This window comes from Amblyomma mixtum, chromosome 7 (assembly GCF_055824585.1).
Source record: "Amblyomma mixtum isolate Tamu chromosome 7, ASM5582458v1, whole genome shotgun sequence".
NCBI lineage: Eukaryota > Metazoa > Arthropoda > Arachnida > Ixodida > Ixodidae > Amblyomma > Amblyomma mixtum.
In genome coordinates, this window is record NC_143018.1 from 137,948,545 (window position 1) to 138,092,723 (window position 144,179).

General features: G+C 45.9%; 1 protein-coding gene across 1 annotated transcript; it reads right to left on the bottom strand.

The window, feature by feature from the left end:
* Window positions 1-241: 241 nt before the first annotated feature.
* LOC149337687 (peroxidase-like) lies at window positions 242-64,976 on the bottom strand. Its single transcript, XM_089554491.1, has 13 exons — window positions 64,956-64,976; window positions 58,238-58,409; window positions 55,780-55,974; window positions 52,858-52,998; window positions 47,203-47,304; window positions 46,907-47,017; window positions 45,918-46,053; window positions 44,666-44,875; window positions 42,778-42,912; window positions 31,285-31,503; window positions 4,833-5,002; window positions 3,570-3,681; window positions 242-380 (listed from the first exon to the last, which is right to left on the bottom strand). The coding sequence occupies exons 1-13, from the start codon at window positions 64,974-64,976 to the stop codon at window positions 275-277; spliced, it is 1,830 nt and encodes a 609-aa protein (XP_089410617.1). The 3' UTR covers window positions 242-274.
* Window positions 64,977-144,179: the final 79,203 nt, after the last annotated feature.

Consider the following 144,179-nt stretch of genomic DNA (forward strand, 5'->3'; position numbering starts at 1 on the left):
AATTAAAATTTCTTGCCTTCGCTGTCGTGTTTGCATGTCATCATGAGGCATTTTTCTGGCCTTTTGCTGTGCCTCCTGAGTGAATTTTTGTGCAATTGTTTCAAATAAAAAACTGAGAAAATGAGTTCATGAAATCGGAAAAAAAGGAAGTTCTTTATTCCGTTATATGCATTCATCCTTATTAAGGTAAATCTTTATTTCTGGGAATCTGTCCAGCTTTCATAATTCAAAATGGCGCGCCTGCTGTTGTGGCGATAGATTCGCGCCGAACGCATCACGGGTAGCGTGCTTTTTGATCATTTCGATTGCCGTCGCTTGCACCTTCTCTCCATTTGCTGAGGTCGATATCTGGCAGGTCATCGCAGGTTACACCATCCGTCCTGTAAGAAATGGCAAGAGGAGAGGCTGTTGTACATAACGAAGTAAATGCACTTATGAAAGCAATTTTGTAGCTGAGACCCTCTGCAACTGTATTTAAGTCTTTTGCACATCACTGAACATTTGTAATGACGTGACATGCGCTGTGTACCGTGAGCGTTAAGGGCTCAGTAGTTTAGGAAAATACTGATGTGCAAGTTTGTGTGCACTGAAGGCTATTGCGGTATTCATTTTCAAAACGAAAATTTCAAAAGTGCTTATTGTTTCACTGACGGGCAGCAGTACGTCCGGAGATCGAATCAGGCCGCATATGGCGTCTGGAGTCCATGCCTTGATGTCTTTAACACATCGCATAGAACATGCAGGGCGTCTTTGCGAGTTTACGACTAATTGGCTGTAGCAATGAGCGCCGTTCATTCTGGCTACAAGCCTCGAAAGAGGCTTGTAGCCAGAATGCACAGCTCTGGCTACCCTCTGCACCCTCTGCACAGCTTAGGGTAACCTTACGAGCACGTACACTACCAAAGCCAATTAGCGGCAAAACGGGCGTCGTTTCAAATGCCAAGACTGCGAAAACGACAGAGACTAGCGAAGATAATTTTGAAAAAAAGAAAAACGGTTGTATATCTAAATGCGGAAGTTTATTAGGCAGTTCAGAGTGGCGTAATGGTTCAGAAAAATATTCAGTGAAGGCCAAGATAAACTAAAACTTTTTTTGACGTCTACTAGTGGAGGAACCTGTTCAAAGAAAATGGGCGCAGAGAAAGAAAGGGAGAAAACCTTTTGAACCTTTTGCGTTTCTGGTGCGAAAAAAGAGAGAGGGAGAGGGAAGGCTATACTTAACACCGTGGTCATTCTGCTTGGCGACCGCGCTTTTAGAGGAGGAGAAGGGACATGTAAACAGAAAATTGGGGCAAATAATAATTGAAGAAAACAATAAGGCGCGTTCACGATGAGAAATCACAACTTTTAGGCCAACGCGGCGTCTTTAGCAAGCGGAGCAGTGTCTGCAAGAATTGAGGACTGAGGATTCATGCGACTATGGTACGATTATTTTGCTCTTTGTCTACGTGTGAACATGAAGGTGGTCTCGTACACAGCAGAAATTTTGCGTTTTACGACAGAATTAATGCTGCAAATGGAGGCTACTCATGGCAACGAACAACACATGACGCAAAGCCACACATACACACAAGGCACCCGGTGTGTATGTGTGGTTTTTTGTCCAGTATTCTTAGCACCCATGAGTAGCACACTAAGGACATTGCAACTAAACACAAGACAAGTACGAAGTAAACGTTGTATCGCCACACACCACAGCCATAGCTGTTCGCATGGAGGCAGTGATGTTCGTTAATAGCACTAAGGAATGGGTAAGTTTTTTTCTAAAGCAGCGCCGAGCACCAAAAGAGAGAGCACCGTTTCTTCATGTTGCGACAGAAAGCTCAAATACGCTTAATCAAATTCCTGGCTTAGGTGAGTTGGTTCACGCATAGCGAAAAGGACGGGTCAAGGAAAGAGGAACAAGGTCGTGAAACGCGCAGCGCCCGTTCCGTCTTCGTGCGTGTCCTCTTCGTTGTCGCGGTTTTATTCACGCTGTTTTCAGAAAATCTTGCTGTGGAAAGACAAAGCCCTATTCGAGAGCGCAGAAAACAAGCGAGAACTAAAAAAAATTATTCGAAGGAAGTGCGAGAGGAATTTTCTTTCACTCGCCAAAATTTTTCAATTTTCTCTGCATTCCAATTCTGATTGCATTGTCTTCCACATACCAATCTCTTTTATTTCCGATTCTATAGAGATTCTGGCTCTATTCGGTTTCTGACTATACTACAATCGTATTTCTATTTTCAGTCACTTTTTATGCGTCACCACTTCATTTATTCTTTTTTGCTGAGTTAAGCTTAGTCTGCCATCTCCGTCCTCTCCTCTATAGGTGAATAAACAGCTTTAACTCTCCATCTGCAGCTGCCTGCATCATCTCCACCTCCATCTGCACCTGCAGTTGGCAGGTGGAGAGTGGAGGATTACCTTGAACATTACCTGCCATGGTTGTCAGGCGGCTGCCACACACAGGCGCCGCCGCCGCCTACACAATACACTTTTCGCTTTCATGGTAGTTCTAATTCTTTCGCATGAAAAAGTGGCTAATGATATGACTACGGCGACGATAAGAAATGTGCGCAATTTGAATTTCCGTTTACTAGTACCTACCGCACTGCAATAGTAAACACAAGATGCACTGACGCGTAGTCCCTCCCACATTTTAGAACAGACTACAAATTACAATCCTTGGCTCATAATCTTCCCGTTTTTCTCAACAAATATAAAGACAGTGTTGGTTTTAGTCCTAATCAATTGATAACCTACTTCGTGCAAATATAATCTATCCATATATGTGTTCTGACATTAAATATTATACTTTTATTTACAAACTTTGTGCCTTGTTGAGCTTTTTCCATTCATTTTATTATTGATCAACTTTTTTGTTTCGTTTTCATCTCGTGCTACACTGACATATGCATTGTATAACAATTTTTAATGAACTTCTGGAATTTGATGTTTGCTCCTGCTATGTTGTGCACTGCTTTCCTGGGCCTTCTTCAAGCTGTTTGTACAGCTTTTAGCCCAGGCGGCCATCCACTTTTTGGAAAATGAATTTGATTTGATTTGATTTGTTTCAACCACCTCTTCGATCTAGTAATTGAGGTCACTTTCGCGAAGCTTTTTCTCTGCAGCAACGGGCCGCATGCACGGGTCCCGCGCACGCGCCGGCCGTCGACACGATGACCCTAACTGCCTTTTTTCAAACCAACGCACACAGTCATGAACAGAAAGAGGTAATAGTATTTTAAAAGCAACAAACGTGTTTATGGAAAATATATTAGGGCAGAATTTTGTGTCGAGCACTGTAGGTTGTCCAATGACAAATATCAACGAGAAAAGAGCTCCGCCTCGACAACACAAGCATCTATAAGGGCAAAAGTCGGCACACAGTTTTATCGGCCACACAGGCTGTTAAGTTGCTTTGGTTTAACTGTGATTTTGCCTGTACTTCACAAGACATACCGTGCACATATCAAATGATGCGCGGACGGAACGTGTGGTTGATTCAGACAAAATTAAGAACACGCAAGATAGTGTTGCATTAGCGCACCTTGATTCCCTGAAAATAAAATACGCACATTGCTTACCTGTTTGTAAGGAGCAGAAAGGCATTGCGATTGAAGGTAACGCCGTCCAGCCCCGCGACGTTGTGGCACAGAATGGCGGCCAGAGTAGTCATCCTGATGGTTTCCAGTTGCTCTGCAGGAGCACAGCGCAACAAGTCAAACCTTGCACAACTGTTTCCTGAGCACGCGCAGCTTGTTTACAAGGGCTATTAAAACAGTAGTACGTTTCTTAATTCTTCTTTTAGACAAAGTGGTTTAAAGTCGAGTTGTCATATTTTGCTTGTATATGCAATGTTATCAACGTCAATATCAAACCCGAGCGCCAAAAAGTACGTCCCAAAGAAAAGGACCCTTACACTATTATCAAAGACACTAAAAACTAGACAAAGAGAATTCTTTGGTTGTGACGTCAACAACATGTGCGGGAGATTGGTTACAGCGAAATGAATTCGAAGTACTTGGTCATTATGACAGTGACGAAACGACACTAATGCAAAACGGCCCAGCTGCCACTTGAATTGAATTTGGAGTGCGAAATGTATGATCCAAAAAAGTAGATATTTATTTTTCATGTGCTGAAAATATGAAGCAGCCGAAAAGCTTTGTAGACAACTTAAATCCTCAGCCTTCGGAACCGCGAACTCGAAGCGTGGACGCCAGTAACAATACGCGAAGTTAAAGAGAGAAATAAAAGTTCTTCTGGAGCAAGCATTAGAAAATGGTTCCCATTAGAAATCACTGCCCATGGGTTCATGAGGATTTCTGTCCATTCCTAATGAGGGTTACTGAGGGCTCGGGCAAAGGCCGTTGTGAAATTACCATAATGTTATACAACAGGCAATAATACGGGCCTAGTATGACGCTTATTTCGCACTGTGAGACAAATGACTTTTCCAACTTCGAAACCACATTTCTTAGAAATAAATGCATATTTCGCTGCCGGCCAAGTGCCAACAAAGCCATGAAATGCCGAACTATCGGATTTTGTTTAAAAAAAAAATAGTAATAGAGCTCTCCTCACTGTCCCTTTAAGACAGCCTGACCCACGTTCTAGCGTTCCCCCTCGTTACGCGAACGAAAGATTTCTTTAGCCCCCATCGACAGCTTTTTGCTCGTGCGCGAGGTGTGTGCATAAGCGTGCTAGTCATTTTCTTTTTCTGAAGGACATGATATAGGAGCAAACCACAATATTAGTCGCGTCTAGAGAGAAATTACCCCTTTAAATTCAGTGCGCCTTAAACTCGGCATAACTCTGTGAGGTACACAGCATTGTTGAAAACTTGCCTTCGAGGAAAGAGCCCGGCTGGTTTGCGTTCTCATAGTAGAACCTGTCGCCTTGTTTCAGCAAGCGAAACTGCTTTGCCACACCGCAGGCAAACGTGGCACCCAGTTGCGCTCCTTCTAAGCGCGTCTCGGAGAGTCCACCGGAGAAGAGGTCTATGTCCTGCACATTCCTGCAACAAAGCGCACCAACAGTGATCCCAATCTAAAAGTTAGGTTGGGGGCTTAACATTTATGAAGTCGAACAGAAAGCCGTTAGACTTCACAAGAAATCTTTTTCGGGAATGTTTTAGTTCGTGCTTTGGGTCCAAGTAAAAATATGAGAAACCAAGCAGCACAAAACCAAACGCTGGCAAGCGAAGGGAAAGTGATTCGCGCAGGAACATCATCATCATCATCAGCCTGATTATCCCCACTGCCGGGGAAAGGCCGCTCCCATGTCTCTCCACCTCCTGCTACGCTTGCCTTCTCTTAGAATCCATTCCGTTACTCTTAAGGACCAGCGGTTTTTTTTTTGCCTTTGCATTACTTGCCCTGCCCAAGCCCACTTCTTCTTCTCGATTTCAACTAGGATATCATTAACCCGCATTTGTTCTCTCACCCACTCCGCTCGCTTCCGGTCGCTTAACGTTACACGCATCATTTCTCTTTCCATAGCTCGCTGTGTTGTCCTTAACTTAAACTGAACTCTCTTTGTTAGTCTCCAAAACGTTACTGCCCCATAGGTGAGGACCGGTAAGATACACCTGTTGTATACTTTTCTCTTGAGGGATATTGGTAAACTGCCATTCATGATCTGAGAGAACCTGAAGCACAAAAATTTCATAAAAAATTTATCGGTGCAAGAAGGAAGGAAGGGCGTTAAGCGTTTACAAAAGGAAAAAAAGTGTTCAATAATTAGGGAGATCAATCTTCTACGACCCTGAGAAATAAAGCATGGTCGATCAAAACTGGCCTCGATTGCAGGCGCGTACGGCGCTACCACTGAACACTGAACGCGCGTTTTGGTCTATTTTGTATTTTGGAGCGAAACCAGGGACATTCCATTAAGAAAGTGAGTTGTTTTAGTTGTAAAAGAGAGGTTAAAAGAAAGTGCATATATTAGCCTCCAAATTATCTTTGCATATCGTTGTTGAACGCTGGTGACTCCGTTTGCTTCTTATGTGCGGAGACGTTGAGCATATAATTACGGTCCCAGGCAAAAGCGTGACTGAACAAAGTTGTAGAAGAATTGAGAGATGGAAGCAAATAAGAAGTGCCACGACTGAACACTTCTTGAGAAGAACACAAAAATGTCAAAACTAGATGAGTTTCTGGAATTACGCCAACCCAAGAAACAGGATGCGAAAACCTGAGAAGCAAATAAAACATTTGCAAAATGCCTTGGCTACGCAAGGCGAGAAAATTGTCGAGTACTAAGGTGGCGCGCTTTAGAGCAACGGCGTGATGTTTTCTATAAAGTGGTTGGTTGGTTCATGGGGTTTAACGTCGCAAAGCGACTAAGGCTATGAGAGACGCCGTAGTGGAGGGCTCCGGAAATTTCGACCACCTGGGGTTCTTTAACGTGCACTGACATCGCACAGTACACGGGCCTCTAGAATTTCTCCTCCAAAGAAATTCTAGCCGCCGCGGCCGGGATCGAACCCGCGTCTTTTGGGTCAGCAGCCCAGCACCATAACCGCTGAGCCACCGCGGCGGCTTTGTATAAAGTAAAGCAAACACGAAAAAAGACCTGCTTTGAGATAGAAGGTCGCAGGAAAGTATCTCGAGAAAAAATCGGTGTTTGAGCTCTTTCAAACACATCTATAGAATTGGTAAACCTCACGGGGATCGGCCTCGGCCAGTAAATTCTCTTCTTCTTTCCCACAGCGAAGAACGTTAAATTTCTCAAAATTCTTCTAAACTCGAAGAATCTGGGGCAACGGTGTGTCATCAGTGCTCATACGTCAAGCTGCAGGAATAAATATTCTTTCAATCCATTGAAGTCGATGGTCGCAATGGTAGAAAAGCCAGGCTCATCCGGCATAAGTTTCGGATAAACGATGAACTTTATGCCTGGAACGATGCAAATAACTGCAGAACGAAAAGACGAAAAAATCCGCGATTCCTTGACATTGAAGGGCCTTCTGGGCAGAAAGTAGCTAGCGTTATTTCATAAATGAAGGACATGTGTAAAAAAACTCCTTGCGCATTTTCTTTCTTTCGGCCTAGTGTGCTTGTTGGTGTTTGTGTGCGTGTTGGTGTTTATCCAACTTTTAACATTTGCTCCTGTAGGAATCACTTAACAAGGTCAGCAAAGTTGCGATTACAGTTAAAGAACAAATATCGTTTAGAGCACTGCCTCCTATCAAAAGTGGTCACAAAAACTATGTTTGTGAATCTGATTTTATGGTAATTCTATTATCATAGGTGTCTACAAGCGCCAGGAGTCCACCATAACATTTTGTTGGAACTGTACAATCAGAGAGGGAAATATCGAAGGCACAGCATGATAATGACGGGAAATTTAAACAGTCCAAATATCGATAAGGGATCATTGATTGCAGACAGATATGAAGTACAGAGTACGATATATTATTGCTTCATAATCTAAACAGGTGACATCACTGCCCACACGTGCAAAAAAATCGAGAGCTTCGGTGTTAAATTCATGCTTTCGTTCGAATGACTCAAAAATATGTTACTGTAGCCTAAATAGAATATATGACCAAAATTAGGACTTGCCCAGATAGCTTTTGTAAAATAGTTTCCAGCTCTACCTTTTGGCGCAGCTCCGAGAAGGTTGCTTCTAGATTCGAACATGAAAGCATTTGGCTTTAGTCGATATAGAAGTTTTGCTTTTAATGAAAAGAGTCGCAACAATACAATGTTGGTGATGTTGCCACACTCTGTGTCAGGTTTAGATCTCTCTGCTACTACAGCTTGTACGACTTGGCTCCGGATAGAAAAAAGAAGCTGGATAAGACACACCCTTGAACAACTGGAGGAATATTCCACGTTAAGCGCAAACAAAAGCTACGCCAGAGATAAAAAAAAAGTGCTGACACTTCTCTTTAATAACAGCCGCAAAGTTGCGTTAATCAAGAGAGCGTGTTTTTTCTGAGCAGTAGCTGATGTTTTAGGTACGTTTGGTCGGAATAGCATGGGTCTCACCTTCACACACGAACTGCTTAGCAGTAATAACAAATTACAGTTTTTAGATCTCACCCTAATCTTTCACCCTTCACACGTTTTCTGGTAGTACTGTCGACGCGCAGAGAAAGATTTGCTGCCTTTCCATTCGAACCATTCTAAGACTGTTCAGAGGGCTATCGCTTCCCAGTGCTTAGCTTCCGCACTAAAGAAGTCTTGCCACCATCCCATGCACGCATGCTTCGCTTCTCAGGTGTCCAGGCTGCAGAAAGTAGGCTGCCCGGCTTCTCTGGTTCTCTCCGTGGAGCAGTCCTTGCTGAAAAAGCTGAAGGGCAGCAAGGAAAACAACCGACCTCAAGATAAAAAGCAGGCAAGGCCGGAAGTTGTCCCTTACGTCCACCACACTTCTCATAACCTCAAGAAGGTGGCCAATAAGTATGGCGTCGATGTGGTATTTCCAGCGCCGGGAAAACTCGCCGGAATGTGTTCACGCATTGGAAGAAAAAAAGGTTGAGGCTTAACTTGGTTAAGCCTGGAGAATGCGAAGCATCATCGTGTCGCGTAATTTGGAGGCGCACAACCACAGCGACGGCGCGAGGTGGGCCCCCGTTTCTCTACTGTCGTGACGTCATCGTGTCACGTGGTGTGACGTCATGTATCACGTGATTTGGAGGCGCATAACCACGGTGAAAGGCTGAAGTGGTAGCTAAAGTAGTATGCTTCGGATAAAAAGTAGAAGAGTGCACCATCAGACACCGAATGCCACATGTTGGCTGCAAGAAAGCAGTAGTCTACGAGTTCCCGCTTACATGCGGCAAGGTGTACGTTGGACAAACCGGACGTTGTCTTAATGAGCGCCTGCTTGAACACAAGAATTCATTAAACAAGAGAGAACATCTTCCAGACCACTGCCAAGCCTGCTCGAAAGAGAAGCGTGTAGCCTGCAAGCCTCGACTATCTGATTGCAAAGTGATATTGAAAAGCCGAGATAGGACAGAACGTGAGCTTGTGGAAGCCTTCTATATGAAGAAGCGAGGTGATAGTTGCATTAGTGACACGCCAATTGTTCTTCGCCACAGTGAAATGCTGTTTCTCTCTGTGTATCTGTGAGGGGTGATTGTCGGCGATCAAGACCATGGATAAGAGCAAAGGCTATTTAAACGTTCTCCCTGAATAAATCCTGTTCAAAATGCAGCGCTCGCCCTGTCCCCTTTCTCGTCCGTGTCCCCGTTTTGCGCTCTCATGTCTTTCACGAATACGCACCAACAAGCCCAGCTTCAAGTACTTCAAATCTGGAAATTGTCTGGGCCGCCTGCCTACTGTCTTCCACTAGGATTTTGATAGGCGCTTGTTACCGCCCGCCAGATTCTAGTCATTCCTTCGTTAATGAATTGCGTATCAGTATTGCTAAAACAATAGAGTTTTGTCCTGCTCATAGCATCTGTCTCATCGGAGCTTTTAATTATCCTTTAATAAACTGGGGCTCGACTATCATCATCTTGTCATTTTTGCACAGAATTTTGTAACGTGACGCTTGATTTAATCCTGTTCGAGGTTGTAAACAAGCATACACGCGACACGAACATACTAGATCTGTTACTGACTACAGCACCGGAAACGATAGGAGCAGTAACTCATTTAGAGGGATTCAGCGATCGTCATTTACTTCAGCTAAGTATTGACATCCCAGTTCAGTTTACGGGCTATGTGACAAAAAAGATTCACGATTATAATAAGGCTAATTTGACAACTATCAACACAGAACTGGAAACCTTCTTTTATCACACATTTCTACCTTCAATTAACAACCGATGCATTGAACAAAACTGCATACTTTTTAGAGATAAGATTTCATATTTGATCAGCCGGTATGTCCCTGTGATCAAAATAACTAAAGATAAATCTAAACCCTGGTTTACTAGAAGGCTTAAACAACTAAGGAACAAGAAAAAGCGGCTATACCGGACTGCTAAGCGTGCCTGTACCATGTCAGCTTGGAATAAGCACATTGACACACTAAGAATCTATTGATCCGCCATATCTGCTGAAAAGGACAAGTATTCTTCACATGATCTTCTAGCCTTTTCGGAAACTAACCCCAAAAAGTTTTGGAAACAAGTATGCCCTGACCGTGATCATAGTTCCATCTCTCTATAAAGTAACAACACCCCCATCCCCGACAACGAGTGCCCCTCAATATTTAACGCCTTCTTTTCATCTGTGTTCTCTTCTGACGATCATTCATGCCTTCCGGAAGTTCCCGATCTTAATTACCGCTACATGACACCTATTCAAATAACTGAAGAAGGCATCAAGTGTCTCATAAATTCTCTGAAGGTATTTACTTCGGCTGGTGTTGATGGCATTAATTCTAAAATTTAAAAAAATACAGTTCCAGTGGCAAGCAAAATTTCATTTTATATTTTTCAGCAATCATTAACTACAGGAATACTACCCTCAGACTGGAAGATAGCTAAAATAGTGCCAATTTTTAAATCTGGAAACAAAAACACAGTGAAAATTACCGTCCTATATCTCTCACGTGCATCTGCTGCAAAATGCTGTAACATATAATTTCATCGCATGTTTTCACTCATCATGAGCAGAATAACTTTTTTACGCTAATCAACAATGGTTTAGAAAGGGTCACTTCTTCGAAACACAGTTATTAGAACTAACTAATGATTTGCATTTTAATATGGACGATAACCTTCAAACTGATTGTATATTCCTTGATTTTGCCAAAACGTTCGACCACGGAGCTCACTGCCGCATGATTTCGAAATTATCATCACTCCGTCTAGACTCGCTAACTTCAACATGGCTTCGTAACTTCCTCTCGCATCGCCAACAGTTTGTATTTGTGGATAATCCTTCCTCTAACCTTTACGCGTTCAGCTCTGGTATGCCGCAGGGCAGTGTGCTTGGTCCCTTATTATTTCTTATTTATATTGATGCGGGTAGACGACGACGACAAAGAGCGATGGCACGAGTGCGCAGAGTAGAAGACGACAACGAAGTTCGGACTGTGTTCTCGGTGGTGCCGCTCGCAGCTGTTCTTGTCTATTTGTAAATATCTGTAAATATATTCTTTCCCGCAACATATTTGGTGGAGGTGCGGATTTCCCCTACGTCTACCGACGACGGAGCTCCGCAGCGGCCGCCAGTTGCCTTCACTCATCATGACCCAAGACGCCGCCCAGCAAACGTCAGCCCCGGCCATGACATCACTCGTTCTTTCTCCCCCTCGTGACCCTGGGACATTTTCTGGTACCGACAACACTGACATCGACGACTGGATCAACATGTACTAGCGAGTGAGTACCTACAACCGCTGGGATCCGACCCTTATGCTCGCAAATGTAATATTCTATCTAAAAGACACCGCCCGGGTCTGGTATGAGACGCACGAAGACCATCTGTCCAGCTGGGACGTGTGCAAAGAGAAACTCCGCGAATTGTTTGGACGGCCGCTCGGCCGAACGCTTGCCGCTAAGAAGGACCTCGCCTCCCGAGCTCAAACATCTACGGAGTCCTATGGGTCCTACATTCAAGATGTGCTGGCCCTCTGTCACAAAGTCGACGCCAACATGCCCGAGTCTGACAAAGTCGGCCACGTGTTGAAGGGAATCGCCGACGATGCCTTCAACTTGCTCGTATACAAGAACTGCACTACAGTCGACGGAATTATTAAGGAATGTCGACGCTTCGAGGAAGCCAAAAGCAGGCGTATTAGCCAGCCGTACACACGCCTCCCTAACACGGCTGCGACTTCTTCATGTGAAGACCTGCGACACCGGGAAACTCCAGCGCCCTCAGAAAATGTGACCCGCATCATCCGACGCGAGCTCGAAGCTATGTCCCCTGCCCCCCAGCATCTACATGATGGCGACACCCGCTTACCTACCATCTCTCTGGTACAAGCTGTCGTCCGCCACGAGCTTGCCAACCTTGGTTTCCAGCCCGTCAGCCCTGTACGGTCTTCACCACCACCCGAAATCACTGCGATTGCTCCTGGACGACCTTCGTACTTCACTCCACGTCGCCGAAACCCTAACGACTGGCGGACAACCGACGACAGGCCCATTTGTTTCCATTGCCACCGCATTGGCCACATCTCCCGCCACTGTCGAAATTATTGGTCCCGTCGCAGCACATACCGTCCTCTCAGCTCCCACCGCGACGACGAACAGCCCAGCCACTACACGCCCCATCCAGCCCAGCACAGTGCTACAGTCGACGGCCAGATTCCCCGCTCCAGCCGCTCCCCGTCCCCCCTGCGTCGCCAGTCTCGTTCGCCCCAACGCCGTCGCTCCTCTCCTGGCCCCTACGGACGCTCGCAAGCGGACAACTAGACGCTGCAGTGTCTGGAGGTGATGCTGCAGTACAGCCCCAGTCCCAAAATCCTCGATTAGCCCTTCGCGCACACCATAATTTGCTCGCCATTCATGTCGATGGAGTACCTGTGAGAGCCCTGATCGATACAGGCGCGCACGTATCCGTCATGAGTTCAGCCCTACGACGCCGCCTCCGAAAAGTACTGACCCCTGCACCCAAAGCGGTTCTCCGCGTTGCCGACGGCGGAACTGCTCATGTTGTTGGACTATGCACAGCCCGTGTGACCATATCCGGCCGCCATACGTCTGTTCTGTTCTCTGTTCTGGACCAGTGCCCTCATGAAGTCATTCTTGGCCTCGACTTCCTGTCTGAGCATTCAGCCCTCATTGACTGCGCTACTAATGTCGTTCAGCTTGACCTTCCTCTTTCTGCTGAGTCGCCGTCCCCAGTTATACGCCGTCTTTGTGCTGTCGACTTTGTCCGTCTACCGCCTCAAGCCGCAACTTACATTTCTTTCTCATCTGTTCCTCCTGTACCTGATGGTCACTACGTAGTCACTCCGGAACTTGACGTCGCCCTGACGCGCAGCATTGCGCTTCCACACATTGTATTTACAATGTCGGCCAACCGAGCGTGCCTTCCCGTCCTGAACTTCGGTTCATCCATCCAACCGCTCCCGCAAGGTATCTCACTCGCCACGCTGTGCCCTGCTGCCGAATGTGTGATATCAGTGGTGGACAGCTGCTTGCCTTCCACTCAGCAATGCCGGTTGCCTGCGGCCCCATCAACAGCGAACCCAACGGACGACTACGCCGACATGATCGCTTCTGACCTACCGCCGATGCAAGCTCGCGATCTTAGGTGCCTCTTATCATCTTTCCGCGACATATTTGACTTTGATAGCCGTGTTTTGGCTCGGACCTCTGTGGTGACGCATCACATAAACACCGGTGATTCCGCTCCTCTCCGCAGACGTCCGTACCGAGTGTCCAGCGCCGAACGCACCGTCATAAATCAAGAGGTGGACAAGATGCTCGCAAAAGACATCATCGAGCCCTCGTCAAGTCCTTGGGCTTCACCAGTCGTCCTGGTGAAAAAGAAGGATGGCAGCTGGCGCTTCTGCGTTGATTATCGGCACCTAAACCGCATCACAAAAAAAGACGTATATCCACTCCCAAGGATCGATGATGCCTTAGATTGCCTCCACGGCGCCAAATATTTCTCTTCAATTGATCTTCGATCGGGGTACTGGCAAATTGCCGTTGATGAAAAGGACCGCGAGAAGACCGCCTTCGTGACGCCTGATGGCTTATACCAGTTTAAAGTCATGCCGTTCGGCCTCTGTAACGCCCCGGCTACCTTCGAACGAATGATGGACTCCCTTCTTCGTGGCTTTAAATGGTCCACCTGCCTCTGTTACCTAGACGATGTTGTGGTTTTCTCGCCTACTTTTGCCACGCACCTCGAGCGCCTCTCTAATATTCTGACAGTGTTTCTTAACGCCGGACTTCAGCTGAACTCATCGAAATGCAAGTTCGGTCGTCGCCAACTCACTATTCTCGGACACCTCGTTGACGCTTCTGGTGTACGCCCAGATCCCATCAAAATTCAAGCTGTGAAGGACTTTCCTCTTCCAAGGTCGTCGAAAGATGTACGCAGCTTTCTCGGCTTGTGCTCATATTTTCGCCGTTTTATCAAAGATTTCGCCGGCATCGCTCGTCCCCTCACCGATCTTCTGAAGAACGACACCACCTTTACCTGGGGCCCTGCTCAAGAGAACTCATTTTCATCTCTCGTCCATTTGCTGACCACTCCGCCCATCTTAGCACATTTTGACCCGTCATCTCCCACAGAGGTTCGCACCGACGCCTCCGGATATGGCATCGGCGCCGTCCTAGCCCAACGTCAACAGGGTCAAGATCGAGTCATCGCTTATGCCAGCCGCCTACTTTCAGCCGCAGAGCAAAATTACACCATTACTGAGCGCGAGTGTCTTGCCCTTGTCTGGGCAGTAGCTAAATTCAGACCCTACCTGTTCGGCCGTTCATTCGCTGTTGTCACTGATCACCACGCTCTATGTTGGTTGTCTTCACTAAAAGATCCCACCGGTCGCCTTGGTCGCTGGGCATTGCGCCTCCAAGAATACTCATACTCCGTCGTGTACAAGTCAGGGCGCCATCACCAGGACGCTGACTGCTTATCCCGATACCCTGTGGAACCACCTGACCTAGAGGACGCTGAGACCCTGCCCTGCCTCTTAGCTATCTCCGATCTTCCTGATATTGCCAACGAACAGCGTCACGACTCATCTTTACGACCTATCTTTGATGGCATCCGTTCTGCAAACCGATCTCCGTCTCTGAACCTTTATGTGCTCCAGAACGGCATTTTGTATCGCCGAAACCTACGCTCCGATGGCCCTCCGCTCCTGCTCGTGATACCCCAACGTCTACGCTCTTCTGTCCTTGCAGAACTGCACGATCTGCCGACAGCCGGTCACCTTGGCGTGTCCCGCACGTACGCTCGGGTGCGGCATCGCTTCTTTTGGCCTGGTCTCTATCGTTCCGTCAAGCGTTACGTGGCCGCTTGCGACCTGTGTCAACGTCGGAAAAGGCCCTCCACTCTGCCTGCCGGTCTTCTGCAACCCATCGACATACCTCCTGAACCTTTTCACCGTGTTGGCCTCGACCTTCTTGGCCCTTTTCCGACGTCCCTCTCCGGCAACAAGTGGATCGCTGTCGCAACTGATTATACGACTCGGTACGCCATCACGCGTGCTTTGCCGTCCAGCTGCGCTACCGATGTTGCCGATTTTCTTCTGCAAGACGTCATCCTTCACCACGGCGCCCCTCGTCAACTGCTCACCGACCGCGGTCGTTATTTTCTATCCAGAGTAGTTCACGACATTCTTCGTTCGTGTGACACGCAGCACCAGCTCGCGACAGCTTACCACCCACAAACCAATGGGCTTACGGAAAGGTTCAACCGCACGCTCACCGACATGCTAGCCATGTACGTATCGCCAGACCACCGAGATCGGGACGCAGCCTTGCCTTATGTGACATTTGCATATAACTCTTCCCTTCATGACAGAACAGGCTATTCTCCTTTCTACCTTTTGTTTGGTAGGCATCCCACCTTGCCTTTGGACACACTCATGCCGCCTTCTTCTGCCCCCACCACTGCTTACGCTCGGGACGCCATCTCCTAGGCCACGCTGGCGAGCCAAATAGCACGTAGTAGGCTCCAAGCCTCTCAAGTTTCCCAGAAGTCAGCCTACGACCGCCGTCACCAGGCCGTCGAATATACCCCAGGATCACTCGTCCTTCTCTGGACACCCTCTCGTAGCGTCGGTCTATCCGAGAAGCTCCTTTCGCACTACCGTGGCCCTTACCGTGTGTTGCGCCGTGTTTCCGACGTGAACTATGAAATTGCTCCCCTTGAAACCTCGCCCTCGTCATCTGGCGCCACCACTGACATCGTCCACGTCTGTCGCCTTAAACCTTACCACGACGCTCATACGTCGCCGCCCTAACGCCGAGACGGCGTTTCAGCAGCCGGGGGGTCCTGATGCGGGTAGACGACGACGACAAAGAGCGATGGCACGAGTGCGCAGAGTAGAAGACGACAACGAAGTTCGGACTGTGTTCTCGGTGGTGCCGCTCGCAGCTGTTCTTGTCTATTTGTAAATATCTGTAAATATATTCTTTCCCGCAACAATATCAATGATTTAACTAATAATATAACTTCCAGTATGCGAATTTTCGCGTATGATTGCATTATATACCGCCCTACTGGATCTACTAATGACAACCTGGCGCTCCAGTCAGACCATCTTACTGTTAAGGACTGGTGGAACTCATGGTTAATGACTCTTAATGTATCAAAGTGCAAAGTCATTTCTTTCACCCGTAAAAATAACAAGTCTAGCTATACATACCGTATTCAAAATGATCTACTCTCTCACGTATCACATTACAAATACCTTGGCGTTAACCTTTCTTCAGATCTTTCATGGTCATACCATATCTCATCCATATGTGCCGTCGCCTCAAAGTCATTAGGATACCTACGCCGTAATCTCCGAAATTCACCATCTAATATTCGAAAACTAGCATACCTCACTTCTGTTCGTCCACAACTTGAATTTGCTTCTCCCATTTGGTCTTCCTATCATAAGAACATGAGCATCGCGTTAGAATCTATCCAGAACAGGGCAGCACGATTCATTTCACGAAACTATAACTACCGTTCAAGCGTCACTCAGATTAAAACAAATCTTTCTCTACAATCATCAAGCACGCGCCGTGACATCGTTCTCCTAACACTATTTCACAAATATGCGCACTTCAATAGAACTAGTTCATTTCAACTCGATGTCTCATCCCGCACGTCAAAAAATTATATAATCTGTTCAGTTTCGCAAGAATATATGGTGACACATTCGCTCGCAATTGATCTGCACTACCATGAGCCATCAGATTATGGAATGGTCTGCCAGACAGCATCACTTCCGCGTCTAATCCACAATCTTTCGATTCTCAACTCATCACATATTTCACTGAAACCGTCATTTAGCACGCCTACGTTCCAGTCCTTTCTTTATTTTTTTCTGATTTTTTTGTTCTTTGCTTTGCTGCTCTCGCGCCATTCGAATGTTTTATTACTTATGTTTGCCTGCCATGTTTCCGTGTTTGCCTTAATCGCGCTATTTTACTCATTGTTCCCACGTTCGGTGAGCACATTATCCTTTATTGTAGTGCTTTATTTTGTGCCTCGTATTCTTTTTTTCTCTTTTCCTGTTGTTTCCACTTCTTTTCTTCTTCTCTACTAATTTGTTGATATATTGTTTATGATGACTTTTCTTTCCCTTTTGTTTTCTTTGGTTATTGATGCACTGTATAGATTTATTTCTTTTTTATCATGATCGTACGTTTCCTTTCGTTTCCTTTGATTATTAATGCACTGTATTATATTTTTTTTGCCCCCCTTACACAATGCCCACTTGGCCTGTAAGGTATTTCAAGTAATGATAATAATAATAATAATAATAATAATAATAATAATAATAATATATTTTGCGGCTCAACAGCAATAGACCTGAGCGATACGAGCAAGTTGCGTCGTTTTCTTTAAAGAAATATATTCGAAGCGATTGTGTCCGGCTTTTAATGAGAAAGGCAGATAACACTAGACATCTTGGGTGCGCTTCGTTTAGACTGAACAGTGAATAGCGATATAGATTTCATGTTAAATTCACAGCTGCCGGTTGCAGCACTGTTTTCATTTTTAATTTTAGAATTTTATATTATCTGTCGCAGCTGTGCCGCACGACCACTTAGTACCTCAGTGCTAGCCTGACCATGCCTGACTGCGTTGTAGTGCTGCAGTCGCAATCCAGGGAATTATATTTTTTACTAATGAGTAAGATGACCGCGATATTTAGATAGAACTGCGCACTGCGGAAAGGCCAGTATACTTACGCGTGGTCGAAGGTGATTCTAAAGAAAATATCAGGAATATTTCACATGCATCTCCAATATGAGACATTTGTCCCCCTGCTTCTGCTCTGATTCTATAATAAGAAAGCGTTTTCGCGTGTGTTATTACATGAGTAATGAGCACGTAATACCCGCAGGAAGTGCTCACGTCTCGTGAAAAACTGAAAACGGCCCTAAAATATCACCGACTCCTTCCTCACAGCCTTACGCAAGTCAGAATGCAGGCATGAAGCTTCATGTAGCAGCACGTGGGTGGAACCGACCGCGACATTTCCCATAATTTAAACTCCTTCACCATAATTTGATGGTAGCTAAAGGCGCTTCTGCATGTAGCGCCTCGCTTAGATTATGAAAACTGACGCCATGCGAGCTTACTCCGATCTACAGCGACAAGAATCCAAACGTGCCCAAAAAAGCGTCGCCAACTGCTTCTCTGACCGGATTCTACACGCTCCTGTTGGACCATTCTTCTTTTCTTGGCTACGCGTAATCCGGTGTCCTGTGCTCGATCCACCTGTCCCAGCATATTGCAGTGATCCGAGGAAGCCACCCGTCCTGAGAAACCTGAACAGGTGTAGCTAAGAGGCGTACGGCGATGCAAACAACACTGCTAGCTACGCATAAATAATGCCCTGCGCCGGGGCGCTCACCGGAATGAGCACAACTCCCAGGGTGCATCTCGGCGGCAGGGGCATAGCGTATCTGCTCGTGAAATCGGTCTATTTATTTATTAAGTTTTAGCAGAAATGCAAGGCATGCTGCAGGTGCAGAGGCTAACGGCTACATTGCCTGAAGAGGCCTCTGTCCCTTGCAGTCGAACGCTGTGCGCGTACAGAAATCAAAAGAAGAAATACAGGTGGAAGCATACCTATGTATTGTTTAAAATGCAACAGGAGACTGAAATATAACTCGAACCAAATATAATTTTGTAACGTACAAGTGTTTAAGTACAAAATATGAAAATTATGAACGAAGTATTACCATGTACACATAGGGATTGTGTTATATTCATTTACTATAGGATCTGAACAAAAGCGTTATCTTACATGCAAAACTGAAAAGAAAATACGCATGTGCACAGTAAATTCTAAACACAGAGGCAGGTAAACTGTCAATGAAGCATCGAAGTAACATGAAGGCTAACTAGTAGCATAAGAGCAAATATACATAAGAAGTTCAAAAGGGTTGAAAATTGGGTGAGTTGGTCCAATTTTCACCAACTCGACCCAATTTTCAACCCTTTTGAACTGTATTTCGTACCAACTCGCCCCATTTCCAACCGCTTTGAACTTTATTTCTTGTAGAACTGATTTAACGCGTTTTCTTGTAGAAGTAATTTAACGCGTGTTCTTGCCTGTAACCTTTGTAACCGTGTTAGACTGTGCATGTAACCATTGGTTTTGTCTATATATTTTTTGTGCTTTTAATAAATTTTGTCAGTTGTTAGTGAGCACTTGTGTTGTTGTCACTCTGTCTGTGTCCCTGTCCCTGTGGTGCCACACCAGTATGAATACATAAGAAGAAGTGCTGAATTCTTATAATGCATACTTATTTCAAGTTTGACTCTTCTAATAGGGTTTTTAATGGCGTTTGCGGATGTCAGAAAACTGATTTTTTCTTTTCTTTTGTTCAATATAAGGTTTACTTCGTACACACTGGATTGTTTGCTATAATTTGTTATTATCTGCGACATGCTCCGTTCTTTCTAATTTTATAATAAGGTCATGGCCTGATTCATGAACGTAAAGTTTTTCCAACGTATAATATATGAATTAACTTAAAGTGTTACAGCTTGTCTGCTTATAGCAAGTGACATTTTAAAACACAAAGGAGTGGTTGACAGATGTATATTACCATGGTAATTGTCAAAGCATCTGAGGACTTCTTTTTTGATAGAATTAAATGTTCTTATACTTCACAAGTCTAGTTATACCCGACACCAATATACCTTAGCACAACCTAAAATAAAAGAGTGATCGGTGTTTTTTTCCTTTAACCAAAGTGGGGCTAAATATTTTTTTTATTCAGGGCACCTACAGTACGCACCAACTCTGCATTTAGATGATTAATATGCTCAGCCCAACTTAAGCCCACTTGTAACCCATATTCGAAGAAATGTTTCCTCTTTTACTTTATTTAGGCATTGTTCTTCAAACTTTACTTTTAATTACTACTGAGTAGCTAATTCGACGGAATATAACATATGCAGTTTTCTTAGCACCCGCCGCAGTGGCTCAGTGGTTAAGGCGCTCGTGTACCAAGCCGCAGTATCTGGGTTCAAACTCGACCGCGGCGGCTGCGTTTCGATGAAGGTTAAACGCAAGAGGCACCCGTGTGCTGTACGATGTCAGCGCACGTTAAAGATCCCCAGGTGGTCCAAATTATTCCGGAGACCTCCACTACGGCACCAGCGTCTTTCTTCTTTCATTCCCACCTTCCCCCCTTCCCTTACAGCGCGGTTCAGGTGTCCGCCGAGATATGTGAGGCAGATACAGCGCCATTTTCCTTTCCTCAGAAACCAATTTAGCAATTTTTTTAGCGTTTACTCGCATTCTGTTTTCTCTTAATCATTTAGAGAGTGAATGCGTGTAGTTGCTAAGATTTGTTTCCAGTGTAGCTAACACATCATTAACTGTACCATTAACGACAAAAAGGAGATTTGTCGTGCTTTATTACTTCCAAAACATGTTCTCTAAACCTAATCTGACGTTCGACTGCCATCCTCGGGCCAGACTTCATCGGAGTGTAATTGTTTGCAGAGAAGAAATCGTAGAACTACTACTACGGTTAGACCGGAAGGCATCCCCCGGTCCGTATAATACTCCTAATATCTTTCTCAGTATGTACGCTTAAGTACTAGTGAAGTTTTTCACAAATTCTGTTTAAAAAGTCTCCCCATTGGGGTATTGTACTAGAAGAATAAAGAATTGCACAGGTTTTCATTTTTACAACGGGCAGCGAAGGGAAGTTAGTAATCAGCGTCCGATATTACCATCTTCTACGCGGCGAAACTGGTGGAAGTTGTAGTGGCGATGTACGTCAACAAATTGTTACAATAATCAGGAATAGCAATTAACAAACAACACGGTTCCGACATGGGCTCTCAACTATAACGCATCTGGCGGCCACTGCTTAAGAAGTTGCGAAAATGCTTGATGGATATGGTCATATTCATATGATTTTTTGAGAACACCACTAAGTTTTTGCAAAGGGCTGTCATAACAAATTAATAACAAAATTGAGAATGATGGGCGTTCCGGTTCAGATAATTGACTGAGCTGCATCCTGCTTATCTGAAGAGAAACAGTTCCTCGGTATCGGTGGACCCAACTCACGCTCCTTGGAGGTTTATACAGGTGTTCCTCCGGGAACGGTTCTGGGCCCAGTACTGTTTAATATTTATATATATGTCCTCATACAAGCTCTCGAACCTGCTGTGTGTGTTAAAATATTTACTGGTAATTCTTTTATTTTTAACTTTATCAAATCAGTCACTTGTCAGCTAGTTGCGAACGCAGACTTGCAAGTTCTAGCTAAAAGGTGTGAAAGATAGAAAATGGTTACTTACCATCAAAAAAACAAGTAATTATATCTTGCGTTTAAAAACAGTACTAAAGTAATTTAGAAATAAGCTAATACAACTATCTAGGTGCTATATTGAATGAAATACATTGATATCGTGTGCAGCTCGATCCCTGTAGAAAGCTCGGATTTATCAATTTTCGGATGCGTAATTGTCCTAGATTATTAGAACTGAATACATATATATCCATTCAAAACTACAGCGTAGAGTATACCTACATTCACATGATACTCATACCCAAGAGACAAGTTATAGTGGGATATTGAAAGGAAAAACCTAGCCCGTTCCACTAATGTACGCGGAAGACGCAACAGAAGATAAGATAGAGTCTGCGCCTAGACTCCCATTCCGCCATGTTGCAGCTTGCAGACTTGGAACCACTGCGGAAAGAAGAACGTCCGCTTCAACTTCTTCCATTCATTGTTTATCGCCCTGATTTGGTACCCGACCCGAAACTACATCACCAAATATTCTACGCGAGCTTCACGCCATAAGCATAGTTTATCGGTGAAATCGGTTTTTGCAAGCATTAATGATTATAAGTTTCAATTTTTTCAAGCAACAATTTCCGAATGGAAGGCTTTTGCACCTTTATTTTCACCTTCCTCATTTTTTTGCTCTTATACGTATTTGCAGTGGAGGCATTGCATTTTGGTTTACATCAGTTTAGAATGTTTTGTTAAAGTATGTAGTTATAGTATTCTTCGGTATAGATTCTTAAAAATGAATTAAATTTTATGGACTGCTGAAAAACAATTCACATGGCCTGAGTGCGCAGCATTACTTAAATATAATCTAAGTTCAATGAGCCAGCTTTTTTTACAGCAGCACAACGCAATAAGGCTCATATTTTATTGTACTTGTGGAAAAAGTTTAGAGCTTTAATATCTTAAAGAGACTTCTCCAATAAAAGTTTCAATACAAATAGCACGCACTCCCCTTGGCACCTACCATGTCTGAATCAATTCATGTTAGCAAAGCTTACTTGCTATTTAGATCTCCCTAGGCCGTGTTTTAAACTTATCTTGCTTATTTGTAACATCCTGAAATGTGGTGTACGACATCTGTCCAAAGTACTCGCACCAAGAAATAGGAGTTAAAATTTTTTAAAGCTCGATAAGTTTGCCATAAGGCGGCAGGAAGTGCTCTTTGTTTAGAATTGCCTGAATGCTGACATCATTTTTCGCAAAACTAGCGCTGAAAACTGATGACGAATATAACCCCAGGGCACATAAGTATGGGACGTAGCATTAACTAACAGGGCCTACAAGTGACAAAAAAGAGTATTGTTCACTTATATGTTAACACAGTTAACAACGAATGCATCAACTGAATCGCGTAAGCTTTCTGCGACAAAAGAGAGGTATTTCGCGCACCGTTCAGTCTGTCCTCGCGCCGAGGATGCCCTTAGGCACTGTCACCAAGCAGAAGCAGGAGCAACACAAATAAAAAAATTGACATGCCTCTAGACACAAACATTAAACCCCCTCTCTTCTCTCGACAAAAGAACTCGCAGCAAATGCCAAGAAAAGGAAGTGTTACCGAAACTAGAACGATGTCGGCCACGGTGTCGTAAAAGGTGTTCCTGTGTAAAATGCAAAAAATTAAGATTCCAAGGAATTTCTTCCGCGCGCAACGTTGGGCTAATTTTTGTTAGTTACTGCGTATCATACGCAATAGTGCTAAAGTATGGAGTGCGATAAAATATTCTAAAATTTCGTTCTAATGCAAAAAAAATTATTCGGCACGTACAGGCCCCAAAGAATGCAAAATTGATCGAGAAAACTGAGGTGGCAGCAAAAGAACACCAAACTTATTAGCTCCTCGAAAGTAAACGCAAGAGAGGTTTATTCACACTTCTGAAGGAGAGTCGTCGCGCTTTCTAATGGAAATGAGCCTCCGCTTGTACTGAGCTTGCCCAGATAACAGCTTTGGATTATGCTGTTCGTGGCACAGTTGGCTTGTTGGCGTTTAATTTCTTGCTGGAAGAACATACCGCAAGCTAAGATTGCTCCACCTGATGTGCATTCGATTTTTTTTAACATGTACGATGTTTCTTCAAATTATGCAATTCTACCTAGTTATGAATTTCTTTTTAATATTTAGAATTGTATCCAGGTATGTAACTCTCCCCGCTGTTTCAGACTAAAATTGTGTATTTGTTGGAGGGTTTGTGTGAGTGTATGTAATTTTTATACCCATGACAATCCTATGGCTACAGGTCCAGACAGTGTTTGACACGTCTTTTTGTAATTTTTAGAATAAAAAATTAACGACGATTACGTTACTTCCTAATGCGAAATTTGAGCGCAGCAAATAAGCTGTTTCACCTTTTCGATAGATTGAGGCAAAGAAATAGAGCAACACATGTATGCGCTATCACAGAATTTTTTTTTTATTTTTCACACGTATTCCTTTAACAAAGACTCCACTAACAGTTCTTGACAGTCATGAAGGAAGCTTTGTGGTCGGAGAAATAGACTGATATATGTTCGACTTGGTACACCAATGCTTGATTCTCAAAGACGAGATCTATACAAGTGCCTCGCGAGGTTGTCACAGCCGTGGGACGCGTTACGAGCGAGAGGAACGGGATGTTCTCCCGCATAAGTGTTAGGAAATTGCTGTTTGTCTTTATGTCAACATTAAAGTCCCCCACTACTAACATCGGTGTGGATCGATGGACGGTTAATGCGAGTTGCAGGAAGTGCACGACGTCTTTCGTGAGTGCGGTAGGGGCGAAGTAGGCAGCTACTACCAGCAAGCCGTTGGGCAACTTTGCGGCGCACAGTTCGCCAACTTCATGTGACGTGCCAAATATTTCGACTGGTATTGCAGAGAGACCTGTGCGCAAGTAGATAGCGACTCCCGCCGCTCTGTTGTGGTCTCTGCGAGCACCACAGCAGTATAGGAAATCTATGATTTCGAGAGACTCTTCGGGATCCATCCAGGTTTCAGCAAAGCAAAGTACAGAGGAATGGCGCAGAATGTGATCGTGGTGTACGTCCTTGGCATGTGCGGCAAGGGAGCGTACGTTAAGAATGTGGTTGTGAATGATGAATCAAGTGCTGCCAGCGAATGACGCGTCCATTGGCTGTCTGCGTGTGTTACTGATGTGTGGTTAACATGTTAAGCTTCGCCTTTAAGAGTGGAACGCGACAGCGTCTTGCAACGCTGCCAGGGAGTCCACAGAACGCCATCGCCAAATTCGGCTGTACGCCTTGCTGGACGGTAAATTTATTTTTTGAGGAAAGGAAATGTATCTCTCTCGCATATCTGGGTGGACACCTGCACCTCGCCGTAAGGGAAAGGGGGAAGATGGGAGTGAACGAAGACGCCGTATTATCTAGACGCGCCTTTGTTCATTCCAAACCATTCAGCTGGCATTACGGAGTGGCTAGCGTGCTCGTATCGCACTCCGGAGACCCTGGTTCGATTCGCCAACTCGACCAATTTCGTTCTCGGTTTTATTGATTTATGCGGTCTAACTAGAAAGGTTAATTAGGCTATTTCATATTTATATTATTGTATTTCTATCCATCGTGTTCTGTCATTAACCTGTCAATTGTTGGAACTGTCTAGGATGTTCGACACAACGTGTATGAAACGAGCAACGTCTTACTGAGTGGGGAAGTGCGTGGTGGTGGAGGGAACGCGGCTTCGTACTTACCTGTTTTTTTTCAGCAGCGTCTCCTTCCGCGGACGCTGTTGTCGCTGCGGCGCGCGTCTTTGTTTTCTTTTCTTCTGACCTCTTCATTCTCCTCTATATTAATTAGGCTAATTGATTAATTAATAATTAACTAAACTCAGTCCAACTTAGTTGCAGCATCACTATACGATCCCTTTGATTGGTTGCATGGTTACTAGCCAAAGTACAATTGGCCCCATTTGAAATTCGTGCACTGTGACGTCACGAGCATTTCGACCAATTGAAAAGCGTGACATTGGGGGCGGAGCTGGTTACGAGGCCGACGCCGACGCCGACGACGACGCGAAACCCAGGAACGGACGTCAAAGAGCGCGCTCTAAAAAAAGCATCTGAACGTCGAGTGGTTCTGAAGGTTGCTTGGCTTGCCATTAGGAGTTTTCAGTTGCTTACGAATTTCTAGCGTTTTCCGGGTAGAACAAGCTGGATAATAATTGAAGTGCGTCACTTTCCTGGGCCATTTTCACGGTCCGCGGAAACAGTCCGGCAATTTCACCGCACTGTTAAAAGTCATATTTATAAATGCTATTTACATAAGTGGGACGACCCCGACCTTGGTGCGTCAGCGCCAACATACCGAGCGTCTTCCGCGGACGTGCTTTGTTGTTTCTGGTGTGTACTTGGATTAGTTGTAGACTGCAATTAAGGTCGAAGACAAAGACCTTATTACTGAAGACCCGACTAACGTCACCACTTTCTTTGAAACGTTGTGCAAAAAATCGCCAAAGTTGTTCGAAAAATGCCAGAACGATGTTCTGTATAGAAAAGCAAGGAAAATGTCAAAACTATGCTAAATAGCGCTATTTGAAAGCTCTCGTCCCCGTCCACATTGCGTCACTGCATACTTGGCTGCAGGGTGTCGAACCGGTATTTTTTCGGGTTCGGTTCGGGTTCGGGTTCACGCCTTTCGGGTTCAGTTCCGGGTTCGGCTCCAGAGGGCCATTCCGTTCCGGTTCGAACCGGTTCGGACCGTCTCGAACCGGTTCAAACGGGTTCAAACGGGTTCGAACAAAAAAAAATTAGAAAACAGTTGGGTTTCAGTGATATGCGTTTTCTTTTTTCTTGCACATCGCTATACAAAATAAAAAATGCAAAGATTTGTTTACGAGAACACAAAACTGGGCTAGTTGTTAACGCTTGCTTAGGCAGCGCAGTAAACAGGACAAACGGAAGTCTCGAGACGACACAGACGCTGACTAACAACTGTTTATATTACATTCTCGGAAAAGTATATGAAGGCGCAGGACACAGTGAACAATCCAAAAAACAGAAGAACAAAGATTAAAACTAAAAAACATACTACGCATGCACATCGCAGTCGAGTCATGACATCTTTTTCAATGAGATTCGAAGACCATATTCCATAGTAGACGGTACTCCCCTATCTCCTGGACCTTTTAGCGGCCTTAGTATTTTTCGCTGTTGTAAGAAGAATCCACTTGCAACGAACACCAGATATAACGAATAGAACCTGCGGGACCGTCAGGTTCGCTATAAGTGGGCTTGACTTAGTTTTAATCGGCCACAAAAACCTTTTTCACCCTTGAGACATGGACCTTACATGTTAGGACGTACAGTCTTTGTCAAAAGTTTGGAGCCCAGGGGGTTTTCTTTTGAGCCACACTGTGTTGTTCTTAATGAATCTCTAGCGCTCCAAATTTCCTGGGCATGAGAAGATTTCTAGTACTGCCTCCTGCAATAGGTTGGACTTTCATGAATGCTCCTGGAGTCCCAATATAAATCTTAGAAGTGAACCCCCTGGGCTCTAAACTTTTGACAAAGACTGTACCTTTGCGCCAAAGGGGCGTTTGTGCCGTGGTCAGTGCATTTCTACCTGTGCGAGCAACGAGAAACAATTTCAGCAGTAAAATGATATCTTTGTCATGATGCTGTATTCTTTTGGGACATACTTAAGCAGTCTCTTAAAAAACCCATTGGGATCATATATTTCATTATAACACTTATGTCTGTGATGAAAAACTCTGGAATTCCGTGCGAACTCTTCGTGTTCATAGGACGCAGAACCGCCGCGTTCCACGAGGTCACTGTTCAGACAACAGTGCACATTAACGCAGGAGGAATATGGTGCGTAAGTTCAACCTCCTGACTGGTTCCCCTTTCATGGCGTGTGCACCGTCTGGAATTTTCACGTGCTGGCGGAGGCAGGGAGTTATGGTGTCATGAGGTCTTATGCCGAGATCGCTGAATTCGAAGCGGTCAAGTAAGGCATGAGTAGGATCAGAGAGGTTCCAAATATTCCATGCAACAACTATAAAAAGAAGCCTACAAGATAGCCGAATAGCCTAAAGCACATGTAAACAGAGTTTTCTGTTGCGCCGCCATTAGTACGAATCTCGCTCGGAGTCAGAGGTAAAAGAGTATGCTTTCCAAAAAATAACCGCGCTTCGTGCGTGCAGCCTCCGTCCTTGATGCACACTCCGGTGGGCGCACATCAGGGCATTCACTGGTAAAAATGCACCTTCAAAAACTTTCACCCATCTCACCCCCCCATCACCCACCTGTACCGGATATAGCCGAGGCAGATTGTTGTGAATGCTCAACGTATTCAATTGCCCAAGCGTTCTAAGAAAAAAAAACACTAACAATCATTAGCCTGCCGCGTCAGACACTAAGAACGGAAAATATGACTGCGAAAAGTAGATATAAGTCGCCAGACAAAGAATACAAGATCGAGCAGTGCGAGGACAGCGGATGGAGCCGCGCGCTGGCGACTGACAGCAATTCTTAGGAGCAGAATGGTTTGGTTTGGTTTATTGGGGTTTAACGTCCCAAAGCAACTGAGGCTATGAGGGACACCGTAGTGAAGGGCTCCGGAAATTTCGACAACCTGGGGTTCTTTAACGTGCACTGACATCGCACAGCACACGGGCCTCTAGAATTTCGCTTCCATCGAAATTCGGCCGCCGCGGCGGGGATCGAACCCGCGTCTTTCGGGTCAGCAGCCGATCGCCGTAACCGCTGAGCCACCGCCGCGGGGTAGGAGGAGAACGATTTCAGCGAATCGGCATAACGAAATCACTTCATCGAAGTTACATTGCATCGCAGTAGCATCTTTTTGGGCGTAATGACTATCGCATGCCAGCGAGCACATGTATTTCCGCATTGCCCTTTTGTGTAATCGGTATTTAATTGTTTCGTTATTAATACATCTACACCGTTGAGAACCCGCCTTTCGTTGCATATTTCCGTCGCGCGCAAACAAGAATATGCGGATTCTAAAAAAAAATAGAACCTGCACCAATTTTTACATCCTTCTTTTGGTAATACTAGTAGGAATATCTCAGGATTAAATGTCGAGTAGACATGGGGCTATATGACAGACGGTGTAGTGGAGGGCTCCAGATTAACGGAGACCAGCCGGGGATTTTCGACGCGCAACAGAGCACGCTGTTTTTTGTATTTTTCGAATCAGCAGCCGAGCTCCAAAGCCATTGAGCCATTTTTTTTTTATTGCCCGACAGGCCCATCGTGAGGGGTTTTATTTACAACTTGCTGTCTAAAACAAAGAGCGCCCACAAAAGTAAATATTGCACTACCCACTGCGGTTGCTCAGTGGTTAGGGCGCTCGGTTACTTATTCGGTGTATCCGGGTTCGAACTCGGCCCCGGAGGCCACGTTTCGATGGAGGCGAAACGCAAAAGGCGCCGTTTGCGGCGCGATGTCAGTGCACGTTAGAGGGCAGCTGCGCCACTTTTTGAGACTTTCGCGATAGTCGAGGATTCAAATCTATATAGGCTCTAGGTAAAGCATGCTAAGTTTCTTGCACTACCATTTAAAATAGTGACGTAACCTACGATTATATTTTACACTTCTCCTCAAAGCAAAAAGGAGTGCGGGGAAGTTCAGTGTGATGTCACGGAAGGTATGATTTCAAATTACTGCTGCCGTCAGCCACGCCCTGCCGTGCCTCGTTGGACGGTTCCAAACAACGTTCGGCGGGCTTTGACTTCGGTTCTGTTGGGTTTTTTCCTTCAAAGCAGGCGTTTATGCGTTGGAAATGTACGGATACTTTCGATGACGTCATCATGCGTCCCCTACTTAGCGTTGTGCGCTGCGGATAAACTTGAAGGCCGTCACAATTTTAATTGGTGGTTTCGTCACCGTTTCAAATGCTAGGCCAACAGGACTTCGCATACTTTACCTGGAAGTTTCACACATTCGACCCTTTTAAGCTCGTCGTTTTCTAAAACCTATGCAGTTGCCCTTTAAGGATCCCCTGCTGCTAGAAATTATTCCGGAGCCCATCCTTACGGCGCCTGTTTCTATTTTTTCTTTCCCTCCCACCTTCCTCCCTTTCTTACGGCGCGGTTCAGGTGTCGATGAACAAGTGAGACATACTGCACCATTTCCTTTCCTCAGAAACCACCATCACAACATTGTTGGGTCCTCGCGCTCATATTTCGTCTATTTGGGACGCAAAGAAAAGGAAGACATTCTCAATCGGTACTAAAATGACTATAGACACCCAGTTTTATTGCGTGTTTTCTCCTTTCAAATGATGCCATAGATATTAGAATACATGGATCACCGTGTGGTATTCGCTTATTGCCACTAAATAATTTAGAAAATAATTTTTTCTCCCATGCTGTTTCGGCTTCATCAGCCGAGTGATAGCTTTGACGTGAGTTCAACATTAGGTCACGTGAGGCACGGGAAAACTAATACAACCGCTGATACGTTGTTTCGACTCACTGCAGCACTTATATCAGCCAACTTCAAGACCTATAATTACTACGAACGAGGTATCAGCAGTTATATTGCCGTTTTATAGCACCTCACGCGACCTAATTTCCACTACACGTCACAGCCATCGTTATGTTTGTGAAACCGAAACAGGGTCAAGAAGAAATTCAAACATAAATTATTTATTATGTGTTGGTGAATACTGCACACCTACGTCTAACGCATTGTTTGAAAAAAGAAACCACGCAAGCAAAAGTTTGGTGTCTAAGTACTTTACTAAGTTAGAACAGTCTAACATTTTGATGAAAGATTTGCGCAAATATGTTAAAGGGAGGAGTTATAACTCAAGACTTCACATAAACCTGACGTACAAGTGTTTAGAATTGGCGGCAGTACATTACAGAAGAGTCAATTAGGCTTCTTCCCAGGCAACAGACCTCCTGTAAGTTTGCTGTCGCATATACTGGGTACCATTTTCGCACTTCCCAGCGCAGACAGCTACGGGTGGGTAAATCTATGCGATGGATCATCTCATTTTGTCGGAAAACAACACGTATGCCGGGATGCAAAAAAAGTGGGGCTGAACCGGGTCCCGAACCGGTTCGGAACGGTTCCTTTGAATCGTTCCGGTTCGGGTTCAGTTCCAAGATGGCGAAAAAAATATCGGTTCGGTTCGGTTCCGGTTCCGGGCGAAAATTCGGGTTCGGTTCCGGTTTCGGGTTCGGGTTCAGTTCCGGTTCGACACCCTGCTTGGCTGTAGTGATACATTTAAATTTTTATACCTAATAAAGAAGTAATTATTTATTAGCACCCACAGAAGAGCAGCGATTTGCTTATAAAGGAAAGCTATAGAGAGAGAGAGAGAGAGAAAAGGACGGAAAGGCAGGGAGGTTAACCAGGCGATGCCCAGTTGGCTACCCTACACTTGGGGAGGGGAACAAAGGGGAAAAAAGGAAAAAGAGCGGCAAGGAAATGAGTTTTCTAAGTGTCCAGCGACCACCATGTCACAGGGACAGAGGGCGCGCACTGAAAACTTAAAGATTATAGGCGGGAATGCAACCCCGAGTCTTTTAAGAAAGTCAGAGCGCTTTCACCGCTTTCCGTTGTCTGGAAGGTTGAGTCCAAGGCCCCAGAACGTTAGACTCTGTTAAAGGACGCGAGTCCAAGCGGAGCAGAGAAACAGGAAAGCTATAAATATTACATTACATAAAACTTCGCAGGTCGAGAAAAATTCCTTCTGGTTCGCAGACGAAACACTTGTTTGTATCACCCTCGCCAAAGTGGAACTCCCGCAGAACTCCTAAAGGAACTCAGGAGCCTAGCTGACTGTAGGCATTTGTGGCTGCAATAATTTGTGAAAATTTTCGTAAAAACCTCTCATGTGGCCCGCTCTTGCGGCTTCACTAATTTCGCGTTGTGCGGCGACTTTTTCCTTCCTCTTTGTAGCGCTGCAAGAGCATGTGATCAGTCTCCGCTAGGAGATTTGCTTACTCGTAGACTCCAGAGTAGAGCTTGGCTGTAGCCTCGGGCATGACCTTGCTGAGGTCGTCGAAATCTGTGATGTTGATGTTTTGGCAGAGCCGCACCCAGTCGACGTAGGGACGGACGCCGTGGTCGCGGCCTCTCTGGATATCCAAGGCGAAAAGGTCTTGGCCATAGGGCGCCCAGGACTGCCGGAACAGGAAGTGCGTCACGGCATGGTCACCGAACCTGCAGTGCGTGTGTATGCTGAGTGAAAAAGAGATAGACAACGGGCGCCGCAGAAATAATTGTAACAAAAGGTATGTACGTGCACTAGAGTAGGAAGTATCATTGAGCTTCGTAAGAGAACTGTTAATGCACTTAGGGCTTGAGAAGCTCTCTTTTTAGGGTTGCTAATGTGTGTTAGAAGTATGAGTTTCTTGTCAAAATATAGTTGAACAAAACGTTGCATTTGGCTAGTTGGTATGGAATCATAATAAAACAGCGATAAAGACTACGAGCAAGAAAGAACACAGGACAAACGCTGACTGGTCCATCGTCTTTTGCACTGTTTTTTATGAACCTGCTCAAAATTTACGCTTGAGAATTTGTGTTCTTGTTTAAATGGTAGTGCGGTTTGTTTGAAGTGTACATAAGGATCGACCGGCAGACCTCAGGAGAATGATAACATAACTGTAGAACTCCATAGAACATAATTCCTCCTCTTTTTGGTCCTGTTGTCAAGCGTTGTTTGAATTTTCTTTTCACTAGATAACATAACACCGGCTGTTTTTTGAGGAGAAAACTTGAATCCAGTTCTTCTTGCCCTAGAATTCAGTTTATTTGGAGTTATTTGTAGTTGCCTTTAACAGGTAGATATGCTGCAGGAAGTGCATGCTATTTGTAGATCATCTAGATAAACCGAATACATTATGAAGTTGCGCATCATTTTTTCTAAGTTCATTTTTACAACGAACAGTGTAGTACTTAGAATGCACTCTTTGGGTACGTCGTTCTCCTGCCTGAAATGATGGAGAGAGTTGGTCCTAGGCGCACTGGGAATGTACAGTTAGCCAAAAAGTTGTTCCGACCGGTTAGCTTCCTGCCACGGATAACTAGGTCTGCTAGGTCACAGAGGACGCTGAACCTCTATGTGGGATCATAGGCCTTCTCCAGGTCGAAGAAAACACCGATACACTGTTGCTTGTGGATGAACGCCTGCCGGATGGTGTTTTCTAGGCGGAAAAGGTGATCAGTGCATGAAAATGTTTTTTAAAATCCCACTGAGGCAAGTTTAAAAGTTTCCAGGATTCAAGTGTGAAGGTTAGTCTAAAGTTCACAAAAGTTTCAAAAGATTTAGCAGTACAGCTGGAGAGGACCACCGGTCTCTACCTTCTGGCGTTTGTTGGCGGTCTTCCTTTTTTAGAAAAGGTATTATGGCGCTCCCCAGGCATTTTCCTAGCTACCTATATTTCATTAAAGAATTTATACAATGCCTCTACAGCAGCCTCGGAGTGATGTGCAAGCATAGAGTAGTGCACATTGTCTGGGCCTGATTCCTTTTTACCGGAGGATAATACTCTAAACAATTGCAGCAACGCGATAAGCCAGCTGTAGTTCTCATGCACGCCTGCTCCAGAGGGAAAACTGTTTTTCTGCTCTTTGTGATTTTCGAATATGTTTGTGTAGTTGGAAGACCATGTAACTTAAGCAAAATTCTCGCCTAAAATATTTTCCTGCTTTCTGATTATCTTTGTGTGCCGAATGTTGTCAACAGCGGGAGTCTGAAAGGGGTTAATTTCTTACGACCGGCATAGCGTGTCAGGTAGTCTGTGGCGACAATTATCCACTTATTGCCGGCCAACGATAGGGGGAATGGGCCGAGAAGATCCATGCCGACTTGGTCAAAGGGCGTACGAGGAGGTGCAACTGGTTGGAGTAAACCTGCGGGCTTGAGGGGAGGTGACTGGCGGCGCTGGCACTGACGGCAACCTCGGACGTAGCGGCGGATCGCGGCAGCAAGTTTAGGCCAATAATAGGCCTTGCGTACTCGAGCGAGAGTACCAGTTAATTTCCAAACTGGTACCGACATTTCCTTTGAGGCTGTTGAACTGCTCACAGATGTTTCTGCCAGGAAGTTCTCTCTGCATGTCTTCGAATGTACTGCTCTTTCTCTTTATTTGTTTCTTAAACATAAATAAGTTCTATGCAGTGGGATACCGATGGAGAGCGTCCCAGGCTTTGTTTTGCCGGTTTTTTGCCAATTTGCGCTCTTGTGTCCGCTCTACTTTGTTTCTTCTGTGCGAGGCCTGTTGTTTCTGGTATAGCGAATGTTGCGGCCCATATTGTGAATATAGTAAACTTTAGAATAATCTTATCTATGCTGAGGTCTTCACAAAAATTCTTGTTTCAGAGCGGCACTAGTAAACACTGACCAGTCGTCGAGGCGAATTTTGCAGCGCCGTGGTTTGCGGCTTTGACAGACGATGAAAGCCTGATGATTGTTTGTAGGCGATTACTTCTCATGGTGCAATTTAAAATACCCTCATCATCATTTATTTTTTTTTACCCTGTTTAAAATCTTTGAAATAGATGGTGATGCAAACGGTAGATTGACGAAGGTCATTTTTTTTCTGAGCTTGGGCAACAATATATGGCTTTTCCGGTATTTAAAAGACGCATTATTTGCGAGGATAAAGTCTTTCATTATTGACAGTGTTCGAATCCCCAAAACGGATAGTGAGCGTTAAAATCGCCAACTACCAGGTATGGCTCCAGCAATTCATCATTAAGGGCTTCTAAATCTTGTATCTTTAATGTGATTTGCGAGGGAAGGTATTCAGAACATACTGTTATTGTTTTGTAGTTGACAGCGCTTACCGCAATCTTCTCTAGTTTTGTGTTGCTTTGTTTTTTGAGGAGAGACGCTACTTTGATTAACGATTGTGACGTCTGCCAAAAGTCTATTTGCCTGCTTTCGATTACGTCAAAAAGTTTTTTTAATCCTCTAAGATATTCAGATGTTCTGGACCAAGATTGGTCTCATGAAGAGATAAAGATAGAGACAACAGAGATCCTAGGATATGTATTATGTCACTATAATTCTTGAGTAGTCATCTATAGTTCCACTGAAGCAAGAAAGTCATGCCTTCTTTTTGGTGGGGATGGAAGGAAGTTACATCTTTTGGGGACCCGTTATCAGGATTCTGTTTTTTTTTTTGGCTCCATCGCTGCAAACCAGGCGGACTGGGAGTAACATCCATCACCACACCAGAGAGGCTGGGGGACCGCGAACCTAATCGGAACAGGTAATCGGCCCCATATTGGAAAAAGATCTTTCCCTCTGATCGTTTGTAGGTTCGGTCATTTAGAATATTGGGCCGATTAGGTGTGCTGCTTGGGAAGAAGCCCCGGATGTGTATCAGGCCTCCATCGGCAGGGGAAGTCCTGCGGGGCGCCGACCCATCGGCCTGCGCTCCCTGCTTTGGAGGAGCTGCATTCACTGCACCTACATGGGGCGTGGTTAGCCCTGCCACAGGCTTGGAGAAAGTGGTCTGGCAGATGCCGGATTGCTGCGTGGTGCACTGCCCCTAAGCACCACATCAGCGAAGTTCATTTCCGCAGAGTAGTTCAAAGCTTCTTCGCGTAGAAAAATCGCCTCGCTCCCTTGAAAGTTATTTTTTTGTCTTCATGGTTACAGTATTTTTCCCGTTCTTCTACGAGGGACATAATCTTCTTTAATAGGCGGGAGGATTGCCTTCAAATTTTGCGCAGCGCAGCGCTGCTCCTTCACAGTTTTCGGAAGCATGCTCGTTTGAGGAGCATTCAGCGGAAGTGTGTGGCCACGGCAGCTCTGTGACCCATGAGCATACTTTGACAGCTTACCTCCATGGACTTGGTATGTAAGGACGGACATTTTTTTCAAGAACCCTGCTTCTTAGACACTAGGAATGTGCTCGAGTTGAAAGTCAATACTAGGCGTTTTGTACATAATTCTTGCATCCTTCCTTACTCTGATGCACTGCACATTTATGACACTCTGGTCCCTAAAAGCACTAAACATGTCTATCTCGTTGATGGATTCTATTTCAGAAATGACACCTCGGACGGTGTTTAAGGACATTACTCTTGAGCATTACTATGTTCGCCTTTGTGTTGTCTGCATTACTCTTGTTACAGCACTCCAATCTAGGTCCTGACAAGACCGACGTAATCTCCAATAAATAAAAACAATCAACGATTATACAAATTTTCCAGCGTGTGGCTCTGACAACCATTCATGGTTCACATATAATCCTAAATTGATACATAGTTTCAGGAAATGAAGACGAACAGAGAGGCAGACGTGCAGTCACAGGCCATGATGTTCCGAAGCATGCTTAGACGACCAGGCCAGTAACAAGCCTTAATACTCCGAAGCACGCTAAGACGACCAGACTAGTGTCACGCCTTACCTAGCAAAACGCAGGCAGTACTTCGTAGGCATAATAGCCCATGCTACTTGTGCGCTCCCCCATGAACCCAAGGAGCAGAGCATGTAGAAAGGTTTCTAAATATAATGCGTGGACTGTGTACTTTGGCCGTACCTTTGCATACCTCCCCTACCGCACCCGTTTGCTGTGGTCAGCCCGCGAACGACTGTTGCCAACGCCAACTTCAAACACTTTCGCAGCGTTCTTGAACATGGTGCGCCATGTGCCTTGAAACTAGGAGACTAGCGTTTTATGTTTGTTATAGTTTGTCTTGTAAGGTGCTAGCACTAGAGCCCTCAGACGCCGATTTCGCAGGTGTTTCTCCGGTCCCTCTGTGGCCTTAAAAAGTGGGTGGCAGGTGAGCCACATAACCATTTGACCCAGTGACGTTATCAAAACTTGACCATCGTGGCAGGTGGCAGTTTAATGAAAGGACGGAGAGGGTGCTCAGAGGAGCAACCTGGGGCTAAAAATCCCGCACGGTGGCTCTTTTGATACAGACGCCTTCCAGGGTACTAGCGCATCGCTTAATCACTGCATCACTGCGCAAGGAGTTGTATGAGGCATCCCAGGGATTTTTGAATGGAAATGTTCGAGGCAAATAAACAAGGCAGAATAAGTAGTGCAAACATGACTATGTAGCATTTGGCCTAATCAAGCTAAGTAGTCTACCACATTTCTTCCCCATAGCTTTGATTTTTGAACCGCTTGCAAGAGCGTGAGGAAACAGAAGCTTAGAGTGCCCTGAAGCGCGGGAAATCTCGTGGTTCACATCCGTGCATGGTTTGCTTTATCCACGATCTAGGTAGCGTTGGTCTGAGGCTGCTATCTTTTCAACCGCGTTTAGCTCTGAGGGCGAAGAAGACCCGAGGAACCAGCCCAAAACATGGGCGGCAGCGCGTAGACTGGTTTGCTTTGAGGGCCTGTTTGGCTCGTCTGGGCGGGCGTTTCGAAAAGCATATATACATTACCGATGTAATTCGTCTCGTTCGTAGAATTTGGCGAACATTTGCGCAGGACTTGACACCGACTGTTTTCGCAAGGTTAGGACCGGCTATTTTGCTGGATGGATTGTCGAACTATGCGGCCTAAAGCAATTGCTCTAGAGCCGGAAAGCTGTAAGAACTAAATCTCAGATTTTTCTCAGAAACAAGGGAAAAATATATACATTTAGATTTTTCTTCTGTGAAAGCTTTTCCTTTCTGGTGGGCATGATGGCTGTGCCACGATGCAGTCATCAAACTCGCTCGTTTTCGCTACGCAGGTTTTTGCACCGCTCATTACCCAGATGCTATTCCTGTCCCTGGTGCCCGCCGCTTCAACATGCCACCCATGGCATCGAATCCGTTTCTTTCAAATCTCCAGCCGGCTTTTCTGCACAGCAGAACGTGGCTTCGGCCTGTCCGGCAGCGCCACCACTGCTATTCCTCGACTACTTCGACTGCCGCGGACTCACCCAAGGCCATCGACAGCAACAGACACGGTGATTATAAAACCGCATCACCCGCACTCGGCGCCATGTAGGCTCGGTGGCTGTGCCACGATGCAGTCATCAAACCCTTTCGCTTTCGCTGTGCAGGTCAGTAGTGGTACTCTCTTTTCACGGAAAACTTAATCAATTACTGCCTCCTGCAGCTACCGGGACCACAGAGCTGCCTTTGCATTGCTCTTGAATGTGCTGATGTCGTGCGTACCCTCCTTGCTCTTGGCTGGCGATGTTGAATCAAACCCAGGCCCCGAAAAGGTTCTAGAGAAACTGAAGAAACTGTCTGATGGTCAGTCACAATTAATAGTCGAGGTTCAAGGTCTTAGAAATCAACTTACAACTACGGTACAAGCTATTTCTGATCTATATGAGCCAGGATATTCATTATCAAATTGTTGTAACACTACGCACCAATATGGATCCAATCTGCGCTAACACTACCCAAGCAGCCAAAGAAATCAGAGCTATAGAAGCCCGTTTCGATGACGCCAAAGATCGCTCACGACGTAAAAATTCAATCTTTTACAACATTAAAGATGAGAATACATCTGAAACGTACTCGGAATCTGAAGAAACAGTCCTCTACCTCAGCCGTGATCACTTAGATTTATCCGTTGACCCTAAAGAAATTGAAAGGGCTGAGTGTCTCGGGCGCAAATTCTCCTGAGCGCATTCGACCCATAACAGTGAAGTTTACATTTTTTCAAAACCTAGGAGCTGATTCTTTCAAACCATCTATCGCACAATTAATAACGCCTCTGAAGAGTTCGCCCTCCAAAATGACCTAATCAGCGTACCGGACTGGTGTAAAAAATTCTCATGGAACTAAACTCCAATAAAAGCAAAATCGTCTCATTTAACCGAAACCTAACCCTCTCCTCTTCTGGTATGAAATCTCGCATGTCACAGTAGAATTAGCTCAGACTTCTAAATACCTGGGCGTAACATTGTCCTATGATCCAGCCTGGAACGCGCATGTCACTAAAGTCTTATCATCCGCTAACAGAAGCCTTGGATATGTAAAACGAAATTTACATCATTGCAACAAAAGCTAAAACTGCTTGCCTTCAAATCACTTCTCCGTTCTAAATCAGAATACGCCTCGCTATTTGGAGCCCTAACAGAAATGATCTAATTCCCTAGAATCTCTACAAAATAGAGCCGCAAGATTCATATATTTGTAATATTCATATAATGTCAGTATATCATCAATAAAAGCAAACGCAGGCTTAACAATCAATGGCTTGTAGGCGTCGTGTTACTAGTAGGTGCTTGTTTCACAAATTTTATTTCAGCTCACTCCATCGTCCGCCCTACATCAATCCGCCGGAACGCATTTCCCTCCGCATTGATCATCGCCTTCAAGTTGCCCGGCCACGTATGCGGGCAACTACATTTGCATCGTCATTCTTTCTACTCTCAGCCACGGACTAGAACAGCCTTCCACACGACATCGCGGCAATCACCTGCCCATCAAGTTTTACGAACTGTTTACCAACTAGGGTTAAGAGCAAATAATTTACGTACTTTAAGAGCGTGAGTTTTTGGGCTAGCCGTTCAATCATAGTAAATAAAAGGGGCTACAACGCACACAAAGAGACACGGACACGAAGGTAACACAACAAGCGCAGACACTCGCGACTAACTTTATTTGAAAAACGACACTCCTTTTAAAGCTTCAAACTGTCACATCACACAAATGCGGAAACCAAAAACCTGTCTTCATTCTGATAAAGTTTGATAGAAGGGTCACTTGCACAACCTTTTGTGTACCACACGTATTTTTTTGTTTATTCAATCTGCTTTTTTACATGTAACCCACCCCTTATGTAATACCCTCCATCCTGGGGGGCCTTCAAGTTAATAAAGTAAAGTGAAGCTCTCTATGAGAGTTATGTTCAAATTTTTATGAAAACCTTAATTTCGCAAATAAAATTTCATCACAAAACATTAAGTATTTTAGCCAATCTCAAATTGGTAAAGAGTTTGTTTAATAGGGTTTATTTTCATGTTTTTCATTAAATTTTCAACCTAAACGCTTAGGAACTAAAAATTTGAACGAAACTTGAACGAAACATGAAAAATTTGAACGAATGGTAGGCAATAGGTTGACTCATTTTGCTGCAGCAAGGGGTGCCTTAACCGCATATGTGTACAAGTTGCTTCCGTGGTTGTGTTCTGATAGAAACAAGCTGCGAGCCTTGAAACGTGGCATGAAGGTAAGCACATGCGAAACTGGCATACGCAAGTTGAACAATGTCAGATATGCGCTCAAATTTTTAATAGCGCAGATTCCCGATGTCAGGATATGCGATTATCGCCCCTCAAATCAACTGAAAAATGGTACCGCGAGCAGTTCCACTCACCGCAGTGATTGCCTGATGTTTTTAAGGCGAAAGCCTTTAATGCCTGATTGTTGTCGACAGAAGGTTGTCAGCAGAAGTGTCAAGCTTTTCTAGTCAGACGGGAAAAAAATCTTTGTGCACGATGGGATTCGAACCACCACCCTTCCATTCCGCAGCCGAGCGTGCTAGTGGCTACGCCACTTCCTGCCAACGCATATGTAGTTCTTCTAGTCTAGGACGCTGGAGAGTGTTTGCAAAAAGGTGTCGAATCAGACAGATGCCTCCCAAACGCCCTCCAGTGTCTCCTGCATGTAAGATTCACAAACAATTGTGTACTTAATTAACATCTTAACCACACATCAGTAAGACAAGCAGCAACACCGCGCTGAAGGCTTTCGCCTCAGCGCAATTTAGGTCAATAAAGTGCCCCCCCCCCCCCCCCCCCCCGAATTTTTTTGTGGTAATCTCGAAAGAACTCGGGGTGGTTTTGTGCAAGTTTCTTTGAATAGAAAAAGCTCTTCAAACCACATTGGTTGGTTGAAACGATACCTTTAATTCGCTTCCCTCCCGGCCTTTCTTGCTGCGTCGTGCGCATTCATAACCGTTCTGCTCTATTTCAGAAGGAGTAATGAGAATCAGTGTTGTCAGACGTAGCTGTCAGTGAACTCCGAACCATAATAAAAAAAACACACAGCTGATTTCAGATGTGCTGACTTTAGAGGAAGTATTTCTTGATATGCATTAGTTGGAAAGCACCACTTCTCGTCAACGACGTGTGACTAAACCGGTTTTTCTGAAAACATTAATCACCCAATGTGCATAGGTGTAACATTTTTTATTACATCATTTGAAACGTCTTTTTGTACACAGGCTGTCCAGGATATGTCAGGGTAAGGCTACACGTAATTTTAATGGGCGTTCATGTGGATTTAAATCAGAGCCCAGTGTCGTAATATACAGACGAGAGAGAGAGCGCGTGATTTCATTACCGTGCATTGATACCGCATTGTGTTAGGGTTTCTGTCGCTTGTCCTAACGCATCACTAAACATGCGGCTTTTGAAATCATCTGCGAAATCTCGAGCCACTGATCCACCATGGCAACTCATCACAAAAATTTTATAAAGGAATAAAAGTGAAATGTTGTCCTACCGTTGTTCAGCATCACCATCATCAGCCTGACTATGCCCACTGCAGGGCAAAGGTCTCTTACATTTCTCTCCAATTACCCTGTCCTTTGCCGGCTGCGGCCACAGTATCCCCGCAAACTTGTTAATCTCCTCCGCCCACCTAACATTCTGCTGCCCCCTGCTAAGCTTTCCTTCTCTTGGAATCCAATTCGTTACCCGTGAGGACCATCGGTTATCTCGCCTTCGCATTGAATGCACTGAACACTCATTTCTTCCACTCGATTTCGACTAGGATATCATTAACGCGTTTGTTCCTTCACCCACTCTGTCCGCTTGTGGCCTCTTGACGTTACACCTATATTTTTTCTTTCCAAACCTGGCTGCGTTGTCCTTAACTTAAGGTGAACGCTTTTCATTAGCTTCCACGTTTATTCCACGAAGGTGAGTACCGGTAAGATACAACTGTTACATACTTTTATCTTGAGGGATAATGGTAAATTGCCATTCATTATCTGAGAGAACCTGCCACATGCGCTCCACCTCCATCTTATTCTTGTAGTTATTTCCCTCCAATGGTCAATCCATGACTGCGACCAAGGTAATCGCATACAGAATCAGGTCAACCTTAGACTTCAACCAGCGAAATGATCAAGCAGGCTTTCGTAAAGCACACACCAAAGGTTACTCGATAATCACACTATCAATCAGGTGATAGAGAAATGCGCACTATCTAACAAACCCCAATATATAGCCTTCACAGATTGTAAGAAAGTATTTGACTAAGAGAAAAATTAGAAGTCATGCAGGCATTGCCAAATCAGTGTGTAGAGGAGCCTTCTGTGAAAATACATGAAGATATCTATAACGACTGCACAGCTACCATATTTCTTAATAAAGTCAGCAATAAAATTCCAAGACGGAAGGGCATCAGGCAGGGAGACACGATCTAGCCAACGCTATTCATCGCCTGTTTACAGCATGTGTTCCGAGGCATGAATTGGAAACAGTTGGGGATTAGGGTTGCTGGAGAATACCTAAGAAGTCTGCGATTTGCTGATGAAATTGACTCGCTAAGTCACTCTGGACATGAACTGGAAAGCATGATCAGGGAATTAAACAGGTAGTCAAGAACGATACGTCTTAAAATTAACATACAGAAAACAATTTTAATCTGCGACAGTCTCGCATGGAACCAGCAGTTGAGAATTGGTAGCTAGGTGCTGGAAGCTGCAAGAAAATACGTGTACTTAGGGCAGGTAGTGGCTGCTCACAGGCAAAATAATATATCACGTTTTCAGCAAGGTTACTTAAATCCTGGTCTTTCTTAAAGTAGCAAACAAATAGAGGACCTTCTTGATTCATGTTCTCCCACTGCCGCCGGTTACCCCCGGTTCCCTGTAATGGGTACTAGCCATTCCCCGGCCTGATGCTCGGCTTCTCACGGTTTACATGGCTTGGGAAAGGATCCCGCGCCTTCAAATCCCAACACTGTGTGAGCGTGGAAGGAAGCATTTCGTCAAGTTTCTCCCATTGTACAGATTAGTCTCGTTTTCTGTTCTGTTGTCATAGGCTTTCGTTTTTTTGCTGCTGTTCGAAGGCGTTGATTAATGGCAAGCCGTCACCGGCATCAGCCAAGGATGGTCTTCTACCTCATTTGGGTAGCTTCGAGCGAGTGCACAATTCGTGATCTGAGCTGAAAAATGGCGTCAGTGCAGGAAGTTGTGTAAATGTAGACACCAACACTTACATCGCTGGATAAATGCCTGTATGGTGGCAACAATTTAGAATACATACACGCCTACTTGTGGGCGGAATGCTATGCCATTCCGAGAGCCCATTTCTGTAACAAATTTCTAGTATCGAGTAAATAACTGTCTTTCACCTGAATTAATTTTACAGGTACCGAGGATTGGATGAATTGAAAGAAATATGCTTCCAATTTAATAAAGGTTTCAGCTTTTAAAATTAAATGAACCGATGCAGTTCATAGCAGTAATCGGGCATGAATATTAGCTTTAGCTCATGCCAGTTTTGAAAACGGTGTACGTTTGGTTTCTGCCCCGTGCGACGGCACTCGCAATGCTGTCTCACCTGTTGAAAGGCTTCATTGGTTGCAGGATGGATCCGCGGAGAACGTTGTCTACGGGCCTATAACTTGCGCTCATTGGTCGCAGGTAGGCGTCCTTGAGCTTGATCATGGTTTCATTCACGCCTGCCTCGTCGATTCTGAAAATATACGACCATTACTTAAAGATACCAAAGACCACCCGATTTTGTTTCAGGATTTTGGCTAAGTGGTAGCTTCGTGTCGGCAGTTCTTCAGGCGCGTAATATTTTTAACTTAGGAATGCTACAATGAGTTCCATTTATGTCTAGAATTCTGCAGGGCCTGAGTATTGAAGTTGTAAACTCTATATGTCGTCCTTCTCGCTTAGAGATGTATTTTTTTTGCCTGTCTTAGATTATGCTGCTATGATTTCCGACGCATTCCAAGAGGCTAACAAAGAAATTACAGGCGGTTCAAAAGACGGCTCGGTACATGTATAACAATTACCGATGCACATCAGTATCGCATCTTTTACTGAATGCTCGCCTGCTGACATTAACTCAGCAAATTCGGTCCAGCGGACTTAAATTCATGTAGCAAATATTGAAAGGACACTACGGAAATGAATTTACAGAATTGCTTGTGTTTTCGTCCGGATATTCAATCCAACAATGACATAAATTTACATTAACCCCTTTTCATGCCCGTAATAATAGCTTTAAAAATAATAATTTCTTGCATGAACCACTTACAAGTGGAATATGCAATTAGTGAAGTGCCGCCGCCGTCACTGCCATCGTTAGCAAAATGTAATGCCCCTTTTCCATTGCTGCACTTATCGCGTTGGTATTTTACTGCACAGTTTATTCATTTTTTGTTCCCACCTTCGTTTTCCAATTATAGCACCGTTGATGCTGGCAGCAGAGCTTCAACGTATACTGTTTTTCTATTACTTATGCCTGCCTACTTTGTTAATCTCTTGTCTTTTTTCCATCGCTCTAAAATCCCGGCCCCAAAGAGTGGCAGTATCATTAAAATGCTAAAAAAATGAAGTGTGGTATGTATGAAGGAATTGAATAAATAAGTATGTGAATCAAAACTCCAAAACGTGGTTGAGTTGCAGAAAATTGCGCTGCCTTCTGGTTTGTGTGCTGCAAGGCGCACCTTGAACTAGATGGAAGAATAAAGCACGGCTAAGCGCTAAAATTAAGCTAGAGCGAACTCGGGTTTTATTGTCATCTGAATGCGCAGGCAAAAATTGAAACCCAAAGTAGTGGGGCCCCCCAAAAAATTAAGCTTCTGCTTCGTAGTCGTTCATTTCATCAGCAAAGGTAATTTGGTTTGGAAACAAACGAAAAACTTCCTAAAAAAAATATGGTGATAAGAAAAGCTGTAGTAACAGGAAACTATTTCGAAGTTTCGCATTTATTTCGCGTGAACGGAAATGAACGGCACATTGGAGAGCCTGATCTCAGAACGGCTGCGGTAGAGTCGACAGAAGTCTTGAAGAATTCTTGAAATGGAGCACTTATTTTTATTCATGTATCAAAAAGCCGGAAACAAAGAAAAGCGTAATACTAGACGCAAGCTAATAGAGAAAGAAAACCTCATACGATTTCATTGCTAGCTTCATAGAGGTAACCGGATGAAAACCACTATAGTGTCAAGTTTAGTGGGAGGCCTTAGCGCTATGCCAGATCAGCCTAAAGTGCATGTCGGTCACAGAATTAGGGTATTAGTAGTGCTCCATAGTTAGAGGCTACTTTATATTAATTCGGTAACTTAACTAGCGGCTAAAGCTATCTTTTTGAAATAGGTGTGTGTGCTCTGGCATGTGGCTCTATTTTTAAGCTGGAAACAGACGACTGCTAGTGGCACGGAAGCGACCGTTCGATGAGAGCGACACGTGGAGAGTACAGATGAGAAGCGCACCGCCAGTATCCTTCGACCGTGTTGGAGTGCGCGTATCGGAAGTGCGCCGCCGAGAACTCGTTGCTCAGAGTGGCGTCCACACTGGCGTCGTACTCGGTCCGACCGGTATCGCGGGGCCAGAGGCCGTACTCGTCCATGACCCTCGGTCCAAGCTGCCACGGAAGCCACTCGGAGAACAAGATGTGCTGGTAGCGACCCTCCTGGATGCGCCTGTGGGAAAGGCACGCGAAGTGTTTATCCGCTCAGCCTTCAAAAAGTTGAGCTCACAAAGCGTTGTATGTCGGTAATCCAGCTCTTTCTGTAAGCTAAGAAAATATAAAGTCAAATACGCGAACCCTGTCAAGGCGGCAAGCATGCATATAAAATAAAAAGCCTATATTTTTCGGTATTTGACGAAGGAAGCTGACAATAATCGCCTCTACAAGTCTTATGCTGCGGTGGAGGGAAGTGTCACCCTATAAAAAGCTGGTCGTTTCGGCTTTTACTTTACGGCGTTGAGCACTGTGTGACTTTGAGGGCGTTAAATTGTTATACGTTCAACGCTGTCGTGACCACCCTATATCCTTGTAAGACTTCATGGTAAATCTGATAAGTTATTTGTGACATGCACAAAATGAATGTTCAAACTGGATTTCCTCTCTCACTTTGTGGATACTCAGAATGCTCATACGATTGAAGGAAATTTAATATTCACGTTAATGGCTGCTGCAAGAAACCTCTAAGAATGCTTGGTAGCGATTCAAGCGTATAGTCTCGGTAGTCTTTCCTCATATTCCATAAGAAACTGCCGTTTGTGGTAGTGGCTTGTAACGCCCACTATCCCTATCTATCTTTAACCTTTAGCAGGGCGTTCATTCAGGTAAAGAAGGGGAATTTACTGGAAGTGAACAGTGCTGATAACCCATAGTGCCTCGTTCGCCTTAAGAACTGCATTTGCATTTTAAAGTGTTTTTGTTCACCGTACTGTCAAGCTCTATGTGTCGACTCTGAAATGTAGGCAAAGAGAAACACGAGGCATTCGTTCGTTCGTTTTTTCCCCGCACATAAACCTCCTTGGCATTCACAACCATACCTTGGCCTATCTCCCCGCGTGGGTATGTGCTATGTTTATTGTGGTGAAGAAGGAGAAGATTCGTTCAGGCCAGGCAATGTATGAAGAACTATTCAGAGTAACAGACTGTCACTGCTGTCGCCCGTACGTCCTTATGACTGTTACCGAACAAACTTGTGTCAAGAAATAGTCGCGTCTCACCTGGTGACTTGGAAAAGCCGCTCATCGTCCCAGTGTGGGTTGATAAGTGCCAGTCGGCGTGCGATCCTGTTATGCTCCCGCATCCAGAGTGTCTGCATTGACAGCAAGCCCGGTTGCTGGTTGACGCGGACGTCTCCTGTAAAAAGATGGAACAGGTCAGTAAAACATTAAATTTGGCCCACACAGAAAGGTAGCACGAACGATATGTAGCGCACTTTCGAAGTTACTTTTCATAGTCCTCCCGTGATTTAAGCACACATTCTGAGCACTTCGTTTCGGGATACGCTTTCAGGCAGTCTCTAATGGTTGTATTTTAGCGCCTTGCTGAGTTTCAGAGGGTAAATGCCTTGTGGGAGGAGAAGCACGTTTCTTCCTGCCGATGCAGATTCCTGCAGATTCCAAATGGCAACGAAAATCATCAAGAGGTGCTTTAACGCAGACATTGGAAACTTTCTCTTTTCTAAATAATACTGGCGACCAGTTCAAAGGCTTCTAAGACTGATGAATACTGTGTAGATCCTGGGACTTGCTGAGCAGGAACTTCCTGTTGAGGCACTGAAGGGAGCAGTGCGCATACTTTTTTTTACTCTTTTTTTGCAGCACTTTTGTACCTGACTCTCCTTAGAGTATATTCAGAGCCTCCGCTACACGCCGAGCAGAAGGACGTCGTGCGTAGGGTACAGCGGGAAAAGAGTTTACGAGTTCTAAAGACACCCGTGTATACTAATGAACAAATAAAGGTTTCTTCAAAATTATCAGCTTGGACTACAGTGCAAAAAAGAGCCTGTCAGGGGAGCACTGCGTCACGTGGCACTTTATGCCACGTGACGCAGATTATACATTAAACGGCATGAGCTCGTAAGAGACAGTAGCTGCTTCGTGTAGTGCTTCACGAACTGTCGTTTTCTATAGAGCATTTCCTCAAGGGTGGCGGCAAGAGGGAGACATGGCTCTGGCAGAAGTGAATGGAGTTTCGGGGGTGCACGCACCTGCCTGAGCGCAGAAGGCGTTCTCTTCTGGTAAACTGCAGTTGTCGATGTCGGGGAAGATGCTGTCGGGCAGGTACTCAGCGCCATCAACCTCCTGGCTCATCAGCAGCCCTATTGGCAACGAGAATGCAAGCGACAGAGACATTTTTCTTGACTAGGACTCTTTCAAGCATGCGCCATAAAGCTACCGCCACAGAACCAAGAGTCGCATAACGCTAAGGATTCCCCAAGTAGTACTGCTAAGCGATGATGAAGAACGATTGTAGGAGGATGAATAAATCTGTGAGCGTACGTACCACCACGGAATTTTCGCACAACTTTTGCGACCTGATCGTTGTAGCCGTAGACTTGAGACAGGTCAGCGTATGAAGTCTGCTGGTTCACCTGATATATGGGTCCTGCATGAGGAAATATCGAGAAAGCAGGATTCAGTACAGCGGACACAGAAGAATTTGGTAATTTGGTACATACGCGCAAGTTCAATCTGAATTCAATGTGGCTTATCTTGTTAAGATGTAATACATACGGGACGTTTTCCAAAAACGTAAGATCCCACATTAAGAGGAGTGGATACCGTGTAAGAATAGAAATTTTATGACAGAGCAGCCGCTGGTCATCCTTCGTGGCTTCCTGTGTAAAGCATAGATGTAAAAATCGTGATAAGGACGCGGAAACCAGCATAGGGATAAATATGCCAAGGGTGTTTCATGAAGAGCCACTTTGTTGTGGATGTGACGGCTTTAAGAGCGTCCTGTGAGCGATGGGTCATGTGGGAGCCCTCCAATAAATAGCAAGGAATCTCAACAAGAGGGGCATAGAGATCCTTATGACCCATCGCTCACGGGATGCTCTTAAAGCCCTCACATCTACAACAAAATGCCTCTTCGTGAATTACCTGCGCACTTTTCTTAACGCTTAATAAGCTGATGATAGTAAGGTGGAAAGTTGGGCGAGTTGAATCTTATTCATGATGAAGTTTAGCGCCAAAAACGAGGACAAAGAAGGAGTGAAGACACAACACGAGCGCTTTCGCAACTAAAACTTTAATGGAAGAACACATAACATATATACCCATCTCGTGAAGTAAATCAAAAAGAAGAAACAAACATGATATGGTCAAGAAAAACCTTAGAGGGCGATACATCTGAAGAGTGCTGAGGGTGCAAAAGGTACATAAAGGGTGCAAAAACAGGAAACTTCATGGTCACAATCACAATCACGAAGGCGAAACCAAAATACCAAAAAAACCAAAAAAAGGGGGGAAAGGAAAAGATATTAATTCCACGTGTGATCCAGGTATGCCAGCTCTTTTTCTGTTAAAGAAATGGACGGTGCGCTTATGCATGAATTTCCCTGTCGCGAAATGTAAAAAGCCTCGGTAATTTCGCGCTGGAGGCGTTCTTTATGATGTGACAGAATTTCGTGAAGAAAGCGCTCGTGTTGTGTCTTCACTCCTTCTTTGTCCTCGTTTTTGGCGCTAAACTTCATCATGAAGCTGATGATGATAGTTAATTTTTATGAGGCATGCGCATCTGCGGCCAAAGCGCGCCACGACAGAAGGTATTTTTCTGTGCTCAAGGTGTGGTCACAGACCTATTTCCCACGCATTTCACCTTGAATAATCCTAGTGCCAGACCAGGAGAACGCTTGTACCCATTGTATCTCCGGTGGGTACCCGGCGGCACTGGGGACCGAACCTCGCACCTGCCGCATGCGAGGGGGATGATCAACCACTAGGCCACCGCTGCGCTCAGGCTTGTTAAACTAGCACTGTGTATTCTACAGTAGTTTTCAATAAAAACCCGTCTGCTCAATGATGGCGAGTCGCTAGGCTATAAGTGTGCTACTGCTGCCGGAAAGGTTTGTAATATTTATTTCTTCGGTCGCAGTGCGCTCGGCACACGGATTTATCAGTTGATTTTTGACGAGAGATACTACCAGCTTCATTAGAAATGCTTGAGGCCGCGCAACTCATTTCGCTTCGCTCACGATTCTTCTTCGGCAGCTTTCAACTGAGCGTGGCTGTGATAGGCGGAGATTCTGTTATCCAACGAGGGTTGAGCATGTTTGTTCTTATCGCCAGAACGGATTTGTTCAGTTATTAGTGGGCGTAAGCGAGCACAGTTGAGAGTTCATTTCAACGGCACTTCTGTCTGCTAGTTCGTTGTCCACGGCGTCCTCACCACCACGTTACAATGGGTGGTATTGTACGAGCTTCCTCGTCTGCGTTTTTGCTCTTAATTAGGGCGGGAAACGCAATCTGCCATTTAAGTTGGGGACACTGGAGAGGCGCAATCAATTTTTTTTTTTGCAGACGCTCTTGAAGCTCCAGTGATATATCCTGTTTCTAGTGCTTTATTTTCTTTCGCAAAAGAACAGTTGACCTGAACAGATACAAAACGTACAGTGTACAGAAAGAAAGTAGGTACTGGAAAAAGGATGCCACTACACGTGTGACGGATTGGTACAGAGATTGTAAACATGAACGGTTAAATGTATAATAAGGTCATAATAAGCACATTTGACAACCATCTATGTCATATGAATAGCAGTCTACTAATATCATTTAAAAAAATGTCGTGCGTACAATGATTTACATTATTTCCCATTAATTCTCTTAAGCACCCCTTTTGAAGTGGCACATAAATGTGGAGTTACAAAATGTAGGCGTTTGTAGCAGTCATAAATATTGATGAGTAGGTTATCGCTCCGAAATAGTTTGTAAGGCAGCTTCTGGTATTTGGTGGGGGAAAAAGATGAATCGGTAAAGACAGTAGGAGGGAATGGAGACGCAATGCTTGAAAAAGAGTAACTTAGGCTCTTAGATCTACGTGTAAGGAATGCGCAGATGTATTATTGTTACCTTAGTCGTGAATAAAAGATGGGTTGCTTGCTGCCCAGATGAATAATAGTAACTTATGTGACTGCGTGAGTAACATTAGGATAGGCACTTCGTATTTGTGCTCATGTGTGGGATCTTCAGCGGAATAAACAGTGTTAAGTCAATGCTCTTTTCGCTGTTTATCTGTCATTGCACGTTCCTTAACTCTATGCTTAGTGCGAAGAAAAGGACCGATTTTGGGTCATCAGCATCACCGTCAGCCTGACTACGCCCTCTTCAGGGCAAAGAAATCTCCCATGTCTCTCCAATTAACCATCTCCTTTGCCAGCTGCGGCAACCGTACCTCCGCACAAATTTCTTTATATCATACACCACCGTAATTTCCTGCCGCCCCTTGCTACGCTTGCTTTCTCTTGGAGTCCACTTCGTTACCCTTAAGCACCAGTGGATGTTTTGCCTTCACATCGCAAGCCTTCCCTAAGCCCATTTCTTACTCTTGATTTCGACTAGGATGTCATTAACAAGCTTTGTTCCATCACCCACTCTGCCCGCTTCAGGTCTCTTAACGCTACACCTACCACTTTTTTTCTTCCATAGATCGCAGTATTGTTCTTAAGTTTAACCCTTTTCGTTCGACTTCACGTTTCTGCCTCATTGGTGAATACTGGCAAGAAACAGCTTTTATAAACTTTTATCTTGCGGGATATTGGCGAGCTGCCATTCATGACCTGAGAGTTCTTGCCATATGCGCTCCATCAGATTCTTATTCTTCAAGTTATTTCCTTCTAAGGATCCAGACAAGCGGTCACTACCTCCCCTAAGTAACGGATTTCCTTACTACTTCCAGCACTTCGTCCTTTTCTCCACTTTTTTTAGTTTGTAGTCAACACGTTCGATGGGTGAAAAGGAATTGTGGCCTTGCTTAAGATCATCATAATCAAAAGTCTGCTGGCGGATTTGGTAAAATATCTTGCGAATACGTTGAGAAGACTCTAAAGTGCCAAAAGAACCACTCTCATCATTTACAATTCAGGAGCACTACATAAAATACAACATGAACGGTAAGTCTAAGCTCATGCGAGCACCCGCAGAATTCTCGGCTCTCCGAGGCAAAGTCCAGCTTTGGAAACTGAAATCGGATCGTTCCACATATTTGACTAACTCAATGCGGCTGCTCCCCCCCCCACACACACACAAAGAAAAAAGTGCGTCCGAACGACCTAAAGTACTCGGTGTAGCCTCCCTCGCTTGAGGAGCACGCGGCGAAACGCAAGTCGTGATCGCCGGCCGGCGATCATTTCTCACGTCGGCTCCTTGAGTTAGAAAATAACAAAAACAAAACTCAAGCCAGAGTTGGTGTTATACAAGCAAATTAGATGTCGGAGCTTGTAGAGGAGCGGCGACTTGAACTTTTGGTTGCAGGCTTAAAACGTCGGTCATATATGACCGATGACATAAGGCGCGGTAGCGAAAAAGCAATATTACCCGCGCTGTCCCATGTTACGAATGAAAGAACTTGTGAAATAAGACAAGGCTGGGATTACCACGATGTGCAGAATGATTAGATCAGCCCGACCGCAATGTTAGAAATCATATGTTAACGTCATATGAGAACGAAGAGTAAATGAATCTGGTCGCCTGGTTCTGTGCAGCTTCGAGTGCGTTTGTTCAGTATGCTTGATGATCGTCCGAAATAGCTGATGTGCAGTGCAGTTCAGTTCTGGTCAGTAAAATGCATGCTTTGCTTGCGTCGCGTTCGTGATGTTTTAGGATCCGAGTGTTTTATTACCCTCTGATGCAAGCTCAAGGAATAATCACGAGAAGTGGTGGCACCTATGTACTTGTACAACTGGACGGATTCAGCTGGGAGAGTTAGAAAATGAAAATTGCTAAACAAGAGGCTTGCGACGGCAGTTAAAACCCGCAGTTACATTTGTTAGGATTCGGTATCAACAGCCACTGTAAACATCAGTCTTGCACACACTTTTATTCCTCTGTAGAGATTCTTACACAGAAGGGATAGTTAGTGAGCAATACATAAAAAATGATGGGCGGACGAGCGGATATGATACGATACATACTTAGATAAGTCGTTAATGTCTATGAGGAATAACAACAGACAGAGTACGAAGCCTTGCAGGGCATAGGTGGTGACCAGGAGCGATTTGTACGTTTAGTATATAAGGAAAGCAGACTGAGAGCGATGCATAAAGAATTCTGATTCACGCGATCACGTTTAGACAAGTTGAAATGGGAAAGTTTAAGAAGCAAGCATTTGCACCGTATCTGGTCGCACATGTTAGCAAAATTTAGGAAAATGGCATTGATGTGAATAGCATGAAGTAAAATCGCGTGTTGAGATTTCCAGAAAAACCTGTTCGAAATGCGTGTTTTGAGGGATGAAAGAATCTATTGCAATGTAGGAACTGTGATTTGGGAGCAGCCCTACTGCTGATTTAGAATGTATATTGAAAGGGTGGAAACATGCAGCTGGTAAAGATTATGAAATGAGAGTATGACAACAGACCGATATATAAAAACTAAACAACTGGCTGTAATGTTATCGCAAAATAACAGGCGGAGCAGATTAGAAAAGGCCGCGCTTAGTAAAAGCTGGTGATAGAGTTGTCTTTGGCGGTACATTCAGTGTAGACTGCGATTATAGTAGAGCAGACACTAGTGACAAAGAACCGCTTCTGGGCAAGACGACCAGTCAGGATAGGCGGTGATATAAAGAAATTCAATATGAAAGCACGGCCGGTTTCTACTGAATAAAGGGCCTCTGGTGGTTATTAAGTTAGGCTTTGCTACACAGTGGACATAATGTGGCAGATGATGCGCGAATGTTTTGCTTGAGTAGAGGAAAAACCACTGCAATCAGGAAGCACCGCTATAGAGTGATTGTACTAATCTTAAGCTTCTGGCTTGCTGAAAGCAATTTATTTTTATCTACATTTCCAAGAATTTCCTTCGTGTGATGCACTTCACCTGCGCTGTACGACGTTCGGGCGTCGGTCGGTTAGGCCAAAAAATGGTGATATTTCTTCATGCACCCCCAGATGGAGAGAAAAGCCGGCGTGGAACCGAAGAAGAGTAGTTGCAAGCTCACCGCCTCCGGACTGGTCGCAAGTCACGGTCCGCATCACGCCGAGTAGCGTGACGTTGTACTGCGTGAAGAAGTCGTCGTTGTCTGGCACCTCTATGGGGATGCATTCGGGCCCCTGAAGGCAAGTTGGGTTGGGGCCTGCCCCTGTAGGTGAGTGGAAGATAATATGTATATATATTTCGTCACACTCATGTCTAAATCTTTTGTTACCTTTTACCATAGAGGGTTTTCTACAATGCAAAGTTGAGTGCAATTTTGTCGTATCGTTGGTGAGATAGGCGGATACGTTACCCTTCCGGTCGCAGATATCTGTGACGTTAACAAAAAAAGAGTGAGGAAGACCATAGAGATCCATGATTACATACTGCTCAGATGTTTTAGCTTATATTACACTTTCATTTAGTTTTTTTTCGCACAATCTGGGGATAGTTACGTGTAATGTTAGCCAGATTAAACAAAGCGGCTTTATTCCAGGGTAGCCTGGTACTCTGCGCGGGACCCTTAGAACACTGGCGAGCGATTAATACTCTGAACGATCATTCCAGTCCAGGATACCACCTCGTTAATGCTAAATTCTTAAAAAATACTTGTGTCTATAGCTCAGTTATTTTAACTCACATATTTCAGCATACAGTGCACACAGGCACACTACCTGAACAATGGAAAGTCAGGAAGATTGTTCCACTTCACAATTCTGGGAGCAAGAGTTCTGCTGCTAATTATCGCCACATATCTATCACTAGCACAAGTTGCAAACTACTCGAGCATATTACATTCACTACACTTGTGAACTTTCTCGAAAGCAATTCGTTTTTCTCATCTGTACAACATGGTTTCCCAAAATCATAATCATGTGCCACTCAACTAATTTCTTTCACAATTAGCTGGACGCCAGTCGGGCGGAAAAATGTGGAATGCTTGAAGCAACTTATGCTTGTCTATCCAGTATAGTTTTGCGACAGCGTTCAGTTTTGGCATGGTCTGTGATGGTGTTCGCTTGAGCTTGTCGAGAACGGGAGCTAAACGTTCCTTATGCCTGAAAATCACAGGCTTTTGAGAAGTAAATATTTGTGGAATAAATAAAATCACAGCACACTTCTACAGAAAGAGAAGCAGTATTATCAAGTGCCAGGACAGTGTAACTTCATTTTTACTCTGTAATAGCTAGCCACCTCTATCGCATTATCACGGCGGCGTTGAGACCACAATCGGAGCTGCAGTACCTACTAGGAAAGGCGACAAAGACGAAGAAATGCATGACGTGTGACTGCGCACAAAAGCACAACGCAAAGCAAGAAAAACTACACAGAATATTTAATACTTTCGAATTAATGCGAAAGCATGCATTCCTGCCGCGCAGAAGAGGTGAGGGGGCAGCGCCATGGTTCGGAGCGCTGGCGCGAAGAAGCAATCTGCGAAGAAGCAACGGAACGACAACGGATAATTTTTCTCTGGGTTTGTACCCATCGCATTGTGCTTACGGGCTGAAATCACGTAGACGAGCTTTTTGTCTGAACTAAGCACGAATCTTTTTTATACAAGATCGCAATACTCTCTAGAATCAACTCCTCTGCAAACAGCATCGAAATAGGGCAATCGTATACGCGCCAGCTCCATTCTCGTTCTTTGCAACCTACTTTCTTGCCACAATGATTATTTGGTCTCTTTTCGCACCTTTGCATATCATGCTGTCATTGTCCTTTTTAATGCCACTAGGTGGCCACTCACCTCCAGTTTGATCTTGATTTCATGCTATTCCCTTTCTCTCTCTCAAATTAAGGGCAACTATTTTTTTTTTTTGCAGCATGCTGAACTTTCATTAATCTAGTCTGATGCTTTTCGTTCACCTCCAAGTTTCATGAACAAACGTAAGTACTTTCAGGAGGCATTTTGTCTATATCTCATTTATTACAGGGAAGCCACATTAGCAACTCACTACACATGCATGAAGAGATAGCATATTTAAGATGCCCCGTGTGAGAACAATAACTTAAGCGACGTCTTGTCCTGCATAAAGCCTGGGGAATCGTGTACATTGCAGCGGTTTTAATAGTTTCGGGACATTAACATTGCAACCGAGTGAACTTGGGCTCGGGCGAGAGCAAACAGTGTGGTGCACACACGCCCCGTGGTGCATGGAGAAAGGTAGCGCTTCGGCAGGAGATATGCCAAAGACCCTGTTATGGTATGATTAGAAGTACTATAGTTCGTGCTCGTCTCGCTTCCGTACATGTGAGGATGTTCGTACAGCTCGTATTTAAGGCAGACAGCTGGGCTAGTTGGTGTTTAGATTGAGAGGACATAGTAGTAGCGCTTAAAAAACAAGGACGACAGGGTAGAGAAAGACAGCACAGGCGCTAGTGTGCTGTCTCCTGTCGTCCTGTCCTGTCGTCCTTGTTTTTAAGCGCTACTACTATGTCCGTACAGCTCGTGGCGTTTTATAAACGAGTGTTAAAATATCTGAAGTTATGAATACACTTAAAACAACTGATGTTTTCCGTCAGGTGACAGAAATTAATAGAGTTTTTTCATTCTCGCTCGAAGGTTCAGACTCGAACATCATATTATCGGCTTACGTTAAACGTCCTAGTGAACTCATTGAAAACTGCACTGATAGATGACGTGCGTTTTATCCTACTGTTGTCGTTGGAACTTGAAGGCGTTAATAACTAGATGCAAAAGTTCAACGTGGCTCTTAAAAGACAAGCCAATAAAATCAACTTGCTACGGCGAAAATAATTCTCCAAGAAAGCTGTGGAATACTGTGCGATTGCAAAGTGCCAGCGAAAAGGAATGCAATTCGATGAGCATCGCTTTTTTTCACTGCTGTTTCATGTAGTTGTGAAATGCAATCATCGAATTCTCACAAGACGCTCATGCAGGTAGCAACACTCCCGCACTCGTTTCTCGTCTAAGCCAGCTTACCCAAGTTGGTTGCTAACGGCGCCAAGAGCACCTGTGCCGCCAGCGATATGTCGTGCGTCACTAGCTGGCCGAACATCACGTTAAGGTTGGTGAGCTGGTCATCAAAGGTGCGCCTCTGCGGGTGCATCACCATGGACACCAGACGGGCGCTGGGCAGTGGGCGGCCGCTCACCGAGAGTCGCACGGAGGATACGCCTGAAACGCCATGACTCGAATCAGCACCGCAGTACATATGTCACTGGCGCCATCGACAGGTCACGAGAGGGAAAGTACCACAGGCGCAGCCCATGTGCTTCTTCATTGCACAAAGCTAATGAGAGGCAGACAACCTGAATGTGCGCGAAAATAGAGTTAGTTTTACTCAAAAAGTAATAAAAACTTCTGGGCTGTGAGCAGGTGCGCGTACCGGCGCATCATGCGTTCATTTTGAAGTGCTTATATGTCTTATCCCTGTTCAAACCTCACTTGAAAATGCTGTGTTTGGGAGGAAAACAAACGTGGGAAAAAGTGGCGGTGAGAGCAAATGTAGACCCCTGCGCAAATGTGGAGCGACCACGGGAATTCACAGAACTGCGTGCTGGCGCTTTCTCACTCTGCAGCGCCTGGTGCAGAGACATTCATAGAGTGCCTCACCAAAAGTGTTAGCCTGTCTGCGAACACGCTTCTGCCTGGCATGCCTGAATACTGAAATGAACGGAATCACCGCCGTTCGCGTGGTCTCTCCACTTTTGCGCAGGCGCAGGAGTGTAAACCAAGCAGTGCCACTTCGCTTTGCAAATATGTTACCAATGTGCAAACAAGGCTCTTAAAAGGCGATTTTCCTTCATGTTCGTATGCTCAAAAACCAACCCTTTAGTAAGTTGCCTGACGTATAACACGTTTCTTGGCCATTCTAAATGGTTTGCTTCTCGAATTAAGTCTATTGTTTCAATACACAGGAATCAGTCCTCCGCTATATTGGATTAGCTTGTCTGCATGGTTGAAATGGAATGTTCCTATACAATATGCACATAGAAAATGTTTAGTGACCTGCGCAGTTCATCTGGAAGATGTATCGTACACGACTTTGAGCCTCAAATGCACCTATGCGGGATACTTGCCCGATTTATTTTTTCGCCTCTCCCATTGATCTCCTATCCCTTTTCATTTAATTGAAACTTTGCTGTTAGCTGTCAACCCTGATGTAACAGGCGGCTGATTTCGGAAATAAAGACGCAAGCAAAATAACCAATCAAAATAATCGTACTCAAATACGGCTCCAGCGAAAGATTAGCATGCTTTGTTAGAGTACTCCTTCATCCGACCGATATAGATGTGCAGGCTTGTTTCAGATGCTGATATTTCCAAAACAGCCCTTAATAATAATGGCGAGAACTGTGGCGAGAACCCTTCTCTCAATGAAGTAGAGTTTTGTGGAACAAGACATGAGATGTATGAAAATAAATATGGGAATCATAAAAAATAATGAAGAATGCAGAGAGGGCATGAGTGCTTGAGCATTCCTGGGAGGGGGGGGATTGTACAATCTGGATAATATTTTTGTGGTATGTCACTCATTTCCCTTTCTGTTCGCAGTGTAGGTTAATTAACTACTTGTATTTTTTTTTACTTTGCACGATGCCTCTGCTTTGGTTCAGTTTATGGGGCTGAACGACCCAAAGCGACTCACGCTATGAGGCACGCTGTAGAGGAGGACTCCGGAACTTTCGACCACCTGTGGTTCGTTAACGTGCATTGATACCGCGCAGTATACATAGGCCTCTAGCGTTTCGCCTCCATCGAAATGCGACCGCTGCGGCCGGATAGTCTTGCGGGCCAGCAGCCGAAAACCATAACCACTGAGCTACCGCAGCGGTGAACGATGGCTCTGTAAGCACATGAATTTACATTACATATTCTGAAGGCTATTAAAAAATGGCTGAGGCTTAACTTGGTTAAGCCTGGAGAATGCGAAGCATCATCGTGTCGCGTAATTTGGAGGCGCACAACCACAGCGACGGCGCGAGGTGGGCCCCCGTTTCTCCACTGTCGTGACGTCATCAAGTCACGTGGTGTGACGTCGTTGTCGTGACGTCATCGTGTCACGTGGTGTGACGTCGTGTCACGTGATTTGGAGGCGCACAACCACAGTGACGGCGCGAGGTGGGCCCCCGTTTCTCCACTGTCGTGACGTCATCGTGTCACGTGGTGTGACTTCATGTATCACGTGATTTGGAGGCGCATAACCACGGTGAAGGGCTGCAGTGGTAGCTAAAGTAGTATGCTTCGCATAAAATCCATTCTGTTCCATTAGAGAGCCTGGCATTGTCTTTTTTTCTGTGGCTTTGTTGTCTTAGCAGCACTCGTTCAACAACAGTGCATACCACCCTGCACAGGCTCCCGCTCTTCTCTGGTGGATCAGCCGTGAAAAGACATGTGACTGTGCATCAACCGCTGGTTAGAACTCCGTCGCACTCACCGTCAGTATAGTCAGGTGGCAATTCTCTTCGCATGCAGGAGCCCGCGCTGCCCCACTCAGGGTGGATCAGGTTGTTACAGCTGCCGTCGGGGTTCCGAAACTCCTGCTTCGGATCACATGCTACATTCGTCCTGCATGCAAGCGTAGAATTCAGTGCGTAGTCCAGGACTTCCTGACGGACACCTCAGAGTTGAGCACTTTATGCTGTCGGTAGATGATCTTTTTCCGGGCCCCATGTTTAGACGTTGGGCCATAAACTTGGGTTCGTGGGGTATGCCATGACGAACACGCTGAATTTTTTGTTTGACAACAGTGCCGTGCCCAGCCAATGACTGCAAAGACTGTGAAAACCACCGTGATCCCCTACTCTCTTTGGCATTTAGTGTGCAACACACAAACACGTACGCACGCACACACCCGCCCACACACGCACACATACACACTCACACACACACACACACACACATTCACTGACGCAGCGAAAGGGTACCCGCTACTGAATTCTAGTTCGTTCCATTCCCAAGCCATTGTGTTTTCCGTTTCCGTTTCCTCAGACGTGACGCGTCTGTTTTCATGTTCCTGCAAAGAATTACCCCTTCATGCCCATTTAGAAAGTTTTCGTGGTACGTTGTATCCAAGAGGTCAGTTCCTGAGCCCCTCGAGTTCAGAGGCCCGAGAAAACTGCTAGCTGCAAAGCTAACGGCTGATGTGCGTGGTGTACGCTTTTGCATTGTTTTACCAAGCTCTGGTACTCTGGCGGGCACTGAATTTCGGTGCACGGCCGGGTTAATTTATTTCACCGCTAGTGAAGTGGCATTGTCACAGCACAGATAAAGAAATAAACCAGCAAAATTGTGCTCAGAAACCAGGTACATCGAAGTATTGGTAATATCAATCTACCGTAGCACCTTTTTTTGAAATCGGATGCAAAAGACTTGCACTTTTGGTAGCGTTTATTCGAATGCCATTCAGTGGAAGTTACATTGTGTCAAAATGCGTACCACTCATTTATAAGTAGGGCATTTTCCCAAACCTCATTTCCGCGATCAGATTTCATGCGCGGAGAGGGGCCGCCTGCGCGGCCGTGAACGCCTTGTGGCAGCGACATCCACAAGACGACGATGTAAAACCACTTGCCAAGGGAAATGTGCGGCGTCGCTGGGGCTAGCTTTCTGTCTGGTGTGTCTATTATCCACGCGACGCCACTGTCATTTGACAAGCCGGAAATCGCACGGCGTTTCTTGAGCCGTGATGCCAACTTCGTTCGCCGGGGACTGCAGGCGGCTTTCGCATGGCCTGCTTCGCTGCCGAAGGCACGGCGGAAACCAATGGCGCTTTAACTTAAGTTTATTATACTTTAGACTCTAACTTTACATACAAGGATTACACCTCGTATGATAGGTGGTTGCTATTTGCAAATCACCATCCGCTGCGGCTTCGATGCGATGCCTGGTCATCGCGACACACCGAGCGGCGCTCTACCAGCAGGCACGCGAGTGTCACATCCCTTCAGGAAGTGCGCTGAAAACATGAGTGCACCATATTCTTGCGTCTAGGTTCTATAAACGTATTTCTTGTTGAGTTTTGTATACAATCGTATCGGGAGGAGAAATATTTCGATATAAACTTCTTGATCGATATATCCGCCAGCCATGCATGGCCATCTAGCCAATATGGAATTGGTGAAGCAGTCAAGATGCCCGCGCTTGGTTCGCGTTTTGAACCTTAGGGGCCTCAGTGCGGTAGTGCATGCTCTAGATCAGTGGCTCAGACATACTTGAACGGCGTAGCGCCATGGAAAGTTAATATTTTCTGATTTGCATCTTATAAAAGAAGTATATGTGCCCGCGGTTTATACACTGCATTTCAAGGACGGAACACGGCATCAGTGTCTAAATGCTGTTTTCCGAAAAGAGCTCCTTTTTTAACGCAATATCTTCAAGGATCCATTATGCAGAATACCCAGCGTGTGCGTTCTCAGCGTGTTGAGCGAAAAATCGAGTGGCGTAGGGTGGCCCAGGCGGCCATGCCTGGGCCCTGAGAAGCAGGCTAGGTGGACAAGCTAGGTCACGTGACCTTGTAGTGTCGTCACAAACTGCCCAACGCATTGTGAGCAAACTTAATTCTGTTATTGATCAGTGTTTGCTGTAACTATATTCAATTTTTCTAGCTGCTGTTCCGTTTTTGGTACATGCATGTATTCCCACTCCCCTCCGTAACGCCTAACAGCCTGAGGGTAAATAAATAAATAAAGAAACAATGGCAGGGGACAGGTAAATTGATAACTGATCACGACAGGTTGCTCGGGAAGAGCAACTTGGGCGGCACAAGCTGGACAATTGGCGGCACCTGTCATCACAGGGCAGCGGCGCAGAACTAAACCGCCGCACCATTGCGCAAGAAGGGGTGTGAGGACTCCCATGGACATATGAATGTAAAGATGAGAATAACATTAAGGCGGAGCTCAATTGGCCCCTCCGAATTTTGTGGTCGCTCAAAGAGGCCTCTCTAGTGTGATTCAGGCTTGAATATCATGGCCTTACTAGTCTTTCGTTCTGCTGGCCACGATAAGGCAGCACAACAATTCAGGACTTAGTTTCAACACCACTGTTTTGTTCTCATCCAGGTGAATAATTACGACTGCATCGCGATTCCACACTGGTACCTCCGGCGCACAATAAGCAGGCTCTAAATGAGTTCTCGCCGCATTGGGGTTTGGATAGGAGAATGACCAGGGTAAATTAAGAGAGAAAAACAGTGCAACGTAGCAAAGAGAACTCCCCGAATTGTATCCGAGCGGGAATGAAGAAGAACCGGCTGACTTGCTGGGTTATGAACCGTGCAGGCAGTCTATTACAGCAACTGCGTATGGTTTTCAAAAGGAAGAAACCTTGTTGGAATTTACAGCTGACACTGGTTCAATATGTACAGTCTTTGTCAAAAGTAACCAGGCTCCATGTTTTGCTTCTCATTGGAATAACGGAGCCCTCACGGCTTCGCTAAAGATCAAAAAGTTCTTTGCAGGTGAGAACAGGGGTTCTTCCTACCATACAGAGATTTAGAGCTTGAGGGAAGCCATGTTATAAAAGAATGACGTTGTAGGGAAGCAGTTTCAGCGCTCCCAGACGACCGGTCAAGCAACGACATTCGCTTATCTTTGCAACGCTGTCCCGAACGGGTTTCAGCATTTTGCGATGGTTGCGAGATATACGCCAGCAGCTCTCGCAAGGGCGCTAGGGCGACCGCTTCTTCAGCGCGTGACGGTGCAAATTGGGTGGACCGGCCATACAGCGGCCACATGCCTATCACTCGAGGCGAGGTTTCGCATGAAAAAGCGCTCCATGCGAGCCACGCTTCACTTCCTTGAAAAGCAGCGCCCGCTTACTTTCCATTATTTTCCACTTACTTTCCGCTTACTTTCCAAGCAGTTTCTGGCGCATATCTCGCCACCACCTTAAAAAGCCGAACTCTGTTCGGGACAGCGTTGCAAACATGAGCGGATGTGGTGGCTTGACGGGCCGTTTACGGGCCGTTTGGGAGCGCTGATACTGCTTCCTTATCACGTGTTTATATTTGTATTTTGCGGGCTTTCTGTTAAGGCAAATAAGAAAAGCTGTATCAGTGGTACTTGGTTTCAAGCACGGAAAACGGTTATTTTTCAATTGGATCTACAACTCCTGCATTGACACTTTCTTCCTGAAGGCAACAATGAAAAGTTAGCTAATTAGTCTCGGCTAATTAATTATTTTTGTTTAATGAAATCTGCCGTAGACCAGGACATGCAACTGTCAACAACCCACAATCTGTCTTACGGGGCTAAGGAACATCCTCTTCTTTACAAGCTCTGTCATATTTAGCTCGGACGCCCTTTATATGAGTGGATGACACTATGCATATAACTCACTTATACTGCTGGGTACATTTGCGCAGTCAATAAAAGAAACCTTAGCGGAGGCGGCAGAAAAAAAATAGGGATATTAAAAAAAAAAATCACCGTAATACAATGTTCTCGGTTGGGGGAGGACGCTCATCACAAAGGCCACTCTCCTTGAGTGTATGGCTGTAGGCGCTGCTCATGATTATAATGACATCGCAGCAGATTAGCGGGTGCAGTAATTGTCATTGTCATAATTAGACTACCTGGTTCTTTTACCTGCAAACGTGATTTTTTGTTTTACTTGCTAGCGGCATTGTAGTCAGAACCGGAATAATAGCAAGCACCACCGTTCTACCAGAATGCAACCAATAAAAGTGGTAGGTCATATAGCCCGAAAACTTTCTCTGCAAATTTCTACCTCCGCGTCCCACTCTCCTAACAACACAAGAGCATACTCTAGCATCAAGCAAGGTCATCCAGTGTCCTCAAACGAACATGTCCGTTTTTGGTCAGCGACATCCAATTTCCTCTTCATCAGGTGTCCCCTGTAATAACGCGACCCCCTAAGTTCTACAACGAGGAAATTAAACTAACGACAACTTTCGCCACCTCATCTCTTGGTATTAAACAGGGATGTGACGTAAAAAGGTCATCACGATAAGAAGGCTGTGGGACGAAAGCTAATGGCGTGCTGTTACCTCCCGAAAACGGCTTCTGGCTTCCCCAGCATTCCGTGGAGATCTTCATCTTCTCGGAGTTTGCCGGCGCTCGTCTGTGCAAAAGGACACTTTGAGAACGTCGCCGTTGAGCCGCCGCCATCTCCTGCACCAGACAACCGGTATTTTCATGTCCTGGAATTTTCTTGTCCTTGGGGTTTTTTAACGCGCACTGACATCGCACAGCGCGAGGCCCTCTAGAATTTAGCCTCCATCGAAATTCGACCGGCATGGCCGGTATCGAAAACCGCGTCATCCGGGTCAGCAGCAAAGCGCCATTACCACTAAGCCGCTACGGAGGCTTTTATCAATTCTTCAACTCCATTCATGCATTCCTTTGGAGTGAGACAGCTCAAGCTCTCGCGGTAATACTCCGCACATAAACACTTGAAGCGCTACGTACAGTTAATGGGATTGCATTTTCATCGAGTGCCATTCATGTCCCGGCATTATGTATTGAATAAAGTAACTGTACAACACATGACAGAACATTAATAATTCTTTAGTATGTTCTGTCATTTGTTGTAAATTGAGCTGATTCAATATATAAAGCCAGGACTTGAGTTGGACTCGGTGAAAATGCCATCCCATTAGTTGTACCTAGCGCTTGAAGTGCTTATGTGCAGTGTTTTACAGCGAGATCTCGAGCTTGCACACTCCACAGGAACGCGTGAATAGAGGTCGATTCGCAAACGAATGAATTAAAGCGCACGAACTATCTCACCACGATGTACACCTGAACCGCAGCGTGAGGGAAACCATAAGGGAAAGATTGAAAGACGAAAGAGAGAAAGAGGTAGTGTAATGGAGGGCTTTGGAACAGCTTCGACCACCTGGGGAACTTAAACGTGCAAAGCACGCGGGCCCTTTTGTGTTTTGTCTCCATCAAAACGCAGCCGCCAAACACTCGCTGTACCCAAGCCAGGGAGAGTGTGCTTCATAGTCGGGATTAAAAGTATTCGTAAGCAAAGGCGCGGTACCCATCACATAGTGCACTGACACCTGGACCATACCGTGGGTGTATGAGGGGACAAAGCGGGCAGAAATTAAAAGATAAACCGTGTTGTTTTACCCCAGCTGTCGTTTAATTTCGCGGTTTATGGAGGAAGCTTGCATTTATGGAGGAAAGTTGTACGTTCTTTCTTTTATTCGTAACCTATAGTATCCGAGTAACATCAAAGTGAAGACTGAATTTATGACTACGCTGAACTTACAAATATCAGCGCACGGAGGCTTTGGCCGTCTAACAGCGTCAAAGTGAGGCAGTCGCAGCTGTGTGCTGAGTCAGGCAGGACAAGATGTGAACTGGAATTGATGGCCATGGAACCGACTTAAGTTTATTCATATTATACTGTATATATTTTAAACTTTTCGCTGGTATCAAAACCATACCGGGGTTATTGAACTCTTTTTCCCTAAATATTGAAAATTTACACGTTTACACTTTGCGAAACATCGTTATGTTCGATTCTCCAGCATGTCCTGTCATTTGTTGTAAAGTTAGCTGACACCTCTGAGGAAGCATAATTTTTAACATGGCGTTCTGTGTGCAGCTTTATTTTAGATCAGCATTATTCTGTTTTCAAAGCAATGTTTTCTGCCGATAACCCTGCAACATATAGAAATTATGCAATCCAGAGTAAGGTGGACGACATTTTCGGACAATTTTTAACAAATCATTATCTAAACATAAACGAAAGCAGAGGTTGGTGGTCACTGCGCTCATCTTCTAAGCCGGAAAAAGAGGGTAATATCAGCACATGGTACGAAATCCGAGTACGAATGCACGATGTCAGCACACGGTAAGAAATCCAGGTGGTCTAATTCAGTACAGCGCCCTGCACTATGGTGTGCCTCATAGGCAGTGTGTTCGTTTCGGACGTCAAGTCCCACAATTTTCAAGTGGCACTCAGCTTACAAGATTGGCATTGATAAACATCTTTCCGGGAAATATTACGCTGTGTACTCAGAGATACAGTTATTGAAAGCTGCAATACATGTATGTGTGGACGTCTTTTCTGTTTATGATTGGGAAACCTTTTCTATGACTGGGGTTCCAATGATATATAAATAGCGATAGGCAGCATTGTCGTATCATGGTGGAAATGCAGATTTCAGTGCTGACCTGCGCGTCAACCTCAGCCATGTGGGCCAGAGGATGTCCGACTTATACAATGGCCCTTCCACTGTCACATCTGCTGCCACGCAGGCATCGTGCTTCATTCCTCGCTTTAGGGGAAGGCGAACAGTCGGCAGTTAATGCATTTAAGAATAATGCCTTTTAGACAGTACAAAAATCACGACTTATTTTAATTACTAGGATATAACGCGTACAATATGGGAAAATAAATAAATTGAACCATTCAATCCGACTGCACTCACATCTAGTAATGCAGAACTGGAGTGTGTGGCGATGTCTTCTATCGGATTGTGGGACGTGCGTTAGTTTTTTCTCCCTCTCTACAAATCTCTGTGCGTGCATGATTGGTTGTACGAATGGAGAATAGAAAAGACCGCGGCCCCATCACGACACCGCGAAAGCCAATGGGCTCCTGAATGAGGGTCCACACAACTAACCTTGGTTTATTCTGGGCATTAAAGGTTTTCCTCTCTGGATTGCAAAAGAGCGCACTATCACTGCCTATCACAGAAAGAAGATTTAATATTATCAAGAAGTCAGCCATCTGCTCCGAAGAGATGACAATGGTAGCAGCAAAAACCAGGTACACATATGTCATCAATAAATCCAAGGTTAACTAAGCTAGCTTCAGTAATTAGTCAACCTTGAAGAACGAAAAAAATACTGCACACTAGGTCACGCGACTCTGAACAACCCTCATTTGGTTTCAGACGGCTAGGACACCCCGTCTTTTTTAAAAGCTTGGTTACATTTAGCTGGGACACCTGGTGTGTGTGTATATATATATATATATATATATATATATATATATCACTGACGCTGAATTATTTCTCTGTTCTTACTTTATGTTACTTACCCGGGTATGGCGGCGTTCTATGGTGTCGTATTATGTTTCACAAGTAGAGATTCGCCCTAATATAAGTGTAAAGTAAAAAAACAACCTACACTTTTTCAGCAACATCTTACCAGCTGTCGGACGACGTCCGCCCTATGAGGCGAGTAAATGTGAAGCACGTGGAGGCAGTGCGCCGAACACCTGGCGGCCACATGCTTTCCCCGTATTACCAACTCCAAGCCCGTCTGGAGTTATATCGTTTAATGGCGCCGATTAGCAGCCCGACCTTCACGTGTGACGCGCAGCTTAATAAGAAGAAAGTGAACACGAAGAAGGTAAATGTGAGCTTTCGGTTTTTACACACCGTTATTTACAGTGCATTTACCAGGAAAGGAGCTCGTTTGGCTCCTGTGAAATCAACGCTGCAATATAGCCTTTCAAGGCAATAGCTCTTTGCCGACGCCGGTGTAACATTGACACGCCTCGGCCGTAAGAGCGACGCCGGACGAAGGAAAGGCGCTATTCATGAGGATCCACCTGTACTCGCTTTGTCCAGCTGAACTCTGGATCCGGCACAGTCACTGGGGCGGAGCTTCAAATTTTGCTTAGAGTTTTGGTCCCGGCGAAAGGCGAAAATCGGCAACTTTTCGAGTCCCCTAAAGTCAGTTCTTTGACACAGGGATGCGCAAAGGCTTCTGAGGTTTGAAGGGGGCAGCTTAAATAAAATTTGATTCTTTTTTTCCAAGTGCTGTCTTTGTGTCTTCGTCATCGGATAGGCTGCAATAATTATCTTACAATGTTTTAAAGGAAATATATTTGTCCTGTTTTTGGCCTGCGTGTGTTTTCCACTTGCCTGTTTCCTGTATTCGTTGATTGATGCTTGGATCCCTTGAGTGTGAGCAAGTCCATGAGACGGTCGAGAGCAGGACCGCACTCATTAGAAACAGTGCCCTGCATACAGGTGGAAACATCATCATCATCATCAGACTGACTACGCCCACTGCAGGGCAAAATGGATTTCCAATGTCTCTCTAATTAACCCGGTCCTTACCAAGTTGCGGTGACCGTATTCCCGCAAATTTCTTAATCTCATTCGCCCAAATAACTTCTGCCGCCCCCTGCTACGCTTGCCTTCTCTTGTTATCCACTCCATTACCCTTAAGAACCACCAGTTATCTTGCCTTCGCATTACATGCCCTGCCCAAGACCACTTCTTCCTTTTGATTTCTACCGGGCTGTCATTAACTCGATTTTGTTCTCTCGCCCACTCCGTCCGCTTCCGATCTCTTAACGTTACACCTACCATTTTTCTTTCCATAGCTCATTGCGTTGTCCTTAATTCACGTGGAAACACTGTATGATTACACTGTCATGCCTTGTTAACACATTATGCGTGCAAAGTGAATTTCCCCAGAACATTCGCCAATTTCCACGGTTCTTCGATGCTCCAAGTGTCGCTATGCCTTGGTAAAGACTTTAATCTAGTTTCAGCAGCGACAAAGAGCCAAAAATAATAAAGATTCCTAGTGGGCACATATGTTTACGCAGGGCTTGAGTGTAAGCTATTCGCGAGCAACACAAGTCTTGATAGGCACAACAGAAGCACTATCCGGTCTAGAAGAAGGCCTAAAACCCATGCTGGCACTATGAAGAGGCTCACCTAAAAAGGTCGCAAGAGGCAAGTTGCAATAGTACGAGTTGAAAAGAAATGCTGTTCGGAATCGGGAAAATTCATTCCGCAAAAATAAACGAAAGATTATCTTTCTGCTTTAAATCATTGAAATAACCTAAATAACTTCAAAAACTTGACGAGACGTTGCGTTATTTGATTGTATTTATTTATATCGGTTATTTATAAGTTTAAATGTATGCGTTCTTGAACGCTGCTTCATGCTTAGAGCCGCCAAGATGATGTGTTTCGAAACTGATTCTGGAGCACTGGAGTTCCCGACCACGTACCGGCCTCAATTTCGTTTGTTGTATCAATTCACCTCGCGTCTGATTTGTTCACAACAGATTCGTTCAGAGCAGAACAGGTCGCGACAGGAGCCCAAGAGGTCGTCACCAGTGCCCACCAACGACCACCCAGCAAGATCAACTAATCCACTTGTTACTGCAGCTGATAATAAAAGTTTTCGATCAAATCTCTACGAATTCGCATCCCGCAATCTTCCGTCATCACTGCATTCAGGACACAGCGCTGGCATTTCCTTATTCTGATGCTCCTGCCGCGAAGGTCAGGCTCTTACTTCTGAGAACAAGCATACCTTGCTGTTGTTTACGGACAATTCACTGGTTACAGGAATGTGGAATTGTTTTTTAACTCGTAAGCTTCATCAATGCCACCAACTACAGCAGTATTTTATTATTGACGAACGAATACGTCATGACGAAGGAGTACGCCATTAAAGTTAACTGCGGAAAACCATCGCGAAACTAAATAAAAAAGGTCGACAGGGGTTCATTGCTATCGGTCAGCTAGTGGTCTCAGCCTACCCTCAACAAGGAAAGATTCCTGAGAACGCAAACCGAAATGAACACAATGGTCGGCACGAGACTTTCGGTCGGCTGGCGAGCAGAGGCTGCTGTCCCTACGCATATTCATTTCATCATCATCATCAGCTTGACTACAAGCCCTGCACGACAAATGCCTCTCTAATATCTCTAATTTACCCTGTGCTAACCAGCTGCGGCCCCGATATCTCGGAAACTTCTAATCTCATCCGCTAGCGCTGCTTGTGTGTTTTCTTCTTTCTCTGTACCGTGTAAGCGCGCTGTTTTTGGGTGATATCATATACCAACTGGCCCGGCAACTATACTTAACGCCTAACTTTCTGGTAAGGACTGTCGGGTATCTTGAATTCCAATTTCAGACTCTGACCAAGCTCATTTGTATTTCCTGATTTCGACTAGGATATATCTAGCCTGCGCTTCTTCCTTGGCCCACTCTGCGCTTTTCTTGTCTCTTATCGTGACACCTATCATTTTCCTTTTCATAGCTCACTGCGCTGCAATAAAATTAAGCTGAACCCTCTTTCTTAGCCTCCACGTTTCTGCTCCATAGGTGAGTGCGGGTAAGATAAGCCTGTTGTATACTTTTCTCTTGAGGGATGTTAGTAAACTGCCATTCATGATTTGAGGGAACTGCCAAATGCGGTCCACCGTATTCTAATCCTGTTATTTCACTCTCGCGATCCGGATCTACGATCAGTACCTGCCCTAAGTCGACGTATTCCCTTACCAATGCCAGCACTTCGCTAGCAATTGTGAACTGCTGTTCCCTTCCGAGAGAGTTCAACATTACTTTCGTTTTCTTCATATTTGGTTTTATATCCACAGTAGTGCGCTGCCGGTCCAAATCAGTTTTCACGTTTCACGCTCATCTCCTGAGTGACTTACCAAAGCAATGCCATCAGCGAATTGAAGATTACAATGGTATTCTCCATTTACTCTTATCCCCAACTGTTCCCAATCTGGGCCTCACAATCCCTCCTCTAAAAAAGCGGCGAATATCTTTGGCGATATAGCGTCTCCTTGTGCAACATACTTTGTAACTGGAGTTTTATTGCCGACGTTAAACAGTAATATAGTATTGTAAACATGCTTTCGATGGCTTCCAGAAGTTTTACATAAGGCTCTTCTACATCATGACTCCGTGATTTATTCATATATGCTGAAGATTTGACGAACTGAAATGCTTTCCCGTAATGTATAAAGGATATGTATAGGGTTTCGTTAGACTCTGCGCATATCTCTTTCATGTGGTTGATAGCGTTAATGCGGCCTATTGGCGAGTACGCTTTACGAAAGCCTGGCTGATCATTTGGTTGGTATACGAACTGTTCACGTAGTACTGAAACTGAGAAGGCCGCGAGATCACTCAGCTTCCGAACAGTGTTTCAGGAACATGTAATGCGGTGAAGGAGTCCGCGTATGATGCTTATGTGAGGCCTATTGTGCGGTATCGCTGCATTGTGTGGGATCCGATTTACTCTTTTCACTTAGATGCAATCGCGAAATGTCAGAATGTTGTTGCTACTCCCCCTACACTTCCGTATCGTCTGCTGAGTCTGAGTGCTAAGCAGCGAACTTGGCTGGTCGTTATTAAGCCAGAGAAATGCCAGGGAAGAGAAACTTACTTCATAAGCTTTAAGGCAAAAATTAGGAATATTGAAGTCGCTTACTCTATTTCCCATTACAAATTAGAAATCTGCGCGCCTACATATCTTCGCTGGCAGCGTTAACATTCATCTTGAAAAGAACACAACTACTATTATAGGGAATACGCCTCCAGGGCAAACGTTTCCAACATTTCTCTTTTTTTACAGGTTATTAAAAAATAGAACAGTTTGCATGCTAAAGTGGCGTGACGTAACAATGTGAATGAAGTTTATAAAATCTTTTGCTCACCCTAATAATACCTGTTCCTCTGGGGTTGTTTTGCGAAAAGAGTAAAAAATAAAAACCTTTACAATGTTCTTAAGAGAATCTAATGGATGTGTGCTTCTTTAAAGCGCACATTGCAAGCGCGCATGCGCGAGGAGCGGGGTGACGTCACAGCCGCGCAGCTGGCTCACCGCGCCGCCCGCCTCCGACCGAGAGAGAGACTGCGCATACGCGACACGCAGCTGGCGCGCCGTGCTCTACTCCGCATGCGCAGCAAGGGGAGGAGGAGGGTCGCGGTGTATAAGTGAGGGTGATGCGGCGGTGGGAAAAAAATTGCGCCTCTCCCGTAACCGAGAGTAGAGTAAGCATGAAATGTTTACGGGCCTAACACAGGCTCCATTGCTCGGCTTAAGCAGCTGTGACGGTGGCGGCATTGAAATCCAGGACGATGCAGAAGCGTACGCGGGCACGACGAGACGCAGGCCTGACAACAATGTACAGGGTGGTCCACTCTAAGTGCGAACACAGCTCCGCGCCAGTGGATCCGGCGCGTTCGCGCATCGAAGCAAAACCGCGCAGGCGCACAGGGGCCCGGGGCAGGAGCTTCGTGTCGTCTGCTACAGCGCTGCGCGCACCTCAAGCGAGGTGCAAGCGAGGTGCGCGCCAGCGCGGTAGCAGACGACACGAAGCTCCTCCCCCGGGCCCCTGTGCGCCTGCGCGGCTTTGCTTCGATGCGCGAAGCCCCTAAGAGAGCACGTTTGACAACGAAGTGTATCGTGGCATTTATGTGCTTTTCGCACGCGTTATTAGAAATCGGAAATTATAATTCCGTGCATTATCAAATGCACAGCTCGAGTGATATCTTGATGAACATTGAGAAGACACTTGCAGCAGTTATTTTTTGTGACTCATTTGGAGAGCAACAGGCGCTTGTATGCCGGTCCCGTAGGAGGGCTTAGAGAGTCTCGTTGAAACTCGTTAAATCTCGTACGGTGCCCAGATGTTCTCGTTTCAGAGCCCGGATGAGTAGAATTCAGTGCCCGGATGTTGGCTCTCTGTCTCGGCGTGACGTCACCACACTGCTGAAAACGGGAGCTAAAAGCATTTCATGCTTAAAAAACACTGTCATGGCAGCCAAGGAGAGCGAGGCCGACGCTGTGCGGCGTAGGAGACGGGAGAAACTGGAGTCGTCGGACCATGACGATAAGCAAAACAACTAGACGTAACCAGGGATGTACCGTGCCTCTCGCTACGCATATCCTGGCATAGCTGAGCTAAGCCACTGCCGATTTTTTCAAACCAATAAGGGAAGTTCTTCATATAGAATAAACGAACCATCAGCGTAGAGTTACTGTAACCTTTCAGAGCGCACACCTCACTCAGTCACGTGACTCTCACGCTTCCCGCAAAGAATACCAAGAAGTATACTGAGCTTCCTAGAAAAACTGCGACCAAGTAGCAGCTTAGCGGCGCGGTACACTGCCCTGATTATTGTGCTGCTGTCCGTTAGCCTTGTTGCACATGCGGTAATTTCTGCTCGCCTCATGGTGTGCCTCTGATACGATAAATCTAAAGTGCGGCGGCGAATCCTCGAGCTTTTTGCCTGATGCTCAGATTTGTCAACAGCACACAAAGGCGGTGTGCGTTGTCATTATTTACGCTCGGCGCAGGGCCCGAAAGAAACACATCGTGCGCGGCACCTCATTATGCAATGCACTGTGCTTACTTCTCCCGCGTCAACAATCTACATGGCACCCTAGAGGCTGCTGTGAATGACCCCCGTGCTTACGCACTGCCTTCATGGACTTCAACGCAGTTATCCAGCAACCTGCTAGGCGCCTGCTCGTTCGCAAACTGGTAAAACGCAACGATGAGCTCTGGAGCCGACAGTGGGACCACCTTCCGAGCCACCATTTCCAAACCGAAGGAGAAACTATTTTCTGACTTCTATTGCCTTTCTAGAAAGCCCACAAAGCCTTCAGCTACCCAGACGTTAGTTCCCTCCTGATGGCGTCCCGCTCTGCTTTGTGCACAGCTGTTTTATGCGGCGAGAGGGTTTCCGTTCGCTCTGGAGGTGAGCTCACTTTCACTTTCCGTAGTCAATGCGCCCTTTTCCCGCATTGCTGCACCTGTTTCCGGTGTTTCAGAAGGTGGCTGGCCTTCAGTGAAATGCTCACGGTGAAAATGTTTGTTCGAGTGGGTGACATTGCTTGAAATTGATCTGGGTTGCGATAGAATACCTCAAGTGTTATCCAGACAAGCATACGCGAGTACTTGTTGTATTGAGACTCCCGATGTAGCAGTCTAGAGGCAGCCTCGGGATAGCAGAATATGCGCACACCGAAAGCCGGGCTTTCCCCGAATTGCGCCACTGAAGTCGGAACCGATACACGCAGTGCCAGCAAGCATCGCAAGCTAAAAAAGTGAGCCCAAGCTTTCCTGCATGGATGCACATCGTGAGCAACGGCCCTTGGCAGCAGGAATTTTAACGACATAGCGTTTCAGCTGGCGGCAGCGAAGACCCCGTAGCTGACAACGCGATTCCTTATTGGTTACAGGACCTGCCGCGGGTAATTCAAACACTCCACCACGGTCACATAATACGGCAGAATGACTTTACAGTGCTATTTCTCATTGGTGTGCAGCGTCGCGACGTCATTTCACCACCACAACGTAAGACTCTGAACAAAAAAAAAAAAAGCAGTTGGACTGAAAACAAAAACAAAACATCAAGCAGGGCTCAGGCCACTGCCTCTCGACCACTTATGAACTTTCGTTCACAAAAATAGTTTAGGGGGTCTTTGCCGCCACCTTATACTGCAGGTTAGGAACCCAACTGCATTACACGCTATTGCATTACACCCCAGAATATCTTTCAACGTGGCAGTGGGCTGCAAAGGAACGCGGTAGTCGGAAAACTTATCCAGTGACTCATCCGATTGCAGAAGAGAGCAATAAGAATCATTGCCCATTAAAAATGTACCGACGCTTGCAAACTACTTTTCAAGTGGACCGGCATTCTATCTTTTCACTCCATGTATATTTTAAAGGAAGACCAGACAATTCATAAAATGCTGCATTTCGATGAGGCACTTTTCCATAATATTGGTGTAAATGCATAAAGGGAGAGTGTTGGTGCTAGCCGTAACTATATCAGTTTATCCGTGTTTTGCAATACTTAACAACAACAATATTAGAGTTAAATGAACCTGTATTCTGGAATGGCACCTCAGTGATGTTAAGACGAAAACAAACTTCATACGATCCCTCAGAGCAGTCCAGATGATTATATGAAGTTACGGTGGGAATTGTTTTCGAACCTACAAATGTTTTGTAAATGTCTTTTGTTTGTATTTTTTATTTTTCAGAAAGTTGTATAAGTTTCTGACTACCGTTTTGTGAATACGAAAAGTGTTCGTCTTCGTGTGGTGCAACTGTGCTCTATTTTCTTGTGATGGGCTAGAAACTAGCCCTTGGTTACTTCCCTATACCAATGTGTATATTTCAATGTGCAAGTTTTTGTTTTAGAAATAAAAAAAAAATTACTTGACATGTCGCACAGGCGCCGGCATGCGGCGGCCGCCAGAACTACGAGGGCGCGGAATACGCCGCAGCGCTAAGAAATTCCGCCCGAGATCTCAATCGCATTCAGCTCTTATTGGGATTACAAGTGCGCTCTCAGCTGTTTTTAAAACATAACACTTGCCTTGTTTCTCAACATCATCATCATCATCATCATCATCAGCCTGACTACGCCCACTGCAGGGCAAAGGCCTCTCGCATGTATCTCTAATTAACCCGGTCCTTCGCCATTTGCGGCCACCGTATTCCCGCAAATTTCTTAATCTCATCCGCCCACCTAGCTTTCTGCCGCCCCCTGCTACGTTTGCCTTCTCTTGGAATCCACCTCGTTACCCTTAATGTCCAGCGGTTATCTTGCCTTCGCATTACATGCGCTGCCCAAGCCCACTTCTTCCTCTTGATTTCAACTGGGATATCATTAATGTGCCTTTGTTCCCTCGCCCACTCCGCCTGCTTCCGATCTCTTAACTGTACACCTGTCATTTTTCTTTCCATAGGTCGTTGCGTTGTCCTTAACTTAAGCTCAACCCTTTTTTGTTTGCCTCCGCGTTTCTGCCCCGTCGGTGGGTACCAGTAAGATGCAGCTGTTGTATACTTTCCTCTTGAGGGATAATGGTTACCTTCCATTCGTGATATGAGAGAACCTGCGATATGCGCTCCATTCCATTCTTATTCTTGTAGTTATTTACCTCTCAAGATCCGGATCAGAGGTCACTACCTGCCTGTCACTACCTGTTCTCCCTTTTTTTTTCTTATTCTCTTACTACTTCCAGCACCTGGCTACCAATTGCGAACTGCTGTTCCCTTGCTAGGCTATTGAACATCACTTTTGTTTTCTGTATATTAATTTTTAGCCCCACCATTCAGCTCTGCCTGTCTACTTCATTGATCATGCTTTGCAGTTCATGTCCTGAGTGACTTAGCAAGGCAATGTCCTCAGCGAATCACAAATTACTTAGGTATTCTCCATTGAATCGTATCCTCAACTGTTCCCATTTTATGCCACGGAATACTCCTGTAAAGAGGCAGTGAATAGCATAGGTGAGATCGTGTCTCCCTGCCTGACACCTTTCCTTATTGGAATTTTTGTTGTTCAGCCGTGCACTATTAGGGCGAAAGCCTTTAATGCCTCATCGTTGTCGTCAGAAAGTTGTCAGCAGAAGGTTGTCAGCAGAGGTGCCACAATTTTTCTTGTCACACCAGAAAAAAAAAACCTTTGTACACGATGGGAATCGAACCACCATCATTCAGTTCCACAGCCGAGCGTACTAATAGATTAGCGACGCCCTGCCAACGCATATGTAGTTCTCCTTGTCTAGGACGCTGGAGAGCGTTTGCAGGAAGGCGTTGAATCAGACGGATACCTCCCAAACGTCTTCCAATGTGTCCAGCACTTAAGATTGACAAACTATTGTGTACTTAATTAACATCTTAACCACACATCAGTGGCACAAGCAGAAACACCGCGCTAAAGGCTTTCGCCTCACCGCGATTTAGGTCAACAAAGCGCCCTCCTGAATTTTTCAGGAATGTGCATCAGCAACCGCCAAGAAGGTACGAAGGGCACACGAAGTATTTTGTTATATTGGCACGCTAAATTATCGCGCCATGTACAATCTACGGATGTTGAGCTGAAAGCCAGACAAGCCTACTTTTCGTTTTCTCCCAAAAATGGCGCCTGAACGATTTCAGGACGTGCAGAAAAAAATTGGCCCTGTTTTTCGTGAGCAAGAAAAACATTAAGTTGCATTTTCTGACTCGCTTAGATTTTCATCCAGCCCAGCACATGGCGGATACATGGACCATTAACGAGGATCATATTTTTATGTTAGTAAACACGGGGCACTTTGTGGTCATACATATCCCCTCAGAACCAAGCAATCATTTCGACACAGATTCTTCATCGCCACGTGCTCTTTGACGTCGAAAATACTTAAGAAGACATAGCTTCACCAGCGAAAGTACGAGGCACAAGGAAAAAAAGAACACAGGACAACGCTGACCAGCATTGGCCTGTGTTCTTTTTTTCCTTATGTCTCGTACTTTCGCTGGTGAAGCTATGTCTGATGTACACAACTAGCCCACATTGGTACCTTGATACTTAAGAAGCACATAGGAATTACGTTTTCTTCATAAGTATGAATGAGCTGTGAAACAGTTCGAAACTTGTAAACGCTTTTAATGCAAGAGCATTACTTGCCTCTTTGTGCGAAAACCCCGCCGTAGCCGAAAATCCGTAGCAGCCACGCCTCGCAGGAACATAGGGCAGAGGTGGCGCGCACGAGTGACGTCATAGCCATCGATACGGCTGTGTCCATCCGAAAAGGGCAAGTCGACTTCCGCGATGAATGGAAAGAGGTTTTGGGGCGCCTCTCCTCCTCCCTGGGGCCGCTATATAACACCCCCTTACTCAGATAACAAAATAGACCAGGCTCAAGATGGAACGACTAGCCTGCTCCGCCGCATGCACTGGACGAGATGAACCGTCCCGCCTGACTTGGTGTGGTACGTGCAAACAGCGGCGTGTCACCTCCGCGTGATACGCAAAGAAACAAAATAAGCCACTGTGGAATGTAAACGCGGCTAGAGATTATACAAAACAGAAAGTTCCCGCCGCCGCCGTCAGTTGGTCTTCAGCTTTCAGCGAGTAATGTTGCGGCGCTGTGGAGCGTTCAACATCCAAGTTGAATCGCTGGCGTCTGCATTGTAAGGTGCGACAGCCAAGCGTGGCCGGAAGCGGCAGTTCACTACCGATCAAGAAAGCGACCATCTCAACGCAGCGAAACATGCAAAGCGAGCAGCTGCAGCGAAAACAATGTTCACCACCCATGTCCGCGACGACAACTCAGCGATGAGGCAGTGCTCTCGTGTTTCGACATTATAAGAATTGCTTAGGTTCCCCCTTTTTTTTTCAAATCAAGTGTATTCTGCTCAGTATCTCTCGCTCCCTTTTTTGTGAAGGTTTTCTTGAATCGTTGTTAGTGCTGTAATACTTTCTAAGTTCACCGATATTGTCGCAGCCACACATGCTCCCATGTAAGTGGAGTGTCTGAATAGTTTCAATAAATAAATTAAATAAATAAATAAATAAATAAATAAATATTTAAATACTATTCAAGGCAGGTGTGGCAATAGCTGTTTTGTAGACGACAGATGCAAGACTACAGCACAGTCCACCCAGTTAAAGGACAGCCAGATGTCGCGTTATATCTGTGAACAAATTCTTGCGTTGCAGAGTATATGAAACAGTGCTCGAGGGATATTTTTAATATTTTAATACCTGGTGCGAGATCCTGTGCTCGTGGAAAGGCTGTCTGAACGAGCAAGCAAAGAGTACGCCCATTTTAGGAAGTGTCCACTGCATTGATTATCCGTGCTTTAAGCCCAATTGGGCAAATACTCCCAAACATCAGCAGTAGTGCAGTGTGTCGATCTGTGCGGAGAACGAAGTGGTTGGAGGACTTGCGCCCCTTGCCGCATATTCCCGTGGCCAAGCGATGTGGTGAGCAGACGCAGCCTGGAGATGTTTGCATACTGTGTACCCTCTAACACGCGACCCGGGTGGCAACGGAAGCAGCGAGCACATGCTGCCCCTAAATTTCGACGCTGAATCACAGTGCTTCTCGCTGGGGCCAACATTTATGGCCCTCTTGACTCTGCTCTGCTGTGAGGGCGGAACAGGGCGCCCCGTTCTTCTCTGCCAGGCGGCTACAAAAGCGGCAGGGGTCGGTGGACGACAGCCAGTTGTCAATAAAACATTGTGTGCAGCAGAACCATGTGCATGCGCTCTTGCTTTGCAGCGAAAGCTGTGCTAGCTTTGTACACGCCATTTGGTAGCAGCAATTTCGGGAGTACAACGGCCGCCGTGTTACGCGTAACGCGTCAGGCGGACATCACCACCAATGGCGTCCCAAACTAGGGACTTTTACCAAGTGCTTGTAAGGAGCAGTCCCTTACGGGCTGATCCAAGCATAGCTCCTGGCCCTTCATAGCGTAATAAATGTTTTCACCACCGCCACGTACAATCTTTGTCAAAAGCAACCAGGCGTCATGGTTTGCTTCTAGCTCGTACAGTGGAGCCCTTACAACTTCCCTGAAGCTTAAATGGTCGTTAAAGGTAAGGAATGGGGGTCTTCTTACTTTCAACACGTTTTGATCTTTAGGAAAGCCACAAGGGCTCCACTATACAAGCTAGAAGCAAACCTGGTTACTTTTGACAAAGATGGTACCTCAAAGCACGATTGAACTGTCCACTGACTCAGGGAGCCAGTTATGCGCTTTCCTTTCCTCTGAACCAACGGAGGGTTTATACTCCAGTGGTCTTTAAGGCAAGGAAAGGGGCGTAACTGACTCAATTTGTAAGTGAACAAAACATCCACCTCGCAGTTCGTGTGATGTGTCCACTCACGCAGGAAGCTTGTAATTCGGCTTTCTTTTCCTCAAAATAAGCGAATAAAACAACCCCGGGAACAAGACTGTTTTGAACAAGCCAGCCCAGAGTCTATGAAATGTTCCGGGAAATCGATTGAGCTGAAAACGAAGAAGGCCGAATAAATGAGTGGGAGAATGCGTTGCTTACTTCAGGTCCGGAGACACAACACCTGACGGTCAGCTGGGCCATGACGCTATCGTGAGGGCCCACGCAGGACATCTCAAGGTGACCCTAAGCTCTTATCCTCCTTGCCTTTATTATTATAAAGCTTTACCATCACAAATAACGTTCACCTATATACGACAAAACGGACCTGTGAGACGCCCAACCTGGCAGACGCCTGTGAAACACCGAAATGGACCTACCGCTCCAGACCTCTAGGTCACTAATGCTAATTAGCTGTCGCTGATTACGCGCTAAGCCGGTGAGCTCAGATCTAATCACTGTTGTCGCATGAATATAGTTTTTCTCGGCTGCTGACCCGAAAGACGCGGGTTCGATCCCGGCCGCGGCGGCTAGAATTTCTTTGGAGGAGAAATTCTAGAGGCCCGTGTGCTGTGCGATGCCAGTGCACGTTAAAGAACCCCAGGTGGTCGAAATTTCCGGAGCCCTCCACTACGGCGTCTTTCATAGCCTTAGTCGCTTTTGGACGTTAATCCCCATAAACCAAACCATGAATATAGTTTTTGTTTTATCACAGGTGAGTAATTTACTTTTTAATTTTTAGCGAACGACAACGTTTTCACAACATGCATCTCTTCATGGCTTATCTTGAGCAACAGCAGAAGCGTGTGAGTGCTCTGTATCGCAAGCAGCATTTTAAATCTCACATAATAGGCGATGTTAAAAGAAAAAATTGAGATTTAGCTTCGTAAACAAACGGAATGACACTAGAAGCATACTTTTCTTGACTTCAAATCACTTTTCTTTTACTTTCGAAAGTCAATGGTATGAACACGCCGCACGTCGTAAGGGTGCGCTGCCAATTGACTTTATCTATCGGAACCTATTTGCTACCTTTTTATCATGGATTAGTTTATCGAAACTTCATTTTATTTTGCAGTACTGCCAGGTGCCTTTTAGCTGCCAGAGTAGAAGTGGACGTGCGACTTCGTTCTCTGTAGACAGTCGCCACAGGCGAGCACGTTTTACACGAGCACGTGGCAGGCGAGCACGTTTTACAAAGTACTCAGGCATCTGCTACATCAGATGTGTTCGCACAGTCTACTTTGTACGCTGCAGCACTTTCCCGTCATTCGCGGCGAAGACATGAATATGCGATGACATGAAGGTTTATCATGCCGGTTTACTTTTGGATTTGAGACTGCGTGTCATAATGCGTCCTCAATGCGTTTAGCAACTGTCCACGCAAACGCTTGATTTTATTTTGCAGTACGACCAGCCGCCTTTCAGCTCCCAAAGTAGCAGCGGACAAAGTACAACGTGCATGGCTAAACAGGCGCGTGGTGGTATGCATCGAGTTTCAACGCAAAATAAACTGAAAAACGATTAAAAAAATATACATCAATAGCAAGGCTTGTGCAAATTTCTCCACACTCTTCTGACGTTTCCAAACTAGATAAGGGATTCACACAGGATTCACGCGGCAAAGGATTCACACGGCAAGGATTCACGCGGCAAGGATTCCCATGGCAGAAAACGAAATCAGAACAAATGCAATCACAGACTAAGATGGTAAGCAAGCAGAAATATTTCCACACATTTCGACTGTGGCACCTTTAAAGGCAGCTCTTTGTGTTCGAAAATGGTTTTAGGAAAAGAGTCGTTATGCGGTGATTCTGCACTGGGGCACCAGAGGTCTTCTGCTGTGTTTTCCTCGATAGAGTCCGGTGGTATCGTAGTGCATCTACGCAAAAAAATCTAGTCTGTTATTGCTATTAATTTTATTAAAGAGTAGAATTACTTGGTTTGTTTTGCGACGCTCATCGAGCTTTAGAATGCCCGAGAGGATAACAAGACTGCTACCTGAGACGTGCATTGTGTAGGCATTGTTGATAAATCAGAAAGAATTTTTTGTTGCACTCCCTCAATATGGCGGATACCGGATTCAGTATTGCGTGTCCCAGTGGAGCAAATGACTTCAAGAGACAAATACGATACAATACAATACAATACAATACAGCAAACTTGCTCGCGAATGCATACTATACATTGGACGTTGCTAAGCAGTTCATATCATATCTTCATTTATTCGGCGTTAAACTACTAATTAATTTGACCAAAGCTCCCAGTAGTCACCACTGGGCAAGGGATCAAGAACCTTGAAGCATTAACTGTGCGTTGGGAAATAATTAGCCATGAAGAACACGGCAGCGCTGAAAGAGTGGAAGATTGACTTTGCTTAAAACAAGCTCAAGAGAGAAAAGGCTCACCTGAAGTGCATGTCAGTCGTCCAGCCTAGAACAGCCGAACTGCGATTGCGACCCAGCAGGTTTTCTGAGCAGGTAAAAGTTAATGTGACCATGAATTCTCCGTCAGCTGCTAACACCTGTGCCGTGCCTCTGATAAAACACTAAAGAATATTATTAATGCGGCTACGCACAAGAAATTCACTGCTACAGGAAGTGCTCAATAGAAGTGCGAAACATTGCGCCAGGACAAATACCTATAGCCACTCTGAACTGTTACATTGAGTTCGGTTCTTTAATGACCGGTGTTCGTGCGGGAAATTTCCCTATTTTATCAAAGCTTAGCTTGCGCACTAACTTTTACGCACATTCCCAACTCGCATACCCTGAAAAGACGGCCGCTTTATAAAGGTTTAAAGGACAGTATCACACATTCTTTGTTCTAAATCTTGTCCGATTCGATTGCTACGAAATATAAAGGAGGGTGAATAAAACCAACAAGCGAAAGTAAGCCACGAACGCACAATGCCTGATTGGCTGGATTGGAGAGTGGTTTAGCAGAGCTTAATAGATTGTACTCACTCCCTTGCCACAACGCAGAGAGATCGGACGAATGGAGCAGAAAGATATATACTTTTCAGTCGCTGTGTTTATGCTCTGTTCATCAAATCCTGCCTCGACGGCCAGGGTCACATTTTTTTGCTCAACGCAGCACGGCACACGAGCGGCACAAGTGCAAGTGAGTGAGTTCGTTAAGAATTGCGTCAGACGTGTACTGCACCATGTCAGTGACGGCGGAAACCATAATTCGAGTACATGTTAATAGGAATTTCATTTCGATTTTCTCTTAGAGCAACTCAGAGTAATTGAATTTTTCGGCCGGTGCAGCAAAAATTGCCCTCAATAAAAATGACATTGCCGCGTTGCTGAGGTTGGGAAGGCCGTAGGAACAAGCTGACGGGGCCGAGTAACTGGCCTGCCACAGATGTCGAGTGGCACTCGCGATGCGCTTTTGGGAGCGAGTGCAGCGTTGGAGCATTTCTGTTGCGCACCCAGAGAAAACATTACCAGTAAACACAACGCTAGACACAGACATGAAACTTTCATTGGAAAATACTAAACATGTACAGAGCCCATAAGACAAGCCCACGCGCATCAAGTGCTAAATGTGCGGGAATAAATTAGCGACTCCATGGTCAAGCAGGCTGAGTAGAGTGTAATTGGCAGACTATGTCTTTTTTTGAATCAAAACGATCCGCAAGTTTTTTCGGGAGCGTGTCCTTGGGATGAAGCGAAATCATGTTAGGGAGTCGCAGGGGCCAGCCGCTGTCAAGATTTGCGGAACGGTTTGCTTGGAAGGTGCTGGCGTGTTCCTGACAAAATAGTACGACGCATAAATTCGTTCGGACAGTGTACGAACTAGAGTGCTGCAAGTCATACAAAAATGTATAGCTGTCCTGAGTTCCTCATTATGCATGACGCAAACCGTTTCCTGTTTTGATCGAGCACCCTAATACACTACTCCCATCCGCCCGTGTCTTTAAGACGCCGCGGTGGCTTAGTGGTGAGCTACTCGGCTGCTAACCCTAAAAGTGCGGGTTTGATCCTGGGTGCGGGGGTCGTATTTCGATGGAGGTGCCATGCTATACACTCGTCCACTGTGCAATACCAGTGCACTTTACAGTGCTAAAGGTGGTCAAAATTTTCTGGAACCCTCCCAATCGGCGTCCTTCATAGTCTAAGTCGCTTCTGGACATCCGGTTTATTGCGATTATCATTTGTTCATCTTGCCATTAGTGAATGGAATGGACTTCTCGAAGGTACTGTCACGAGCAACGAAAAATGTGCACATAGTGTGGTCACGCATCTAAGTGATTATGCAGAATTACTGACCCGAATGCGAGCTGTTTTACCTCCTTTGCTTCAATGTTGTCTGTTTTCTTTTCGCCTACATTTGCCCCCAAAATATCATGCATATGTTACATTCGTGTGTACATCTTTATATGTACTTGTGTACGTCGAACCTACTGTATTTTTTAAACCGATTAATTCTTGTCATGCAATGAGAAAATGTAATGATTTAATGATGTTTGTGATGACACCCCCCCCCCCCCCCCTATGTAATGACCCCGGGGCCTTTAGGGTAATGAAATGAAATGAAACCCGATAAAACCATATCTTATCTGTACTGCCAGAAGGACAGGGTAGAGCTTCTGCTCTACGAATGCAGCGTGCTATCCAATGTGCGACACAGTCTTAATCCGGCGGGACACGCTGTCAGTGTAAGAAAACACCGCCAACGGTTTCTTCTCACCTTAAGCCGCAAGCTGTACCACTGTGTCTGCCTCTTGCTTTCTACACGTGTTCACCACCGGAGTGGAAAATGAATATCATCCTCATCCCCCCCCCCCCCTCCAGAAAAAAAAGCAAAGAAAATCTTTCAACTATTCCCGATGTCTCTTCTATTTAGCCTGGTGAGCCGGATTTCTACCCGAGCATATTAACTGGAAGCGTCCATCTAGCCAGGATTAGAAGTTATGGATGTCACCACCGCTAGAAGTAGTAGTATTGGATGCTTGAGGGGCGGAATTCCTGTTTCACCATATCGCTGCCAGTTGCTCATTCATAATGCATTTCATGCTCACGAGCCGCCGCGGTGGCTCAGTGCTTACGGCGCTCGGCTACTGATTCGAAAGGCGCGGGTTTGATCCCGGCCGCGGCGGTCGAATTTCTATGGAGGCCAAATTCTAGAGGCCTATGTACTGTGCGATGTCAGTGCAAGTTAAAGAACTCCAAGTGGTCAAAATTTCCGCACCCCTTCACTACGACACCCCTCGTAGCCCGAGTCTCTCTGGGACGTTAAACCCCCATAAACCATAAACCAGACCACTCCACGCTCACGTTTTCAAAAGCCCAGGAAAGAGTGGAATCATTCGGTTATTCTATTCTTGATATAGATCAGCACCGTGTTTACAAACAAAGCGCCGTCGGCGGAAGTGGGTGCTACGGGGTGTGTAGAGTAGGCTTAACGCTTATAGGAGTGCATGGAATGAAAAGTTTTCGATGAACTTTTCTGATTTAGCCGTGCACCTATTATGTAATCCTTTCATGAAGAACAACAATATTCATCCTAGAAGGGGCTCTGAAATTATTAAGCACCGTTTCGAAAGCTATCTGCACTTAGAACACCTACGCACGAGAAAGACTGCCGGCTTGGGGTACAAATAGATTTAAGCAAACCTTTCAGAAATACATTTCTCGTTGAACAGAGTATGGAGGCGGCGGTTTGCTAACAGCTCCTGAAAGTGAAAAGTGAAGAGCATCTGCGGCCAAAGAGCACCATGGCACGATGTATGTTCGTGTACTCAAAGGGGGGCCAAAAACCTATCTCCCAAGCATTTAGCCCGTTTAAGCCGAGCACCAGGCTAAGGGAAGCTTGCAAATTTGTATAGCCGGTGGGTACCCGGCGGTTAGTCTTCTTTAATCGAGCGTTGGAAGGAGAGACAACGGGATTTTAACGAGAGGAGAAAGGGGAGAGCTCGGCCGGTGGTACCATGGCCCTGGCCTACTACTCCACACAGGGGAAAGGCAGGTTTGGTTTGGTTTAACGTCCCAAAGCGACTGAGGCTATGAGGGACGCCGTAGTGAAGGGCTCCGGAAACTTTAGACCACCTGGGGTTCCTTAACGTGCGCTGCCATCGCACAGTACATGAGCCTCTAAAGTTTCGCCTCCATCAAAATTCGGCCGCTGCGGCAGGGATCGTACCCGCGTATTTTGGGTCAGCAGCCGAGCACCGTAACCACTGAGCCACCGCGGTGGGGTACTGGGGAAAAGGAAGGGGAGGAAAGGGAAAGTGCGAATGAAGGCTGATAATGGCATAATACAATGAGTTTCGGAGTTTCCGGATTTCGACATATGACGCAATGATTTCTCTCAGGCACAAAAAGCTCTTCTCTTCTAGATACGTCTTCACTTCAAGAATGTTTGTATCGAACTTGAAAAAGAAACTTTTAACTCCACTTTGGACAGCCATGCTTTTCACTCGTTCTGGCTATGTCTGAAATAAACCTACGCAGCACAACGGCCTGTACAATGGCACCGGAACAAAGACATCAGACAGGTTTTTATAAAAATTCTTTCGTGAGACAGCTGATAAATATTCGATTGAAAATCGCGCTTGCAAGACGCGACAAGCCATGTCTTAGGAAGACAAAAACTCTCTCTTGTATAGTAGCCAAACTAACAACTGAATTTGCAAAACCCTGCCCAACCTAACCTGACGTACAGTTCGTAGAAAAGGGTCATTCCATTCACGAAAAAGAAACATCAATCGATTCACCAATTGGCGCAAATACAAAATGCGCCAAACATACACCTCCAGAGCGGACACGATGAATGAGATTGCTTCGCCGTGTTCGCGCCCATATGCTTCCCCATACAAAACCCGCAAAAAACAGGTGATACTACTACACGTTGACACGAGAATAATGAATTGCTTGCATAACATTACAAAGCTTGGTTACAAAATAGCACCTACCTTCCTGTCCTCAACTTCAGCTTGTCAGCACAAGTTCTTTCTGCTGGCATATCGCTTGCTATTTTGTCTTCTCTCACCGACTGTACCGTCACTGCTCACACCTGGACATTCTACTGTCTCGCAAGCGCCCGGCATCCCGGCCAACGTTCCGCAATCCTTTTCTGAGATGATTGCTTGTGACCTGAGCCCCGAGCACGCACAGGATCTTCAAAACCTTTTGGTGTCCTACACCGATATTTTTTACTTTGCTCCTGCTCCGCTGGGTCAAACATCGGTAGTGACTCATCGGATTAACACCGGCGATGCCTCACCTATACACCGGAGGCCTTATTGTGTGTCGCTACCAGAGCGCCAGGTCATCTAGCGGGGGGTCGACAAGATGTGGGCCAACGAAATAACCGAGCCTTCCAACAGCCCTTGGGCATCTCCTGTCGTGCTCGTGAAAAAGAAAGACCAAAGTTGGTGGTTTTGCATCCACTATCGGCATCACAACAAAGTCGCGAAGAAAGACGTCTACCCCCTTCCGCGCATAGATGATGCCCTGAACTGTTTACATGGCGCCCGCTACTTTTCTTCCATCGACCTTTGTAGCGGCTATTGGCAAATCTCTGTTGACGCTAGAGACCCCGAGAAAACATCTTTCTTCACCCCTGATGGGCTTTACCAATTTAAGATCATGTCTTTCGGACTTTGTAACGCCCTTGCTACATTTGAACAGATGGTGGACTCGTTACTCCGCTGCTTTAAGTGGACGACCTGTGTTTGTTACTTAGATGATGGGATTGTTTTCTCGCCCTCGTTTGAAACAAACCTGCTTCGCCTTTCGTCCATCTTGGCACTTTTTCGTCGTGCCGGTTTTGAACTCAATTAAGAAAATTCACTTTCGGCCGCCGCGATCTCAAAGATCTCGGCCATCTGCTCAATGCAAGTGGAATACAACCCAATCCCGATAAAGTTCCTGCCATCAGTGTTTTTCCCTGTCCCCGTCCGTCCAGCGATGTCCGCAGTTTCATCGGGCTCTGCTCCTACTTTCCTCAGTTAGTCCCGAACTTCGCAGCCGTCGCTCGCCCTCTCACCAATCTGTGGCAGAAAGGCGTTCTTTCTCCTGGGGACCAGAGCAGGCTACTGCATTCTCCAGCCTTATCGCCGTCCTCACAAACCCTCTTGTATTGGCCCATTTCAACCCGTCTGCCCCGACTGAACTTCGCACCTATGCAACTGGTCACGGAATTGGCGCCATGCTTGCTCAGCGACAACGCGGCAAGGACTGCGTGATTGCGTATGCAATCCGTCTTCTTTCTTCCGCAGAGAAGAATCACTCCATTAGAGAATCCGAGTGCCTGGCTCTTCTTTGGGCCATTGGAAAATTCCGCACATACTTGCTCGGTCAACCATTCATTGCTATAACCGGCCACCACGCCCTATGTTGGCTCTCCTCTCTCCAGGACCCTACTGGTCGTCTTGGCCGGTGGGGACTGCGATTGTAAGAATATGCCTTTTCCGTAGTTCGCAAGTCCGGCCGCCTCCATCAAGATGCAGACTGCCTGTCACGCTATCCCGTCGATCCTCCTTCTTCTACAGACTGTGAGTCGGATGCCTGTGTCCTCTCCATCTCCGACCTCTCCCACATTGCCGACGAAGAGCGCTTGGATCCCACCCTCAGCTCTCTCATCAACCGCCTCAGCACAGACCGGCATGACACTTCTCTGGCCAGGTTCTTGCTGAAAGGGAACACGCTGTACAGTCGCAACACGCGACTTGATGGCGCTGAGCACTTGCTAGTGGTTCCCCGACACCTACGCTCCACTATCCTCGAACAGCAGCATGACGCACCTACGGCTAGACATCTTTGTGGCTCCCGTACGTACGACCGCCTGCGCCGGCGTTTCTTCTGGCCTTGTCTGTACCGCTCCGTCCAACGCTGCGTAGCCGCTTGCGACTTCTGTCAGCGCCGAAAGGAGCCCCCCGTTCTGCCTACTGGGCACCTCAGCCGATTCCCATTCCGTCCGACCCGTTTTCTTCTGTTGGGCTTGTTGACTTGGGCCCTTCTCGGAGTCCTCCTCAGGCAAAAGGTGGATATCCGTCGCCACTGATTATGCCACGCAGTACGTGATAACTCGCGCCATTCCAACCAGCTGCGCCATTGACATCGCTGACTTCCTTCTGCACGACGTCATATTACACCATGGCGCTCCCCGTCAACTCCTTACCGACCGTGGCCGCTGCTTCCTCTCCCGTGTTGTTGACGAAATACTTCGTTCGTGCTCTGTTCGTCACAAGTTCAACATGGCTTATCGTCCTCAGACGATAGGCCTTAAGGAGCGTTTAACCGCACGCTGACATTCTTGCCATGTATGTATCTGACGACCACCGGGACTGGGACATCAGCTTGCCTTTTGTCACCTTCGCGTATAACTCTTCGCGCAATAATACCGCTGGTTACTCTCCCTTCTAGCTTCTCTTTGGAGGAGACCCCTTACTGCCCTTCGACACTTGGCTGTCCATGGCCGGTCCTGTTACTACCTATGCGCGTGATGCTATCGCCCGAGCAGACGCCGCCCGCCAGGTTGCTTGTCACAAGCTCTCCGCCTCTCAAGAGACTCAAAAACACCGCTACGGTGGTCTGCACCATGGTGTGCGCTACCCTGCCGCATCTCTCGTCTTGCTGTGGCTCCCATCCCCTAGTGTCGGGTTATGTGAAAGACTTCTGCCGTGCTACACAGGTTCTTATCGTGTATTACGGGCCGTGACCGACGTAACCTATGAAATCACGACGCTCCACCCAAAGTCCCCGTCCGCTCCGCTGACATCCGAAGTCGTTCACGTAGTTCGCAATAGCCGTATCACCCACCCTCGGCATCGCACGACTAACACGCACCGGTACGTTGCCTTCAGCCGAGGGGGATAAAGTTGCCGGTGAACCGCTTACTGTATAAGTGGACTCGACTCGTGCATGATTCCCGAACGACGAAGTGGCGATGCGCTGGACAACGACGACGCTGACAGTGTGAAGCTGGGCCCTTGGAGTCTTAGTTGAGTGCTGGCTATCGCAGCGAAGCCGTAAATACAGAAGAGCAAGGTTCCGGGCTAGTTGGTAATGCATTTGAAGGAACAAACAGCGCGACGAAACACGGACACACGTAGAAAAGACACACACACGAGCGCTACCTACCTGACCACTGTTACGCGGCCCTTTACACCGTCTTTTATCGCTTATAACTTTCTTTTGTTCCCTGTTGTGTTTTTGTGTCATCCTGTGACGCGACCACACTGATTACCGGTTATCGCTGAGCAGCCCTGTTACCCACCCCCTCATGTTTTCTATTTAAGGGTCTTTCCACCAGAATAAACTTTCAGTTGTGAGTCAGCGCTCGTGTGTGTGTCTTTTCTACGTGTGTCCGTGTTTCGTCGCGCTGTTTGTTCCTTCAACCGTAAATACAGGCCGTAACATCCCCGTAACAATATGTTACATAATGTGGAATTCGGCAAAGTAGGCCAAGTAAAGCAATTTAGCCTGTCGGCCTTTTAACATCCCGTTTCCAATATGGCCCATTGTTCCGTTAGTTCTCCAGCGGCACTCCTAATTATTTTAGTGCGGTTACTATCCAAGTCATATTAGCGAAAACTGTTTGGGTTGCGAGCCATGCGCCGTGCCAGAATTCCAAAAACTTAACCCACTTCACAGCACTTCTACGCAAAGAATAAAAGCCGTTCGCAATTTCAACCACAACACGAACACTTTCATAGTCAGCACAAAATCGGTAATCTCATTGCATACTGGAGAATACGGACCGCGGCTGAGTGAACAGGAAAGCCGTGAGCACTACTGCTTTCAGTTATGCTCAAACAAAAGTGTTTAATATACAAACAAAATAGAAATGGTGACCGTAAGCAACCCTGACGCGTAGAGCGTTGAACTAGGGTGCCCGCACCCACTCGCTTATTACTATCAACCGCGCCATGCAAACGCCATGGCTACGTCCTGCAAATGAACCAGGCCACCGCTGCGGAAATGTGTTAACAGTTGGCGAGTTCTTTTTGAAGCAGAGTGCGACAAAGTATGGTAAGACATTTCGAAGTAATATTTCTAAAACACCACGATAAATGAGTCTTGTGTAGCGGGCCAAACTCAGAAAGCGCTCAGCTGGTTGTTTTCCCGAATCGCGCAGACTTCTCGTGTAGTCCGATATGCAGCCGCGTGGGCTACGTTTCCTCGTAAGAATCAAAGAATGAAGTCGGGCTAGTTAGTGCTTTAGATTCACAGGCTATGAAATATTACTAGCGCTAAAATACGCACAAGGGACAGCCAGCAAAAACATCCAGGACAGACGGTACTCTGTCCTATGTGTGACGGGCGCTAGCGTCTGTCTTGTGTGCTTCTGCTCGCTGTGCTTTGTGTGTATTTTAGCGCTAGTAATGTGTCGCAAGAACTGCCATTCAAATTAGACACATTGAAAGAAAAACTGGTAATGGCGCAAGAAACGGGGACACAGAAGGCACACAAAAGACAGGACTGGCATCTGTGTCGCCGTTTCTTGCGGCATTACCAGTTTTTCTTTCAACATGAACCAACTCGCCCAAAGTAGAGTTTTACTTGACCAAATTAGACACCGTAGATATGTTTGCATTGAAGACACCGCTTAAACAACAGGATAAACGAACCGCACGCAGCAGCAGACGGCTAACGCAGTGCCACAGCGTTTGAGAGCTTCTTTGTCAGGTATTGCTGTCTAGGCGGTCCAGTTTCAACTACTTTATCAATAATCAGACCTAGCGCACGCTGAAGCATGTCAAGCTGCGCGAGAATCTTGCGCGAATCGGGAAAGCACCCAGCTGATAAATCGCCTTGCGGGGTATATCCGGTTGCAGAGCGCGTATTTATCGCGGCGTTTTACAAGAAAACAATTGTTTCAAAATGATGTAGCATACTTTGTCACACTCTTCTTCGAAGCACTCGCCAGCTGTTATAAACCAGCCGCCTTCATCGGACCTGTGCGAGACGAGAAAATAATTACAGCCGATTCGCATTGCTAATCAAATGCGAAGCAGGTGTGCTAGCACTGCTTACAGCATCTATACTTTTCTACGCAATTCTGCACTTTGTTTTGCTTCGTTTTTGCTTTGGTATGAACGGTGGGATTGTAAGGAAGAGAGAAAAAATAAGCAAACTGTGGACAGAAAGATATGTGAGGCGATACAAGGCATGAGCAAAGATGATGCTCTGTACTTTCGACATCGCCAAATCTAGAGCACGCGAAAGAAGGTCCCCTGGACGAAGAAAGATATAAATTCAGAGGGGCACTTTGTTGACCTAAAGTGCGATTAGGCGAAAGCCTTAAGTGCGGTGTTGCAGCCTGTGCCACTGATGTGTTGTCAAGATGTTAAGTACACAATTGTCTGTGAATATTCAATGCTGGAGACACTGGAGGGCGTTTGGGAGGCATCCGTCTGATTCGACGCCTTTCTGCAAGCACTCTCCAGAGTCCTGAACGAGGAGAACTACATATGCGTTGGCAAGAAGTAGCGTAGCCATTAGCACGCCCGGCTGCGCAACGGAAGGATGGTGGTTCGAATCCCATCGTGCACCACCTCCTCATTGCCCCGCGTTAGAGACCGCGGCTTCGGGCAGAGATCGGCGAAATCTGTCATTCCGGCTAGAAGTGTACGCACTACAATATCGCTGAAAGTTTTGTTTAAATCTCTTTCAATGGGCCGCGCTGCCATTCCGCATCACCCCAGCCACCACCCCCACGCACGCGTAACGCCCAGTACTAAAAGTACATCGCCATCAAAATGACGCTTCATACTTTGAGAACTTGTTATACGATGAATTTGGGTCTTCACGAAAGGACTACACCAAAGCTACACGGTGAAATAAAAAAACTGCTTCGCAAATTTTCGTAATCATGTACCCCTATGGAAGTTAAGCTTGCTTTTCACGCCGAAGTTTTCCCCTAGTCGTTCCATCCCGCCGCGGTGGCTCAGTGGTTACGGCGCTGGGCTGCTGTCCCTAAAGACGCCGGCTCGATCCTCGCCACGGCGGCTGAATTTCGATGGAGGAGAAATTCTAGAAGCCCGTGTACTGTTTGATGTCAGTGCACGTTAAAGAACCCCAGGAGGTCGAAATTTCCAAAGCCTTCCACTACGGCGTCCCTCATAGCCTGAGTCGCTTTGGGACGTTAAACCCTACTAAATCAAACCAAACCCAGTTGTTCCAGCCGGCGACAGCAGCGCCACCGCGTCTTGCTTACGTCACAGATAGGTGTTGGTCTGCAGGGAAGCTATTATGAAGTCTAACTCGCGATCCCAGCACCGTAGCACACAGTTTAGCGGGAGAAGCAAGCATTTTATGGGCGCTGCCGCTGTGCTTTTTTAATGCAACCTGCCTGCTCTCACAGGCACGAGCTTGTGCGCCGCGTCAACGCCGCACGTGGCATCCGTCAGCTGGCTGAGCTCCTTCCAGAGCCCAAGGCGAACACTTTCCACCCATACGCTCGCAACTAAACACGCAGAATGTGCCCGCCTGGCGGCAGTAGTTTTTATCTGCGCACTGGAACAACTACAGCGCCGCATGGGGAGCGCAGGTATTCAACACAGTCCATTTCCTTTGGCTAAAGGAGAAGAGAGCTTTACAAAGCACCATAGTGCCAGTAAAGACGTCAGGTTATTTTTTCTTCTCACCTCGCTTCCTTCGAGGTGTTCGTTTATTTGGAGTTGGACTCGTAGCAGGCAGCCTGACGATGGGCGGACGATGGCACACGGAAGAACAAAAGAAGTTGACTTTTATAACACCTAAACTGTACAGAAGCAAATATACACGGGGACGAATAGAGAAGCTACGCGCTCAGATGCTAAAGCAGTCCCAAAAGTGACGCTGGAGCTACAAGCTATAGCTCTTCACGGCTTGCACAGAGGCGGGCCCTGTCTATGTCACTGTGCGGAGCCTGACCCACGCTACGAGAATATTGCTTACACCATGGACTGACAAAAAAAAATGCCGACGATTACGTTACTTCCTAACGCGAAATTTGAGCGCAGCTCATCAGCTGTTCCAGCTTTCCGATAGATTGAGGCAAAGAATTCGAGCAAGGCGTGTATGTACATTTACAGACAACTTGTTATTTTTCATACATATTCCTTCTTCAACAAACAGTCCATTAACAGTTCTTGATTGTGATGAAGAAACCTTTCTTGACGGAGAAATAGATGAATATATGCGCCTTGTTTGTGTCACTCTTTCGTCTTCATCTTTCCTGTTCTTGTTGCGCTGTGAACAAAATCATGAATACTTACCAACTCGCCCAAATTTCTGCCTTGAGGAATGAATCTGGGTGTGCACTGTAGGAATGTATAAAATAACAATAAAAGCACTATTTGCTGGGGTGAGGGGTCAATAAGTTTTGTGATGTAGCGCAGAAGATTGCTACTGCACTGTCTGGAGTGAATGTAATATGCTGTGTAGGAGGCACATCCCCCCCAAAAGTATACAACACTGGCATCATCCTTTATAAAAATGGTCTATAGACTTTCTACAGACTCTATAGCCATCCTTTAGACTTTTCCTTTTGTCTATAGACGGTCTATAGACACTCTATAGACTAAAGTCTATAGCTGGCTCAATTTCCTTTTGTCTATAGTTGGTCTATAGACTCTCTATAGACTAAGGTCCATAGCTGCCTGAATTTCCTTTCCTCTATAGACAGTCTATAGACTCTCTGTAGACTAAGGTATATAGCTGCCTCAGTTTCCTTTCGTCTTTAGGCTGTTTATAGACTCTCTATAGACAAAAGTCTATAACTACCTCAACTTCCTTTCGTCTATAGACGGTCTATAGACTCGCTATAGACTAAGGTCCATAGCTGCCTCAATTTTCTTTTGTCTATAGACTGCCTATAGACTAAAGTCTTTAACGGCTTCAATTTCCTTTCGTCTATAGAGGGTCTATAGTCTCTTTGTAGACTAAGCTCTATAGCGGCCACAATTTCCTTTCGTCTATAGACGGTCTATAGACTCTCTATAGACCAAGGTCTATAGTTGTCTTAATTTCTTTTCGTCTATAGACGTTCTATACACTAAAGTCTATTGCTGGCTCAATTTTCTTTCGTCTATAGATAGTTTATAGACTGTCTATTGGCTAAAGTCTATAGCTGCCTCAATTTGCTTTCGTCTATAGACGGCCTTTAGACTCTATAGACTACGGTCTATAGCTGCTTCAATTTCCTTTTGTCTATAGACGGTCTATAGACTCTCTGTAGACTACTGTATACAACTACCTCCATTTCCTTTCGTCTACAGACTGTACACTATAGATAGTCTACTGTCTATAGACCAGTCTATAACTGTCCTATTTTTATCTAACAATGTTCTATACACTGATTTTCGACTAAGTCCAGAACAATGTCAATTTCTTTTTACACTGCATGCTGAGGGGACCTGCATCTGGTGACCGCAACTATGTCGGGAGTCCTCCACCTCCTTCGCTATTACGGAAATTAAAAAGTATTGCGTGAGGAAATTACAACACCCTCTTGAATATTGTTTTGAGAAGCCTTGATAAGCTCGTTTTCGTTATACCATGACGTATATTGGCAATACAATTAAATATTTAATGCTAACAAGTAAGCCGAGGAAAGGCAGCCGTTCTTGAAGTCAGGGAGCCCGCAAACTGTACTACGTCGAACAAATACGCTGTCCCTTAAAGGAATCGCTCGACACAATTCTTTTCCATCTTTCGATCGTTACTGTCCAACGCGCTGAAATCAGAAACATTTCATCAGCGGTTCTACATTTCTCTTTAAAACGTCCTGAAAATAAAGGAGGAAAGGCGGCTGTGAGAATTCAAGGAAGTGCCCATTCTTTAGAAACACCTTAGAATAGTTGGCCAAATGTTTAGGGGAATCCCCTAAGGTCGAGTAGATTTGTTATAAGGGATTTGTAATATGGCTGCGCTCGGGTGGATGTCAATGAGTAAGTACTCCCTTATTACCTTAGAATGGTCTCAAAGAGCCTGGTCGTCTGTGCGATTAACATCTGCCATTTATACCTTTGCAGTTTGTATTCACGTGAATAAGTGCGGCGACGCAACAATCGCAAAACCAATAGCCGATGACACGCTGATGTCGCGCATATCAGTTTTCTAAACACGAACACACACAAAAAAGACGTTATACTATGCAACATTATAATTATTATTTTAGATTTGTTCCACATACAATTCGGTGGGAGATCCGGCGCGTATACGGACAAGCAGTTAGATTTCGGTTCTGCTTTCACGAAAACAATAAGGTTTTTAGAGGGTCAGCGAAGAATTTAAGCTTATAAACCAATTGTCTTTTGTGGCCTTGGATATGGGATCAAGCTGCACAGGGCAAGAGTGCGAGCGACAAAGATAGGACCGTGAAATGGGTTTCTGTTTCACGTTTTACTCGTTTTACCGCGAGACGGCGGAAAATCATTCGGACTGCAAACAACCCTGTGCGTGGATGCGTCGGTGGCGTTGGCGTGTTTTCTCGCGGATTACGTTTTATTCAAAATACAACTTTATCGTCCTGGAAAATTGCAGCGCAGCAGTAACAAGGACGAGACGAGAAGGACGCAACCACAAGCGCTTGTGATTGCGTCCTTCTTGTCACGTCCTTGTTACTGCTGCGCTGCAATTTTCCAGTATGCAGAACCAACTAGCCAGTCACTATGTTTTAAGCAAATTTATCGCCCGCTTATGGTAAGTCTACACGTTTATATTTTATTCATTTGGTCTCCTAAACCACTCTAAGCAGAGCTGTGTGTGCAGAACAGATTATGCGCGCAGCGACAAACGTCTTATCTTCGTTTCTAAGGCGGAAGCCATCGGATTCTCGACTAATGCCGCTTATCTCTGTTCCGCTGTCTTTAGTAACGCGCGGAAAGGCAGTCTGTGGGATGCCCTTGATGATAAGCCGCTCCTCGCGAGCTGTCTACTAGATTTTTCGTGTTTCAAGTTAGATGCGCGGCCAGAAATGTCGTTTAGCGTGTGAATGACGGTCAAAATAGAAAAGTGCGTTAGTTAGCGCCGTGTGAGCTCAATTTTCTTTGCACCTCCGAAAACTCACTTACATACACTCTCGTTCTCTGGTGGATTACATTCATTTTCTAATCTTTGTGTTATCGCCTCTCTGGACCATGGAGTGCTGTTCTTTTTTAGGTGTGCATTGCTTGCTACGTATGGACGCTCGCTCGGTGCGCGTCGTGGACTCCGACGTTTCAGCAAAGGTGTCTTGTAACGCTATAGACTGGAACGCGAGACGTTTGTCAGAGTTGTATTCAAACGGCGCTGGAGGAATGCTTATAGTGTGATGGGTGAATAAAATTCGTTGCCGGCGCGAATGGCCGGCGTGCTCAAACACCGCGAAGAACCCATGAGCTGCATACCGTCTCCCCTTCGTTGCACACGTATGGATTCGTCCATGTCTGTCATCAGAGCCGTTGGCCGCCGCCGCTGGCCTGCGGGCACTTCATTTTCAAAGCTGGGTAAAGGTCGGCTCGAGAAGCGGTGGCTTACATTTCGTTCCGAGTGGTTCGTTCATGAATCCCGCTCACGCGTGCACAAATTTCTCGAATACCATTTGCACGAGAGGCAAAGTATGTGTTTCTGATTTCAGACTGCTACGTTACGAAAGCGCCGATGTAACTCACCGCTTATTTGCGCCTAAAATGCAATTCAGCTCCCGTGTTACTATAGCTGCGCTTGTTGAAGGCGTTAATTGTTTCATTTAAATACTTCCTACTTTCAGCGCGTTCAATGCTTTCGCTGATTTTTATAGCAGCGTTAGGTTACGCTACCTCCGTGCAAGAAACACAGCTCTTGCTGTGCGCAAGGAACAAGTGCAGCCCCAACACGGCGCTGTTGGGGCTGCACTTGAAGGAAAAACTAAGTGAATTTCAGACGGTATTTTATCGTGACAGCAATATGTTGTCTCAACCTCGCGACTGCTTTTGAAACGGCGCAGCTGCAGCCTCTGTGTGCTGTATGAGTTTTCTGAATAATGACCGCGGCATGGGAGCGCTGCAACCCGCTTGTTTCAAAGAGCGCGCCCTGATGTATGAGTATGCTGTTCCGTCTTTGTGCTTCAGGTTATCGGCGCAAATCTACGGTGAACTGGTTGCTTCTGCCTGCTGGTTTTGTATAGCTTGTGCCCGTTTGAGTATCTGCTTACGTAATGCACATTGTAAAAAGGTGCCTTTCGGCTACACTGTTGGCATATACATGCTGTAATTAGACGCGTGAGATGGAATTTCATAGTTTCTTTTGTTTAATATAATGTTTGAGTGTAGTGCTTGCATGTTTAGTTCAAAGTTATCAAAAATATTCATCGCGTGCCACTACGAAGAGCCGAAACAAGCGGAATACGCAGCAATGGTTCTGGTGGCGCATTTGTACTTGCTCTAAACGACTTGTCCGCCATGAAAGGAGTGGTAGTTTACCCAGAGGATGAGGCCATATGGGGCAGAACCACTGCTGCGTATGCCGCTTGTTTCAGCTGATCGTAGTGGCAGAAAAATATTTCTGATAAGGTTGATCTGAAAACGCAAGTACTCCAATCAAACATTATATGAACAAAAAGGAACCACGAAATGACATCTCACTCGTCAAATTACAGCATGAATATGCTAGCGGTGTAGCCGAAAGGCACCTTTTTTACAAGGTCCATTTAGCGATGCAACACCCGAGCCAGTTAAAATTTGGCCCGGTGTGCCAGGCTTCACGCAGTGTATTTTGAAGCGCTTCCCTTATAAAAATTTCTATAGACTGTCTATAGACAAATCCTTTAGACTGGTCTATAGACAGTCTATAGATTGATGACCATACACTTTTAGTAGACTTTTGTCTATAGACAGTCTATAGACAAATGTCTACTGAAAGTCTATAGGTCTATAGTAAGTCTATAGACACAGGTCTATAGACAGTCTATAGACGATCTATAGACTTATGGTCATACATTTCCTATAGAGCTGTCTATAGACCGTCTATAGACACTTGTCTATAGACGGACTATAGACGACCTATAGACTTATGGCCATCGACTTCCTGCAGATTACTGTCTATAGACAGTCTACAGACAAAAGTCTACTGGTCCAGTAGACATATGTCTATAGACTGTCTATAGACATTCCATAGGTGTGTGGCCTGGCAGTGCTATAGACCTTTGTCTATAGACAGTCTATAGACCTCTGTCTACTAAACTATTAGTAGACCATTATCTATAGACTGCCTATAGACTGTCCACCATCATTGGAAAAGGTCACCAGACAGAGTTCACACATGAAACAATCAATATACTTACAAATCTAGTTTAATTCCAAGCTATCCAGGCTGGGAATATGCAATACATGCACCATAAGAATGCACTACAGTAACATAAAAGTTGAAAGTAACAGTCCGGCTAGTTTCCTCAGAAGCATTCTTGTGGCCTGTTGTCTGCAGTAAATCATCCGGGCATGTTCACCTGTACAGCGCAAAGGAAAAAAATAATATAAGAGGAACTGAAAAAAAAATTCCCATTCCATCTCTACACATGTGCTTTACAATGCAAGGCATATATCCTGGCTATGCCATTCTAGAAAGGCAGTCCTGATCTTTTAGTTTGGTTTTATGGTGTTCAAAACCCAAGGCGACACAGGCTACAAGACGCTGAAGTGAAAGGCTGGGGAATAATTTCGGTCACCTGAGCAGAGTACACAGGCCTTTAGCATTTTGCCTCTATTAAAATGCGACCGCCTAGGCCGGAATCGAACCTGCATCTTTCAGGTCGCCATACGAACATGATAGCCACTGAGCTATCACGCCGGCTCAATCATTTCAGTAAATACACGACTGATTATAAGTGTCATCATAAAACATTGTAACAAAGACCCCTAATCCCTGGAGCACTCTACTCTGAATCCAGTACTGATATTGATTCTTGTATGGCAATACTGTTACAGTCAATACTGATCTCTTTATGGCAATCCTTTTACACTATTTGTAAATGAAGACTTCGAACAATTGTGTCACATATCTGCATTGACTCGCAAGGAGCTGTTAAGAATGCCACCTCCATAAAATACAGATTCAGTGCACCTTACAGAGGGATCCAAAAAGAAGAATATTGCAGCATTTATTCTTACAACCGCTATAGAAGAAGCGCTTCAGAATACCCTGCGTGAATTAAGCCTGGTACACCCGGCCAAATTTTTAACTGGCTCGGGTGTTGCATCGCTAAATGCACCTTGTAAAAAAGGTGCCTTTCGGCTACACTGCTGGCATATTCATGCTGTAATTTAACGAGTGAAATCTCATTTCGTGGTTCCTTTTTGTTCATATAATGTTTGAGTGCAGTACTTGCGTGTTTAGATCAACGTTATCAGAAACATTCGTCTGCCACTACGAACAGCTGAAACAAGCGGCATACGCAGCAATGGATCTTGTCCATATGGCCTCCTCCTCTGGGTAAAGTACCAATGGCGGACAAGTCGTTTACCCAGATTAGTGCAAATGCGCCACCAGAACCATTGCTGCGTATTCCGCTTGTTTCGGCTCTTCGTAGCGGCAGCCGATGAATATTTCTGATAACTTTGATCTAAACGTGCAAGTATTCCACTCAAACATTATATTAACAAAAAGAAACTATGAAATGCCATCTCACGCATCAAATTACAACATGAATATGCCAGCAGTGTAGCCAAAAGGCACCTTTTTACAGGTGCATTTAGCGATGCAACACCTAAGCCAGTTAAAGATTTGGCCGAGTGTACGTAAGCCGATACTCAAACGGGCACAAGCTATACAAAACCAGCAGGCAGAAGCAACCAGTTCACCACAGATTTGCGCCTATAACTTGAAGCACAAAGACGGAACAGCACACTCGTACATTTGCGCGCGCTCTTAGAAACAAGCGTGTTGCAGCGCTTCCATGCCGCGCTCATTATTCAGAAAACTAATACAGTACACAGAGGCTGCAGCTGCGCCGTTTCAAAAGCAGTCGCGAGGTTGAAACAGCAAATTACTGTCACGATAAAATACCGCCTGAAATTCACTTAGTTTTTCCTTCAAGTGCAGCTCCAACAGCGCAGTAAAGAGGTGTGTTTCTTGCATGGAGGCAGCCTAACCCAACGCTGCTAGAAAAATCAGCGAAAGCATTGAACGTGCTCAAAGTAGGAAGTATTTCAATGAAACAATTAACGCCTTCAACAGGCGCAGCTATCATAACACGAGAGCTTAATTTAATTTTAGGCGCAAACAAGCAGCGAGTCACATCGGCGCTTTCGTAACGTAGCATTGTGAAATCAGAAACACATACTTTGCCTCTCGCGCAAATGGTATTCTAGAAATCTGTGCACGCGTGAGCGGGATTCATGAACGAACCACTCGGAACGAAATGCAAGCCACCTCTTGTCGAGCCGACCTTTACCCGGCTTTCAAAATGAAGTGCCCGCAAGCCAGCGGCGGCGGCCAACGGCTCTCATGACAGACACGGACGAATGCATACGTGTGCAACGAAGGGGAGATGGGATGGAGCTCGTGGGTTCTTCGCGGTGTTTGAGCACGACGGCCATTCGCGCGGGCAACGAATTTTATTCACCCATCACACTATAAGCATTCCTCCAGCGCCGCTTGAATACAACTCTGACAAACGTGTCGCGTTCCAGTCTATAGCGTTACAAGACACCTTTGCTGAAACGTCGGCGTCCACGACGCGCACCGAGCGAGCGTCCATACGTAGCAAGCAATGCACACCTAAAAAAGAACAGCACTCCATGGTCCAGAGAGGCGATAACACAAAGATAAGAAAATAAATGTAATCCACCACTGAACGAGACTGTATGTAAGTACGTTTTCGGATGTGCAAAGTAAATTGAGCTCACACGGCGCTAACTAACACACAGTTCCATTTCGGCCGTCATTCACAGGCTAAACGACATTTCTAGCCGCGCATCTACCTTGAAACACGAAAAATCTAGTAGACAGCTCGAGAGGAGCGGCTTATCATCAAGGGCATCGCACAGACTGCCTTTCCGCGCGTTAGTAAAGACAGCGGGACAGAGATAAGCGGCATTAGTCGAGAACCCGATGGCTTCCGCCTTAGAAACGAAGATAGGACGTTTGTAACTGCGCACATAATCTGTTCTGCACACACAGCTCTGGTTAGAGTGGTTTAGGAGACCAAATGAATAAAATATAAACGTGTAGACTTACCGTAAGCGGACGATGAAGCTGGATTTTGAAGAAAACGTAATCCGCGAAAAAAACGCCAACGCCATTGATGCAGCCACGCACAGGGTTGTTTGCAGCCCTAATGATTTTCCGCCGTCTCGCGGTAAAATGGGGAGAACGTGAAAGAGAAACCCATTTCACGGTCGTATCTTTATCGCTCGCACTCTTGCCGTGTGCAGCTTGATCTGATGTCCAAGACCACAGAAGGCAATTTGTTTATAAGCTTAAATTCTTCGCTTACCCTCTAAAAATCCTATTGTTTTCGTGAAAACAGAACCGAAATCTACCTTCTTGTCGGTATACGCGCCGCATCTCCCACCGAATTGTATGTGGAACAAATCTCAAATAATAATTATAATGTTGCATAGTATAACGTCTTTTTTGCGTGTGTTCGTGTTTAGAAAACTGATATGCGCCACGTCAGCGTGTCATCGGCTCCGAAGCAACAGGTGCAAGGGTAGGAATGAAAAAATACTGGTTTGTGATTGTTGCGTCGCCGCACTTATTCACGTGAATGAAAACTGCAAAGGTAGAAATGGCAGATGTTAATCGCACAGAGGACCAGGCTCTTTGAGATTAATCTAAGATGTTTCTAAGGGATGGGCGCTTTCTTTTATTCTCACACCCGTATTTTATTTTCAGGACGTTTTAAAGAGAAATGTAGAGCCGTTGATGAAATGTTTCTGATTTCAGCGCGTTGGACAGTAACGATCGAAAGATGGAATGGAACTGCAGCGTATTCGTTCGATGTAGTACAGTTTGCGGGCGCCCTTACTTCAAGAACGGCTGCCTTTCCTCGGCTTACTTGATAGCATTAATATCTAATTGTATTGACTATATACGTCACGGTATAACGAAAAGGAGTTTGTCAGTGCTCCTGAAAACAATATACAGGAGGGTGTTGTAATGGCCTTACACAATACTTTTTAATTTCCGTAATAGCGAAGGAGGTGGGGGACTCCCGACATAGTTGCGGTCACTAGATGCCGGTCCTCTCAACATGCAGTGCAAAAATGAATTGACATTGTTCTGGACTTAGTCGAAAGTCAGTGTATCGACCATTGTTAGATAAAATTAGGATTGTTATAGACTGGTCTATAGGCAGTAGACTATCTATCGTGTACAGTCCATAGACGAAAGGAAATTGAGGTAGGGTTACACGTAGTCCATAGAGAGTCTATAGACCGTCTATAGACAAAAGTAAATTGAAGCAGCTGTAGACCTTGGTCTATAGAGAGTCTATAGACCGTCTATAGACGAAAGGATATTGTGGCAGCTATAGACCTTAGTCTATAGATCGTCTATAGACGAAAGAAAATTGAAGCATTTATAGACTTTAGTCTATAGAGAGTCTATAGACAAAAGAAAATTGAGGCAGCTATAGACCTTATTCTATAGCGAGTCTATAGACCGTCTATAGACGAAAGGAAACTAAAGCAGTTATAGACTTTAGTCTATAGACAGTCTATAGACAAAAGGAAATTGAGGCAGCTATAGACCTTAGTCTATAGCGAGTCTATAGACCGTCTATAGACGAAAGGAAATTGAAGCAATTATAGACTTTAGTCTATAGAAAGTTTTTAGACAAAAGGAAATTCAGGCGGCTTAGACCTTAGGCTATAGCGAGTCTATAGACCGTCTATAGACGAAAGGAAATGGAGGTAGTTATAGACTTCAGTCTATAGACCGTCTATAGACAAAAGGAAATTGAGACAGCTATAGACTTTAGTCTATAAAGTGTCTATAGACAGACTATCCACAAAAGGAAATTTGAGCCAGCTATAGACTTTAGTCTATAAAGTGTCTATAGACAGTCTATAGACAAAGGGAAATTGAGGCAGCTATAGACCTTAGTCTATAGAGTCTATAGACAGTCTATAGACGAAAGGAAAATGAGGCAGCTATAGACCTTAGGCTATGGAGGGTCTATAGACAGTCTATAGACGAAAGGAAATTGAGGCGGCTATAGACCTTAGTCTATACAGAGTCTATAGACCGTCTATAGATAAAAGGAAATTGAAGCAGCTATAGACTTTAGTCCATAGATTTTCTGTAGACTGTCTATAGACAAAAGGAAAAGTCTATAGGATGGCTATAGAGTCTATAAAAAGTCTATAGAAAGTCTATAGACCATTTTTATAAGGGTTCTTCTATAGCGGTTATTAGAATAAATGCTTCAGAATTCTCCTTTTGGTATCCCAGTGTAAGGTAAACTGAATCTGTATTTTATGGAGGTGGCAATCTCAACAGATCCTAGCGAGTCAATGCAGATATGTGGCACAATTGTTCGAAGTCTTCTGTTACAAATAATGTAAAAGGGTTGCCATACAGAGATCAGTATTGGCTGTAAAAGTATTGCCATACAGAAGTCACTATCAGTACTGGATTCAGAGTAGAGTGCTCCAGGGATTATGGGTCTTTGTTACAATGTTTTATGAAGACACTTATAATCTGTCGTGTAATTACTGAAATGATTGAGCCAGCGTGATATCTGAATGGCTATCATGTTTGTCTGGCGACCTGAAATATGCAGGTTCGATTCCTGCCTAGGCGGTCGCATTTTAATAGAGGCAAAATGCTAAAGGCCTGTGTACTCTGCACAGCTGGCCGAAATTATTCCACAGCCTTTCACTTCAGCGTCTCGTAGCCTGTGTACCCCTTGGGCTTTGAACCCCATAAAACGAAACCAAAAGATCAAGATTGCCTTTCTAGAATGGCATAGCCAGGATATGCCTTACATTGTAAAGCGCATGTGTAGAGATGGATTGGGAATTTTTTTTCAGCTCCTTTTATATTATTTTTTCCCTTTGTGCTCTACAGGTGAACATTCCCGGTTGATTGACTGCAGACAACAGGCCGCAAGAATGCTTCTGAGGAACCTAGCCGGACCTTCAACATTTATGTTACTGTGGTGCATTTTTATGGTGCAAGTATTGCATATTCCCAGCCTGGATAGCTTGGAAGTAAACTAAATTTGTAAGTATATTGATTGTGTCATTTGTGAACTCTGTCTGGTGACATTTTTCAACGGTTGTAGACTGTCTGTCTATAGGCAGTTTATAGATAATGGTCTACTAATAGTTTAGTAGACAGAGGTCTATAGACAAAAGTCTATAGCACTGCCAGGCCACACACCCATGGAATGTCTATAGACAGTCTACAGACATACGTCTACTGGACCAGTAGACTTTTGTCTGTAGACTGTCTATAGACAGTAATCTACAGGAAGTCTATGGCCATAAGTCTATAGGTCGTCTATAGGCCGGCTATAGACAAGTTTCTATAGACATTCCTATAGGAAATGTATGGTCATAAGTCTATAGACTGTCTATAGACTTCCTATAGACCTATAGACTTACAGTAGACACTTGTCCATAGACTGTCTATAGACAAAAGTCTACTAAATGTGTATGGACATAAATCTATAGACTGTCTATAGACAGTCTATACACAGTCTATGGACTGTCTATAGAAATTTTTATAAGGGATCGCAGATTCTCACAGTTAATGGTCAACATATGATGAGAAAAAGGGTGCATTCGGTGCTGTTATGGGCCCCATAATTTCTATTACAGCATTTAAAGCCGTAGAGCAGCTAACACTACCTTGCATTTAGGTATGTATATCTCGAAAGTTCGCGAATAAGATGGAAGACGTGTTTCTTTCGCTCTTATGCTTGGCCTGAAGTGCAATTTGAAAACCTGCTCTATTTGTAGCGATATTGCTTTCATTCCACGGCTTCTCGTGCTGCAGGCGATGCTCTTGCTGTATGTGAAAATAACTTGAAAATGCCCATATTTGATCTACAGTGCATCTAGTGGATATATTGGAACTTGTTTGTCTGTTATGCTGCTAATTAAGGTTCGCGTCCACAGTAGCTCGCATTCGTTAAAGTATGTTTTTATTCTAGTTTTTTTTCCACAACACAACTTCTCTCTTCCTTCTGTTGCACGAAGACTAGTTACTGTTTTTATGAAGTTGGTTTTCCTAGGTACGTTCTATCAGAGGGGCATACTAAGGCTTGCTATATCCAAATTTGTATACTAATATTCGTTGATCGGAGGTGGCATACTGAGATTATTTATATCCGAGATTGATATACCAAGTACATTATATCCAAGGTGGCTACTTCACCTCGAGGTATGGCGGTCGCCCTTTTCTCGTTAACAGACCCATTTAATTATAAGCATTACAGCGGCTCTGTTGGAAGACCTGCCGATGAGAGCACATCAACTCGCTCAATCATTTCATTGTGTTGTTGTGAACACCTGAGCGAAATGATATACTTCAACACGCCGAGGAGAACCCACAATGACGCATGAAAGTTGGCGAATTTTTCCTGCTGGCAACCTCTTCCTCCGCACCGCTCGTTAGTATACCAGTTCAGAGATGGCTATTGGTTCGATTCTTTCAGGCTGCTACCACGGCTGCAGCCAATAAGCGGCGTAGCTCCGGCGAGTACGGAAACTCCGCCCCTGGCGGAGGAATGATGACCTCACAGGGTGAAAAATGTTACGAGAGGAAAGGAAGGAAGTGAAGACGCTCAGGTTAGATTTTAGCGACAGATAATTCAACTTCTACAAAACACATCAAAAACATACTTGCTGAAAGACATGCGAGAAGCAGGGTCCTTTATCATCACAGGCATAGCGCAACTTTAGAAAACCCCTTTCAGAGCCCCTTTATTAACACGTGGCCGTCACGAGGTGAAACGAATAGGTATAAATGTTCCTACAAAAAAAAGGCTATAAGAATAAACATTTAGTACTGGATCTTCTTTTGGCATGCACAGCTGTATTTTTAGGAGTCAAACAACGCTCTAAACATAGCAGATGACTTCAACGCACTCGCCTCAAGCGACTATGACTGCAGACTAACCTTAAGTACTACCTTCTTGCTGAACACTAGGTTTGTACACTCGTCAAAGCGCACATATAAACGAAGGGAGATATGTGTTTCATTGCGCTTGATAGGGCAAGTCATCAACACCATGCCTGTAGTGAGTGCTGGGAAGCTCACAAGGTATTGTAACGTGGCGGCCAGCCGAACAATGAGGCGTGGTGAACGATGTAGAAGAGATGATTTAATGGCCGCTGGCCTAGCGCGAGCGCTCCGTGCCGCGCCACTGCCAGCTTCGTCGTCGTCATACTACCCGGGGCCACCGAGCGATCGTCCCGATCGGTGACGAACAGCCGCGAAATGGCGATGGTCTTGAGTGGAGGGTTGAACAGTATGTAGGAGATGGTGCAGTGCTGGCCGCCACGATGATAAAGATGAGAGAATGAGTCCCGGTCCACGAAGCATCCGGGCCGTAGGGTGCCAGGAGCTCACGGCCGAGGCCCTTGGACGCACCGAACGGCAGGGGCAGGAGGGCGGTGTCTTCACGTGTGGGACTTTGGTCTTGCTCGGTCGGGTCTCGGGTCGGTTGGGTCTTGGGTCGTCGTGTCTTGTGGTCCGGGCGGGGGACGGGGCAGCGGTGAGCGTCGAGGGCGGTTCAGGTCGGGCGGGCTGGGGCACGGCCGGGCGGCGCAGACCAGGCACTCAAGGCCGACGTCCATGGCAGGCGCAAGACACCGAAGCTCCGGGACCAGGATGGCGATGAAGGGACCCCAGCACGTCACACCAAATGTAACGTGGCGGCCAGCCGAAGAATGACGCGTGGTGAACGATGTAGAAGAGATAATTTAATGGCCGCTGGCCTAGCGCGAGCGCTCCGTCCCACGCTATTGCTAGCTTCGTCGTCTTCGTCACAATATGACAGAGTCGGAATGTGACAGCACTGCAGCAGTTTGATATTTTCACTGAAGGGTTTCTATCTTGAGTTCCTTGTGCGTGTAAGGGACTTTGCCTTATGCTTCAACTCAATTATCTCGTGCACATAAAGTTCATAACCCAAATTGAATAAGACATCAGGGACTTACAAGTCAAGTGTGAATAGAAAACTGTTGCTGTGAAAGTTAGCCGAAACGCCGTTACACTTGAAAAGAACTCAAGTGTCATTCCACTTAAAAGGCATTCGAAATGTAGTTCCAGATATTATTATTTGGTGCCCGCGTCCAGCTAACATTTTCGAAAATGCAGTAACATATTTTGAAATATATAAATTACCGTATTTTCCGGTGTATAAGACGCACCCTTGTATAAGACGCACCCGCCATACATGCAGGCTGTCATTGCAAAAGTTGGTATATAAGACGCACCGGAGGATAAGACGCACCCCAATTTAATCAGTTAGGCTAGTGTGGCTTAATTAAACATGCTTATGCGACCATCGCAAAATGCACCGTACGTGTGAGAAGTTCTTAAGCAACGCTAAGTGATCGAAAAGGGCAACACTCACGCCCTACCCGCCCTCGTTTTAGCACAAAAGAAAAAAAAAACGAAAGAACTCTCTTTATGTCCATAACATTTTATTTTTACATAAAACCTTCAAAGTCTTCATCTTCGGATGCGCTATCGAAAAGGCACCACGGCTGAAGCATTCTCTTCGCACTACGTACTTGCAAAGGATGACTAAAAAAAAAACGTCGGCTTCTCTTGGCTTGTCTTGACAATGGCGAGAAGTGCGACTGTCGCCATCTTTTGGCATTTCACATTACCTTTGCTTGGGGCCGACGAAACAGCCGCGTGTTTAAGATCCTGGAAGTGTTCAACCCCGCCGTTTTATGATAAAGTTCACCTAAAAAAGTTGCGCACGGCGGTCCCCGTATTGAAGTATTAACCATGTTACAACCGCGTTATTGGCAGTAATATTTTTTCGGTGGAAAAACCTTGAACGTGAACCTGAGTAATTTCTGAACTCGCAAAAATAAATAGAAAATTCGCATATAAGATGCACCTTTGTATAGGACGCACCAGCACGATTTTTGCCAAAAACCCGCGTCTTATACACCGGAAAATACGGTACACTTTCTTTTAAATGGGTGGAACTTTTTTGCAAGATCTTCCACCTACTCAGTGGACTCGTAGGTGGAACATGGACGTAGGTGGAGCAGTGGACTCGTAGGTGGCGTGTGTTTTCCCACCCTGCCATTGAGGCTATCGGGTCACTATGCAATACAATACATGTCGAGGTTACTGCTCGAGTTTATTAGTAAAATGCGTTCAAAGCTGAATCTGCTGCATTTTATAGACAATATGCCTTTTATAACACAAAAGATTCTACGGATTATCGATAGCGTACCATATTTATTCTACCTCACTGCTTTTTAAAATGTTTCAGTATACTCCGGGTTACTGATATATACATGCTTAGGTTGTCACGGCAATTTTCAACTATTGATAAGCGAGGAAACAGTACCCTTACAGGCATAGCCAGGCTATGCTAAGCCGATTCGAACTACACCACCAGGCCAACACAGTGTTGGAAAATATCACCCTGCTACGCTAATTACGGTCGACTAATTTTTCATGATAATTTGTCAAGCTTGTTAATGACTGTATAAATGGGGATTTCGACATTGCTAAAGACTGCTCAGCAGATAAACTTTGCCATGCTTATCTGCTGAGTCGGCCAATTCCATGGTCTGTAAATTATCCGCTCGACTCGATTCACACTATGTGCTGTAATGCACTTTAACTGTGTTGTTTGTATCTTCCGATACGTTGTCATATTTGTTGTGTATTTTATTTCGTACGTGATGGAGCTTAGTACGTTATCTTGTGTTTTTCGCGCGCTTTTTGCCTGTGGTCAGTGCTTGCTAAAGGCGCCAAAGACCCCTCAAGACGTGTTTGAACGGCTATTCCCTTGGCTCTTTTTTCACTGCATTGCGAAGAAAAAATAAAAACGAACGAATGAATAAGCTTATGCTGACCTAAATTGCGCGCGCAAAGTCAAAAAGAGCAGAAAAAATGAGGGCACACTGAAATATATTGCTTGATTGAGAAAGCGATAGGATTAAGCCTGAATCCCGCTCGGTCTGCTTGTCACTGCTGCTCGGAGCATACGTTGAGCCTGTGCAGCCAACGATAGTAAATAGTCAGCGACATACTTCTCTGGACGTCCTCCCAGCTTTGATTAAATTTTCCGCTTTGGTAGACACAGGCGGCGTTGATTCTGGCTGCGTTATAACTTGATACAAAGAGCTGCCACGACTCGTATGCGCACAACTAAGCACACCTGCCAAACAACAACTGTTTTAGATGACGTCCATTTGCGAAAAGCTCCGGCGCGCCGGGGAGCGGAGCGAGACGACACGATGGCCGCCTAGAAATAAACAGCTTTAAACGGCAGGTAAAAAACTCGGACGGTGAAAATTACATTACTTGAATGGAAAAGAAGCAAACTGTACAAACATACCGAAATTGAAAAAAAAAAGCAGATGAGGAGGGAATTCTTCTATGTTAATTCAAGCGGCAGTTCCCTACGTTTTGAAGCTAAATTAGGGTGGCATAGGAAGCGCATCTACAGAAACAAATTTAACCAAGATGATACATGTGCAGTCTGTAGTAAATATCTTGAAGCAGTTTAACATCGTATTCCCGAATGTGGCTGTATACATCCAGATGCCGCTGCAGGCACAGTCGCTCTCTTTGACGCTCTACTCTTTAGATATGAGAACTGTCATGTGAGTGAACGTGTGGCAGAAGTTAGAAAAAAGCGTTTGGAACATTGGTGGCGCAAAAGTATAGAGGACTAGGCGGAAACATTTTTATTACATATAGTATTCTTGTCTTCCTGAGTGCAGCCCTCTGTCCAGGGCTCCATGTATCACCGCGATCCTGCGGGTCCGCTAGAGCAGCTGCCGCTGGTTTAGCCGACTTGTGCTGGTGAGAGCGGTCCCAAGAAGAAAGGCGCTCAGTCTACAGCCACATGGGCCACCGCCATCTTCTCGGCACGCTCGATGAGGCGGCGCTGGTCAGTCGGCTCCGTACTAGACTGGGCATCCTGCCAAGATGGTGATGATGAATTTAATGGCTCAAAGGCACCTGTGGCGAAAGAGCTCCATTGAACAAGGTTTTTATTTTTCCTCTCTGGTGGGATCAGAGTCCCTTTTCCGACACATTTAACCGTACAGAAGCCCAGCGGCAGACACGGGAAAGCTTGCACCCATTTTATCACCGGTGGGTACTCGGCGCCACTGGGGATCTAACCGCGACCCTCCCGGATGCGAGGAGGATGCTCAAACGACTGCGCCACCGCTGAGGTCATTCCGAAGAGAAAAGGGAGGACAGGGTTATGGAAGGGACGCCACCGGGTTGTGCAGGTCCAAAATGAATGGTACAGCAAAGGTCGGTGTTGGTAGCTTGGGCACTTGTCTGAGTAGAGGATGGGGAGGAACAAGTGTTCGTGATAAAGGTTAGAATAAGGGTGAGTCTAAAGTTTACGCCACGCCGTAGTTTCGACTTTAGTCAGTGTTGGGTGGGGTGATGGCCTTGTTCTTCGTTTTGTAACGCTCTGTAGTGTGTAAGTGTGCAGAGCCGGGCGATCGCCCTCTGAGTCTGTTCCTTCTCCGCTTCTTTCGACAGTGCCCGAAAGGCTGCAATTGGGTGAGCGCGTACAGGCTCTCGCTGCCTGGTAGGGAGGCTTGATCACAGCTCCAGACGATGCGCACAGTGGGGAATATATCATGATTGATTGGCGAGGGTGCCGCCACCTGAAAAGACAAAGTGCTGTTCGCAAAAGGCCCGGCATGCGTCTGTGATTGCGTAAGTGTGCCACCTGCGCAAATTGCGTCTGCAGCAGCTCTACAGTGTAGGTCGCTCGGCCGTTGTATTTCAGGTACAGGCCCAGCAGCCGCAGTCTGTCTACAAGATGCATCAGAGTGCCTTCGAGATGGAGGTCGATATCGGGGCCGACTACTTGAGTCCTCGATGGCGCACGGATAACGAGCAGTTCCGACTTCTCAGGCGCACTCGTGAGGCTGCTCTCAGTCGCGAAGTTTTGCGCAACTTCTATGGCTCCTTGAAGGCTACCTGGATGTGGCCGTCCGAGCCTGTCATCATCCATGTTGTAACGTTGTCGGCGTAAAAGGCATGGTGCAGACCACGAATTCTATAGAGCAGCGGGGGAAATCCAGCCATCGCCACTTTGAACAACGTGAAAACGCTGTTACAAGATGACATGATGTTAAAAGTGTAGGATTAAAGGTGTATTCAAAGAAAATGGAGAATGCATGGACCGATTAATAGCACCTTTATGACATACAAAGAAAAATGAATAAAAAACCCCAAGCATGGTGGAAATTGGAACCACACTATTTCAAAGGGGACACTCTTCATCCATCCGTCCGCCCGTCCGTCCGTGCATCTATATATCCCATGAGCCCGCGCGCCTCGTCTGCTGCTCCCTGCTTAGGGGCATCAGCAGACGGCGGCTCGCATGCATACAAAAACGTATTTTGGGGGGTTTCTGAAACAAGGCAATTTAGTCGCATTTCTACCCACAATCTCAACCGGGCACGTTAAAGACGAGTTGGCGAGCCGCTGCTTACACGAGTTGCGCGTTCAATGAAGTGGCCAATTCAAATGCTGACGTTTTACCTAAACAAGATAATGCGACTGACATTTTTATATTTCTATGTTGAAATATTAAAGCCACGAGGGCTAATTAACTAGATGGAGCATTGACTACAAAATAAAAAAAATACAATTTGAGGAATGGGCCTTCATTTGAGCTTTTTTTTTCTATGTTTAAGATCCAGACAATCGATAGAAAGCGACCTGCCCACAATTAGCCTGGCCTAAATGTTTGAGAATAGACATCTATAAAAAACTCTGACCCATACAACATACTCCTATGGGGGTTTTACTTTAGAGCCTTGCTTTATGGCGGTCACGCACGCGCAAAAGCATGGACGAAGGAGCTGCAAAAGAGAAAGAAGCGTGGGCGCCAGCTAGCGCTTTAGTGTTCGAAATTCCCTTCTTGCCTTTTTGTGAGAAAGCATTTCCCTAAGGCCGCTTATAATCACGCTTTTAACAATGGCTGTCTTCTACCTTGAAAAACATGCATGCCAAACGACCTGATATTTCAAGGCGGCCTGTGAATTTGAAGAGCCGCAAAAAAGCTCGTCGTGCCTTTCTAGCGGGGCAAACTTTCAGGAAGACGATATAGTGAGCGAATGCCGTTCTCCAACATGGCAGCCTGAAACTCTTTGTTCGGGCTTCTTTAAGAGTAGCTGAATACGCGTGGCGGAGCAAGTATGTGTCTTTAGCCCCTTATAGACCAGTTTCGCCAGCTTCTAGGAATCAGAGTTTCTATTTAACGAGATGACTTTACGAACATTATGGGAGTTTGTAGCGTGGCCGCGGCTGCAGAATTCACTAGGTGTTTGAATTACTTTTCAAAATGTCAATCAGTCAATCATTTATTCCTTAACACAAGTGACATAAAGAAGGCAAGGGGATAATATTCCTAATACTCCGTTTTTCTGTTCCAATAGGTGCTGCGAGGTTAACACTAAGGGGCCCTGACTTCGCGAAATTTAGTGCTCGTTCTGCGACTCCAGCTGCAGTTTCAGAGTTGTTCAAACTGAATTATGAGGCGCCCTTCGCACCGCAAGAAATCTCTGCATTTACAGTCAGCATAGAAGCGGCCTGCACGCTGCTGCCGAAGCGAACCTTGAAATATACTCTTCAAAGCCGCTTATTATCCACGTGAAGAATTTTATCGAGACAAACTATGGCTGGGAAAGCAGCATAACGTGTCGCTCCGATTTTGCAGTGTGAAACCACGGAAAGAAGGGCTTTCAGTCCCTGCCGAGATTTTCACTCACAAGATCAGCCCCTGTGCACGGCGCACTCTCGTACACTAGGCGTAGGGCACATGCAAACACTGCCACACGTAGTCGAAATCGAAGTGAACATCAAGAGCGAAGCGCGGCTAGAAGCAGGGCAAGGTGAAATCACGTAAAAGCAGATCTGTTGAAGAGCGGAAGGCATGCTGTGCAAGAAAATCTAGCCACCTTTTATAAGCAATGCTCTGTCACCTTCAACGTACCAGAAGGTTGGAAGAACGCCAACATGACTTCAATCTATACGAAAGCAGATGTCAAGGACTTGAGATATTACCGACCGATCAGCTTACTGCCCGTTGCCTATAAGGTATATACTAAGGTAATCACAATAGATTCAGCACAGCCTTAGGTTTTTATCAATGAAATGATGATGCAGGCTTTCGTATAAGGTATAGGCGTATAGAACATATTAACACAATCAGCTGACAGAAACTTGCATAATATAGCCAGCCCATCTACACAGCCATCATAGATTACGAGAAAGCTTTGAACTCAGTGTGAGTCCGCTCGGCAAAGGAGCAGCGTACGGCTTTGCCCACATTCACTTTCTTTTTGCCGTGAAGGTCGCCATTGCTCTGGTTCTCTCGTCCACCTACACCCTGAACGATTCCGACGTGCTTAAAACTCACCGCACAAGTCCCTTGGACTCACCCGCAGTCCCGTCGAATCCGACAACAGCAGAAAGTTCCAGCGCATCTGTGGACAGCTCTCCTATACTGTGTTCTACGGAGCATCCAGTCTGCTCACCGATCGCTCGGCTTGTTTCACAAGCTGACAGACTACCAGCGACATCAGTCAACGAAGATAAACGGCGCGGCGGGGTTGTACTGTTCTTCATTGGGCTTGGCAACGCAGCAGCCGACGGCTTTGCCAACATTAACCGTCTCTTTTCTGTGCAGGTAGCGAGCCGTTTTTCGTCATACGCGCCTCGCACTCGCTACCTTGCGCTCTTAGCGTTGCCGAGCCCAAGCTTCTGTCTTTCCGTCGCCTATGACCGCGTCGTAGTGGTTCTGTCATCGGTAGTTTTGTGTGGCGATGTTATCCTGAATTCGGAGCCTAATCTTCGCACTACACCCAATGAGACTACCGCTGACTAATGTCTGCACTTGAAGTTAAGTCAGGACAGGTATCTTTACTCAAAGAAATATAAACAATTCAAACAATGCTGTCGGAAAAAGAGAAAGCATTCGCATTAATTCGGAACTGTCTGCTAAAAATTGAAAAAGACTGCGCCTCCGTTCCCGCCCTCAAAGAAATTTTCAATGAAGTTGAATTAGTTGCAAACGGAAATGCAGAAAAACTCCCAGCTTTCGGATTAAGCCGAGGATGAAGCCGAGGGTTTGGTGATTGAACTCTGCAAAGACAAGCTTTCTTATGAACTGCGGCCAGTCGACGTTGAATGCACACACAGGATTGGCTCATTTGCCGTTAACAAGACGAAGTGAACAATTGCAAAATTTGCGCATTCGAAAGACTCCGTACTGGTCAATACGGGTAAACTGAAAGAGACCAGTTCCGGTGTATATTCATAATATTCACCAAAAAGTAGGCACGCCTGAAAAACGTTATTTAATTTGCCAAATTTTGAGCCAAACATTACAAACTTCCACACTTCAGGTTGACATTGTGAACATGACATCCGTTTACGAGCATTCTACAGAGAAAGTTATCCAACATCATTCATAGCTAAAAAATTAGCCGCTAGAATGCCCTTTTTCTATCTTGTATGCTAACATTAGAAGCATTTTGCCAAACGTTGACTCAGATATTAAGTTTTTTCCACCACAGATAGCAATGTTATAATTTAAACTGAAACCTGGTTAAATTATTCTATAGTAACCGTCGAAAATCAGATCGCTTTAACCAATTTTGATATCCTCTGTACTGATCGCGATGAAAGGCGTGGTAGAGGGGTTTTAATCGCTACTAATCGTAAAGTTCATTACTTCAGAATTTGCAAATCCTGTCCGTTGGAAATTTTATTCCTTTGCACTAAAATGTCCAACCACTTTTAATACTAGGAGCTTGTACCGCCTTTCCGATGGAGATTCCCGCTTTGTCGCATGTTTCCACGGGGCACTTTGCACCTTGAATTCCTGACACACTCTTAATATAACACACCAAATCTACTGTTTGGTGTTTTCAACTTCACCATGATAGTTTAGTCTGACATGGCACTAATAAATACCGAATAATAACCAAGAAAGTGAATTTATTAGCATTTGTCTTATGCTTGGCTTCCCACAGCCCATCACCAACCCAATAAAGCATAATAATCACTTCCTCAGTCTGGTCGACCTCTTTTCCGCCGCACATTCTGGTAACCTTTCTGGACTAACATCTTTGCCCTGGATTTAGTGACCATGCCGTAATTCAAGCTGCTCATCACTCTCAAATCACATATCCGAAAAAAGTAAAGAAGAAGGTAATTCTTTACGACAAAAGTGATTAAACCGCGTTGATTAAACTCTCAGGTATGTGTTACCGTCCTTGCTTAATAGAAACACTTTCACTAATTTATTCATTCTTTCCGTTTCATAAAACGCTGTCAGAATTATGTTCTTACAAAAGAATGAATAATATCCCACTGTGAAATAAACAAAGTATCCGTGTGCTGTGATTAAACTATCGTTTGCGTTGGTGTAACAGTACAGAGACTATTCTGGTGATCTGTTATGAAGATATTGTACATATTTGTTATTTCATGCATTCTCTTGTTACTGCTTTATTGCTGTCTGTCATCGCCGCGCCAAGCCGCTATGGGAGATGGGAGCTTTGTCAAGCCGCGTGCGCGGCTTTTTTTTCCTTTCTCCTCAGCCATTGTACATGACTGAAATGAATGCACTGAACTGAGTGAAAAGCTAATTAGTTTAGTTCTTCTTTTCTTCCTGCGTTTTCTTGTCGTTCAGTTAAAGATAACTGGCCAATTTTTAAATCCCAAATGCAGCAACTGATCAAAGCCCATATTCCTGTCATTACCGCAACTGAATGGTCGTCTTCCCCTCGTGTTGATTACACACTAAATCTCCTCAACAATAAGAAGAGAATGCTCTATCCCTACTCCAAACAAAGCACACTGTCGCACGCATGGGAAAAGTACCGCTTCATTGATAAACTGCTTCAATCCGAAGCTGCGAAAACTAAGCGATCATTCTTTTCAACTTCGCTTTGTGGTGCGTTCTGCAATAAGACTCGTCAACTCTGGAAGGTTATCAATCCACGCCCAAAGAAATCGATAACAATAGTAGACTGAAATGACATTCCTATCCCTGACACCGATTTTTCAGGAGCACTGACCTCGGCATTTTGTTCAGCTTTCAGTAAAAAATCTGAATTAACCCTTTCCTATTCTACTAACCTTTAGTACCCTGTGATGCCTGACGTAGCGTTTGAACATCGCAGCATTTTTAAATTAATAGAAACATTCAAGCTAACATCGTCTGCTGGAATTGACGATATTAATGCGAAAGAACTTAAAAATCACTGAAGAAATTATCAGTGTCATTCTATCGCGTATCTTAAGACGATCCCTTTCGTCTGCAGTAGTGCTGCTCGATTGGAAATAAGGTAAGTTCATTCTAGTTCCCAAAAAAAGATCTTCGACATCTTGTCTTGACTACCGGCCAATATCCATTAAAATTGTATGCTCTAAACTAATGAAGCATGTCAACTTTTTTCAAACCATGAGTTTCCTTGTCTCTAATAACTTCTTTCAGCCCAGACAGCAAGAATTTTGTAAGAATGTATCCTGTGTTACACAACTTGCACTTTTTATAAACGGCACAGCTCCCAACTTGACCTTCCCATACCTGTAGATTCACTGTTTTTAGACTTCGAGAAGGGTGTTCAAAAGGTTCCACATAGTCGACTTTTTTTAAAATGTTCATGGCTAAAACTTCTTCGCTTAGTGCAGAATTTATTATGTAGTTTTCTGTCTGGCCACCATCAGTTCGTTTTTGCAAATAACTACTCCTCCGCATTGTCTATTGTGAATTTCTGATGTGCCTCAAAATTCCGTTCTGGTCCACCTTTTTTCCTAATTTAGATTAATGATCTCTCTAATGATATGTCTTCGAGCATTCGACTATTTCCTGATGGTGTGTTATTTACCGACCCGCTAACAATGGTTCAGATGTTCTCAATTTCTACCTTAAAACTGTAAATTCCAAGAAAATCGTGCTACTCTTTTACACAGCCACCATTCTAAACTAACACCCACCTACTTTTGTGGTAATTTTAGTATCCTCTTCGACATCTTATATATATCTTGGACATATTTTTAAACAAAATCTTTCATGGGCGTCAGATATGTCTAAGATAACCAACCAGGCTAGCTGCACCATCGCTTCCTGCGGCCGAGCTTGAAATTTACCTCCCCCTTGCGTAAAAACCACCTGCAAATCTTTTATTAGGACCAATTTTTAAAATGCATGCTCAGTCTGGGGCCCCCAGCACACTATTCTTTCTAACACCATTGCATCTGTAGCACGTTTTATTTTTTCTGTCGTTCTTATACTAGTGTCCCTAAAATCTGATATGAATCTTCACCAAATGGAAACGAGAGGTAAAATTGCGAGGCTCATTCTTTACTATAAGTACTACCATGCTTCAATTGGGAACAACGGCATATCACCCGCTCAAATTCATTAATCTTGGACCAGGCATTCAAAATCAGTATACTACCCGGATGCGCGCACATCGTCCCATTCTCACTCTTTTTTCCCCATATAGCGAAAGACTGGAATAACTGGCCTGAAAATGCGGTGCACCACTCCATTACGACAAACATCAGAAGAGCAATCGAACGTCTTTTACTGTCAAGCCGCCCAATCCTCTTGCAAAACCTCTCCCCGGGGCATTTGAGGAATAAACAAATCAAATCAAAAGAGCAGTTATGTTTGACCAAATATATAAGCGGCAGCAGTCATGCAGGCGTTGTGAAATCAGTGTGGAAGAGCCTTATGTAAGTGCACAATGTGTGCGTGTGTGTGTGTGTGTAAGTGTATATATATATATATATAATGCAGCAAAAAAAGGGAAAATCTTGCCACGGTATGTAGTAGTAAGAACGTGGACCAACGTTTAAAACGCTTGAAACAATTTTTTCACGTTTCGACCGTGGAACGGCCTTCGTCAGAATGTCTGGATCCAGAGGGATGGCACAATATATGTAGGTAAGAACAACGCACAGGATAACAGAGCCAAAAAAATTCGATAAAAAAAGCATCAGGCGCATGTCTACTTTCATTTAAGCATTCGCGGTGATTTCAACTGCGATACTGCAAATGTCATCTACCTGCTGCAGTGTACAGTATATAATTTACAATATATAGCTCAGACTGAAACGCCGTTTAGATTACGCTTCAACAACCACAAAGCCCACGTTCAAGCCCTACCGAACTTACCGCTATCAAGGCATGTCCAACTCACCGGCCACTCATTTGATCAGATTTCTGCTACCATTCTGGAATCAGGCTTTAAAACTAATCATGACCGGGAAATTAGGGAGTCTTACCTTATCTATAAGTTCAATACAGTGTCTTCCGGTTTAAATGAAAGCACAGGAAAATTGAGTTCCATACCCTCTTAATTCCCAAATATTTCGCTTTTAGGTCAATGTATTCTGGTTCGTCATCAGTTTCTTTTCTAGATTTAGTAATAGATATTCCTTATACTGATTATGCTGTTCATTGCCTCCATGTGTTTCATTGATCATGTGTAACTTCTTCCTTCTTCATTCTCGCTGTTCAAGATGGTCACTTGTCATCTTAGGACTGATTATAAGCAAAGTACATTGCCATGTTTATTATATGTAGCTAACAGAGCAGATAGACTAAATTTCGCAAAGTAACTGTTGTGTATTGTGGTTCATTTATCGTCTTGTGATTGACACTGTGATTCATTTATCGTTCTGTGGATATGCGCCTGATGCTTTTTTTATCGAATTTTTGGCTCTGTTATCCTGTGCGTTGTTCTTACCTACATATATTGTGCCATCCCTCTGGATCCAGACATTCTGACGAAGGCCGTTCCACGGTCGAAACGTCAATAAATTGTTTCAAGCGTTTCAAACGTTGGTCCACGTTATTATTACTATATGTATATATATATATATATATATATATATATATATATATATATATATATATATATATATGAACGTGGGTGGCACTGATGAACACTCTCAAGGTTAGGTTGCTTGTAAACATAAATACCCCCGAAAGCAGAAGGTTTGACAGCCGTCGCCGTAGCTCAGAGGTAGAGCACCGGACGCGTAATTCGGAGGTCGTGGGTTCGGATCCCACCGGCGGCATGTGGTTGTTTTTTTTTCTTCTGCTTTTCTAATCAATTAGCTTTAAGCGATGACATATTCTAAATTGATCAACACCACAAAATAAATAAATTAATTTTAAAAAATCCTCTGTGCCCCTTGGTTTCTGTGGCTTCTGTTATATATATATATATATATATATATATATATATATATATATATATATATATATATATATATATATATATATATATATATATATATATATATATATATATATATATTGTAACGTGCTTCCATAGAACCTCGACGGAAGAAGCAGAAGATGAAGGACCAGCAGAGAGAAAGAAAGAGAAAGAGCTGAAGGACGCTGGTAGGCTTCCTGCTTCCATCCTGCTCCAACCGTTCCCCTCTGTGAATAACCCCCCGTGCGTGCTAAGCACGTAACAGCTTGGTGGAGGTGCGGGGTATCGACCACGGAGCATTCCATCTACCGAAGGAGCCGTAGACTCGCAGGCTTCCCACCACTGCCATCGGACATGCCTGGAGACGACAATGCCGAGCAACCCGGGACATCCACAGCGAACAACTGGCCACATTACCGAGAGCCCCGCACATTTTTTGGAAAACCTGAAGAGGACGTTGACGAGTGGCTGAAACACTACGAGCGGGTGAGCAAATACAATCGCTGGAACGCTGCTACCAAACTGGCTAACGTGGTGTTTTTCCTTGCCGCCACTGCCCTTGACTGGTTCGACAATCATGAGGATACACTGAGTTCATGGGCAACCTTTACGACCGAAATCAAGAAAAATTTTGGGGATGAATCGGCAACAAAGAAGCGTGCTGAACAGACATTGCTTCACCGCGCGCAAGTACCCGGAGAAACTTGCACGGCATACATCGAAGCCATCTTAAAGTTATGCAAGCTAGTTAACTCCAGTATGCTTGAAGAAGACAAAGTCGGCCACCTTCTAAAAGGAATTGCGGAAGATGTTTACAATTTCCTGATTAGTAAAGAGAGCCTGAGCACCACCGCTGACGTTATAAAACATTGCAGAACATTTGAAGCTCTTAAGCTGCGTCGAATTACCCCTAAATTCGGAAGATTGGCCAATGTCACCTCTATAGCCAGTGTTGAAGCCTGTCCTCCAAATTCTATGGCTGAAATGATTCGAGAGATTGTGCGCGAGGAATTGTCCAGATCCCGGGACACCTTCTGCCGCACAGAATATCTGCGGCACAGTTCTGCACCGGAGGAAGATGTTGCCGCCCTGTCGACTCCGTGGGCTCAACCTAACGGCACTTTGCCCAAGGACGATCGGAACATTGCCCAACGTTATGGCCACCAGCCGGCGGAAAGGAGGCCCACCTACCCAGAAGACGTTGTTCGTCAGCAGCGAGATCCTGGCTCCAGCCAACGTCGCGACTTTGTTCGCCAGGACTTTTATGGCGGTCGCTGGCGCTCTCAACCTTTGTGCTACCGGTGTGGCATTGCAGGGCATATCGCTAGATATTGCCGCCGTCGTTTCCCGACTTCTCAAGACTGCCAACCCCCAGCGCCTACTTACGGACAAGTGCACACCGCGCAGCAGCGACCCTCAACGTCCGCTTGGGACCCATACCGTCCGAGCACTTTGCGGAGTTCATCACCTGCATCTGACCGCAGTGTGACGCCGCCACCTCAGCGCCAACGGCGGTCACCTTCTCCTCGACGTCGTGCATCCCCTCCGCCTCCGGGAAACTAGGAGGCGCGGCCAATGGAGGTGAGGCCGCCGGCGAGTCGATGACGTCCAATATACCTCTGCCCGTGTTTATGTTGAAGAACAAGCTGGAAGTGTTTATTGATGGTGTGAAAACAATGGCTCTTGTGGACACTGGTGCTACCGTATCCGTTATGAGTTTGAGTTTTAAGAACCGTTTAGGTAGGAAAGTTATGTTTAGTGGTGACCGTGCAGCGTTATTTCGTGGTGTCGGTGGTGAACCTTTGGTTCCACTTGGTGTGTGTGCTTCGGATGTTGTTATTGGTGGTCTAACGTTTAGAACAGAATTCGCAGTGCTACCACGGTCAACGCATGATGTGATTCTTGGAATTGATTTTCTGCAAGAGTGTGGTGCAACTTTAGACTGTCGTACGGGAGAAATTGCTTTGAATTCTTCACTACTTTCAGCTCTTGTGGATAACTCGACACCGGATTTTGGAGCATTTGCGGTGGAAGAAGACACTATTGTACCAGCTTTCTCCGCAGCATTCGTGCGGGTTTCCTCTATTCACAATCAGTGCGAATCTTTTGAAGCTGTGGTAGAGCCTACGACACTCGCCTGCTCTAAGAAGAGTATCGTCGTGCCTCGTTGCGTCGTTCCCGTGGTGAGAGGCCGTACTGAGCTGTGGACAGTGAACCACTCTGAAGAGCCAGCTGTGTTGCCCCGGGGCCTCAAACTCGCCCGTTTCGAGGAAGGTGTGTCAGGTTCCGTCGCGACGTTAACCAACTCTGTCAGTGAGCAGCACGTGAAAAGAGATATGGAGACCCAAGTTAAGGCTATGATTAATCAGGCTCTTCCCACAACCGAGCGTCGCACTCTAGTGGAACTCCTTCTGAAGCACGTGTTCGTGTTCGACTTTGCCAAAGACGATTCTACACCACCGCCTACCAGTCGTATTCATCACACGATCAACACCGGCTCCGCACCTCCTATACGCCAGAAGCCCTATCGAGTCTCAGCCACTGAACGTAAGTTAATAGATGACCAAGTTCAAGAGATGCTAAAGCGAGGCATAATTCGAGAGTCTTCAAGTCCCTGGGCAGCTCCAGTTATCCTTGTTAAGAAAAAAGATGGCACATGGAGGTTCTGTGTTGACTACCGTCGCTTAAATACGGCCACGAAGAAGGACGTCTACCCGCTTCCATGTATAGATGACGCAATTGATTGTCTGCACTCCGCTTCATACTTTTCTTCTATTGATTTGAGATCCGGCTACTGGCAAATCCCCATGCACGCTGCAGATAGGGAAAAAACGGCATTCATAACACCAGACGGACTTTACGAGTTTAACGTTATGCCTTTCGGATTATGTAACGCACCTGCAACATTCGAGCGGTTCATGGATACAATCCTGCGTGGCCTTAAGTGGCAAATTTGTTTATGTTATTTGGACGACGTTGTAATTTTTGGCAAAACGTTTAGTGAGCACAACAGCCGCCTGGATATTGTGCTTGATTGCATGGAACGAGCTGGCCTTATCCTCAATTCCAAGAAATGTCATTTTGGGAACCGTGAAACAATTGTTCTTGGTCATTTAGTTGATAAAGAAGGTGTTCGACCAGATCCAAAGAAAATTGAAGCTGTCAAAAGTTTTACAGTGCCTCAATCAGTGAAAGAGCTGCAGAGTTTTTTAGGACTCTGCTCGTACTTTCGACGCTTTATAGCTAGGTTTGCGGACATCGCTTACCCACTGACGTGTTTGCTGCATAAAGATGCACCGTTCAATTGGACCAGCGAATGTGACGCAGCTTTCCGACATCTGAAATTTCTTTTGACCTCGGGCCCCATCCTACGCCACTTCTGCCCATCTGCACCAATTGAAGTGCACACTGATGCAAGTGGTATCGGTATCGGCGCTGTACTTATACAACGCCATGGTCACGATCAGCACGTGGTAGCATATGCCAGCCGGTCATTGAGTAAGAGCGAAAGAAATTACACGGTTACTGAGCAAGAATGTCTCGCCGTTGTTTTCGCTGTACAGCGCTTCCGCTCCTATCTGTACGGGAATGCTTTCACCGTCGTGACCGACCACCACTCGCTTTGCTGGCTAGTGAGTCTTCGTGACCCCTGTGGCCGGCTTGCTCGATGGGCTTTGCGCCTACAAGAATTTAATTTCACTGTGGTGCATAAAAGCGGCCGTAAACACTCAGATGCCGATTGTCTTTCCCGTTTGCCGCTTCAAACGACTGATGACGACGCAGACAACTTTGATGAATACTTGGCGTCACTTTCACAAGCCTTCCCCGATCTTCAAGTTTTCCGAACTGAGCAACGCAAAGACCAAACATTAACCTCTTTGTTTGATGCCGCTCAAGATTCTGTAAAGAATACTTTTTGCATTCGCGACGGTTTGCTTTATAAGAAGAATTTCGCTACTGGAGGAGCACGCATGCTTCTTGTCGTACCCGAAAACCTACGCATCACAGTTCTTGAAATGATGCACGACGACGCCACGTCTGGGCACTTGGGAGTGACACGCACACTCCACCGCACACAGCAACGATTTTACTGGCCTAACATGCGTTCAACCATCCAGCACTATGTAGCCAGCTGTGTGCAATGCCAGCGCTTTAAGCTGCCGACTTCAAGTCCACCTGGCAAACTGCGGCCAATCACACCTCCAACAGCCCCGTTTGAGCAAGTTGGCATTGACCTCCTTGGACCTTTCCCACGGTCCTCGAAAGGAAATCGATGGATTCTTGTGTGCGTAGACCACTTAACCCGTTATTGTGAGACAGCCGCGATACCAGCTGCTACTGCGTCTGAAGTATCTAACTTCTTACTTCGTTTCGTCATTCTTCGGCACGGCCCTCCTGCAGTTCTCATTAGCGACCGTGGACGCCAATTTACAGCGGCCGTTGTTGAAGAACTTCTCCGCCTCAGCAGCTGCAGTTTTCGCCACTCCACGCCATATCATCCCCAAACGAACGGTGTGGTAGAACGCACTAATCGGACGCTCACCACCATGCTTGCTATGTACGTCGCTGCAGATCATAAAGACTGGGATGGCGTCCTCCCGTTCGTTACTCATGCATACAACACAGCGCAACATGAGACAACTGGCTACAGCCCCTTTTACCTGCTCTATGCTCGCTCGCCTCGCTGTGGCCTTGACACCATTCTACCATTTTTCATCCACGACGAACCTTCTCTTGCGACCACACTCTGCAGAGCTGAAGAAGCTCGCCAGCTTGCCCGCGTTCGAATTTTATCTTCGCAAGAGCGTTCCAAGAACCGCTACGACGTCCAACACCAAGAAGTTTCTTATGTTCCTGGTGACATTGTGTGGTTGTGGACCCCTCTACGCAAGCGTGGTCTGTGTCAGAAACTGCTATCCCACTACACTGGACCGTTTGTTGTGTTGGAGTGCATTAGTGACGTTAATTACGTTATATCACGACTAACTGCTAGTGGTCGACGGTCACGCCAGTCTCAGGTGGTGCATGTAGCCCGCCTCAAGCGATTCCATCCCAGACGGTCTATTTAACTCGCCCGACGGGCTTCGTCTGCGAGGAGGGAAATGTAACGTGCTTCCATAGAACCTCGACGGAAGAAGCAGAAGATGAAGGACCAGCAGAGAGAAAGAAAGAGAAAGAGCTGAAGGACGCTGGTAGGCTTCCTGCTTCCATCCTGCTCCAACCGTTCCCCTCTGTGAATAACCCCCCGTGCGTGCTAAGCACGTAACAATATATATATATATATATATATATATATATATATATATATATATATATATATATATATATATATATATATATATATATTGTAGCGAACCATGACGGCCGCGCCTGATACCGCCTAGGCCGATCGCTGCCAGAGCGCCGACGACGACGAAGCGTCGCTAAAAGACGAAGTGCCGCCGCCGCGCTGCACGAGATCGCTTGAGTCGGACTGGCCGTCTTCTGCGCTGCCCGCCGTTCTGCTCGCCGCTTTGTGTCGCCTGCCGTGAACACCACGCCCTGTACCATTTGTGCAGAAACCACCTTTCACTTGGTGGAGGTGCGGATTTACTGCCTTCTTGGCACTTCAAGGCCGTCCTCTTCCGAATTTCACCATGCCTCAAGATTCCGCACAGCCGCCGATCCTTCTGCCACACACTCCTGCCCCACAGCCGCCGACAGTCGTCTGCGCTGGAGCTTTGCGCCAGCGCGACCCCGCTGTCTTCAGCGGTACCGGGGACCACGACGTCGAGGACTAGCTAGCCTCGTACGAGCGGGTCAGTACCCATAACAAATGGGACGATCCCCTAAAACTGAACAACGTCATTTTCTATCTGACGGACGTTGCCAATCTGTGGTACCGCAACCGTGAGCCTGACATCACATCGTGGTCCGCCTTTAAGCAAAATTTCGATGACGTCTTCGGCCGGCCTGCGGTGCGCAAGCTACGTGCTGAGCAACGCCTGCGGGCTCGGGCGCAGCTGCCTGGTGAAAATTTCACCAGTTATATAGAGGACGTGGTGGATCTGTGCAAACGTGTGGATGCTTCGATGCCCGAGCGCGCCAAGATCGACCACATTCTGAAGGGCATTGACGACGACGCATTCCAGATGCTTCTCGCCAAAAATCCAGCCACCGTCGTCGACGTCATCGCACAATGCCAGAGCTACGACGAACTCCGTAAGCGCCGTCTCCTCACTCGCTCTCCACTCTCTCCACCGGAGCCTCTGGGCGCTTTGACATCTGGCTCCGACCAGTCGCTACTGCTGCCCCAGATCCAGCAGTACATTCGCGAAGAAGTTGCTCGACAGCTGTCTCTCGTCCACCCGAGTACTGCCGCTACCTCTTCTCTTGTGCCTTCGCTGCAGCGCGTCATCCGCGAACAAGTGGCCGAAGCTCTTCCTCCTCCCCCTGAAGTTCCTTCCGTCCCTCCTTTGACGTACGCCGCGCCGCAGCACATTATAGCCAATCCACCCCTGTGGCAGCGCCCTTGACGTACGCCGCCGTGGCTGCACGGCCTGCGGTGTTGCCACCTCGTCAGCCTGTTCTGCGCCCGGCGCCGGCCCCACCAGCGGCTCCGCTTCCTCCTTCCCCTTCGCCATATTACAACCCTTGGCGCACACCAGACAATCGTCCGATATGCTTTTCATGTGGCTTCCCCGGACATGTGGCCCGCCACTGTCGTCGCCGCATGGTCGCCCCTAGAGCGGTTGCGCCTCCTGCCTGCTCACCTCAGCAGCTCCGTTCTGTTCCACCTCCGGAGCCCTACGCCACTCACGATCGTCAGTATACGACCCGCCGATCGCCGTCTACACGTCGCCGTTCACTTTCACCTATGCGCCGTCGCCCTACATCTGCTGACGAGGGAAACTAAATTCCGCAGTTCCCGAGGCAAGATCTGCGTGCTCTTCAAACAGCTCAAGGCCTCAACTTTCTCCCGCGAACATTCTATTGGTTTCCGTCGATGGTTTTTCTGTGTACGCGCTTGTGGATACGGATGCTGCTGCGTCTGTCATTCATGAGAGACTGTGCCGTCGGTTACGAAAAGTGACGACTTCATTTTCTGGTTTGTCGCTTCGGACTGCTACCGAAGAGAGGATCGCACCTTTGGCCGCATGCACAGGGCGGGTCGTCATTACCGACATTTTGTACAGTGTTGAGTTCGTGGTCCTGCCGTCTTGTTCCCACGACGTAATTCTCGGGTGGGACTTCCTATCAAAAAATAACGCCGTGATAGATTGCGCCCGCGCAGAGGTGGAATTTTCTGTATTGTCTGACGAACCGGCCGACGACCACCATTCCCTGTGTCCGCAGAAGATCACAGTAACTGAAGACGTCGACATCGCTCCGGAGGCTTCAGCGCTGGTATCCCTCTCGTGCCCTGCCACACCCGCCGTCACAGTTTTCTTTACGCCCTCGTCTTCCTTCGTCCATCGCAAAAACCTGCCGCTGCCGTACGCTGTTCTCGATGTTCACGGCGGTCTCGCGAAAATGCTTATTTATAATCCGTCTCCATGCCCGCTTACCCTGCTACGTGGTGAGACTCTTGGTTCTGTTCAACCTGCCCACCTTCTCTCTGACCTGGATGCCCCTGTGACCTCCCGCAGTTCCATCAATGCTCTTCATCCTGATTCGGCACCCGATCCGTTGCCCGACGCCTTCTTCCAAGCCGCCATCGACGCCGCTCTTCCTTCCGCCTACCGGAAGCAGCTCTCAGCTCTACTAAACACGTTTCGCTCCGCTTTCGACGCCGCCCACACTCCTCTAGGCCGGACTTCCACCGTCGCTCATCGCATTGAGACCGGCTCTCACCCGCCTTTTCGCCAGCGGCCATATCGTGTGTCGGCGGCAGAGCGCCGCGTGATTAGCGAACAAGTTGAGGGCATGCTGCACCGTGGTGTCATCCGTCCGTCTCACAACCCTTGGTCGTCGCCGGTGGTACTTGTCAAGAAGAAAGATGGTTCAATCCGATTTTGTGTCGATTACCGCCGCCTCAACAAAATTACCCACAAGGACAATTACCCTCTTCCCCGCATCGACGACGCTCTTGACAGCCTCCAAGGCGCTGAGTACTTTTCGTCCCTTGACCTACGTTCCGGCTACTGGCAAGTACCGATGGCTGCACCTGACAGAGAAAAGACGGCCTTTGTTACACCCGACGGCCTCTACGAGTTCAACGTGATGCCGTTCGATCTCTGCAACGCTCCCGCTACATTCGAAAGGATGATGGATAACATCTTGCGGAAGTTGAAATGGCAGACCTGCCTCTGCTACCTGGATGACATTGTTGTCTTTTCCGCCGATTTCACCACACACATTGCACGCTTAAAGCAGGTTTTGACTTGCCTGATAGACGCCGGACTGCAGCTGAATCTCAAGAAGTGCCACTTCGGAGCTCGGCAGTTGACAATATTGGGGCACATCGTCTCCAAGGAAGGCATTCCCCCTGACCCGGCCAAGCTCCGTGCTGTGGCGCAATTTCCTAAGCCGGTTTCGCTCAAGCAACTTCGAAGCTTCATAGGTTTGTGTTCTTATTTCCGGCGCTTCGTACGCAATTTTGCGTCCATCATTGCGCCGCTGACGAAGCTACTTGGCGGGACCAATGACATATCTGGCTGGTCGGCCGAGTGCGACGAAGCGTTCGCTACCCTGCGCCATCTTTTGACTTCGCCGCCAATAGTCAGACACTATGACCCCACAGCACCTACCGAGGTCCATACGGATGCGAGTGGCGTTGGCCTCGGAGCTGTCTTGGCCCAGCGAAAACATGGTTGTGAAGAATACGTCGTTGCGTATGCGAGTCGCGTGCTTACCAAAGCTGAATCCAACTATTCCGTTACGGAGAAGGAATGCTTAGCTATTGTATGGGCGCTAACGAAATTCCGGCCCTATCTATACGGCCGCCGGTTCGACGTCGTCACGGACCACCATGCGCTCTGCTGGTTATCGTCGCTTAAAGATCCATCCGGTCGCCTCGCTCGGTGGGCTCTTCGCCTTCAAGAGTTTGACATCCACGTCATCTACCGTTCCGGCCGTAAGCACATGGACGCCGATGCTTTGTCTCGGTCTCCCCTTCCCAGCGACGCTGCCTGCTCCTCGGCGACCGATCCCGTGCTTTCTTCTCTTACCATCGCTGATATGCCGGCGGAGCAGCGAAAAGACCCGTGGCTTGCGTCCCTCATAGACGCCGTGTCTTCATCAGAAAACGTTGCGCCTTCTAGAACTTTACGGCGTCAAGCTCCGCACTTTGCCCTCCGGGACGGCCTTCTATACCGCCGCAACTACATGCCTGATGGTCGGCGGTGGCTTCTCGCGATCCCCTGCCATTTACGATCTGGAATTTGCGCATCTTACCACGCTGACCCTCAATGTGCGCACGCTGGTGTGCTGAAAACATTCAAACGAATTTCTCAGCGCTACTATTGGCGCGGCATGTACGCCTATATTCGAAAATACGTCCGATCGTGCATCGCCTGTCAGCGGCGGAAGACTTCCACTCCCCGAGTGACCGGCCCCTTACAACCACTCCCATGCCCAGCACGTCCTTTCGATCGCGTTGGCGTTGATCTTTACGGACCGCTTCCCTGTACGGTCTCTGGGAACCGTTGGATTATCGTCGGCGTCGACCACCTCACCCGGTATGCCGAGACAGCCGCCCTTCCTGCTGCAACTAGCCGCGAAGTTGCGACGTTCCTGCTGCACCATTTTTTTCTTCGTCACGGCGCGCCGCACGAGCTGCTCAGTGACAGAGGCCGCGCCTTCCTTTCCCAAGTCGTTGAAGCACTGCTTGCCGAATGTCGCATCGTACATCGGACCACCACTGCCTACCATCCTCAAACTAACGGGCTGACCGAGCGCTTCAACCGTACTCTCGGAGACATGCTCACGATGTACGTCGCAGCAGATCAGACCAACTGGGATACCGTCCTCCCTTTCGTGACATACGCGTACAACACCGCCACGCAGTTCACCACCGGCTTTACCCCTTTCTTCCTTCTGTATGGGCGTGAGCCGTCGTCCACGATTGACACCATATTACCTTATAATCCTGACGCCTGCGAGTGGACGCCTCTCTCCGAAGTCGCAAAGCATGCAGAAGACTGCCGCCAGTTGGCGCGCTCTTTTACCTCCGAATCCCAAGGCCGCCAAAAGCATCGCCACGATAACGTTAGCAGGCAACACGTTTTTCCGGTTGGATCCCTAGTTTGGCTATGGGTTCCCGGCACACCACCCGGATTGTCATCTAAATTTCGCACAGAATACCAAGGGCCTTATCGCGTCGTCCAGCAAACGTCGCCAGTCAACTACGTCGTCGAGCCGCTCAACCCCTCTACGGACCTGCGCCATCGCGGTCGGGAAACCGTCCACGTCAGCCGCCTGAAGACTTACTACGACCCGCTCCTTTTGCCCTCGCCATAAGTCGCCAGGGTGGCTCCTCTTCGTTCCCGGGGCAATTGCAGCGAACCACGACGGCCGCGCCTGATACCGCCTAGGCCGATCGCTGCCAGAGCGCCGACGACGACGAAGCGTCGCTAAAAGACGAAGTGCCGCCGCGCTGCACGAGATCGCTTGAGTCGGACTGGACGTCCTCTGCGCTGCCCGCCGTTCTGCTCGCCGCTTTGTGTCGCCTGCCGTGAACACCACGCCCTGTATCATTTGTGCAGAAACCCCCTTTCAATATATATACATATCAACAAGTCGAATAGTCGAATAAACATATTTATTCGACTCGACGTTTTGATCGGCAGACCGATCTTGTTCACTCCTGAAGATCAGGATAAATATATATATCCTTCTGTCGATCGAAACGTCGAGTCGAATAAATATGTTTCCTTTAACGAAGCGTATACCTCGCTATATACTCCTGTAAGCAATCAAGTACTTCATGCTCTCGCAACCTATATATATATATATAAAAAGATAATGATAAACTTTATTCTCCATCAAAAAAGATGGAAGGAGACGGGGCTAAAAGCTGCAGCCGCAGCTTGACTGGTCCCCGCCCCCCTACATGAAAACGACAGGTGGCACTTGACACCAAAACACTTAATAACAAAAAGCATATCAGAAGAACAGTCGTTTTGACACGATAAAATAAATGTCTATGGTTACAATACATGGCAACAAAACATGATACTAAAAAAAACTGAGGAAAGTAAATTGAACATGGTTAATTGAACATGGAATAGACGATATGCTAAATGCGCAGGGCCATCTCTCGGCGCTCAGAGAACTAAGTCCTCCATGTTGGTACGGTACAGAAAACGAAACCGCGGCCCTGCGTTGGGTTAAAACGGCTGCGCTTCGTTTGAAAAGTGGAATGACGATGCGCTCTTACGCTATGCTGTCCACTATGCAAAGAAACTACGATGCGTGCCAGCACTAGGTGCGTTCCAGCTTTTCGCTTTTCTATTTTTTCTTTACTCTGTCCCAACGTTTTAGTAACAGCAAATGCCATGTGAGGTATCGTGTGTCAGCCAGCCATTCAGTGCACAGCTTGCGCTTTCTGCGCTGATTTTTCACAAAGCTTTCTAGGTGATTTGCGTTTATATTAAGGTACGGACCACATCCTTTGTTGCCTCTGATCAAAATTAGAAGACGATTTAGTGCATTTATTAACTCTCCGGTTGGGCGTGAATATATACGTAGACGCATACTTGACCAACGTAACAGAGAAGGTAATTTTTTTGAGCGAGCCTACGCCTGTGTTCCTCAAGCGTGTATTCCAGTCGCGAAGAAGCACGTTCATTAATGTGCAGGTACATCGCGGCCATGGGCACTCAGTGCGCTCCATCTAAAAACCTCGATTGCTCATGCCATGGCGTACTAAGCGCACTCGAAGAACCACACGTACATTACTGCTTTTGTTACGTGTTAAATTAAGTTTTTCCCGTGTTCTATTTGTTTTGGAAGGGTTAGCAATCTCTCTGGAGAATGGTGTTGTTGCAAGATCCCGCACATTGTTTTTGTTTTCTTATAATGTCGTACGTGATCGCGCCCGCACATATGTTATGCGCGTTAACGCGTCTTTGTGAGGCAATACATCCTACGTATAAAAACTGAGGTGCGAATGCTTTATTTTTTGAGGATTCCTATACATTCAATATCTCCGGCGGCGAAAGTCTGAAAAAAAAAGCTACTTTATTGTGAAGGCGGGACGCATTTCCAAGCTAGAAAGTACGTGCAACATTGTACTGAAAACTTTTCAGGCCATCAGATTTTATCGTTGTGGCAAGCTGCAAGAGCTTGCTTCGCAACAAAGAAGTTTGTGTAGGTTTGGGAGGAAGCGAATTAAGTGTCGGAGGCTGCCGAACATACGAATTTCACCCTCGCATACACAGCTTGACCAGCGTATCGAGTCCGTGCAGGCACCTACAGCTGTACGCTCTCTCTCTCTAATCAAGCCGCCGCGGTAGCTCAATGCTTATCTGAGAAAAAAAAACTGCGTCTTTTCTTACAATATGTTGAATTATATGTGCCCACTTTCCTCTTGTTAATATCGACTGACAATGTCGCAATACTCGCTTCAACTGCGTCTTTAGCAAGACGTGGTTTCAACGAACTGCGGCGAAAACCAGCCGGCGCCGGGCTCTGAAACGGTGACGTTGAAAACCGCGGATGTGCATTGTACTTGAGCAGAGTGGTGTTCTGGGCCAGTTGGTAAAGCATGTTTAAGGGAGGCGTAGCGCGAAAAAAGACAGGGCTAGCGCTGGTCCTGTGTCTCTCTCGTCCCTGCCTTTTTTCTCGCTACGCCTCCCTTAAGTACATTGCACTAAAGGAATCACATTACGCAGCTGGTCGAGGGTCCTGCGTGAATATACTGCAATGCACGAAGCTCCTGGCGTCGGCGCGAACGAAAGTTCACACTGTCACAGAAGTTTGTCAAGACATCTGTGCACTCAGCGCAAAATAACCGCTCGCTACCCCACCAGATGAAATCGTGTCCACCTGGGAATGAAATAGCCGTGATAATGCGTGATGCTTGAACCGGTGCTTTAATGCGCGAATTAAAATGACAGTGGCGCAGAGCTCGACTTGCCAACACACTTCCCAGTGCCGATTCTGGCAATCATCAACGCCAGACTTCAAGCGAAGCTCAGGACGCGGTAGGAGGAATTTGGCGCTTACTGAAAGTACCTACATTTGGTAAAAGATCAGCAGTGAAAACAACGCAGCAGCTGAAGCTTGTCTGTTGAAATTTAACACGCAAGATTCATGACAGCTATACCGATATCAAGAATGTACGCATAGCAAACGATGCACCAGCTCGACGAGCTCGCCCGAATCAAGATGGAAACCGGAAGTTGTGGGCGCGGAGTTGCCAGACCACCAAGCAATTTCGCATATCGTCTATTTGAACATGGTTACCGAAAAAGGAATACATCAGATTTCAAGATTGACAACAGAACGTCTCTATGAATTATACAATATTAATAGCGGTTACATGCAGTTTGCGTTTTATTGAAGAAAAATATTCTTTAGCTGCGTAGAATTCAGCGCTAAATATCTGCATCTTCAGACAAATAGGAGTTTAAAACCGAAGGAATGCGGTGTTTTAGGGTTTGTGCAGCGCAATTTGTTCTGCAGGAGCCAACTTTCGGGTTTTCTTTGAAGTGACCTGACGAACTTTTAACGGCTAGTTGTGCTAATTTTGTTAGGATATTGTTATTTTGCCTCCTTTCTCGAATTAATGAGAGACATAGGTTGTACTTATACATCTCTTTAATGTGTAATAAGCCCAGCTTGTGGAATAATGGCTGTAGATTAGAATCATGTGCAGAGTGTGTAATGATTATAACTGCCTTACTCTGTAGTCTGCTAAGTTTCTGGATACCGGTCATTGTGGTCGTTCCCCACACGAGTATGCAGTAACTTAAGTAAGACAGAAAAAGAGAACTGTCTTTTTCTGTCTTACTTAAATTACTGCATACTTCATAAATTACTGCAGTTGTATAGAAGCATCATGACATTTTTCGGTAGGAAATATTTGTTTCTGTGGAGAATCCCAACTACAATCGCGATTTTTGAGGCTATATATTCTGTGTGCCTGTTCCAGGGCATCGTTTCTGTAAAAATAACCCCTAGCGTTTTAAATTCGTCGACAACATCTATCTCTGAACCATTTAACTTAAGTCTTAACTCAGATGGAACTAGTCTTGATTTCGCGCGGAAAACATCACTTTTGATTTCGAGCTATTAATTATTAGTCCATTGTGTTTTGCCCAATCGCTTACTTTAACTAACACGGAGTTTGCAGTGCTAAACAATTCTGTACATTTATCTTAAGTACAAAAAAATGCTAGTGTCATCGGCGTAGATGACGAACTTAGTCTGCATATCCACGTTCAGAATGTCCTTTAAGTATATATTAAATAAAAATGGCCCAAAGATACTTTCTTGCGGGACTCCTAATTTAGTACAAGTCACGCCTGAAGAATAACCGTTTAGCTCAACATATTGCACGCGATTTGAGAGGTATGATTTAGTTAGCTCTAATGGTAGCCCGCGAACCCCGTAATTTCTTAATTTTTCGAGGACATTTCGGTTGAGGTAGTCAAATGCCTTGGTAAAATCCAGATATATGCCTACTACCTACCTTTTACTATCTATATTAGTTAAAATGTATTCTTTCTGGTCAAGCAAGGCAAGTTGGGTAGATCGAAATTTCCGAAAACCGTACTGGGAATCAGTTATAGTATTAATTTTTTCAAAAATGGTTTCAAAGCGTATTAAAATAAGTTTTTGTAACCCTTTAAAAAACATGGGAAGAATTGAAACTGGGCGATAGTTATCCAGATTATTATGATCACCTTTCTTATGTATATCTCTTACTTTTGCTATTTGCATGTCATTAGGAAAGACTCCAGAGCTTATGCACAAATAAAAATGTATGACAGGATAGGTGATATAACATCGAGGACATACTTTACGGGCTTGATTTTCACGTCATAGACATCACAACTGGTTGAATTTTTTAGTTGCATCATTGTTAAGTACACTTCATTGGGGGTAACAGGATTGAGGAAAATACTGCTAGGATTTTCTTTTTTGGAGGACTTTGCATGATCATGATTTGGTAATGTTGGTACAGGTAAATTAGCAAAGTGGTCGTAGAATGCATCCGCTAAGGCATGGCCAGATACCGTCGCGCCATTTATCTTTAGCTCGCTAACCGAGCTCGAAATAGATGAACGGCCAAGAACATCATTGAGTTTGCGCCAAGTAGACTTGCAGTCATGCTTGACTGCATTAAAAGAGTTTTCAAAAAAGGCACTTTTAGCTTTCTTGATTTCTTTATTAAGACAATTTCTATATCGTTTAAATTCTTTCAGCTTAGCTATATCTCGGGTCTGTATAAACGAATGGAACAAGTCATTCTTGACTCTAATTTTACACAATAGGTGATCATTTATCCAAGGTTTCCTGATCTTCCGAAACACTCATAGTTCGGAAAGGAAAATGTTTTCTGTAAAGCTCATTGAACCCATATGTGAATAAGCAGAAGGAAACATTAGGATCATCTGATTCTAGAACGTCTGACCAGTCCGCCTTATTTAATTCATCCCGAAATTGGTCTAATTGCGATGGTAAAATTTGCTGGTAGGTAACTACGCGATTTACTTTTTTTCCCTTTTCTAGAGGCTTCACACATATGAAAATAGGAAGATGATCACTGAGATCGCATACAAGGACCCCTGATTTAGTATTATTGGCTGTGTAATTAGTTAAGAATAAGTGAAGCAGTGTTGATGTACTGGATGTAATTCGTGTTGCAAGGTAAATGGTGTTTCTTATATTTTGTGCTTCAAGCAACAGTTTAAATTCTTTGATACGACCCGAAGTTGTTTCAAGCATGTTTAGGTTGAAATCTCCCCCGCAAACAAGGCCAAGTTCGCAGTCATTAACGTAAGAAAAAAAGAGACTCGAGAAAATCGAAGAAAACTGGCAAGTTTCCTTCGGGGGTCTATATACCACAATAAGAACCATCTTGTTGCACCGTAAAGACAATACCTCAAAATCTTTTGTTGATTCCGTGAAAGCTGCCAGCAATTCATATTTTATGTCCTTCCTTATCAGCGTGGAAACACCGCCTCTTCTGCCGCAACTTCGGTTGAGATTACATGCCTGATATTCCGTAACACAAAGTGCGTCATCTTCGTTCCGATACCATGTTTCTGTCAACAAGAGTATATTAAACTCGGTCTTAATTTGACTGAGCAGAACCTCTAGTGGCGTGCTTTTATTTTGAGCAGATTGCATGTTAGGATGAAATATTTTAAAGGACGAGTGAAAGTCTTTGCCTACAGAGTGTCAAATTTATTCAGAGAAACATATTGTGTATCCATGGCAGAATTTGAGGGAAACAAAATAAAAGCACAAACATGGAACTATCGAGGGCCACTTCTTGCAACTTTGTTCAGTTCGTTCAAAGCCTGGATGCGCCTTGCACGCTCTCCGTCTCTGCGCCGAAGAAAAATCCTAGCATTTCTGTGCCACACATATTGGAAGTCGTGTTCTTTGGCCCATTTCTTCGCTTCAAAAAGTAGTTCCCGTGAGTGCTTTGTCAAGTTCTCTTGTACGTAAACCTGCAATCAGTGGCTGCTTAAGGCACGCCTCTTCTCAAACCATTCTTCTCGTGTGTCTTGTCTGGCGAAGCGGACTATAATGCCAGGAACCCTACCGGGCTTTGCCGGAAGGCGGTGAGTGGCTACAACTTCATGCTTGGCTAATATATATCCGTCATCCGGACGGAGTGGCCTGAAGTGCAAGTTATCTATGCAACGTTGGTTCTATCACGCGCCCCACACCGCTGGCGACGCTCTAGTAACTGGCGGCCAGTGGAGAGATTCAATCGTCGGGCTAAGAGTTTCAATCGTCAACTGGTTGAACTTTGCCATCGAGACCACAATGTAGTTTTCTTAACCACTGTCTGGAGGTCTTTCCGCCAATCAGTGTACTCGCTGCATCCAAGTTTTCGTGGGGTATCGGTGTTGAGGTGTCAGATTTACAACCTCCTCCTCGAGCACCATTGGCATCGCCTGACAGAGCGGCAGGACCATCTAACGACAACAGATAATTACACCCACCCCACCGTGGAGTATCCCAGTCGAGCAGCTCCTAGCTACTCTGAGGTCCTCACCAACCGCCAGAAAAAGGACCGACAAGGTGAAAACCCACTCTTCCCAACCACACCTGAGATTCATCGATAGGTGGAGGAGCATCGTACAGCTTTCCTCGAAGGGTGTCGTCCCAAGAGACCACTACAGCACACAAGGTTTTTCGGACGAGAGTGACATTGCGACATAATCCATGACCCACCGCCGAGCCCTACTTCACACACCAATGCGGCCACCTCCTATTCCCAATGTGGATAGTAACATGATCCCTGCTGCCTCCTCCAGGGAAGCGACACGACACGGCACCACCGAGAGACCCCAGTTAACAAACGTCTTACGCACTGGACCCCATCGGCAGCAATATCCATCCAAGCCAAACCACGTGTGTACACCAACCACCCGAAGCAAAGCACAGAAACACACAGAAAACAGCACGAGGGCTTCAGCAAGCCCCGGCGCAGCCTCAGGCCATTCCGACCTGGCGCAGCGACAAATGCCTTCCACAAGGGAAGGCCATGTAGATACCGCCACCAGCTCGAAACCGGAAATTCCCAACACCACTCTGTCTCGCTACGATCTCCGCAAGCGCTGTGGTTCCGCACAGAGGGTTCTTCAACACTGACAATCAGGCTGCGTGAGTACGCCGACTCTCCCTTTCTCACCCTACCGACAGCGTTCCTCAAATAACTCAAAAGTTTTAAAGTTAAGAAAAATCGCTGATAAACGAATAAGGCTTGAACTACATATCCATAGCCTAAATATCTATACGCCATCCAAAATCGCGCCAAAAGGTTTACAAATTCCACTGACACTATCAATGGGTAACCTGAGTGATGAGGAGAAGGATAATTGGAATCATACTCTACACTCTAAGAACTGCTACTCCTGCATTAAGAGTAAAAGAGCCTCGCTACTCCTGCAGGTGTCAATCTACTCTCTCTACAAACGAGAAAGAGTGAAAGGTCCTGTTCACTCCTCTTGACAAAAGAGTAAAATGGCATTTGCACTCCTGCATACCCCAAGGGAGTTCAGTGCTTGTTTTACTCCTCCGCCAAAGGAATTAACAAACAAATGATAACGTTCATGCGGCTCCACAGGCTGCACAATAGATATCATTGCTCATCGTAGCAAGCAACTCGTATTATTTTCTTATGCAGCAAAGAATAATCTACAGCGAGGACGCGTTGTTCATTTTGCTAAGAGCGCTCGCCATGCATTCCTTCAAACTTGCGTTTAACTGTATTTTCGCGGAAGCACTTACTATATACGTATACGTGAACTACTTACACATACGTATACGTGAACTACGTGAACTAAGGGACTCGCTACTGCAAACGGGCATTGAATGCCCATTCACACTTGCAAGTAGCAAAGGGCATGCGACCAGCAGTCGCTTGCGACCAGGCAGCAGCTCCACGACACCGTTCCTCACACCTACAAGGGTGACCTGCGGGTCGCCTGCTCGTTTGATTCTCACGTGAAATGAGGTCTCGGGAATGACGTCAGTCACGCGCTTTGGCCCAGGCTCCTGCGCCCTAGCGCTCGGTCTTTTAAAGTGGTCTGGTTCCTCGTTATTAGCAGTGTGCTGCTACAACCTGAGCAAAGAGGAGAATATCGTGGCGGTTTTGATGTGCGCCACGGCCATACAATCGTAAGGGCGCGCTAGCTTCTCGGGGCCGGCCTGCCAGCCTGGATGCCGGCTGCCGGCGTCAGAAAAATGCACTGGTATTGTTTGTTCACGACCAAAGCTCTGGGATAGAGTATCATTAGCCAATATCGAGTTGTTGGTAGAAGCGATAACAGCCATACAAATTTCCTCCCATAGCCGCTTTGCTGCTGCTCTGGAGTTCGCCTGGCCTCTGCTATAGCTCCGCTCCTGAAGGGGTCGCGGAAACCGAGCATATATTTATTTCCCTATGACGCGGGGTTCAGAGTAAAACGGTGCCGAGGGTAGCACCTAAGTGCTGAAACGCATTCAGCTACAGCATCTGTGTGAAATCGGCTAGGTTTAGCGACGACAAGGGCAGCCAGCGAGCAGCGCACAGTTCGTCGCCCGGCGCGACCGCGGGCGGCGTCGTTGCCGAAAGCTCGGCTCGCTCATTGATTCGCTCCGTAGCTTGCGAATCGCGCACGCAAGGCTGGAAAATCGAGCAGCGACTGGCCTGCGATTGAGCGAGCCCTTATGCCCACGTTTGCAGCACAGGTGAACAAATTTCACATGTATGCATGGAATATCGGCTGCGTTGCGGCGATTCTTAAGCTCGTCCTCGACGCCATCATCACCGTTCGGGTGGACCCGAGCATATCTTTATTTCACTACGAGACATAGTTCACAATAAAACGCACTTACAATGCAAATAGTAGCACCTCAGCGCTAGCCAGTTTCGAAGCGCTCTCAGCTCTGGCATCGAAGTGAAACCTTCTAGGCTTAGCTACGAATACGGCAGCCAGGGAGCAGGCCGAAGCTCGTCGCGCGGCGCGCTCGCGAGCAGCGTCATTGCTGAAAGCTCGGCTCGCTCACAGATTGGCTCAGAAACTTGCGAATTGTTCTCGCAAGGCTGGCAAATCGAGCAGCTAGCGGCTGGCCTGCGACTGAGCGCACGTTCGCAGTACAGGTGAACAACAATTAGCGCACGAATGCTTGGGACACCGGCTGCGTTGCGGCGACGTTAAGACGATTCTTAAGCTCGTCCTCGACGCCATCGTCACCGTACGTGACACACAGGCTGAGAACTTGAATTCGAGTACGTGCTAAAGTAAGCTGCTCGTATTTCTCGGAACAATCTGAACTCGAAAAGACAGTTGCTTCTGTCGGCTTCCATGCATGTGGGCTCTTGCTAGTGAAAGTACACTCGAACAGGATGCGGCGAGTGCGGGCCGCTGTTGCATAGAAGCTAAAGTGTGAAGCAAGTATCGGCGTAGTTCCGTAACGCAGTTGATATCACAGTAATCCGCTTGTACGGGTCACATTTAAGCTCTGTTTCATGTAGATCTCCGTGGAGCATGCCAGCGTCGCGTAGAGTAATGCATCGCAGCTGCTCTTTGTCCTACAGCTCGCGTCGAACATATCCTTGATATGGACCAGTTTGCGATACGGTGCGTTTCTTTGCCTTTTTTTGTCGCATTTAAGGGATTTTCGCTGCCGTCAATCGAAATTGCATTCCGTCAACAGCGTCGTCTGCGCCGTCGTCTGCTAGGACACACGGGGATGGGATCACAGGATCGCAGCTTCTACAAACGACATGTCAGCAAAAGTATCTAAAAGCGCTTGGGTATTCGCATTTAATAACGAAATAAAATGAAAAAATATAATTTGTTTTTGTTGCGAACACAATTCAAATATTAGTAATAAAAAAGCGCATTTGTAGGTTTTTTCAACGAAGGAAAACTGCAGCCGTCGTCACGTTTTGTGTTATTTGGGTTTTCGTAGCATTGTTTGAGTGCTCGTGCGGTGGACGTGTATGAAGAACACAAGTGTGTTTTGGAAACCAACGACGAGAATTACGCCCTGTCAACACTGGTGATTTTGAACGGGTAAAGCCGTGAAGAAAGGTAGCGCTACGACTTCTTGTCATCTGGAGAGGCAACGAAGAAGAATGTGCGGTTTTGCTAAGCCTTGATGAGCCGTCTGAACGGTGAGTCCCGTTTACGTTTCTTTACTTCTGATCTCTATTCGCACGCGTTATTAGTGTGCGCCTATATAGGGATGGCTGGCAGGCAGTCTGCGTGCGGTTGCCTCAGCTATAATGTGTTAAGGCCGATTCACACGACGGTCCGTTCGCCCGCGGCCCGCGCACTACGTATTCATGCGTCACCACATTGAGAGGCGCGCTGTCGGCCGCGGCAGCGGGCGAACGGACATCGGCCTTTACCAGAAAAGAACGGGCGTATAGGCCGCATGGCAACTGTTGCTCCATAGTCTCTATCTGCGTTTAGTACTCGGGTGCCGCGGTAAATAAAAAAGCCACCAGTTATCACAACAGAGTTATGCGGTCGCTTGCTAGCGCTGCGAAAAACAACAGACAATGTTTACTACATTCCAATAGCATAGATTTGTGCTACGTAGGAGAGGATGATGAGCGTGCAGTGCCACGTTAGAGAGCGCTCTTGCTAGGCCAGCTGCGGACAGACAAGGGAACTGACAACGGTCGAGTTGCCTCGCGGCTGGTGCCCGTCGGATTCATTTGTGCTACTTAGAAGATGACGATGAGCGGCAGTGCCGCGCTACAGAGCACTCGCGCTAGGCCAGCTGCCAACAGACAGTGCTCAGTGTGTGTACTCGTCGGATTAGTGCTTACGCCTTAATATTTGTCATACAATTTTTTCGGGGACAATGATCGCGGGTAAAAGGCTGGGGCATATCCCTTGCCTAGTCATTTGTAAATTTTTATCTGTGCTTCCCCAAGGAACAGAATTTGACACAGTATTATGTCAAAGTTAGATCGTTCTTGCGTCTGCCCTGAGGTGTAGGTGTCGATGCTTCCTCGCCTTCAGATTTTGAGAACTGTTTGGGATGCAACTGCGCACTTATTTAGGATTTTAAGCTTTTTGCTATATCCCTCGTTTGTGCGGCCCGCTTTCAAGTCGTTCGCTATATCGGTGATGGTTTGTTATTGATTTTCACTTTCTCTTATTTATTCTTGGTTGACTGCCACCAGCTTTGCTGCCGGCGATTCTCCGCGCTCGGAACTATTCCCAGGCACGAGACCCTACCCACAGACCTCCCTGCACCACACTCACCAGTTTTCTTCGGTATTTTTTTCCCTTGCTCTTACTTGCATGCCACTAGGCAGTTTTTATTTCTGTGCAGATTTGTTAAATGCAATACCAATTTTCGTTTCATGCTGTGATGTGAGATATCGTGCTTCTTGCTAATGAATGCATGCCTTTTCCATCCTCTCGTCATTTGTGCAAAGCAGACGGGTCTACTGGTCGCTACGTTCAATTTAAAAATACCTTCGGTGCTGCTGCAAAGCACCTTAGTAGTAATAATTAAATCCTGTGCATGCTATATTCGAATAGTTACGCTCTTTTCATCATGCATAAAAATAGTGGTATTCCAGCCTGCTCATCTTTCTATGCGGTTGTGACAGTCATGTAAATCTACTGAAAAAATGTATATCGGTGCATCACATACAATCTGTTCATTTCTTTTGTCATGGGCCATCTCATTGCTTTTGGTGTTCCTATGTTAATACCTTATTCTAATTTATGAAGCAGTAGACAATTTCTTCTCTTGTCATTCATGACATTGTTACGGCCACTGACAACAGTTGCTCTGACATATTTATTTGCAGTTGCCAGCTGCCAGTATCTACTGGGCCATTCGTGCTTCCAGCTTTTGGCTGTGCTATCTCTCCTCAGCTGTTTGTGGTAGGTATTGTATTCCAGTGATGCATACCTTACCTGCCTATTTAGAAAAATTTCGTAGACATAGGCTCACAGCCGGGTTTAGAAATGCATGGAGAGCTCTACGTGCACTTAGCAGCAGTACCTCCCTGTATAATCACATGAATCTGATCCTGAATTACATGAATGTAATTGCATGATCTCTATGAAATAGTCGCTCATGAAGCTTTTGACTGCTGCTGTTAACATAATGGAGTTTACACTGCTTCAGGTGCAGTGACTATTTCACACATGTTGCCTCTTATGCATATGTGCCCTCTGAAAGGGCGAACATATTCCTTTATCCCTTTAAAAAACATTGTGTTCTATCACGATGATTTACCGGTATTTCTGGTGTATAGACCAAAATGTCACTCAGTATTGTAACATGAAGCTGGAACTCAGTCTGTCCAATGTTTTAGAGGTAATATGAAGCGGGAACTGAGTTTGTCCAATGTTTTAGGGGTCCTAAAACATTGGACCAACACAGTTCCCACTCGAGTTATTGATCACTTCGCTCTCGCCCTACTATAAGCTTGCCGTCCAGGTTGGACAAATTGGTAGAGCGACTGCTCCAGTGAAGTAGTGGTTCTGAGTTCGAACACCGGACCAGGACGAATCTTTCTTTAACTACGAAGTTTCTGTGAAAGCTGTATAGCTTTCCTTTGTAGCCATTTGGCTGTGCTCGAGTGGATGTCAATGAGTAATTACTCGTTATTACAGATCTTTTGTCAACGCCAAACTGATTCAGTAGCAGCAAATAGTAGAAGGGTAAAAGCATGCTGCTCCCAAAAATTCGTTAAGCATGTTATAAAATGTATGCTGTATTGTTTTAACTGCTGCAAAGAAATAACGGTGATGTTAGATGCCCAGCCCCTATTAGGTAAACATAGCTCGCAATTAACATAGTGGATGGAAAAGAAATATGGACTTCAACCCTCACGATGACCCTCACCCCAGTAAAACAAGAAGTGCCAGTGTTGCCATACTTGAGAGCTTTGCTCTTTAAAAGTGTAGTAGACTGCTACTCAAAGTTGACAAAAAAATGCGTCTCGTTTTCTGCATGTGCATTCTACAGTGCTGGTGCCATTTTCACTGGCCATTGACATTCAGTCGCATGATGTGCACCCCGCTCCTCGAGTTGATTTTGTTTGTCTTGTGTACCTGCCGTCAAAATCAGTGCAGGATAATGCTTCCCCAGTTGATCTGCAGTTAACCTTGTCCTTTGCCAGCTGCTGTCACCCTTTCTCCACAGAGAAGGGCGGTGGGAGTCCAAGCCAGGTGGAGTTGAAATATTTGACTAGTAGTGGACAGGGCTCCTGCGGTTTGTTGAGGACGCAGGCAAATTGGAGACTTATGGAAGAATTTTTTTACCAGCCAAAAAAGACACATACACAAGAGAGAACCGCACAGGACAAGGGCTGGTAAAAGCCGTAGTCCTCTCTGGTTCTCTCTTGTGTATGCGTGTTCCTTGGCGGGTAAAAAAATTCCTCCGTAAGTCTCCAATTTGCCGCTGTCCTCCACAGATTGGAGGATCCCTGTCTGTTACTAGTCAAATTTCACTACTCCACCTGGATTGGACTCCCACTGCCCTTTTCAAACTTTTGAAATCCTGTTGCCCTAGCAGATCATCAGCTGTCGGTTGTATTACTTTCGCTTCAGTGAAATTTGACATGTAGCGGACAGGGATCCTAGAATTTGTGGAGTACACAGGCAAACTGGAGACTTATAGAAGAATTTTTTTACCAGCCAAGGAAGACGCATACACAAGATTCGTTGTCTGTGTTTCACAACTGTGTTTCACAACAGAATCCCGCTCGTTAACAAAGCGCACACTTATTTGCTAGGTATATATTCGGTATACCGCAACCAGTACACGTCACTGTTTGGAAGTTTCTGTCGCGAAATTTCTGATTGTGCAAGGTAGCTTTTCTTTTAAAGGGGTGGAGACACCAAATTTATGGTTCGCGCGTTCTTAGTTGCAAACGTTTCTTATGGCTCCAGGAAGCATGATACACACTCAAAGATTCATATATTCACAGTGAATAATTTATTATAGCATTTTTAGGTGAACGATTTTCGGTTTCGGTTTCGGAACGCCGAGTTGTACAGTGACGTCACAGAGGGGGAAGATCAACTGCTTCGCTTGGTCACGTGGGCCCACAAAAGTTGTGACGCACCTACTGCTGCATCGTCTGCTTTCCCACACACGTGCTGACCAGCGCATATGAAAACAAACAACTGCACGTCTAGTCCCAGCAGCTCGGATTCTGACAGATCTGATTCCAACGAGTGAGGACATCGACTTTTTTTTTGTTCGCACGCTAATATCGCCTTCGCGGGTTCGCGTGAGGATGCGAAACACTTTGCAAAATGCCAGTAAGCATCGCTGCGCCGCTCTACCCAAGCTGCGCCCACAACCGGTGTCACACTTCGCTGCCGTGCAGCAGTACCTGAGCGCTGCTTGGGATGGTGTACAAATATCACAAGAAAAGACAAGATCGCCTTGTTATCAGAACTGCCAGCTATACTCGAGCAGCGACAAAGCATGTCTGCTTATGTTGGGAGCTTTCGGCAACGGCACCGCTCGCGGGCGCTCCGGGCGACGAGCTCTGCTGCTGCCTGGCTGCCGTGGTCGTCGCTAGGCCTATAGCCTGTTTAGCAAGCGGCCGGCGCTTCGGAAGTCGCCTGCGCTATAATAAAAGGCCTACTTTTCACAAATCGCTGTAGTGTTAACAGAATCATCTCACAATAAAATAATAGTATGGTCAATCTCCTCGACGCCTTCGGCAGCGGAGCTAGCGGGCGCCAGGCGAGCCGGACCCCGACGTCGCGCCAGCGGCAGCTGCTAGGCGCGGTTGTGAGAAATTTGCTCATATCACAGTTGTTACCTCTACTAGCAGCTCAGTATTGGTCAGCGATCCTCAAAAATGACACTTTTTTCACATTTCTTGTCCAATGGTTTATTATTTACGTCAAGAACACTCTTTAGCTCGCTTTTATGACGTCGGCAGACGGTATCCAGGCTGACCTACCGGCCGGCAGACTCGGCGTACTTCACGTCCGCACAAGAAAATACAAACAGCCATGCCACCAGAAAGGATGCTTTCTAGATTCGAGA

Excerpts from the sequence above, each read along its gene's own strand:
- LOC149337687 (XM_089554491.1), bottom strand. The coding sequence starts at position 64,976 with ATGGCTGAGGTTGACGCGCAG. Across the intron at positions 58,410-64,955 it reads TGGCTGAGGTTGACGCGCAG|GAAGTCCTGGACTACGCACT; the intron begins GTCAGCACTGAA and ends GGTGTCCGTCAG. Across the intron at positions 44,876-45,917 it reads CGGCTTTTCCAAGTCACCAG|GCGCATCCAGGAGGGTCGCT; the intron begins GTGAGACGCGAC and ends CCTTTCCCACAG.